The sequence below is a fragment of the Chenopodium quinoa genome, unplaced genomic scaffold, assembly GCF_001683475.1.
Source record: "Chenopodium quinoa cultivar QQ74 unplaced genomic scaffold, ASM168347v1, whole genome shotgun sequence".
NCBI lineage: Eukaryota > Viridiplantae > Streptophyta > Magnoliopsida > Caryophyllales > Amaranthaceae > Chenopodium > Chenopodium quinoa.
In genome coordinates, this window is record NW_018742577.1 from 2505615 (window position 1) to 2649793 (window position 144179).

General features: G+C 35.9%; 12 protein-coding genes and 1 long non-coding RNA gene across 18 annotated transcripts; 4 read left to right on the top strand and 9 right to left on the bottom strand.

The window, feature by feature from the left end:
* Positions 1–353: 353 nt before the first annotated feature.
* LOC110720949 lies at positions 354–10607 on the bottom strand. 2 transcript variants are annotated; one of them, XM_021900049.1, is made up of 9 exons: positions 10314–10607; positions 6974–7030; positions 6585–6637; positions 5133–5184; positions 3291–3356; positions 3154–3210; positions 1946–1979; positions 925–975; positions 354–754 (listed from the first exon to the last, which is right to left on the bottom strand). In XM_021900049.1, the coding sequence occupies exons 1-9, from the start codon at positions 10423–10425 to the stop codon at positions 691–693; spliced, it is 546 nt and encodes a 181-aa protein (XP_021755741.1). In that variant the 5' UTR covers positions 10426–10607; the 3' UTR covers positions 354–690. The 2 variants fall into 2 exon arrangements, with proteins under 2 accessions (XP_021755741.1, XP_021755742.1); XM_021900050.1 differs by having other exon boundaries at positions 10310–10436.
* A 5169-nt stretch (positions 10608–15776) lies between these two features.
* Positions 15777–16085, bottom strand: LOC110720714 (uncharacterized mitochondrial protein AtMg00810-like). Its single transcript, XM_021899762.1, has one exon. It carries the CDS (start codon positions 16083–16085, stop codon positions 15777–15779), a length of 309 nt encoding a protein of 102 aa, XP_021755454.1.
* Positions 16086–21890: 5805 nt separating this feature from the next.
* Positions 21891–25053, bottom strand: LOC110720950. 4 transcript variants are annotated; one of them, XM_021900053.1, is made up of 3 exons: positions 24958–25053; positions 23151–23207; positions 21891–22992 (listed from the first exon to the last, which is right to left on the bottom strand). In XM_021900053.1, exon 3 carries the CDS (start codon positions 22774–22776, stop codon positions 22201–22203), a length of 576 nt encoding a protein of 191 aa, XP_021755745.1. In that variant the 5' UTR covers positions 22777–22992; positions 23151–23207; positions 24958–25053; the 3' UTR covers positions 21891–22200. The 4 variants fall into 4 exon arrangements, with proteins under 4 accessions (XP_021755745.1, XP_021755744.1, XP_021755746.1 ...); XM_021900052.1 differs by lacking the exon at positions 24958–25053 and adding an exon at positions 23392–23487; XM_021900054.1 differs by lacking the exon at positions 24958–25053 and having other exon boundaries at positions 23197–23365.
* A 20349-nt stretch (positions 25054–45402) lies between these two features.
* On the bottom strand, positions 45403–45738 carry LOC110720715. The gene has a single exon (XM_021899763.1). The coding sequence runs from the start codon at positions 45736–45738 to the stop codon at positions 45403–45405; it is 336 nt and encodes a 111-aa protein (XP_021755455.1).
* A 3815-nt stretch (positions 45739–49553) lies between these two features.
* Positions 49554–51275, top strand: LOC110720951 (ATP synthase gamma chain 2, chloroplastic-like). The gene has a single exon (XM_021900055.1). It carries the CDS (start codon positions 49793–49795, stop codon positions 50918–50920), a length of 1128 nt encoding a protein of 375 aa, XP_021755747.1. The 5' UTR covers positions 49554–49792; the 3' UTR covers positions 50921–51275.
* A 1234-nt stretch (positions 51276–52509) lies between these two features.
* LOC110720953 lies at positions 52510–61131 on the bottom strand. 2 transcript variants are annotated; one of them, XM_021900056.1, is made up of 6 exons: positions 60510–61131; positions 59544–59671; positions 55252–55421; positions 54771–54848; positions 54237–54438; positions 52510–53288 (listed from the first exon to the last, which is right to left on the bottom strand). In XM_021900056.1, the coding sequence occupies exons 1-6, from the start codon at positions 60607–60609 to the stop codon at positions 52863–52865; spliced, it is 1104 nt and encodes a 367-aa protein (XP_021755748.1). In that variant the 5' UTR covers positions 60610–61131; the 3' UTR covers positions 52510–52862. The 2 variants fall into 2 exon arrangements, with proteins under 2 accessions (XP_021755748.1, XP_021755749.1); XM_021900057.1 differs by having other exon boundaries at positions 54237–54381; positions 60510–61128.
* Positions 61132–65864: 4733 nt separating this feature from the next.
* Positions 65865–66758, bottom strand: LOC110720716 (protein FAR1-RELATED SEQUENCE 8-like). Its single transcript, XM_021899765.1, has one exon. The coding sequence runs from the start codon at positions 66756–66758 to the stop codon at positions 65865–65867; it is 894 nt and encodes a 297-aa protein (XP_021755457.1).
* Positions 66759–71207: 4449 nt separating this feature from the next.
* Positions 71208–71808, top strand: LOC110720955 (protein translation factor SUI1 homolog 2-like). The gene has a single exon (XM_021900060.1). It carries the CDS (start codon positions 71270–71272, stop codon positions 71603–71605), a length of 336 nt encoding a protein of 111 aa, XP_021755752.1. The 5' UTR covers positions 71208–71269; the 3' UTR covers positions 71606–71808.
* A 667-nt stretch (positions 71809–72475) lies between these two features.
* Positions 72476–76940, bottom strand: LOC110720954 (calcium-dependent protein kinase 33-like). Its single transcript, XM_021900058.1, has 8 exons — positions 75438–76940; positions 74807–74950; positions 74564–74716; positions 73976–74088; positions 73670–73837; positions 73443–73570; positions 73054–73153; positions 72476–72966 (listed from the first exon to the last, which is right to left on the bottom strand). Exons 1-8 carry the CDS (start codon positions 76147–76149, stop codon positions 72889–72891), a joined length of 1596 nt encoding a protein of 531 aa, XP_021755750.1. The 5' UTR covers positions 76150–76940; the 3' UTR covers positions 72476–72888.
* A 15756-nt stretch (positions 76941–92696) lies between these two features.
* On the bottom strand, positions 92697–98974 carry LOC110720956 (DEAD-box ATP-dependent RNA helicase 35-like). The gene is made up of 3 exons (XM_021900061.1): positions 98756–98974; positions 96972–97890; positions 92697–93890 (listed from the first exon to the last, which is right to left on the bottom strand). Exons 2-3 carry the CDS (start codon positions 97874–97876, stop codon positions 93026–93028), a joined length of 1770 nt encoding a protein of 589 aa, XP_021755753.1. The 5' UTR covers positions 97877–97890; positions 98756–98974; the 3' UTR covers positions 92697–93025.
* Positions 98975–99437: 463 nt separating this feature from the next.
* LOC110720957 (reactive Intermediate Deaminase A, chloroplastic-like) lies at positions 99438–102531 on the top strand. The gene is made up of 6 exons (XM_021900062.1): positions 99438–99703; positions 100574–100689; positions 100786–100830; positions 101810–101883; positions 101974–102023; positions 102143–102531. Exons 1-6 carry the CDS (start codon positions 99517–99519, stop codon positions 102235–102237), a joined length of 567 nt encoding a protein of 188 aa, XP_021755754.1. The 5' UTR covers positions 99438–99516; the 3' UTR covers positions 102238–102531.
* Positions 102532–126815: 24284 nt separating this feature from the next.
* LOC110720958 lies at positions 126816–127521 on the top strand. Its single transcript, XM_021900063.1, has one exon. The coding sequence runs from the start codon at positions 126932–126934 to the stop codon at positions 127274–127276; it is 345 nt and encodes a 114-aa protein (XP_021755755.1). The 5' UTR covers positions 126816–126931; the 3' UTR covers positions 127277–127521.
* A 10114-nt stretch (positions 127522–137635) lies between these two features.
* On the bottom strand, positions 137636–140391 carry LOC110720758. The gene is made up of 3 exons (XR_002511354.1): positions 139392–140391; positions 139208–139285; positions 137636–137867 (listed from the first exon to the last, which is right to left on the bottom strand). It is a non-coding gene; the product is annotated as an uncharacterized LOC110720758 (long non-coding RNA).
* Between the last annotated feature and the right edge of the window lie 3788 nt (positions 140392–144179).

The following is a 144179-nucleotide window of genomic DNA, read 5'->3' on the forward strand; positions in this document are numbered from 1 at the left end:
ATTAATTAACCATAGTTAATCATTAAAGGTTAATTATATTACAATTATTAAAATAAAGCTAGATTAGAGAAAGATTATAACTTCAATGCTATTTCAGAGATTTTAGAAAAACTTTGCTATCATCGAAAATGCACAATTTATATGGTTATCAACTTATCATTGAGAATTTAATTTTATCATATAATTATATAATATGTTTGATGTAAAAAATAATAAAATAAAATAAAATAAAAAAACTATATATTGCACAGGCGTCACCTAATTTTGAATAAGTTAAAGATCAATCGAATAAAACATTAAAGTATGGTTAGAAAAACAAAATTATTTCTGTTATCATAAAAAAGTTTCCTCCATGCAAGAAGAGATAAACCTTTTACATTTTAGACATAATTATACAGTTTTACATTGAATTGGACAAAATTTCATGACAATGAAGAGGACTTAAAAAAAACAAACAAAACCTATAATTCATTGTCTTATTCCAAGTCTTCAGCCCTTAACCCCATCTAATACAGCTATACATATCCATCTGCAAACTGCATTTGTAAAAGTATGAGATATCTACTATCAAGGTAGGAAAAGATGAAAAGAAAAAAAAAAGACTGATTTAATGACATGAATGATGCAGCAGATTATAAGATTCCAGCAACCCAGTTGACATGATGCTCAAGAAATACACCAAATTGGCCACTACGATGGTGGCTGCCATGTTCCAGCCTTGAAAGAAGGGCCTGAGCCTGTTGGCTCCGTAGTCCTGAAAATTTCAGTATATCATTATAATGAATAAGTAACTGATTAGCACCCTGCACCCATATAAACTCTCCTTTATACTCTCGTTAGAAGGCAATCCCAGTTTAGACTGTCGTTAGACAAACATAGCCACTAAACAAGTAATCAACAAACAATAAAATGAGTTTAGAATACCGTGGTTCCAATGTTTCCTGAGGTGATTCTGTTTTTTCTTTCTCAGATTCGCTGCAAAACATAAAAAGAGCTCAATAAGGTCATGGTGTTTAACTGTTTGGATGCACCAAAGCAGCGAGTTTAAATTACATGTAGGATCTCATAGACACCAGTAGACCCCACAGCCAGAGTAAAGCTACTCGTTGACAAAATAAAAGCATATCTAACAACTTGAACTTTTAATAATAGTACTATACATTTTAAAAGCATAAACTTTACTGCTGCGAGTTGCATTACCAACACAAAAGTTCAAGTACCAAATCACACAAACACACAGACGCGCACACAACTTACAAAGCTCATTTCCATGATTCCATATAGAAGAGAATTGAAAAGAAAGAAGAAAGATTGCGAGACGAAACAAATAAGAGTCTGAGAATGGGAAAACAACACAACATAAGACCATAAGTATTACTAGTAACTAAATACTAAGAAGCAATTTCAAAAAATACAATGTAAAGAAGAGACTGTGAATGCAAAAGGAACAAGCTTTGCCATAATTGGGTGACTATAACACTTAGAATCATTCTTCGTGAACTTTTGTAATAAATACATATATGCAACAAAACTTTGTTTAGCCATTTATTTTACTAAAAGCAGCAGAAGATCAGAATTTTCATTTCAGCTAAACTTTAAGCATTAACATCAGTCATATCATAAATTCACAATCGCAAAACAATGAGAAGGGAGTAGCTTGGAAAATTACATTTCCACTTTCCCCTTAATTTAAAAACTTCCTCTTTTTTTATGAGTGCAAAATGTAGGGGTTGTACACTTTTTTAGACAGTAGATATAAAGAGCGATAAATTGGTGGTCCTATGTGATAAGGGGAAATAGGGAAAAAAAACATTGCCAAAATTAGTGATGTTGCACTTACTATGCAACTTCCATAAAAAAGGAAATGTTGCAATTATTTTTTTAAAAAAATGGAGAAAGTATGCAAGAACTAATTTCAAAATTGCAAAATAATTTAATAACTCACCTCAAATTGCCAGATGCTTCCTGAGGTTCAGATCCTGTAAGAAGATGTGCAAAGAAAATGATCTATTAAGAAATATCAGATGCAGCACTCAAGGGATGGATGGAGCTAACAAAGGAAGAAGGCTTGGATTTCAAGATAAATTATGTTACTAATGATACATGAAAACTATAAGAAGAATGAGAGTTGACACTATGCATTTCACCACAAACTCCTTATCTTAATTTAATGACCTTTATCTGAACTTGTCTTAACTGTAAATTAAACTTATTAGCCTAGATCATAACTTGTTGGCCCTTATTTGAAATTATGTTTTTATAAACCTGGAAAGAACAATGTCTGAAATGGTATGCTGCATTCAATGCAGTTCAGGTCAAACCTATGTTCCTATCTATATTTTATATGCTCCTAGTATTGAATATTTTCAAAAAGATGCATTCTGAGCAGTCTTGAAGCAGAAACCGGCAGAACTTAGAGGCAACATAAGACACTTATGCGTTGATCATATATGATCAATATGAATTGATGGCCATGCAGATAAAAGACCAGTGACCCAAGAGTAGAAGTACAATAATTACTGCAGACAAGGTAATCCTGGATTTTCATATTTTACAATGATCAACGTAACACTACATCCTTTTTTTTTTTTTTTTTTCTTTTCTGTTCGACTCATGGTAGATACGTAGCTTAAGGAAAAATGAAAAAGTTGAGTGGTGTAAGAAAAAACAAGAGAGAGTGTAAAAAGATGGGTGGATGTAAAATAAAGTAGGAGAGAATGTAGAAAGGTGGGAGGGTATAAGAAAAAATAAGAGTATCAAAAGGTATCAATATTGTTAGGAAAGAGAATGAGATGATAAAGAGGGTGTGCCAAAATAAGAATAGAGTTTGTGAGTAGAACAAAAAAAAATAAAATAAGAACACCATAAACTGAAAGTGAGTAGAGAGAAGGAAAAAAAAGAGGTAGTATTTGTAATAGCATCTTTTGTCATTATATGCACTGAACAAGGTTCCTCGGGAAGAGAAAATCTAGTCTCGGTGAGAGTTTGCTGTATTTTTGTTCAAAAGAAGGGATTCATATTTGTGGTTAGAAGAAATATGCCACTTCTTATCAACTTTTAGAAGATATAAGGCTGCTTTCTTCATAATCAGCCAAAGTAGTGTGGTTCACCAGGGTGACAGAATTTTTATTTATTAAAGAACCCACATAATACCTTCTGAACTCTGTAATTGCCGCAGGTAACTCTGTAAATCTGGACCTCCAACATTGCCTGCATAAAATAAAATATAACAGTTACATCCCACCATTATGAAATTGACAACATGGTGTTTCCATGCTTCTGCTACCTACCAGCTATCTTGGCATGGAGGGTACTGCCCTGAACAGCTCTTCTTTCTTCTTCTTCTTTCTTTAAACCTTTATGAAGAAATAGATATATGAAATCCTTTGCGGAAAAATCAGAACAATACATGTATATTGCAATAGTCTAACAGGACACAATCTCGATCTTAAACAAACAGGAGAAAAAATAATTGTAGGCAAGAATACTATCTACTACGTAGTAGAAGATTTCGAAGAAGGCATGAAATCAGCCTAATCATTAAGATGAACCTATTAACATGTTTTTAGGCATCATAAATAATCTAATAAGCAACCTTTACAGTTTACCATCACAAACCCTATTTTTTAAAGTACATCAGCAACATGTTTGCATAATTGCATGGCTATCAGACTCAAATCCACCATATTACAAAGAATAACATAAGATTTCATCTAAAAATTTCCAAAATTATGCAATTTTACAGGAGATAAGGAAACCATCCATGATGGTTTGCCATCATATAAAAATGTGCAGTTAAAGTAGTTGATATTATATTATTATCAACCACAGAAAATTCTATTGGAGATGACGTAAAAAATTAGGATAGTAGATGAATCTGTTCTAACATGGAAAAGGCTATCAACATTAGCTTCAGGCCAGTAGCCTGGTATTAATTTTGTGGACAGAGATTAATTAAGAAAACAAAAGAGACAACAACCTTCTCATAGAAAATCAAGAATACACTCACTAAAATTCCAAGTGTATGTCAGAAAGAAGAGAGAGCTTCAAACAAAGGGGAAGGAGGGTAAAAAAAATGATCTTTATGATGAAATAGGTGATAAAGAGAAAATCTTTAGGCAACTTAATGGCCAAAACTCTTCCATGATGATCAAGCAACCAAAAATACGAGAAGCAAAACCTGAAGCGAAAGAAAAAGATAAAAGGAAAAAAAGAACACTTTGACTAGAGCTACCTTCTTTAGAGGAGCTACGAATGGAAAAAGAAGCAAGCCAGAGTGCCAGACAAAATATTTAGTAATCAACAAAATAGTTGCCCCACGGCCTTTTAGAAACTCTTGCTGAGGGTAGGGCAGGTCAGATATACAACTTAATTCTTGCAATAACAGAGAAGCCGTAGGATCTTAATCCTAAACAGAACCCTAAGATTATTCTAACAAGAAGTATTAGGTTCAATCTCTACTTTTCTAGGGCAGAATTGAGGATTGGAGGTTCATTTGCACATTAAAAATTAGCTGTCTTACAAATTATGTAAATTCAACCAAATATTCCAAGGAGATTCCAGTGTTCATTTGCCCAGAAAAATGAAAATGATGAATGCTTATTGAAGATGAAACCAATAAAGTGTAGAAAATTAAGAGAGCAAAGCATATTTTTACAAAAGATGGAACATTTTTTTTTTTTTTCGCAAAATTTAGTAAGTTAAGAACGTACTACATGGTGAGAAACATACTACCTGATGACATTTTCAGTTACGAATATCTAACAACAGCAGCAATAGTGCAACTATCACGACAGACCAGGTCAAGATGTATACAGCCATTGCAAACAGACAAGGTTAACCCAATTGTAATTGATCTACATTAGTTTCATGCTTACTTTATAGCTTTCAACACCTTAATAGCTTAGCTTCTACCATAAATCCTTGAACAAAATTTAGCAAGAGGGAAGACATGAGAAAAGTATGACTTTTGCTCTGGTACTATCTGCTATATAATGCTGGAACTTTAATACTTATAAGGGAATTAAAAGCTTGATTTATTTTGTACAAAGAATCAAGTACTCAGCGGAGTAGCGGAGAAAGTAGGAACAATATGCAAAAGCAAAATGTTGGAGTAAGCAAAAATAACTTACGCATCACGTTTTGTCTAACAAATTCACGCTTGGCCTCAAGTTCAGCCATCTCCTGCAGAGTATCCAGCAAGGTATCAAAACAACCATCAAGAAATCACCAAAGGGGACAAAATAAAATAAGCATTTAAGAGATCGGAGAAATAGGGTTGACGCAAAATCAATTGTAAAAAAGGTTGATCGACAATAGTACATTCTTGGTCAAAGTTAAGGTTCTTCAAAAGCAATAAATGAAGCTCCAACTCTAATGTATCCCACTACAACAAGGCAATTAGAATTGCACATGCCCTGTTCCTGGAGTACAGTGCTCCCGCCAGCATGTGCATCAAACCTGTGAGCAGCCATGCACATGCACACATGACAGGGCCACAGGGGTAGTGTGTGTTGCGCATTCACCACATTTGATGCCATACCACCAAAGCACTTAGTTTGGAGCCACATGGTAGTGTTCAACCACTAAGCCATCAGATATAGATATCATGCACTATTTGAAACTCTCTTGCCTAATCAAGATAGAGTCAACAGTCTTAACCCCCTTGCTGTATGTAATGTAGAAATATAATAACATAACACCAAGAGTCTCTTGTGTATCAAGGAGGGTCATAAGCAAAGACATCCATGGGATCAAGTAAAACCAAGTGTCACTCACTCACTCACTCTCATGCTATGCTTGGCACCAATAATAAAAGACATGTAATATATTAAACCCACCACAATCACATTAATCATGGTCCGCGTAGATGAATAAAGATGGTCTAATTCCAAATAGGAAAAATTTCACGCTTCCTAATGTTTTGTTAGCATGGCTAGAGAAATCTCCAATATATTGTATTACAAAATTACAATCAATTAGAAGTCCAAGAGACCAGGACCGTAGAGAGGTGATAGTCATGAAACACATGAACTATGTGATAATATCTCATGCAATATATCCTTCTTTCACAAAACCCTCACTATTGTAAATTAGTAGTACTAATTGCCATCAAAGTAAACTATATACGTCCTGTGTCAAAAGGAAGATCATACAAAGAAATTATAATACATTAAAAATCTGAGATAGCTGTCCTCGAAAAAAAAATGAATAACAAATAGTATTGCTCTAGGGATCATTAGACCTGAAGGATACTTTCTTTAAAATGGAGTAAAATGACGGTACCATTTGATGATATATTGGTATAAATGACATTATTGTGTGGCTTTGGGGGTCTGAAACCAAAATATAAAAATGTTGAAGAGAATTTAAGTGATAAAGGTTACGTGCTTTAAGAACAGACAGCCACAGAGCAATCATTTTTCAATAACATAGAATAATATAAAGAACGCAAACTAAATTCAAATTATACACTGCTGTGTCATCAAAAGATCCCTACCCTGCTTCAAGGATTTTAAGAAGTTTTGTCAGATAATGAAATTAAGACCCATAAGAAAAAGGTGGAGGCAGATGCTCTACTATACCTCTGGAGTTGGAGATTTTTTGCGTTGTCCGTTAAGCCAACATATCCATTCAACTGCAGTAATCATGTTCGATGGCACTCAGTTTGGGTAATCGATGCATGATCCAAGAAAGAAAGAGATTACAGGGTAGACAAACAACAACAACAACAACAACAACAGCAGCAACAACAACAAAGCCTTAGTCTCAAAATGATTTGGGGTCGGCTAACATGAATTATCATAAGGAACCGTCCAAAAAGGAAAAAGAGCATAGCAACAAATTACAAATTCGATAAAATTAGTCCCACGATATGAAATAGTGAGATCTGACCAATACCTGGAAAGCTTCATCTTCATACTAGTACAAATAAAACTTAAGATTGCTTGTTGTTCAGTATACTGGAATTTACCTGGAATTGACGTAGGATCTTCTTCTCCCTTAAATATCACCCATCTCTTTTCTTTCACTATTTATTAACAAAAAGATATTAGTGTACATAATGAGGTAAGGAAAGAATTATAACTTCCAATTACATATAAAATTTGAACTGTAATGCAAGCAACATCATCTAAGCCTATGACAATTAGTCAAATTAGACACTTCAATATATATTCAATTCCTTGTGACATTGAAGTATTGACCAATTAATTAGAGTGAAATTAAAATGAAAGCAGTGACATGAGTTATAGACTTATATTAGTTAATGAGACACAGATATGAGCAACAAATTATGGAGTATTACTTGGCTTCTTAACTTTTTATGTCAGCTATGGTGTCACCTATGCTACTTGAACCATTTGACAAGGCTTAAGTCAAGTTCCTGCTCAATTTTTCCATAGGTCTTATACTCTTATATAAGGATCTCTAAACCATAAGTTACTGTAACGAATCAGAGCAAGCAACCTGTGCTTTATATAAACAACAGCCAACAGAGGAAAGGACAGGGTCTGAGACCTCTGAGCATTATCTCAACCAAGGTGGTGAGACACAACCACACCAAGCAACAGCAACTTAAAGCTGCAGCCACTAGTTGGCACATTGGGATAATGACAAAGGGTAGTAAAGTTAGTAATTAAAGCTGTACTATTTAGCTAAGTAGTATAAAAAGGTAGAGAGGGGTAGAAGGAAGATAGGCAGCAATTTGTATTGAAGGGAAACCTTAGAGAGTCATGGCCTAAAACCATTTTGAGAGTGATAGCCTAAAGCTATTAACCTTCCTTTAACCTTTCGGCCATTTTCAATCAAAATTCAAGCTTTAAGCGTTATTTACTTCCATTACTATATCAGAATTATAAACCCAGAAAATCAGTCCATTACAGTTACAGCATCCAAAACTGATTTTCCATAGGTCAGTCAAGTAAAGTTAAAAGTCTTTTTTCTAGTTTCCAAATCTAATCTTCCAACGATATCTTTACGATACAACTTTTAGTCTTTGCTAGTGCTAGATTGTTGTTTTTGGTTCTACATATGCTACTAAAGATCAAGTTGTCTCTTGAGTGTGAGTTATAGCATTCAAAGCCAATTTGCGGGCAGCATTTTGAGTCTGATATTATTTATGGCCGAAATAACAATAATGGACACCTGATGACCCAGAGTAGCCACATTGGAGAGGAAGATCCTTAGTGTCTATCTTTTTCGACTACCCCTAGCATTCCTAATCCCTAGTAATATTTCATTTACATGGTAATTATTTTGTCAAGCCTTGATACTGTCTTTTAGCAGTAAATTCCATTATAAAAGGAATATAATAGTTGTAAGCTTGCAAAGGAGGGGGACCAGAAAGGCACCAGAAATCAAGTAAATATTAAAGCAACTTTGATTTCGCATGAATACAGGAAAATGAACCAACCAAAAAGGCCCAAAATAAACACCCTATGAGCATGAGCAAAGAGAGACTAAATGCACCACATGATTTAATATGAAAACCAAAGAAGACTACCAATCGCGTAAAATCTAGTAATTCCTCTCCTGCCAAAGCATCCACATACAAGCAAATGAAGCAGCCTGCCACAAAATTTTATCCCCTTTATGCCTCCAATACTATACACTGGAAGTGTAGACTCTAGATGACCCCTTAATAATAAATAGATCATCCCAGTGAAGTTGTGAAAACCCACAGGTCTGAAGAGTCTCTAACATTACTGCCCCAGCCAAAATAGATGGTTTTCAGGCATCCTTGCTAGGCCGCTAGCAATACACAAAGAGCACAATTGAGGATTTGAGAAGATAATGATGTGGACTAATTGAACCTCACATATATCAATATAAGCCAGTATCATAGGTGGTCAAGATTCAAGACAAATGATGTGGACCTTGTGTGGCCCTACTTCCCTAGAAGTCCATTACCAAGTGATTACCTTCTATTTCTCAAGACTTCTCATTGGTATCCCCACAATTGGTTTATCGGACACGAAAAGCAGCTCATGCCGGCATCAATGAATTTCAGTTCTAGTGTCTATTGTTTGTGGCAATTGTGCAATCTCAACAGGCTTCTTTTATTCTAATAGTAACCAGTGTTAGAATTAGATTTTAATAAAAGCACAGGTTCTCAAAGGCTATGGTTAACAGTTTGAATTATCATTTCAAATCACAGGGTACAATTGGAGACAGTTTCAAGTGGTAATTACTAACTTATCACATCATTAAGTTTCTTTTCCCCCAAAAAAATCTATGATCCTTAAATTGATCTCCATAGTCAATACCTGATCCTTTTCTTGAGCCTCAAGTTAATTTTTTGCTGTTGACTGACTGTAGAAGTCTCGAAAGATGTAGAAACCAACTACAAAGTGTTACTACTTTGCTTGCTTTAAATCTTTGGTGTAGCAACTAGGTACACTAATAGGGAAAGTAGTTAAAGCCACAAGGCCCCAGCCCAAAAATAAGCGGTTTTTCTCAATGACCACATGTGGAATCAAAATACTCATCAGTAATCAAAGTTGATGCTTTTTTATTTTTTTGAAAGAAAAGTTGATGCATTTTGGTATGCCATAACTAATAACAACTAATCTCTGCAGGATACTCCAACAATTCGCCTGAGGCTGAAACCTACAATTGTTCAATGGAATGCTAGCCTTACCTACTTCTCCAGATAGTACAAAAGGAAACCATCAATTCAAATTTTAACTGATTGTTCTGCAATTAGGAGGGAAATCTCAAAATTTTAAGCAGCTCTCTAGTAAGCACACTAATCCCAAACATTAGGAGCTCAAAAAAGCTACATGCACATCCTCTTTTAAAAGATCATCCCCCCTCCCGTTCTTTTCTATCGAGTACACCCCATTTCTTCGCCGTGTTATTGTACAATAAAGCATTATAGAGGCTTCCATCTCATCACTATCAATTTCAAGCATCAAAAGCTACATGCTCATTCTCTAAATTCTCCTAAAATGTTCTTACAATGTCCAAAACAATCCAACATCATGCATACTCTATGCTTTCAAACACGATTTCGAATTCTACGTAAACCCAATTTTCATTGATTAATTCCTCCAGAACTCATTAATAATTTTCAATCATAAAACTACCAACAACAAATTCTCTCCCCGATACTAATCATTTCATATAAAACTATCAGATAAAAGACACCCCAGTAGTCATATATACAAAACAAGCAATTTGGTCATCAAAATATCCCAAAAAAATACAACTTTTAGCAGATAAACAATCAACCTACTCTTTAAATTAAGCAAAATAGAGAGAAATTAAAATGGTAAAAAGGGGAATGAAAGAAAGAAAAAAGACCCACTTACTGACTCCATCAACGGATTCATTTCGAGTGAAATAACGATTCCCAGCTTTGTCCATGCCCACCATTGTCCGCTTGCTGAATAACCCTGCTATCTTTCCTAGAAATTTCGACATCTTTCTTTCTGTGGTTTTTCTTTCAGATTCAACAATGGAATTCTTTTGCAAATGTATGATGGGAGTATGATTTAATTGGAAATTCTTACTCAAACTGTTTTGATTTCGGTAGCTCTTTCTCTACATCACCTCTCTGAAATTCTGAAAGAACCCAAAAAATTACTACGTGTTCAAAACCATTGAATCTTCAGTTGATGGTTCGGGTCAGTCAGCTTTGGGTTTGGGTTTCAAATTTGGATTTGATTTTGGGTCAAATTTAGATAGATCAAAATATTAGAGGTGATCATTGGACAGGCCGGAGCTAAAAAATTTTGCCCATTTCTCGGGCCGGAATTTTTGTGCTCAAAATGGTCGGGCCGTGCGGGCTTTTTGGGTCATTTTCGGGTCAGGCCTAAAAATCAACTAAAAACGCATTCCCAAACCCGCCTAAAAAAAACGAGCAGGTTAGGCCCAACCTGATTTCAGGCCGAAAAATTCTGCCCAAAATCGGGCCGGGCCGGGCCATACTTGATCAGGTCTACAAAATATACAAATTAAAGAATTTTTTTTTTGGGATCACTTTAAGAATCACGAACTTCTATAAAATACTTGGAGATGAAAGTAGGGATGTTAGTGGGCGCGTTAAGAATGAGACTTGGGCGGGATGGGTCTCGATTTAGCGGGTGATGGGGGTAAGGATGGGGATAAAAACCATACCAGTCATGGGTGATGGGGTAGGGGTGAATTTTAGGTTGTACCTGCCCCATTGCCACCACGTCCCATCTAGGGCTGGCAAACGGATCAAGTCGGGTTGGGTTCGTGTTCGGGTCACCTAATTTTGGGTCAGGAACCCCCCAAACCGACCTGATCCATTTAACTTTTTCGGGTTGAAAAACCCTAACCTGAACCTGATATTTTCGAGTTCGGTCAACCCGAAATTGACCTAATATGACCTAACCTTTTTTTTTTTAAATCAGGTTTTTTTAACCTGAAATTGAAACGATTTTCTTATTTATGCTTTTATATATTAAAAAAAATTGTTACCAATAAAAACATTATAAAATTTATACAAATTACAAACTACATTTCAACTTGAATATATGAGTAAATTACAAATAAGAAAAAATGTCCAAGTTAATAAATGATATTAGGGAGTGTATTGTCGGTGGTTTTGATTCGACGATGGTGGAAGGTTTGTTAGTAGGAGAAAATGTAAGAGTTTTGTTTGAAGTCTGTGATGCTAATATTCACCCAAAGTCATCCAAAAGGCAAGCTATCATATTACAGCAACAATTAAAGAGGTTGTTTGTACATGTGAATTAAGCTACCATCCAAGACTGATGGAACCTGTAGTTATCTGCTTGAAATCCAAGTCCATGAAAAATATCTAGAAATAATTTTTGAGCTCGTTAGTCAAACTCCTTGCGCACCTTCTTGTTCGAACTTCAACTGGTTTTTCAAAAGATTTAGCAGATGCAACTTCAAGTCAGGCTCTTCCACTATGCTGGTTTGATCATTTGCAAGTAATAAATGATATTAGGGACTGCAAATGAACATTACATTAAACACACTAACACTATTATTTTAAAAGTTTTCACCTACCCTCTTTAAACTTACATATACAGTACAGCACATTAAATACCGCTCTAATGATGAAAAATTACACATTTCATACTTCCCGTTAATTTTCATGAATTTGGGAGGGCAACTAGTGTGTATAAAAATTCACCATTATCCTTAATGGTAAAACATTTCACAGTTTATATCATACTGTATAATCATTTATATTAGCTTCCTCCTTCAAAATTAATTCTTGATATATTATTTAATTCTGATTCGTATTTTGTTAGCTTCTTTTTTAATTTCCCACAAGTGAAAATTGTACTTTACCTTAAAGAAAAAAAAAATAGAATTTCTCTCTATCTATTGTTAATATAAAAAAAATTCACAAAATTTGAGTTAATTTTTGAAAATGGCTTTATTGACTTTTGGTACCCATCTAAAATTTTATTTTATTTTGGTTTCTATCAAAGTTACAAAATAGGGTAAATTTATAAGGGGGGCATGTTTGTAAAGTCGTATTAAAATACGGGTGTGGTTTAGCGATTCACTTAATGAATATCTTTTTTGAGATTTATATTTTCATATTTTTTTGATTTGTTATACTCGTAGTAATGATTTAATAAATTTCTCTTCTTCTATATTTTTTTCCTTTATTTTTTTTACCATTAATTTATAAAATAATTTTATTCATGATTTTTAATCTAGCATTAAAATTTTAGATATATCAAAGCTAATTCGTTACTTTTACCTAGGTGGCGATATAATTTTTTTAATTCAAAAATAAAATATAAATCTCTTTTATCATTGGTCGAAATAATTAGATTACTTATGTGACGCTCCGAATGCTCTTGAAAAACGCCTACTTTATATATATATATATATATATATATATATATATATGTATATATATATATGTATATATATATATGTATACATATATATGTATATATATGTATATATATATGTATATATATATATATGTATATATATGTATGTATATATATGTATGTATATATATGTATGTATGTATGTATGTATATGTATGTATGTATGTATATATATGTATATGTATATGTATATGTATATATATAATATTTATATATATGTATGTATATATATGTATATGTATATGTATATATATATATATATATATAATATTTATATATATATGTATGTATTATTTTCATAACGAAATATATTTTTGTTTCTCACTAAATTATATTTGTTTTGTAAGTCATAAAGAAAATGCATTTAATTTTTTTTTTAATGATTTATGTCAACAAATTTATTTATTTGATTTTAAGTTAATTTAAATATTTTGAACCCACTTATAAAATATGCTAGATTCGCGAAATCCAAATGCTTGAACAATATGTAGGGAAAGTTATTGATCTCCTAGCCAAGTGGCAAGGGACAACGGTTGATAGTGTGGTTTCTTTTCCTTCAAACTCAGTCAAACTCCATGTCCACCTCCCTCTTCGAACTTCAATCTGTTTTTCCAAAGTTGTAACAGACGCAACTTCTTGTCAGTGTCTTTTACAGGTTCAATCACTTGCAAGTGATGAAGGGGGATCCACTAGACCCTTCATCACTAGCAGGAAAAGCTGTTGCTAAAATCCGCAAAGAGAAGGGTTTAAAAGCTTTGGGTTGATACTGCTTTTTCGTACAAATTTTGTTGGAGAAATTTGGTAATGTTTGAACTCTTGTATTTTCAATTTTATGGTATAAATGTTACTGCATAAGAGATAAACTGATGTAATGCTATATTTTGCTACATTTTTAGAGAGACTATTCAATAAAGCTCTTGAGGTATATGTCTTTTTTTTCAGCTGCTTCATTTTTTTTCAGATCTGAACCCTGTTTGACATAACTGCTAGAAAGTACAGCTTGTTTCATGTGTGATTTTGTTCAACCATTCTTGTGGAGGCAATTCATCATAATCCTCGTCATCTTCATCACTCCCTACAACATCACGTACGAGATAATAATCACTGCAATCACGATTACGATCAAGAAATGAAGAACAACTTCCATTATTCTTTTCTATTATTGGACTTTTGCCATAGATTTTAGACCAATAAGGAATGTTGCAGGGGCTGAACTCTGCACCAATTCCAACTTTTTACTATTATCAATGTGTTGATGTTAATGAGATCCTGAAATCATTCTTGCTGCACTTGGAAGGCGTCTTGAGAACGAGTGTGGAGTTCTTGGACAGCCGTTGGATTCACCGATCTTGAATCTGGTTTCGCTCTCCTCCTTGACCACTGCCTACACATCTTTTTCTTTGAACTCTTCACTTCTGTATTGCCTCAAATATCTGTTCTCCATATTTTGGAAATACACTTACACCAAAGGAAAACCGCTTAATACGTTGTTTTGCTTACAAGAACTAATGTCTTCTGCCTTTAAAGCTTCAGGAATTTGACAGAAGAAAAGGCATTGCTTGGTTTGGATCCGTTAATCTTTAACAATGCAACATTGGCGCAAGGGAGTAAATGTCCATCAATGACCTACCATGTCATCTACGCTCTTGTTCAAATCCAATGAGCTTTCCAATTTTGTGGAGGGATTGAAACGTTTAGTTAAATTGGATCCTATAGTCAAATACTCTGTTGAGGAAACGAAGAGCATATTTTACACGCTATTGGGGATCTCCATTTGAGACAAGTATGATGGAGCTTGAAAATTTCTTTGGTTGGTCAATGAAAATCTCTAATCCCATTGTTTCACTATGTGAAACAATCAATTAGCCTATCAGTGAAGGAGTGGTAACCTGGACCAAGAACAATCTGATTAGTTTTCATATATTGCAGATACAATGGAAGGGGATTAATTATGTGCAATTGATGGAGGTTTGATTGGACCGAAAGACAATTCAAAGTCTCGTAGAAAGGTTTTAGTGGAAAATTTTCATTGGAACGCAGATCTTGCCAAAATAATTTGGTGCATTAGGCCAAATTCAAAATGCTAAAATATCCTCCTTGATTCTTGCAAGGGCATACTCCACTTAAATGATATTAAGGAGGGTGTTGTCGGTGGTTTTGATTTTCGGCAATGACGGAAGATGTGTAAGTAGGGGAAAATATAAGAGTTGTGAAGAAAATCAGAGTATAAGTTTGTTGTTTGTTCAACAAGAATATTTCAGAATATTGAATGGAGGCAGAAGAATGTTTTTTGAGGCTCACAACCCTAAAAAGATATGCTTCTCATTGATATACACACACCTTGATTACTACCAAACAAAACTACAGCTCATTGTTCCTGTCAAGGCCAAAAACAAACAAAAAAAACAATCCGAAATCTGCACTAAGTATAGCTATACAAATACTATACATATATACAAATTTCTACACCCCCCTTTCAAGTTGGACTTGGGACAATGTAGCAAGTCCCAACTTGGAAGATATGAACCAATGTTGATGTGTAGGGAGAGATTTGGTGAGTGACTGAAGAGAAGATTTAACATGACAAGTTGTAATTGAACCATTTTCAATGTTATCTTGAATATAATAGCAGTCCAATTTGAGATGCTTTGTTCTTTCATGGAGTGATGGATTATGTGCAATATACTCTGCTTATTTATTATAACAAAATAAGGTGACAGGAAGAGGAAAATCCTGTCCCAAATCTTCAAATAAACCAGCGATCCATGATATTTCACTTGTGGTTTGTGACATGCTTCGAAACTCTGCTTCACAAGATGATTTTGAGACCACCTTTTGCTTCTTTGTTTTCCGGGAAACCAAAGCACCTCCCAAGAATACACAAAAACCTGTCAAAGATCGTCCACTGAAAGCACAACTCCCCTAGTCTTCATCACTATATGCTGACAGTAAATGATCAGTATTACTAAGATAGAACAATCCTAGATCAACTGTTCCTTTGATGCATTTCACAACATGTAGAGCAGCTTGCATATGTGGTTTTCTAGGACAATTCAAGTATTGACTCAGTTGCTGAACTGAGAAAGACAAATCAGGCCTATATAAATTCAAATATAGCAATCTTCCCACCAATCTTCTATAACTTTCTGGATCTTCAAGTAATTCTCCTGTTTCTGTTGGTAACTTCACTCCCTTTGGAAAGGGGAATGTACATGGCGTGCATTCATCCATTCCACTATCTCTCACAATATCTAGAGCATATTTTCTTCAATTGATCATTGTACCCTTGTCACTTCTAGCTATCTCAATTCCCAAGAAATATCTCAAGAATCCCAAATCCTTAATTGTAAAGGCACTATCCAACTTCCTTTTCATAGAAGCAATTGTTTCTTCATCATCTCCAGTGATGATTAAATCATAAACATACACCAATATGATACAAGTCTTATCATTCACAGTCCTTACAAACAGAGAGTAATCTCTTCTACACTGTTTGAAACCATTTTCTACCAAAAATGACTTGAGCTCAATATTCCATTGCCTCGAAGCTTGCTTTAAACCATACAAAATTTTCCTCAACTTGCAAACTTTATCCCTTGTTCCATTCTTGTATCCTTCTGGAATTTTCAAGTATAATTCTTCATCTGAGTTTCCATGCAAAAATGCATTATTTACATCCAACTGATGTAAATTCCAATTTCTTGCAGTTGCCAAAGCAATGATGATTCTTACACTTGCAAATTTAGCCACTGGTGAAAAAGTAGCCTTATAATCCTTTCCTTTCACTTGTCTATCCCCTCTTGCTACCAACCTTGCCTTCAATCTCACGATCTTCCCATTTGGATCCAAATTTACAACATAAACCCACTTGCTGTCAATAGCTTTTTTCTTCTGGTAAATCAACTCATTCCCATGTTCCATTGCTATCTATTGCCTGTAACTATTTCTGCACTGCCTTCACCCATCTTGGATCCTTTGAAGCTTCACTGTATGTAGTTGGTTGATCTATCTTCATCACATTGTTAAAAGATACAATGTAATCTGGTGTATAATACTCCTGATTATTAAGAGTAACTGTGCTAAATTCACATCCCTTTAATCAGTCTCTTGATTAATATCCTTCAACTGCTGCAGCCTCTTGTCACATTCAAAGCCTATATACTTTGACGGTGGTCTTCTGTTCCTCATGGATCTTCTCAATGCCTCTTGCTGCATGTTATGTTCTTGATCATTCTCATCATTCTGCTCTTGATGAGTTATTTCTTCACTTTTGTCTTCACTTAGTGTCTGAACATCTTGTTCTAATACTTCTTGCATAACTTCATTCACATCTTCCACTTGGATTTCTTCCTCTCTTAGTGGAATTTCCTGCAAAATATCATCAGACATCTCATCTGATGTCTCAAAATTCAAAGTAATAATTCTAGGATTTTCAGCATAATCCTTGTCATTTTGCTTATAAGGAAAAATATTGTCGTTAAATATTACATCTCGAGATACAAATATTTGCTTTGATTCCAAATCAAATACTTTGTATCCCTTTTGGTCACTAGGATATCCAATCAGCACACATCTAGTTCCTTTAGAAGCAAACTTATCCCCTTTTCTATATCTGTTACCAGCATAGCATAAACATCCTATAACTTTCAAATGCTCATACTTTGCTTTTATTTTCATCAATCTTTCAAAAGGTACTTCCCAACTCAATACTGCACTAGGCAACAAATTGATGTTGTGAGTTGCTGCAAGCACACATTCACCCCACATATTCTTGGGTAGACCAGCATGTACTCATTGCCCTTGTTGTCTCTATGAGTGCCTATGCTTCCATTCAACCCTTTCATTCTGATGCGGATTCCCTGCCACACTTCTTTGGTGTAAAATACCCTTTTCTTTCATTATTGCAGAACATTCTGACTGAAATGTTTCAGTCCCATTGTCACTTCTGATCACTTTAATAGAGGTATTAAAATGATTTTGTACATCTGCAATGAACATTTGTACCACCTGTTTAACCTGTTCCTTATTTGACATCAAATAGGTCCAGGTCACTCTTGAATGATCATCCAAGATAGTGAGAAAATAACTTGCTCCTGTCAAATTTTTAGTTCGATATGGCCCCATAAATCCATATGAACCAAACAAAAATAGAATCTGCAATTGAAGAACTTGGATTAAAAGTTAATTTGTGATGTTTTGCCAAACATGTATCACAAAAAAATTCCGAAACTCCATTACAGTTACAAATACTCAAATGTCTCATCTTAGATAAGGAAGTATGTCCTAATCTGGCATGTAATAAGTCTAAGTTTTCTCTAGGCTTACTACTCAAAACTTTTTTCTTACAAGCCATTACACTGACTTTATTCTGCTCCTCCCGTGCTCCATTTTTTCCAATTGCCTTACACTTCTTGTCCAGCTTCAGCTTGTTAAGTCCTCCACTCTTCTCTCCATATCCAACTACTTCTCTACTAGAAGGGTCCTGAAATAGACACCCATAGTCAGTGAATATCACTTTCAATTTTGTTTGCTCCATTAATTTACTCACTGACAGTAGATTATGCTTAAACTCAAGTATATGCAGCACATTTTGAAGTATTATTTGTTCACTTAACTTCACAGTTCCCATTTCTTTCACATTTCTAATTGTTCCATCCGGCATTCCAACACTAACATGTTTCCTTAGTGTTCTTATGTCACAAAACAATTTATTATCACTGGCCATGTGGTCAGATGCCCCTGAATCTATCAACCAACTGCTTCTATCTACATTCTCATAAAATGCACAAGCATTTGAGGTAGAAACAATACTTGCAAAATTGCTCGTGCTCACTACATTACCTGAACTGCTTACTTGACCTTGCTGCTTTTGACTCATAGCCTTCATCACCTACTGCACCACAACATTCACCATCTCAGAGTCTGGCTTCTCACCTTTACTTGATTGTCCTTGTTTAGATGATTCTAGCGGATCATCTTCAACAAATTGTGTCGTACCAGACACATTTGCAGCATACTTCACTCCTTTTCCTTTGGGATTATTCTTAAACCAATCTAAATACCCGTAAATCTTGAAGCATCCATCTATTGTATGTCCCTTTATCTTGCAATTTTCACACCACTTCTTTTCTTTTTCTTCCTTAGTTTCTCTTCTCTGAAAATTACCACTCGGATAATTATTCCTCTGATAGTTACTATTCTGTCTATTCATATGCATCGGTCTAGCAGCAAGTAAAGCATTCGCTTCTAGGCCTATCTCATCCATTCCTGATATTTCTTTCTATTTTTCGACCTGTAAGACCATCTGATGTGCCCTATTAACACTCGGCAATGGATCCATACCTATAATGTTCTCCTTCTGGTTGTCATACCCTACATTCAAGTCCATCAGGAAATCCATGACCTTATTCTTCTCTTCTCTCTCCATCAACTTCTTCATAACCCCACATGTGCATTTATTGAAAATTCCACATGTACACTCAGGAATTCCCTCCAGACTACTGAGTTGATCTTATCCAGCCTTCAGCTTCCCAAAGTATTCTAAGACACTCAAATTGTTCTATTTCAATCCATTCAGTTCTTTCCTAAGCATATTGATTTGGGGTGCATTTGACTGCCCAAATCTCTCTGCTAGTTTAGTCCAAAACTCTCTAGCTGAGTTTACTATCAACATTTGTTCAGCTATTTGAGGTGTTACACTAGCAGATAACCAACATCTAATCATACAATCATTTCTTATCCACCTACTATAATCATCAGAAGAAACATTCGGTTTAGTTATCTTACCCTCAATGAATCCCAGCTTGTTCTTTGCCCCCGGAGCCATCCTAACACTTCTGCTCCAGTTGACATATATAGTTCTTTCCATTGAAGATAATCGTTCCCAATGGTGTGTTCAAGTTGTCCGAGCTTCCCAAATAATAAGGATCAACATAAGGAACAACTTGTTTTCCTTCCATTACGAAAGTAAAATTTCTGGTTCAAAGATTAAAACTTTGAAAGATCAAAGATTGAATCTTTGATGTTCAGTTCAGTGTTTGGTTAAAGATTCGAGCTTTCTATTTCAGAAAGATTCATATTTGTTTAATCTCACAACCTGGTGAGCTCTGATACCATGAAGAAAATCAGAGTATAAGTTTGTTGTTTGTTCAACAAGAATATTTCAGAATATTGAATGGAGGCAGAAGAATGTTTTTCGGGGCTCAAAACCCAAAAAAGATCTGCTTCTCATTGATATATACACGCCTTGATCACTACCAAACAAAACTACAGCACATTACTGAGGCCATAAACAGACAAAAAAAACAATCCTAAACCTGCACTAAGTATAGCTATACAAATACTATACATATATACATATTTCTACAGTTGTGTTTGAAGTCTATGATACTCATATTTACCTAAAATCATCCAAAAGGAAAGTTATTCATATTGCAGCAACAACTAACATACTTTTCATACATGTTTGAAATAAGCTCCCAACCAAGACTAATGGAGCCTGTTTACTTGCTTGAAATCCAGATCCATGAAAAATATCTATGAATAATGTTTGAGCTCTTAGCCAATAGGCAAGGGAAAGTGCTTGACAATATGACTTCTTTTGCTTCAAACTCGTTAGTCAAACTCCATACGCACCTCGCTGTTTAAACTTCAATCGGTTTTTCAAAAGATTTAGCAGATGCAACTTCAGGTCAGACTCTTTCACAATGCTGGTTTGATCACTTTCAAGTGATGAAGGGGATTAATAACACTTAATTCATCCCAATTTACTAGAGTATTTCATATGTTATACCAAATTTGAGAAACTGTGAAAGTGTTTCAAACTTTCAATAACTAAACTAGAATAAATGTTAAAAATAACCAAAAAAAAAAAAAAAAAAAAAAAGAAGAAAAAAAAGTGTGAAGTTAAAATTGGGATGGAAGTAGTTTAGTACTATTGTACATTTTTGGATTCTATTTGAATCAAAATTAGAATCTGGATTGGATTCGTAATTGTGAGGCCTAGTCAACTCTTTTATCAATATCTCCGTTTATGACAAGCCTTTTACACTTTGTTGTTTGATTTAAAGACCAAAGTTTGGGGGCTAAGTAGTACTTGGAGGCTGATTATTCGTAGCATGGTAGAAACGTTAAGTAGAACACTTTCAAGTTGAGGCTCTGAAGTCTGAGTTGAGTTGGGCTACAAGTTGTGCTTTGTGTGTTCGAGTCGAGTCAAAGATTTTCAATATCAAGTTGAATTAGGCTAACAAGTCTAGAATTTTTTTTTATCTATTGTCATTCAACTCACCCTTGTAAATTGCAATGAACTCATTCAATTATCAATTATAATGTTAAAGGACCAACTCAACCTAAAAATTTAAGCTGATGGTTGAGGCCTACGAGTATGTTTTATACTCTATCATGCCCCTTCACATGAGAGCCCTTTGAAAAAGTGGATGCGTCTCCCGCATACCCTGCGCGAAATATTTCACTTTAAAAGGAGGGGTCGATGAAATTCGAACCCATGACCTTTGAGTCACGCTGGTTCTGATACCATGTTAAAAATTATGCTAAACTTGCAGTATAAAAGGCAAATTAAAGTGACAACTTGTGTCTTTAATGCAGAGAAAGAAAACGAGAATCAAGATTCTAAAATCTTGAAAAAGTTAATTTAATAATGGAATATTTAGAAAACAAATAAATTTGTGGAAGCTAGATTGAAAAACCTAAAGTTGTGATACCATGTTAAAGGACCAACTCAACCTAAAGCTTAAGCTGATGGTTGAGGCTCAGGAATATGTTTAATACTCTATCATATAAAAACATATATATTCCCAATCTTTCACGTATTGATTGACATAAACAGCTCATTCCATCAAAATATCAAATGGAGGTGTAGCCCCTAAAACATAGTAGACCAAAGCAAAGTTACATAGTGAATCGGAATTCAACACAAGGAAAAAAAAAAATTGCTAGCAGACCCTAGCATCATTAAGTTTTTCTAAAATCCATTTCTGTTACAGTATGTGAAAGTTTTTTGGACAATACTGTATAGTATGCGCAACTAATAAGTAATGTGCATGTTACTTCCACAAAACGTTCTCAATAAATCCTACATACCAATACCATGGTTCATTACACGAAACAAATCCTATTGTAAAATACATTATTATATTAAGTGATGCAACACTAACACTTTTTCATGAGCATAATCAAAATTCTGAATCATACAAAATTTGCAGTTTGATTTATAGATTTGAACTAGAAAGAAATGTATCAAAATCTACCCAACTATACAAAAACATTGCCGAAGATACAAATTACTACTACCTGATGCATACATAAGACGTGCATAAATTGACACAAATCAAAGAAACCCAGTTTTTGACAAAATAGCATTCCTCACCCTGCTGAGATCCCTCCCTTTGAGTGTTCTCCCAACACCTTCACAAACAGAAAATGAAGAAATCTGACTCCTAGCAAGCTTCTTAGCCAACCATTCATGCGGAGGCAATTCGCCATCACCATCATTATCATTCTCATAACCCTCATAGTCCTCGTCATCCCCACCACTCCCTGCAGCATCACGTACGAGATAATAATCATTGGATTCACGATTACGAGCAAGAAATGAAGAACTGCTTCCATTATTCTTCTCTATTGGACTTTTGCCATAGATTTTAGACCAGTCAGGAACGTTGACAGGGGCTGAACTCTGCACCAATTCCAACTTTTTACTATTATCAATGTGTTGATGTTTCTGAGATCCTGGAATCATTCTTGCTGCACTTGGAAGGCGTCTTGAGAACGAGTGTGGAGTTCTTGGACAGCCGTTGGATTCACCAATCTTGAAGCCGGTTTCGCTCTCCTCCTTGATCACTGCCCACACATCTTCTTCCTGGAACTCTTCACTTCTGTATTGCCTCAAATATCTGTTTTCCATTATTTTGGTTATATACTTACACTAAAGGATTACCTCTCAATACTTCGTTTTGCTTACAAGAGTTAATGTATTCTGCCTTTAATACTTCAGGAATTTGACAGAAGAAAAGGCATTAATTATTGCAGCACTTTTGGGATTTGCCAGCTATAACCCAGAAGCCAATAGTGCAAAAGAAGCATTAAACAAATTTTACAACAATGGTAGCAAGGACAGAATCTGCAGGATCAGAAAATATAAAAATAATTAACAAACCAAAGAGATTCCAAAAAGTCAATCAATAATTTACATCAAATTATAAATTCAGTAAATTTGCAATTTTTTTTATAAAAAACGAATTCAGGCATTAAACTTCTGCTATAAGATCTAAGAAAGACCTGTATCTGATCTGATCTTCTGAGTAAACTGCTGTTCAAAATTTACCTCATGGCTAACTGAGAAAATTACAAAGCAGCAGTCAAAAAGTGTTTTCTGAGTGATCCCATACAAGACATTCACAAGACATACAAATATATATAAGAGTATAAAATATAAGAAGACAAACTCTTCTTATTTAATGATAATTTTAAACAATTAGACTTTCTCTATAATATACTTAACTAATTAAGATTAGTGTACCTTTTTCGTTAAAACAGGTCAGAATTAGTAGTGCTATGTTTTTATAGTTGTTGGAGGCCTAATATATAATTTTACTGTCATTACTATTAGGCTGGCAATTGAATAAAATAATGAGAAAATTATCTTTGGTCCCAACCACACATATTTTCCCAGTTGTTTCCTATAAGTCATTTCCTACTATACCAGATTATTTTCTTTTTTAGAAAATAAGTATCCTGTAAACTTTGAATCTGCATCATGGCTTGCTTGTTTAACAGTAATTAGTCTAAATACTCACTCTTATTCATAATTTTCATGTATATACACTATTCGTGTGCTTACTTAGACCACATTTTTCGGAAACATATAAACCACAAATATTATCATATTATGAAAATATTGCTGTATTATTCTTAACATATATTATCAAAATATCAATTCTTTGAAATTTTTGCTAGTAAATAATTATATAAATTCATAAATTCATGAAAAAGTTGTTTGTAGACAAATGTGCCCAAGACAAATAAGGTATTATGGGACAAAGAGAATATGTTTTAGTATGTGAATATGCTTAGGTGATTGGTTGGTTACTTGTGGAGAAAGGTGAGATTAAAAAATATTGCAAAAAGACATGTGATTTTATCCTTTACATGACTAAACTGGGTAAGAAGCCGCCTTTAGTTGTATGTATTCACACAAGAAATAAAGTTCAATGCATGGAGATCAGTACTGTAATAAGATAATTACAACTAGTCAAGTAAAGGAAGAAAACATAGCGGCTGAACCAATCAAATTTCCTCAAGCTTGTATTTACTTTCCATCTAACATATTTACAGTATTTCTTTAATTTTAAAAAACAAAATAACAAGGAAATCAATCAAATAAAATGCTAAGGAATCCACCAGATCTTCCTACAGTATGAATGACTAGTTTCAATTTTAATTTATGAATATCCCATGATTACTATGTCCATAAAAGGGCGGCTCAAAACTCAAAAGTTTCTGGGATTTGTTTGCTGACTAGGACCTTTGCTGGACCCATGATCCAAAGCCAAGACAAAAATAGTGTAACAACACATGAATACAAATTTTATTTTCAAGCAATCATTTAATTAATTTTGTGCCTAGTAATATATAGGGAACTTTAGCTACAACAACAATAATGTCAGAGCCTTAATCCCAAAATTCCAAGATGTTAATATTACACCGTCACCTACATAAACCAATAATTTATATCCTACGATCAGACCCTATAGACATATACTCCATGGAAACACTATAAGGTACTTGAGCGGATGCCTATAATTGAATAATTCTATAATAATATTCCACATTGCATAACTTAGGATACCCAAAATACTTTTTTCCTGTCTATGGGATCATGATATGAAACCATGTTTTTTCATCTCCGTAAGAGAGATAACAAAGTCTTATTATACTATTTACGATTGTAGAATCACATGATTCATATTTCAAACTCGTACTTCCAAAATTGTCAACTTCAGCAAAATGTTTAGACACAAAAAGTCTACCCAACAAGAAACAAGTCTAATTAATATACTAAAACTCCTTAAACAAAGACTTGTACCTTGAAATGATGTTTGATGCAATGCTTCCAAGTCCCAAGCCCTTCCAAGCTGTCAAAATTTCCATATGACTGTCCAATTTCTACCACCTACAACATTTATATAAGAGCCCACCACCATTAGAAGAATATAATTTGAACGGACCAGATTAATTGAACCTATTTCTGTTAGAAAATTTTGGCCTTGTTACAAGAAATGCATGTACACTACTATCCCTCAGTGCAATAAAAGAGAAACAGAACAAAACTCAAGTTGATATATAGAGACAAAGTTGTAATTGAAATAGAAGAGAATGGGAATTTCTCCTCTAGGATTTGACACTTGAAAGAGCACCTTAGAATACTTGCATACCGTACATCAATATAGCTATAACATATAGGCTAAGATGAAGCGATGATGTACATTCACCAAATGCAGTTTAACTTCTAATCATGCCTTGCTTGATACTTCCAACAGTTAAAGTAGTCACAAAGTCTGATTATTAGAAAGAACAGAACTTGCAGATATCTTCGTTAGTGCGACTCTTACAAAGCCGAATTTTTATTTTACTACCATCTTCTGTCAAGAACTTGCATCACATGTAATATGCAGCCTTTAATTTCAGTTTTAAGCAGTCTCAGCAGGACTGCCCTGTTTAGTGTTTATTTAAGTTTGTGAACTCAGATAAAGGAGTTCTAGTGTGCATCTTATATATAATTTAAGAGTCGTTTTAACGAGAAGCCTCCAAAACCCCAATGCTAAACTCTCATTCACTCCTGCCTAATAACTCTAATCCCTCCAAAAATAACTACTACTTTCTAATTTTAAATTTCAAACAAAAAAAGAAAAAAAACACACAAATGCTTGGATAAAAACTAATTAATATATATAATAAAATAAAATAAAAAACAAAATAACAAAGGCCTTATACTTCGTGTTTGGGTCCAATTTAGTCCAATTGGGCCTAGATATTAAATGATCCAATTAAAAGCCCAAGGTCAAGGTTCAACTCTCCAATTGTGCTAAAGTCAAAGGTCAGCCCACAAAGCAAGCCAATTGGGCTAAGGCCCAACCTCTCCATGTATGATGAGGTATAAAAGCCATCAATATTGATACATTCATATGTTCATTCATATGTTCATTCATATATCTGATATATTCCATAAAAGCCTCAAGCAACAAACTCTCTTGCATAGTGTCCTCTTCTTACACATTGTACTGACTTTAGCATCGGAGGGGCCTTCCTCGGCAACACCCCCGAGGCTAGTTTACGTGTGTTTACTGTGCAGGAAACCTTCGGCCCAACATAACTTGGACCGAATCCAGCCTTCTCCGTTTCAGCGGACCTTCGGCAAGGTCCCATTGTTTTCACCCGAAACAATTTGGCGGCGTCTGTGGGGAAGACTTTCAAAAATCTTTAAGCCAAATTCCTAACCAAGATCATCTTGCAATTATCTTAGCAGCAATGGCTAAGAACCGCAAGAGCAAAAGCCTCCGTCAAGGAGCGGGCGAAAAGCCTAAAACCCCTACACCATCACCCTCGCCGGACCGGAACTCTCCCAAGGGTGCCGGCTCGGGGGGAGGATCATACAAGGAGGATTCCCTATCTCCCGTAATTCATGACTCTCATTATAGGCCGAGTCACTCTCGGTCTAGCAGGGGTGAGTCCGATCATAGGACACATTCAGTGTCCCAAAGCCAACCATCGGCTGCGCGCCCTCATTCCCACACTCGGCCGAGGACCCCTTTGACGGGGCCCAGCTCGGAAGAGGTGGCAAGAGCGCTGGCAGTACTCATGGAGGCGATGAGGGCACAAAATATGCCACCACCTCGTGATCGAACTCCTCCGCATACCCGGCATCAGCGGAGGAAGTTAGACCATGATGGTGGGAAGCTTCCTTCCTTCCGGGAACTGGAAGAGTGGGAGGAGGATTCCTGGAAAAATGAAAAACAGAGGAAAAAGAACCCTCAATTTTTAAAAGGATCCTCATCCTCAAGACCAGAAGCGCATAAGAGCAGCAGCTCAACTTCTCGGCCAGAATCTACTCACCGAGAACCTGAGACTGTTCGCAGAAGTATCCTTGACCGACTCGGCGGCAAGGAACCGAGCGTGCACAGTCGCCTCTCGTTCCCTGCAGCCGAGGCCCAGACTTCCCAGCCAGGGACGAAAACCACTCCTACCTCTCTAAGAGGGCGGAGCGCGGTCCCTTCGGCCAGGAACAAGGGCAAGGCCGTTATGCTACCCGCCAGTTCACCATTCGAGCAATGGATACTGGAAGAGCGCGTACCCACGGTTAAAATACCGTCGCACATCACATATGACGGGACCACGGATCCGAAGGATCACGTGGCCTCGTATGAGACTCATATGCATCTTTGCCCCAGATCCGAGGCAACTTGGTGCAAATATTTCCCAACCACTCTCAAGGGGGTCGCGCAAGCGTGGATCTCCAAGGGAGTAAGGCAAGGCTCCATAACAGGGTGGGATGATCTGTCCTCCAAGTTCAGGAGCAAGTTTTCCACGGCAAACCGCCGAGAAAAGACTACCGCAGAGCTCATGAGTCTGCAACAGGGGGAAACCGAAAGCCTCCGAGACTACCTGACCCGTTTCAGTAACGAGTCATCAAGCGTCTCCCAGCTGGACCAGGGGCTAGCCGTTTTCGCAATGCAGAATGGCCTTCAGCCCGGAAAGTTCCTAGACTTCATGGTCATGCATACCCCGCAGACCTTGGAGGAAGCTCTTAATGCTTCGGATAAGTTCATCCGAGCCGAAGAATGGAACAAAGCGAAAACCCAACCTCAATTCGGGGGAGGGAAACAGAGACAAATACCCTTGTCTGAAGGCCAAGGCCATAAGGCAAAGGGAAAGTCAAAGGCCACGGAGCAATCTTTGGTCATCGACCCAAAGAAGGAAAGATCTGCCTCATACACAGGCAGATACGAGTCCTACACTCCGCTCTCTCTTCCACGCGCCAAAATTTACAGCGTGACGAAGGAGGAGCAGAGTTACCGAAAGCCGAGACCACTCCCAGAGTGGTATCAGCGAAAAAATAAAAATCAGTGGTGCGAGTTCCACGAGTCTTCGGGACACAACACTGAGGAGTGTATCCAACTGAAGGACCAGATAGAGGACATGGTCCGGAAGGGATACTTGAAAAAATACATCGCGGATCACCGCGAGAAAAAAGAATCCGAGAGGTCAGCAAAGGACCCTCGGCAGGACCTCGACTTCCCCCGGAAAAACAGTAAAAAATCGGAGGGGAAATTCCCTCCGATCAATGTTATCTCGGGAGGAATATACTCTCGGAGGGAGCACAAGCGCCACCTTAGAGCTTTGACTCACCAGGTGAACAACGCTGACATTCAATCTCCCTAGTCGCCGGTGCCGAACATGACGTTCACAGCCGCCGACTGCCGGGGGATTACGTTCCCTCACGAGGATCCGTTGGTGATCATCGCCATGGTGGCCAACCACGACGTCAGTAAGGTCCTTGTTGACGGTGGCAGTGGAGCAAACATTCTGTTCCGAAAGGCCTACAATAAAATTAAGCTGAAGCCCAAGCACCTTACGCCGGTACCCTACCCGGTATCCGGGTTCAATGGGGCTTCAACTTATCCAGATGGGAAGGTGACACTTCCTGTCACCATCGGTTGCGATGAGGCAGCCCGGAACGTCATGATTGAATTTTTGGTCATCGACGCTCCTTCAGTGTACAACGTGATTTTGGGGAGACCCATAATTCACGAGATCCAAGGGGTCGTCTCAACTTATCATCAGCTGATGATTTACGTCTCAAACGCCGGCTTCCCCGAAAGGATACAGGGCAACCAAAAGGACGCTTGAAGGTGCAACTACCTCAAGCCATCCAGTAGTCGCCCAGATGACGACAAGCATGAGGAGGAGAAAGAAAAAGAAAGAGAGCCAAGCACAAAAAAGCCAAAAGGCCTAAGTGCTTCGGCCCAAGGATCTGTGCCCAGAGAAAAAGGGCCCGAAAGGGAAAAGACTAGCTCTTCAGCTGAGCCGCAAGACTCAGAGAGCCAGCCGAAGAACAAAAAGACTGGGACACCCGCTGACATTGGCAGCAGGCTAGATTCTGAAGAGTCCAGTCCATCGGCAATGGACACGGACCAACAGACTGAAACAGTTGAGTTGGCCGAAGGAGACGGTGAGAAATGTGTAACAATCGGGATGGACCTTGATCCGAACACCCGTTGTGAACTTATTCAGCTCCTTCGGGACAACAGAGATGTGTTTGCTTTCTCGGCAGCTGATATGCCCGGGATAAGTTCAGACCTCATCTCCCATAAGCTTAATGTTGACCCGACGTGTCGACCAGTTAAGCAAAAGAAGCGGAATTACTCCGCCAATAAGAACCGAGACATCGCAGCCGAGGTCAAAAAATTATTGGAGGCAGGATTCATCGAACCTTGCCAATATCCAGAATGGCTGGCAAATGTGGTGATGGTTCAGAAGCCCAATGGTACCTGGAGGATGTGCGTTGACTTCACGGACCTAAATAAGGCTTGTCCAAAGGATTTCTATCCCTTGCCGAGGATCGATCAGCTAGTCGATTCGACAAGTGGCCATGCCTTGCTTAGTTTCATGGACGCATTCTCGGGGTATCATCAGATCTTTATGCACCCCGACGATCGAGCAAAGACAGCATTCGTCACGAACGCTGGGGTGTACAATTACAAAATGATGCCCTTCGGATTGAAAAATGCGGGGGCAACCTATCAAAGGCTGGTGGATCAAGTTTTCGCCGATCAAAAGGGCCGAAACATGGAAGTCTATGTTGACGATTCGATCGTCAAAAGCAAAAAACTAGAGGACCATGTAAAGGACCTGGCTGAAACTTTCGCCACCTTGAGAAAGCATCAAATGAAGCTGAATCCGAAGAAGTGTGTCTTCGGCGTGAAGTCAGGGAAATTCCTTGGGTTCATGGTCAGCAAAAGGGGGATTGATGCCAATCCCTCTAAAGTCAAAGCGGCGCTCGACCTTCCTGAGCCGAAAACGAAGCGGGATGTTCAGCGGCTCACCGGAAGAATGGCAGCCCTCTCGAGGTTCATTTCCAGAGCTTCGGATAAGGGGTTACCTTTCTTCAAAGCCCTGAAACTCCCGAAAACAAAAGAGCTCGTTTGGGAGGAAGAGCAAAAAGACGCCTTTAAACAGCTTCGGGAGCATCTGGCTGAACTCCCAACGCTGGCTAGCCCAGCTGAAGGAGAAACTTTATACCTATATGTGGCCGTTAGCCCTGCCACTATCAGCGCAGTATTGCTGAAGGAAGAGAGTAAAAGTCAGCAACCGATCTACTTCGTCAGTCATACACTGACGGATGCTGAGACTCGCTATCCACTACTCGAGAAAGTTGCTTTCGCAGTAGTAGTAGCTGCTCGGAAGCTGAGGCCCTATTTTGATTGCCATCAGATAGTGGTCTTAACTGATCAGCCGTTGGAAAAAGTTCTCGGCAAGGTTGAAAAATCTGGTAGGCTAGCCAAGTGGGCTTTTAAGCTCACCGAATTCAACATCAGCTACCGTCCGAGGGCTGCCATTAAGGCTCAAGCTCTAGCGGATTTCCTGGCCGAATGCTCATACCAAGAAGCGCTAGACAGTGAAAACAAAGTTTGGACCGTGTTTACGGATGGATCTTCCACCGAAAACGGTTCAGGGGCAGGAGTAGTGATAACTTCTCCCGAAGGCAAATCCTTTGAGTATGCACTAAAGTTTTCTTTTAAGGCCTCGAACAATGAAGCCGAGTATGAGGCAGCAATCGCCGGCCTAGAATTGTGCATCTCCCTGGAAGCCGATCATGTCTGCTTAAAAACAGACTCTCAGCTAGTTGCATATCAGATCAGTGGCAGCTACGAGGCCAAAGAGCCCTCCATGATAGCTTATCTTGCCAAGATCAAATCAGTCATTGCAGAGCTGAAAACTTTTGAGGTTCAGCTGATCCCAAGGGGTCAGAATACTCAAGCCGATGCACTCTCCAAACTTGCTAGTTCATCTTTTACCGAGCTGAACAGATCTGTATATGTAGAAGTGCGTCGAGAGAGAAGTGTCGACGAAGCACCTGAAGTGTGCTGCGCTGACCCAGAGCCTAGTTGGATGGACCCCATCCTAGCTTTCAAGCTTCGGGGAGAAACTCCTGAAGATAAAGCTTTGGCCTCCAAGATGAAGAGAACCAGCTCTAGGTTCATTGTCTTCAGGGGGGAACTTCTGAAAAAGTCCTTCTCAGCCCCATTGCTGAAATGCGTGGGACCAACAGATGCAGATTATATCCTACGGGAGATTCACCTCGGCATCTGTGGGAACCACATTGGGGGAAGAACCTTAGCCCACAAGGCATTGAGGGCTGGATATTACTGGCCCACCATGATCGCAGATGCTAAGGAGCTGGTTCGGAAATGCGAAAAATGTCAAAAATACGCTCCAGTTATCCATCAGCCAGCAAGGGATCTTCAGCCGATCCTTAATCCACTCCCGTTTGCCCAATGGGGACTGGATATACTGGGACCATTTCCAGAGGCTGTGTACCAGAAAAAATGGCTGATAGTTGGTGTCGACTACTTCAGTAAATGGATCGAGGCCGAAGCAGCCTCGAACATTACAGAGCAAACTGTCAGAAAATTTATCTGGCAGAATATCATCACTCGATTTGGCATCCCGAGAGTATTTGTCTTCGATCATGGGAGGCAATTCGATAACTTGCCGCTGAAGCGGTATACAGATCAGTTCGGCATCAAACTGGCATATTCAGCGGTATGCCACCCGCAAAGTAACGGACAAGCCGAAGCTGCAAATAAACAGATCCTAAATGCCCTCAAGAAGAGGGTGGAAGATCAAAAGTCCAAGTGGCTGGAGGAGCTCCCTGGAACCCTTTGGTCCCTTCGGACAACTGAAAAAGAGGCAACGGGCCACTCACCTTTTGAACTGGTGTATGGTGCCGAAGCAGTCCTTCCAGTGGAAATTGGCTCTGAGAGCCTTCGAGTGCACCAGTTCTCGGCTGAGAATGAGCGACTGATGAGGGAATCTCTCGATTTCCTCGACGAAGTAAGAGACTCAGCCCGAGACAGAATGGCCGCCTATAAGCAGAGAATCAGCAAATTTTATAACCGAAGGGTCCATGCAAGGCCTCTCAAAATTGGAGACCTTGTCCTTCGGAATGCTGCTGCAGTTCAGAAAGGCCGAATCCATGGGAAACTCTCAGCTGCATGGGAAGGACCTTATGAAATTTATGATGAGCTTCAGCCAGGGACATACCGACTTCGGCAGTTGGATGGAACTGAGTTGAAAAATCACTGGAACACTGATGTACTGAAAAAATACCATGTGTAAACCCTTCGGGGCAGAACAATCTTTGTAAGTACATTTTGAATTAATGAAAGGCCTTGGAGCCGCCATTTATATAAATGTTTACAACTTTTTATCCTTTCAAAATTTTCTTTGTTCTATCTACTCTTTAAGGGTTTTTTATTCAGCCTCGTCTGAAACCTTCGCCTTCGGGTAACTGGGTTTCAGATTGCTGACAAAACTCGTCTTTTTAAAGAACACTGGTCTTTCAGCTGAAGTCAAACTTCAGTAAGACTTGTTCTCCAAAGACATGAGTCCATGGACAATTCTGGGATATTGCCTTAACTGAGCCTTGTATCCCAGAGAGCCGTTATCCGAAACATTGCCTTAAGTTGGCCCTGTGTTTCGGGTATCCATTTTTCAAAGATAGACAGAAAATCAAGGATAACAGCAACAGTTGAAAATTTTTAAATCAGCCTCGTCTGAAACCTTCGCCTTCGGGTAACTGGGTTTCAGATGGCTGACAAAACTCGTCTTTTTAAAGAACACTGGTCTTTCAGCTGAAGTCAAACTTCAGTAAGACTTGTTCTCCAAAGACATTAGTCCATGGACAATTCTGGGATATTGCCTTAACTGAGCCTTGTATCCCAGAAAGCCATTATTCGAAACATTGCCTTCAGTTGGCCCTGTGTTTCGGATAAGCGTCTTTTTAAAGAACACTGGTCTTTCAGCTGAAGTCAAACTTCAGTAAGACTTGTTCTCCAAAGACATGAGTCCATGGACAATTCTGGGATATTGCCTTAACTGAGCCTTGTATCCCAGAAAGCTAATATCCGAAGCATTTCCTTCAGTTGGCCCTGTGTTTCGGATATCCAACTTTCAGATGAAGTCAATCTTCAGTAAGACTTGTATCCCAGAAGCATTGCCTTCAGTTGGCCCTGTGTTTCGGATACCCATTTTGAAGAAGTGAAGAAATTGCTTATTCAGCTGAAGTCATACTTCAATTTCTGGGGGGGGGGCAAGAAGCACTCTCAGTGCAAGTATGTACGGCAGAATTGAAGTATGTTCGGCAGAATTGAAGAAACAGAAACAGTAAAGCATTCAAAAACAAAGCAACTGAAGAAAAGAGCATCAGATTAATAATTCATGCTCAGAAATTGAGCTACAAGTTCAATTAAACTGTATCGGCAGCCGCCCACAAGCGGAAAATAACAGCTGCCGAAATACGTACATAAGCAAAAAAAAATAAACTGTTGTACGACAAGGCAAGCTGAAGCAAAAAACAAGGCAAAAAATTCAGAAAGCGGCAAGTCTAAAGTTAAGCGCATGATGAACCGCACGATTCTGAAGACGACTGCCCGAGTTCCTATGCTTCAGCCTGAGGATCAGACTGATCAGCGTTGAGCCCCATGGTGGCCTCAGCCCCAGCAGCAGAAGAAGCGGGCTTTGCACTCTGCCGAGCCTCCCTTTCCCTCTGTTCAGCTTCCAACTCCATTCTCTCAGCTTCCTCTTCGGCTTCCTCAGCCTTAATAATTTCAGCTTCGACTGGAGTTGCATACTTCATATGAGGGTCTTCGGGATTCTGGACCCATTCAGCACATTTAGACCAGTCCAGCTTCGGTTCAGCATGAAGGCAGACTCTTCGGCATACTCTGAACCCGTTTTTGAAACCCATTTCATATTCCTCTTGGGTATAGACACAGACTTTGAGTAGAGCCTCAGCATCAGCCAGCTTCTTCTGGGTCTCCTCCAAGTCTTCCTTGGATTTCTTCAGCTCATCAGCGAGCTTGGAGGAGGAACCTTTCAGCTCATTCAGCTCCTACTGAACTTGGGAAGCCTTTGTCTGAGCCTGGGCCACTTCAACTTTTTTGGTCATCAGTTGATCCTCAGCCTCATGGAGTTTAGCTCTCTGAGCTTCGGCAGCAGCAGCAGCCTCTGAGAGTTGGACATCTTTGGCCTGGAGCAGCTCTTCAGCAGCCATTCGGCTGGCTTCAAGAGCTTCTAGACGTTGCTGCACTTCAGCTTGTGCAGCAGCTCCTTCCTGAATACGGCTCTCAACAGCAGCCTTGAATTTGGAGACGTCCACTCCCATATGCTCCTGGAGGAATTTTTCCCCTTCCATCAGTGGGGGAAAAACTTCCTTCTCCATAGCGTCGCAGAAGGTTTTGAGGGCTTCAGCAGCTCTTTTCTCGTACTCCTCACCCTTCTGCTGCTTCTCTTCAGCTGCTGCTTGCTTCAGCTTAGCAAGCTTTAATTCCTCTTCAGCTACCTTCTTGTCGTGCACAGCAGCGTCTACCCTATCTTGTAGGGTATCTATCAGCTCTACAGTGAGAGTCTGATTGTGCACGAACTGAAAACAGGAAGACAAAAAAAAAAAAAATATATATATATATATATATATATATATATTTATAATAATAAAAATAGAGTTGAATTTCAGAGGAAATGAAGACAAGGAAAATTACCTGCATCATTAGCAGTTGGTTAGACCTGGCTGGGTCAGGAACTGATCTGCTGGATTCGCCCATCCCAGCAGTGGCCTTCAGCGACCAGATCCTTGCCCTATCTACCTCGGACATGCCAGCAAAATCGCCGAAGTAGGCTGCAACTCCTTCTCGGTTCTGACCCTATATGAGGTCCCAGATGTTGTCTGGGATTGGAATTCGGGGGGCCGAGAAACCCATTTCTCCAGATTGCAGAGTCTGGAAGGAAGGGAAGGATGACGATGGAGCTTGATTAGCTTTGGATGGCTCAGCATCATCCTTCTCAGAGGAGTCAATTACTATAACCTCCTCTTCTTCAGGGGTGAGGACGAAAGCCTCAACCTCTCTTGCGATGTCTGCCGTGAAGCCCTCAGCACTGGACATCACGGCATCCTTGTTTTCGTGCTCAGCAGCACTCTCCTTAATTTCTTCTTGGACCGCTCCCTTAGCTTCGGGAGTTCTCTGATCAACCTCCATCTCAGGAGGTGGCGGAGGGGTCTTTTGAGGTGATTGGGGTGGTGGCCGGGGAACCCTCGGCGATCCATTTCCTTCCTCGGGTTCCCTTATTGCAACGCCGATGGTCATCGGCCTCCGCTGAAAGTCATGAGGGCCGATGATGGCCATCCTTCGGCGCCTTTTCAGAAGGGGCTGCTCGTCCATATCTGAGTCTGAAGACTCTCCTTGTATTTGGTCTTCGGGACGAACAGCAGCTTTCCCTTCTCTATGTCTGTTACTCTCTTCAGATTGTAACAGACAGGGGGGAGGAAGAATGTAAGTAAAAAAAAAAAAAAAAAAAAAAAAAAGAAAAGAAAAAAGAAAGACAAAGTTAAGTCTGAAAGCTCACCGAGGTCTTCAGCAAAGCCTCGTCTTCTTCAGCTGCTCTAGCTGCAGCTTCTGCTTCAGCAGCTCTGGAGGACCCTTCTCCTCCTTCGCAAGCTTCGAGAACCCGTGCAACCTCTTCGGCTGTACGGGCAGCTTCAGCTTCTTCGTCCAGCAGCTGAAACCAAGGGTCTCTCTTCTTCCACCAAGGCTTCTGCCTCTGATACAGAGCAACAGCCTCAATTTGGAAGTGGGAAGAGTCTAGATGAACTTCCCTATGCCTCGGCTCAGTGATAGACGGGGCCCGTTCAGTTACAACTCGTTCTCGGTTGACACCAAGACGAGCGTAGTTAATGCCAACGTTGGTCTCGTCCCGCTCTGAAAAAGGAAAGGGGAAAGGTTAGTTCAGATAGGTTGGCACAGCATAAAAAAGCGAAGCGAGAGAAGAAAAAGAGATAGTTAAAAAGCCTCGGCCCCAGCCGAAGAAGCTTACCATCCTTAAACTTTCGGCTGAGGCCAACAGCTGCTAGCATGTTCTCTTGGAAAACGTAATGCGTATCGGGGAGCCAAGTCTCCGGGATATGCTGCATTCGGCCACTGCCCCCCCGGTTCGGCAGCTTGCCGAAGATATGTTGCTGATCAAGGTTCGGATCCGCCCCGTTGTCTGCGGGGGGACCTAGACTTCCCATTTCGGGATCAGGCTCAGCGAGGTACCGGGGAGCGCTGAAGACGCAAGGGTGGCCCGGATCTGTGGGTGCCCTAACCCAAATCCATTGACCTCTCCAGTCCTTGTCTGAAGAGTCGTTTGGCCACATGGTTAGGTATTGGGGCCGGGACTCAATCCGGTACCACCCAGAACCATGGCTTCCGTGCCCACTTTGAATATTTGGCACTAGCCGATGGAGCTTTTTGAAGCAGTGCAGGTTCGGCACATACTTGAAGAACTTGCAGACCCATAAGTATGTCATCACCCTTCGGATGCTGGTGGGAGTTAACTGACATAGAGAGATGTTGTAATGGATCAGCAAGTCTCGGACGAATACGTCCAAAGGGAACCTCAGCCCGTACTGAAGCTGTCTTGTGTACACCCCCACATACCCCGGGGGTGGACGATGGATTCTATCGGATGCCGAGGGCATTCGGCACCAATACCCATCAGCTTCAAAAATGTCGTAATGCAACTCAATTTGCTCGGCAAATCGATATTGATCGGCATTCTCCACCCACCATGGGTAGGGGCGGTTCTTTATCATGGCCGAAGCAACTTCGGCATTCTCCCATTCTGAAAACCCGGGGAGGATATCCCAAAGGACAGCGGGAAATTCATCATCCCGTCCAGAAGCGCTCGGCTCCTCCATTCTCTGAGGAGGAGCCGAGGAAAGGGGAGTCGCCCTAATCCCTTCAGCAGGGTCAGACTCTGGCCTTTGTCCATTCCAGGTCCCAATCCTGTTTCTAGGATCGGGCATCGGCCTTGCTCTTCTTGGAGCACGGGCTCTACCTCTAACTCCTCTTGCCATTGATTATTTCGAAGAAAAAAGTCGAAAGAAAAGGGGAAGGAGTTCGAATTCGAAGAAAAATAAACTGAAATCAAAGGAATTTACCTTAATCTGAAGCGAAAGTTGCCGATTTACGAGTTCGTAGTGGCAAGTCTCAGTTTCTAAGCTTAATGCTCGGGGAATTTGCGAAGTTTTGATGCGGGTTCTTGGTTTCTCTCTCGAGAATTCTGGGTTTGTGTTGGTGAATAAGTGAGGAGAGATGACGCGCCTCTGTTTATATCTCCAGGAATGGGATACGAGGAGTCTGCGTTTTAATTTCTCTTAAATACTCCACTAAGTAACCGTTAAACACATGATCTTGTGATTAAACTGCCCATTATCCGTCCAACTTCCACAATCATCCGCCTTAACCGTTGTTATCTCATTAATTACGGTTTAAATTCAAATTTTTGGATTAATTAAATCATTTACTTCCCTCCTTTTCTGAATTAAATCAAACCCGACCCGTCATCCTTCCAAATCGGGTCTGGGGGGCAAGTTGTTTGGGTCCAATTTAGTCCAATTGGGCCTAGATATTAAATGATCCAATTAAAAGCCCAAGGTCAAGGTTCAACTCTCCAATTGTGCTAAAGTCAAAGGTCAGCCCACAAAGCAAGCCAATTGGGCTAAGGCCCAACCTCTCCATGTATGATGAGGTATAAAAGCCATCAATATTGATACATTCATATGTTCATTCATATGTTCATTCATATATTCTGATATATTCCATAAAAGCCTCAAGCAACAAACTCTCTTGCATAGTGTCCTCTTCTTACACATTGTACTGACTTTAGCATCGGAGGGGCCTTCCTCGGCAACACCCCCGAGGCTAGTTTACGTGTGTTTACTGTGCAGGAAACCTTCGGCCCAACATAACTTGGACCGAATCCAGCCTTCTCCGTTTCAGCGGACCTTCGGCAAGGTCCCATTGTTTTCACCCGAAACACTTCGTAATCGTAACAGAGAATGGGTATCATTGTCAAGGTTACTTTTAATTCTCTATTAGATATTTCTTGGATTTTGACATTAACCTTTGCTGAATGGTAAATCGAAGTAATTTGGTTGAATTTGTGCTGTTAAGATTTTTGATTAATTGGTTGTCCCAAATTGGGTTAAAATGTTTTGGGGAATTTCTGTTGATATTTTGTTAGCTTAATTTTTCTAGGATTCTGGGATCTTTTTTTTTTTTTTTTTTTTTGAAGAATAGGATTCTGGGATCTTTACGTAGTATGTTTATGGGATTTGCTTATCCCTCCAAATAGAGGTAAAAATATAATTTTACATATATATCAACTTTATTATACTTTATTATATACATATATCATGCAAGTTTCATGTTTACTGATTGAGTATAGTTGTTTTTTCTGCTCTAAATTTGATGTGTGTATGTTTCATCATTTCATGATTTATTGATTTATATCTCAATTTGTTTGTGTAAGTAATCAATAATTATTTGGTTTTTTTTTTCCACTATTATTTTTCCTAATAACACATACTACCCTAAAAAAACTACCTATTTAATTATCATCCAATAAATTTCTTTTTAGAAACACCAATGTTACAAGGAATCCACATTATAACTGCACATTTTTTCCCTAAATTATGTACACTTCAACTTTTTTTTTAATAATATCGCCACCATAAGTTCCACTACCATTTTTTTTATTATTTTTTTATTTTATTTTTTAATTTCGTACATTCCTATCATTAATTTAAAATGTGACATTTTTTTTTTCTTTTCAGTTGGGTTTTTTTATTTTTATTTTTTTTATGTTAAAATTTTTGGTTCAACTGAAGGCTATGTAGGTATACTTTTTTTAAAAAAAAAATCTCATTATTAGTTATAACTCATGCATTAGCACGGGCGCATATTAGTTTGTATTTAAAATAAACAAGTGATAGAGAAGTAAAAATCTTAGAAAGAAAAGTTAGTAAAATGGCCAGATGATAAGTAATGGAATTATAGTTCTATCAATTATTATGCCCCTTATACATTAAAAGTTGTTGACAAGTCCTCAGTTATACTTTCATATTCCTAGGCTTATATGTGCCGTTATACAACTAAAACTCTCAAACATCGTGATAACAACATATGAAGATGGTGTTCCTGGAAAAGGTGAAGGAATTAAGCTAATTTATACGAAGTACTATATTTGAATCCCCCAAATTGTACATGTTTGCTGCCAGATTATCCATTTTAAAATCTAAGATAACCAGCAAAAGAACAGGTGATTTCAGATTTCCTAAAACTAGTTTTTAACAGAACACATCTTTATATGATGGTATAAAGTTATTATCCAACTCAAGTTTTCTTAATAAGAAGCAGCCAGACATTCATACATTGACATAGATCACAGATGGAGCAACAGCCAGCTGCTCAGGCTGAGTGCTTTAAGTTTACAGTTACAGAACCATATAAAGGATTAAGGCTACGATTCAAGGTCACTTAGCAATGACTGCCCAATAACCACTTATAGATAATACAGGAATGCTTGACCAAACATTTGAAGAAAATAGGCATATACATGCAGTGAGATTATTCCGTTATGAAACATCACCCTCCAAACCCAATTATGATGTAAGATGAAGCATGCGGTTAGTTAGAGACAGTAATAATAAACTATATATGATATCTGTTGAATTTCAAAGATGTAGTAAGAGAGGGGTGAGACATAAATAACAAATGAAAGTTTTATATCTCAATTAGCACATCCAAAAGATTTGGACTGGTAGAAAAGTAAAGAGAAATGGACATACCATCTTTGCAAAAGCCATGACAGAGGATTATCACAAAGCTTCTATGGAATACCTTCTTGACTTGTACTTCCCTAAGTTCAATTGCCTTCTAGACCTGTACTTCCCTAAGTTCAATCCTTCACAAATCTTTAAAGTTGAGCTACCATGTCATGGTTGTGGCTGCAAAAAGACCTGTTCAGTCATTCATTAAAGTTGGAAGTGCTCCATTATTTCTCCATAACTGGTAGATGTGTCCATTGTTTCAAATCAACATATACGCCTCAAACATATCAGCAATTCAGCATTCTCTAAAGATCCTCCTCAAGGGCTTGCCAATTGAGTAAATGCTAGCATTATTTGAATTGCGTAGGTTCTTATACGTCAGATATAGGCCTTTGCTTCTAGTTCACCTTCAAATGTGTCCTCTTGACATAGTATATAATTAACAGCAGAGCAATATTTCTGATAATTCCTGACTTCTGAGGAAACTATAGCTATTGATCACAGAAAGAGACCTAAAGACATAATCCATATACAGAAGAGAGTAATAAAGTTTGGCACTGTAACAGCGTAACACAAACCACATAATCACATATAATGCCCACACCAATCTCAAAGAAACTCTCATCCTTTTTAAGTAGTCGGTGGCTCTATTGGTGATCTGTCATAAAAGACATGGCTATCTTGCAACAACATTCTATATAGTACAAAGTGGTGGGTAAGTAAAAATCTTTGACGTCTTTGTACACCAAGGCCAGTTATAGATTCAAACCTATACACTATCCTCCAATACCTAGAAACACTATCATTTGTTCTATGAAAGCAATGCCATTGTAAAGTGAGTTAAGAACCAGAGTTAAGAGCCAGATGAAAGATTGAAAAGGTGAAGCTGAAATTCAGAAATAGCATAGGCAAAATATCTCAACTGGCAGGTCTGGCACTCTCTACCAAAGCTATAGGATGGTCTCACTACGTATCACAAATTAAATTAGGGAATAGATATGACAATATGAGAGCACATGCCTGTTATAATAGTTCAAGTTTTTAAGCTATCTCACCATAACACTTAGACTTGGTATTCTTGTCCCCTAAAGTGCCCTTGGAAAATAGAAGAAACATGTATATATGGTGTTCTGTTATGCATAACATCTTACTATAGATTTTTATCAAGAAATTTCCACACTCTGCTACAGAAGTAAGGAATTTACCAGATTCTGAAATCTAGATCTAATGAGAAGAACTGCCTGGGTAACAGTCGGTTTTTTTTCTGCACCTTGACTCCATGAGTGTTTTGTCAATATTGAGCAATCACAGCCTCACAGGACAGCATAAGCACGAAACTGAAACAAGCAGTAGCCATTACTGACAAGCACTTAATTTTCTCAATGCCACCGCTGTATATATCTTTGTGCAAGAAACCCTTTTTTTTAAAATAAAAAATAAAAGTGTCAACTGTAGAAGCTCATGAATCAACAAATTGGCTGTCACAGACCAATTCCTAGAAAGTAAGCAAAGATACAAATATCCAACTAATACATTTGTTCTTGTATGTCACATTGTAAGCTTGTAAAAATTCATTGCAACGAATTTTAGAAATAAATGATGATTACAAGCATGACATGAACCAACAAGGGCAAATTCTCAAAAAGTCATCAAAACACTAGACACCAAGCAAAGAAGTTTTCAAGCAAGATTAGTCAGTCAAATGTAAAGGCATGTACATCAAATCATTTATCTGACCACAAGCTGCAAGACCACAGTAATTACACGGGTTCATGTGATGCAGCCTATGCAGCTATTTGTCTAATGGAATCATTTAAGGTTCAACTAGTAACATTTACAAGGTAGAATAGCAGCAAACTTTACAAAATACATGAATGAAAAGATGGAATATAGATGGCAACAGAATCATTGGAAGTTCAGCTATTATTTCATACAGAAAAACACCATAGCGAGGCAACCTCGAGGAAAGAAGGGCATTCTTCATCCCTCGTCATTGAAAAGAATTGAAAGCTTCTCTCTGCATACAGATCTTTATTATTTGATTTCTGTTTCCTAAAAAATCTGTCATTTATCCCGCAAAGCCACACTACTGGCAAACAGAAAGAAAGAAAAAGACAGGCGCAGGGCAAAAAAAAAAAGGTCCTAGTTAGGCTAAAGCCCTTTCATAAATCATAAACTAGTAAAAGTACATCATTGAAGCCTCCTTTTCCACTGCAGGGAGTGCAAGGAATTCTTGAACAATAGAAAGCTCCTTTCATGGCACAAGAGCTACAACATAACATACATTGCCAACCACATTGACTAAGAGATAGCATGCAATTGACGAATTCAAACTCACTCATGCCTATAGATATTAGATCATACATAGCATGTAATTAATGAAATTAAAAATATGATGACAATTGACAATAGAGATTAATAAACAAAAAAAAAATCAGGAAGTCCTATTATTTATTTTCTATTGATAGGTTCTGGCTCCAAAGAACATATATATGATGCTATGTCATCCAGCTCAAACATATTAACACATTAAGAATATCTTAGGGAGATTGTAATAGACTAACTTATTGCAATTATAATTTAAGACAATTTGCAAGAACCAAGGCTTAAACTTGAGTATTTGATTCACTGATGATTGAATTACAAGGGATAGGCATAACTTGAGGTTATGAATCTCACAGTAGCTTGAGGCCACTAGTCTCTCATGTATTTTCACTAATTTCTCGATAGTCTCTACTGTCCCCTAACTACAATACATATACTCAAGACTTAACTAGAACATGTGACATTAATTAACTAAAATAGAAACCCACAAAGGTTATGATTAAAGGAGGCTGCCTTCTTTCCTCAACTTCCCCTTAATTGGCCTTGTCCTGTTGTTCATTGTTCCTTCTCACAATTGACCCTTGCTGCTGCCCCTGTTTTGCGCGCCTGGAGTACACCAAAAGTGGTGGTTGAATTGGTCCGATAGCTTTGTTGACCTTATTGACCCGTTCCATAACAGAGATCCTATCTTAGATGTAATCCCAATCAGCAATAACCCAACGTTGTGACAATTAACACCAAGTTAGTTGCAATCAGTATCAAAGTGTCTTGCTGATATAGAATCAAATCATGGTGATGTAGCCGGCAGCTGTTTGATGTCAGATAATAGCATATATTTAAGTGCAATTTTACAAGTAGTCTTCTGACTCTTCTCCAATTGAAGTCTGCAAAAATTTTACCTTAATAAGTTCAAGGTTACTGGTAAACAACAATACTCATCAGATCATCTCCTCCCAACTCCCAAGTAAATTTAGTCAAAAAGCAGTATTGACAGCAAGAATACCAATTGCAAAGGTCAAATAATTATATAATAGTTTTTACGTAGCAGATCCAAACTCATTCAGCAGAACCATTTGAGCTTCAGCTAATACTTCGTCTAGAAAGCTGTTATAGCATAGCAGGCTTGAAGAAAGAAAGCCCCTTCATTAATTATGCCATGACATGCCTCTTCTTGTACTGCAGGGGATCCTCAAACGATAATAAGACATTCCCATATCATAGGAGTTAAGACAGTAGCAAATATTACCTACCAACCATACTGGCTAAAATTTATAGTATACAATGGCCAAATCCAAGCTCAGTAACACTTATAGGTAAAAGGTCAGACATAACAGTTAATGATGCACATTAGCATGTGCGTGAAAATTAATGACTCGAGCAGCACATTTTGTGATCAAAGTGCCCCCTACTCCCATTCAACTAGATTAGCATGCTACGAAATCCAAAGGTGATCCTGCATTATATGATTCCAATTAACAGAATAACAGCACCAAAACAAATAACAGATTCAAGAAGCAAGTTGTAGATACCAGCTTAACTGTATTGACATGGTAAAAAAAAAAAAAAATCCGAGGGCAATCTTGTATTAGATTAGATGTGATCCCAATTAGCTATGTGACATACAATACCGAGTTATTTGCAATTAGACTCAAAGTGTATTGCTGTTGGAGAATCAAGTCATGGGACACATAGCTAGCAACTGTGTGATGTCTAGTTAATAGCATGTATTACATTTGGTGCAAATTTTCAAGTAATCTTTCCCATTACAAGTTAGACCTTAAAATAACAAGTTTGGCTGTCAACAACAATACTTATCTGACTATTTTCTCCCATGTATAGAGTCAAAAGGCAGTATTCATATCTAACTATAGTACAAAACTACACAAGTCACTTAACCAAGGTATCAACACTTCAGAGTATAACATTAACATTTGAAAACAGATTTCAACATCGAAAGCAAAACATTAATCTCAAAAGTCACATAATGACTAAATGGTTTATTAATAGCAAAATCCAAACTCACTCAAGGGAATCATTTGAAATGTAGCTATTACTTCATCTGGAAAGCTGTCGCGAAGTAGGCTCTAGGTAAGGAAGTCTCCCTTCATGCTCACAAAGTCGAAAAGACTTGAAGAAGCATCTTTAAACAGATGTGTGAAAATCACTGGTATTGTATTCCCAGAACACCCTTAATGTGTCCTCCCAAGTCCCATACCTTGAAAAGACAAAGAAAGAAAGAAAAAAAATGGTCAACAAACACATAAGATAGTCTAATTCTAAAGCCCCTCTTTCATAAACTAAGGCATGCTTGCCTCTTTGTCTGCTGCAAGGGTTTCTCAAACAATGTTAAGCTAATTTCATATCACATGAGTTAGGAGTTTAGGACAGTAGCAAATATTACCTACCAACCATGCCGAATAAAAGAGATAGTATGCAATAGACGAATCCAAGCTCAGTATCACTTATATAGATATAAAATCAAACATAACAATTAATGATGCACATTAGCATAACCGTGGTAATTAATGACTCAAGCAGCACATTGTGAGATCAAAGTGTCCCTTGCTCTCCTGTCACTCCCACTCAACTAGATAAGCATGCTATAATCCGAAGGCGATCCTGCATTGTATTAATACCAATTAACAGCACCATAACAACACCATACTAGCTTATATTTAGAATCAAAAGTAGCATCAACTCTATTGATGTCAATCAATAGCTAAATACTCATTAACTGCAAATTTTGAAGAAACCCTACCATTTCAATTCTTCAAAAATAATAAGTAACAAAGTAAATTTAGCCAAAACCATATAATTAGCAATTAAGAACAAAAATTCAATATCTCAAATTGTAACACCATCGACTTAATTAACCAAATTGCTGCTGCCACGGCACTCTACAAATAACTTAACTTGAATTAAACCACATTAAATGAATCAAAAATTGTTAATTAGGAGCAGATCGGACCTTAATTATCACGGCATATTCACTAATTCATTGATCCGCAATAAAATTAAACGCAACCCACAAAATCATTCCGTCACCAATAATTGCAAAATTAATTCCAGATGCTAATTATGCATTTAACACTTAAATTAAGCATGACAACATGAAATAAATCCAATAAATTGAGAAAATAAATCAGAAGAAAAATATGTATTCATTTAATTCAGCTATTTAATTCACATACAGATAAACCCTAACAGTAACATACATCCTACAACAATATTCACCCCTTCCCACAAAACTATGTAAACATAAACACTGGGTATAATTCAATGAACACTAATGAAAGTATCAGAAGGTTCTGGAACAGGATTAACACTGGTAATGAAAGCATTTTTAGAGGCGACGAGTTTCTTCCTTCCATAGCAGTGGGGCCCACGATTTAGACTCGGAAACTCAGGAATCAACTCGATCTGTGGACTCGGGGAATCCTGCTGGTGGGATGGCAATGTCGATATCGGAGACCGAGTTTTCGGGGTGATGATCTTGTGATTGAGTAGATAGGACTGGATTCTGGAGTCCCGGAGACGGGCTAAAGCACCGGGTTTTACGTACTTGTTGAATCGATGAGTTCGGAGCGAGTTGATTCGGATTCTTCTCTTCATTGTTTAAGGGATGAATGAAGAACAAGAAGAAGAGGAGAATTGGATAGAGAGAGAAAGAGAGTGTTTGGTGGGTTTGAGGGGAATGTAGGAATGAGAGGGGGGGTTTATACGGGATAGGTTTTGGGAATTGGAGGGAAATTGAAAAAAAAAGGGAGGTTTTTTTTGGGGTTTGAGTTTTGAAAGAGGCGGGGTTGTCTTCGAGTGTAATTTTATACTTTGCCATTAGGGGTGTAAATGACCCGAGCCAAGCACTACCCACCTTGTTCATGTTCATGTAAAACGATCATTTAACTTAGGGGGGTCCGAGCACACTCTCGAGCTTATATGCGAGCTCAAAAATATGGTCAAGTTTGGCTCATTTAGTGTTGAAAATAATACAAGAAAAAATGGAAAAATAAAAAAGAAATATAGAGTGAAAAAATAATCTAGAAATTTAGTTGGGTGAGTCGCGGATAACTTTCACCTCTCCTCAAGTCGATTCACGCCCTCCAATACAAATCGCCGGGAGTTTACAGCACGTCGTCCTCGGGATAAAACCCCAATTCTCATAATCTGCGTATTAAAGAGTAGAAGTTTATATATAATGATCAAAATATCCGACTTCTTGTATAATATCCAACTATGTGGGGAATGTTTTTTTGTAAAATTATGTGAGTATCAAATTGATGCTCAAAACAAATTAATAAAACCAAGAAATATGTTTAGGCTAAGGTTGTATGGTGTGTGATGTGTTTAGGCTAAGTCTGAGAAAGAGAGAGAGAAAAGCTTATAGCTTGAGAGGGAGATTAGATGATGATTGTTGGCGAATGAAAGCGAAGGAAAACGACCCTATATATAGGGAAAAGATTAGAAAAAGAGTCAGAATCCTACTCGGAGTAAAACACTTTTTATCGCGTGGCGATGGTTTCATTGCGTCGCGATGCTTGTATCGTTGCATGATATTAGCATCGATGTGCGATATTTCCATCGCTGCGCGATGCTTTTCAGAAGATAAGATTCGTACGGAATCTGACTTCCAATCAAATTGGGTTAGTCGAATATCCGTACTAATCCTTATTTTATCAGAATTAAATTTATTAAAAATAAGTGTTTTATCTGATATAAAATTTTTCAATTTAATCTTTTCAAAAACAAGATAATTAGAACCTTCTAGAGGATTCTAGAAGCTAATAATAAATTCTAAGGGATTTAGGACTCAAAACAAGCTTCTAGATAATTCTAGAAACTTATGATAAATCCTAATGGTTTTAGAAATAGAGTTAAAATAATTGGACCCTCCACGTGATCATTGGGTCCGCAGATAAGGCTCGGTTTAGACCTAGTTTAGTATTTTGGCCATAACTTATTCGTTATAACTCGGATTTGGGCTTATAATTTATCGTTAGAAAGCTTTTTTCAAATCCCATCCAACTACACAACTATTGGACCCAGATTATGGACCAAAATAAACTAGTTTGGACGTTCTTATTAAAAGGACACGAAATGAATGATTTTGGCTAAAACATTTAAATAAAGGTTAGAAATGGTCAAGACTAAAGAAAACTTCACGAGATTCTTCAACTCTTCGCCTAACTCGATAATTAAAGACGTGAGAGGTACTCATCACCGGGTTTGGTTTTGGGGAGACACAATCAGGTGTCTACAGAGTCCATTTATTATTAGTGTGCTATTTACAATTATTTCATTTTCTTAGGATAAATTGATAGGTTCTAGTTGTAATAAAGAAGTTTCTAATATTCAAAATTCAAAATGGTTAAATATAGCAGCTCTACCAAAAAAAAAAAAAAAAAAAAGATGACATCATTGTTGCATTTAGGCGGGAAAAAATTTATTATGAGAGTGACATGTAGACAATGATGATTTCAACTAACATTTTGTGTTAGTAATAGTTAATTGATGGATAAGAAGATGCTATACATTGCGGCCTTTGAGTGATTATTTTGTTGGTGCAGGGATCAAATGGAGAAGAAATTGGATAAATTATGGTTCCCTTCGGCAGAGTGGAAAAAGTAAATCTAAACAAATTCAAACAATATGCACAATTGAGGGTAACAATATATAAGGAGTATCCCTCAATTGCGCGGCAAATCAATTCGTGGCTCTTGCCATGGCTGGCTAATCTTACGCGATGTGTTTCACAAGAAAATATATTATGTATGGAATCCCCTTACTTGTCTCGTATCTCTTCCTCCATTGCCAGCTGACATGATGGATGCACTTGCAATTGATGCCGAGGAAGCTTAGCTTGCACCTTGATTACATCCGATAATGTTCATAATAATAGCATTATTAGTGTGCTTGTATTGGTTTTTGACAACATTATCTGATGATTTACTTTTCTACTCACTCTTGACAGGCAAGTTTCATGGATAATTTTTACACTACCAAGGATTTGATGCAGTGTTGTTGGCTGTAATATATATATTCTTGTAATCTTATTCGACTGTAAGAGATGTAGCTGTTGTTGATCCATTACTTCATTTTAGCTTTATACTTTGAAGTGAAATGACAAATGCATTGATGTGATTTTAATTTCTTCTAGCTACTGGTGTTTTTGGATTATTATCACTTTCATATGTTTGATTTTCTATGTTCACTGATTTGATTGTGGATAGTTTTCCATTGGTGGTAGCAGAAATAACCTATTGTACTGACGTATGGATTCAACTCACTTCAAAGAAATCCTCTCCAAGGACGCTCACTCATATCTTCTGTAATTGGCTGTTTTAGGATACTAGAGAATGGGTAGATGTTGTGACCAATGTTTCTTTTTGAACAAGACCGCTTCCTAAGGGAAGGATCTACTTGAGCAACATTGAATAACTACCATTAGGATAATAAAAGTGAGTTTTATTATTCATATTGATCCGTGTATTAAACTTTTATTTTAAACTATATTAATCTTTTGTGACTTTCATTGTAATCTATAATGCATGTGTACTTCTAATGACCGTATTCCCTTGGGTCCGGGTATTTTGATATAGAAGTTTATTATTTTTTAAAATATTTTTTTTAACAAACTCCGCTTTAAATTTATTCATTTTGATGATTTTTTGAATGATTTTTTCGTGTTATTAGAATTTTTAAAGTAAAATTTATTAAATACTATTGAAAATTTCACAAAATACAGTAATTTTTTATAAGAGTAATTATACTTTATACCGTACTTAATTAGCCATACAACTACTCGTATCTTTCTATTTTTTAAACAACCGTATTGCGTACCCGTTCTAATGCAACAGAGATTATAACACAATAACTTGTAGTTGTCATTTTAATTATATTACGACCTTTATTTCAAAGACATAGTGACTCTAATATTAGTAGCGCGTTTTGTATGGGGTTTGTCGCACTATGTGGCTGCTTATAAGAAAAATAAAATAGCCTATGCAACATTAACGAAGTAACCCATGACCTGTAAAGAATTACAATAGTGTTTATGTTGTCAACCAAACATGGCCTTACCATGTTCTCTCTCCCTTGTCCAAATAAGTTTAGTTTAGTTTTAAAAAATTAATTTCAATTCAATATTTTTTATTTTTTTGATTTTTTTTTATAAAAAAACATACTCCCTCTATTTTTTTAAATGCGTCAGTTTGACCGGCACATTTGGCGAGACGTAATTTTGACCATTAATATCTTTAATTGTGTATTTGTAAAAATTGTAACAAAATTATATTATAAAACTAGACATTATGACAATGATATATGATATAATAACATTTATTTATTTTATAGAGATAAAAAAATTAAGTCAACCACATGTAAATAGTGCAAAAATCAAAGTAATGCATTTAAATAAAGTGAGTATAAGTTTTACATTATAGAGTTCAATTCATACTTCATGGTATGGACTACGGAGTATCCAATTTTCCAACCTGATTATTCCACCAAAAATCACCATAATTTTGTCGGAGAATTCCAAGGTACTGTTGCAAGCAACCACGAACAAGATCAACTATATCTTCTCTGCCGGTGAGCATTAAGTCTCTAATTTGAGTTTATCATGAAGTGTAACATTGATTGAATTGACTAATCAAATTTTACATACACCATGTTTTGTTCTTCGAATTCTGTATTTCGGGTACCAATAAACCCTTCAATTAACCCCAAATCTCCAATCTTTTCTGAAACAAAATTCAACCCATTTCATGAATTCCCCAGTTCACCAAAACTCAGTTCCCGATTTCAAATCAGGTGTACCATTAGAAAGCTTAGAGATAGAATCGATACTGTGAAGAATACCCAGAAAATTGCAGAAGCCATGAAACTTGTGGCTGCTGCTAAAGTTAGGAGAGCTCAGGAAGCTGTTATTAATGGCAGACCTTTTGCTGAGGGTTTAGCTGATATGTTATACAATATTAATCTAAGTGTTCAATTAGAAGATGTAGATGTTCCTTTAGCTAGTGTTAGGACTGTTAAGAGAGTTGCCCTTGTAGTAATTACCGGCGAAAGAGGGCTTTGTGGTGGGTTTAATAGTGCAGTTATTAGGAAGGCTGAGAGTAGGATTCAGGAATTGCAGAAACTTGGTTTAGGTTGTACAATTATAAGTGTTGGGAAGAAGGGGAATGCTTATTTTTCGAGGCGGGTGTCTGATGTATCAGTGGATCGATTCGTAGAGGGGGAGGGATTTCCGACTGCTAGAGAGGCGCAGACGATTGCTGATGATGTTTTCTCTCTTTTTGTGAGTGAAGAGGTTGATAAGGTTGAGCTGTTGTACACTAAGTTTGTGTCATTGGTTAGGTCTGATCCTGTGATTCGGACCTTGCTTCCTCTTTCGCCAAAGGGGAAGGCTGTTGATGCTTATGGGAATAGTGTTGATGCATTGGAGGATGAATTCTTTAGGTTGACGAGTAAGGAAGGGAAGTTAGCAGTTGAAAGATTGAGAGTTGAGAAAAGGAAGCAGGAAGTGCAACCACTTTTGGAGTTCGAGCAGGACCCGGTTCAGATTATTGATGCAATGATGCCTTTATATTTAAACAGCCAGATACTGAGAGCCTTGCAGGAGTCACTGGCGAGTGAGCTAGCAGCGAGGATGAATGCCATGAACAATGCAAATGAGAATGCTATGGAGTTAAAGAAGACACTTTCTATTGCGTACAATAGAGAAAGGCAGACGAAGATTACTGAAGAGCTGTTGGAGATTGTTGCTGGAGCTGAAGCTCTTGTACCGTTTGATTAGATTGGCATCGGTTTAAAACATGGCTAGTTTGTTGCTCCAAGTTTCTTCCTTATGTTGATTGTTTAGTGCAACTCAGTTTTTAGACACAATGGACCTACTTTTCTTGAAGAGTCGACTCCAACTTTAATAATGAAGAGTGTCGCGACGAGTTTTTGAAACTTTTAAGTTGAAAGTACGAGTGTTACTTATTTGTCTTCCATCCTCTGAACTGTATGTGCTCATAAACTGTCAACTGATCAGATTGGACCGAGAATTCCATCTATTGGCACTTGTGAGAATATTGAATAAAGAGGAGAATTTGGAAGATGTAAAAAAAGCTGTTCAATTCATTTGTTCAAGGAACAACGTTTGTACATGTATGAACTAGAAATCAGTAGCTAATAGCACATAACCATCTATTTTCTCCCAAACTTGCCAAAAATAGAATTATGATGCACAGATTGCGCACCAGAATTTTGTTGGAGAATTTGACCCTTGCTCATTAATGCATGTCTGCATGTTTGGATAGGCCTAACTTGAGCCTATTTGATTTTACAAATACATTTAACAGTCACACCTCATGAGAAATTGAAAGATCAGAACGACAGCTTAAAGTATGTTCATCACTTTAGTACTTTTTGTGCTAACTTGACATCTTGAACAGTTGGATCATAGAGCTTAACGGGAAATAGTTTATTTATGAGTGAGGCAAAACAATAAAATCTTACTCGTATTCAACATCGTACTTGTGATCCATTTAGATCACGTACGTGTTTACAAGATCTTAATTTGACAGAGTTCATGAATCAGGAGTACTTTTCTTCATCCTTGTTAATTGATCAGTCTTTCCTAATTTCTTGTACTCTGATAGCTCAATAATAATTGTATAAATATAAGTAAATTATGTTCTACAAAGCATAATAGCTCAATAATAACTGTATAAATACAAGTAAATTATGTTCTACAAAGCATAAAATATTTTTCTTTTCCAGAAAAGAGTTTAGCAAACTCAGAGTAGCTTATGATATTATTAGCTCGTTATCAGTACTGTTCTATATTTCAAATTAAGTTCAACAAACAGTACTTACAAAACAATTTTTCACATCCTCAAAGAGTAGCAATTTCATAAACTCTTTGTCCCTCTAATATTTACCCTAATTTCTTTTCTAATCTGTTCCATTTATTGCCCCATAGTTCCATACACAAATGGCCATGCGAGACCATAACTCTCATATAGTGATCCCAATAATGTTCTCTTGTTAGCTTACCTTTAAAAAGTAATCATATTTCAACGGAGCAATCTTAGAGGGACAAAGAAAGTAATCCAATTAACATCTAATTGTATTGTATATTTACCCAGATTTGTGTTTTTTTCTTTTTTTCTTCCCTTTCAGGCATATGTTGAAAGTGACTCAAAATTCATTCATTGAACTTTGGCCCTATTGTGTGGGGGCTTGATATTACGAGATGCACCCCATTAAACATTTAATGACCATTCTTCTCTTTTTAGAAAGTGGCTTGTACCAATTCTAACTTTCACAATCAAGTGTAGCCTTCTTGATAGGGGGAAAATATGCATATTTTTGCGTACTTACCCCATATTCAGGAAATTACTCGTCCAATCTCATTTTATTTGCCCCGATTGGAACAAACAATAGAGACATGGATTATCACGGAGTACTTTTTAAAGTATCCAAACATACGCGTAAAACTGTACATTTGTACAATATACAAACTTAAGAGCTACGTATTATGTTCTCATTGTCATATATACGTAGTACATTGCCTCCCCTGGCTGTAACTTCCTCAAGTATACCCACTAAAGGTAATCCAATTGACCAACATAGTAAGATACCAAGTGTTCTTTTCTCCCCCACATTTTTACAATTAATATCAGAAAGATTATAACAGTAAACTGAGTGGCTAAAAGAAAGAAAAGAGGCCATCAAACATTATTGCAATGCTAGCTTCTACCACGTGATTTGTTTGCCCGTGAAGCATGAGATATAGCTTTGGCTTCTGAGGTCATCATCCACTCTCTCTCTGCACGACGCTGATGTTGCCTTGCATTCTTGGCTCGTTTAGGAGCCAACCTTGTATCTCTCTCAACAAATGCTAGCCTAAACTTCTCAGCCATGGACAACTCGCTGGGATTAGAAATGATGGGTATGGGATTAGAAATGATGGGTAGAATTCTTCTTGTTGGTCTACATGATACCCATATAGTGGGGTCTATATCCTCAACAGCATGTTCATCCAAAACTGTGTTTGGCAGAGCTTCCCTGGGGACAGCAACTTCCTTGAAGTCAAAAGGTGAAGGCTTTGGGTTGACCATAACACGAGGGCATTCGGAGGAGAAATTCTTCAAAGAATCAGGATCAATGTTTGGCTGAAAAAAGCACAAGAAATATTAGAGGTGAAAAATAGGTCTTAAAGAAGTAGACAAGGATGCAGACCTCATATCTGCTAAATACATAATCAAGCATTTTCCAATTCCCGGTATTTTACAAAAGATTAACAGCACTAATGGTGTACGCATCAGTATTTAAGACTAATTGAGATCTAGGCATGTGAGCAGTAAGGTGTAGCTGGAATTTCTAATCTTTTTGCAATTTCCATAGTCCCTGAATAACAGGTCACATGTCTACTTTAAGACGTGCCAAAATAATAGGTCACTTTCTATACATAGCAAGTCAAATATTAAGCTTTCTCATATTGACCTAATTAACACCCTCAGCACAAAATTGAAAGAAAGGCAGCAATGGTATGTTGGCAAAGCAGGACTTTTAATAGTGATAGAACATTTGATGTACAGCATTTACCCACCATAAATCAATTATGTACTGGTTAAACAAAAGCAGGCAACTTGATGTACAAGAAAGCTTTGCTCAAGGAGGAAGAATACTTGTTGATATGACATCAAGGATTAATGCAAATTCCATACAAACTTGTTTTCTATCTGTGGTAATATGGTGTGGTCCTTAAATTTTGCATGCTTACACATGAGGAAGTATGAGTTAATAACAGTTATTATCAGTCACTAACACAAGAACGGTAAAACAACCACCTCATTATAGGTACACTAGGAAGTTTGCGAGGACAACTGTAAGTGATTGATCAATAATTGTTATTAAAAGTGGACTTGCTTTATTTAACACCTTGTCACATTTAAATCCCCGCGTGCTTATGAGAAGAGCACATGGGGAGGAGAGAGGATGTGAATAGCACACAGAGAGGTATATATGAGTGATTGATCAATAACTGTTGCCATGACCCATAAGAAGAAATATGAGGTATGTTGCAATGATGAAATTAAAAAGCAAGATAATAATCATACCCACACAAGCCATCTCAGGGATTGTCCACCATGAGTAAACTCTGCGGTATCAAGTTCCTCCCACGAATCTCCTTCCAAATTGTTCAGATCTGGTTTAAATAAGTGTAAACTTCTTCTTGCTGTGTAATCACTCCGAGGACACCCTCTGCAAGATAAAGTTTGGTTCATAGCCTCTTCCAAGTTGCAATTAATAACCCACATCCTGGACAACCCCGTCATTTGGGATGTCAATTAATATAATAGACAACAATAAAGCCTAACCAATCTATAAACTAAAAAATAAGTATGATTTTGCCACAATCTATTTGCCAAAACCCCCTACACCCCCCCCCCCCACCCCCCCACCAGATTTCAGAACAAGAGTGGACGATATGACAAATAAATGAGATGTTTTATAATTTAAAAGTGAAGCCTGAAATTAAAATAAAATGCAGCTTCAAATATAACTATCATTTACACAAGGTTCAGTACTTCCATTATCAGTACAGCTACAAATTTAAAGCCCAGATATTAGTCAAAGAAACAAGTGCATACCCACATCTTAATATCTCCAAAGATTGACAATGCTCCACCAGTTGAGAGACACCATTAGGAGTGATTCTGCTGCATTGGCTGTAGGAAGGGAATTAACTTAGCTATTTCATACAACAGGTACAACAATAATAGAAAGGAGCAGTCAAGTTCTATCAACGTAACCTATAATGAACATGTTATAGAATGCATCAATAGACAGGATCACCTTTGACTAAAGTATTCATAACTTTGATTAAACTACAAAACTTTGTAAAACGGGGGGGGGGGGTATACAGCAAGTTGTTGAAATTCTTAGAGCATTAAAACAAGCAACAAATTACAAATGGTTTTTTAACTTTTTTGTCAGTTCAAACAGTTATTTGACAAAACAATCTCAAACAAAAGCCCCAAAAAAATTACGTAGAATTCCTAAATTTATGATGGCCTGTGATTTGTTATTCATTTTACTCAAATTATCAGCCATCCCAATCAAAACTCAAACCTTATATTCACTGCTCGCAAATTTGGACACATCTCTGCCACCTTTGCAAGACCAAAATCTGAGACATCTGAACAAGAAACGTCAAGGATTTCCCAGGTGCCATCAGCAAGAGAGATGATTACTTCATCATTTAGAAGCTTTTTTCTCCTAGCAACTGCAGCAATTGACAGCTGTAGTTTATAACAATGATAAAATAAAAAAATTGTAAGTACACAAGCCTGAGAAAGAATTCAAATAAGCACAATTTTGTAGACATCAATGATTTGATAACAGTAACAACAGAAAATGTCAGCTAAGTATGTCTCTTCACCCTCCATCACACACACACACACACATACACAGAGAAGAGTTTGGTTTAGACGAACTATCAACATCTTGGTTACCCTTCTCAGAAAAGTTTCTACTTTTAGGCTTCTTAGAGTTACTTTGGTTACCAGAATTCCCAAAGTCCTTCCTCTTTTCTTCAACATAGCTACTTTCAGATGCGTCTTTAACATTCAAACTATATAAATGCGCAACTATTTCATACACCTTGTCTAATGTCTTTAAAACCTTCTCCGCCAAATCTTTCTGCAGTTGCTTAACTCTGAGCTTTCAATTCTACAGTATGACTTTTGGGGAAAATCTGGATAGGGTAATATAATTGTTGTAGTAATCTAAAATCGACATACGACCATCTCCTGATGAACTCTTAAGCCTTATGCTTCTTCTGGAAAGGAGAGTAATATTTATTTCTCGACGCGGTATTAGAGGTCTCCCACCCAAAGTTTGGTTGGGCTCTAATACTCTCAACATTATCTTTCCACCACATATCGGCCTCATCTTTCAAATACATAGCAGTCTGATCAACCTTCATGCCCTTTTCAGGCTGCAAACAACTTATCAAACTCGCGTACCCAGTTCTCCAAAAAGGTGGGGTCAGCACTCACTTTTGGTCTCACTTGGCCAGTTTCTTAAATATTTCATCACGTGGATCAGGTAATTCCACACGTTCTGGTTCAAATTCTGGGCTAGCATCCTTATAGCATCGCTAAATACCCTCTTAAACCAATTTATGTGCTATAAATGCAATTTTGTGACTAAGTGCCTATGCCTGATTAGCATTTTCCCATTTCAACTTAAGCCGGAGTGAATGCTTACTGCATTCAGGTGTAGGGACAATATGGCACGTAACGATGCTCCTTTAGCCGATGCTATAAGAATGCTAGCTCAAACTTTGAACCAGAATCGTGTGGAACAACCTGATCCACCACTGAAATGTTTAAGAAACTGGCCAACTGCCCAAGTAAGACCACCTGTGTTTATAAAGGGGGTGCTGACCTCACCTTCTTGGAGAATTGGGTACGCGAGTTTAATAAGTTGTTTGTAGCGCTGAAGAGGGGATGAAGGTTAATCAAGCTGCTATGTATTTGAAAGATAAGGCTGAGAGGACTAGAACCCAACCAAACTTTGGGTGGGAAACCTTTAAGACTGTGTAGATAGATAAACTTTACCCTCCTTTCCTGAAAAAGCAGAAGGCTCTGGAGTTCATCAACTTGTTCCTTGATTTTAGATTACTACAATAGATTCATGACCCTGCCCGGAAGTTGTCCCTATTGAAGAATTGAAAGTTCAGATATTTGAGCAATGGTTGACTAAGCAAGTGCAGAAAGATTTGGCGGGGAAGGTTTTTAAGACCTTAGGTAAGTTGCATAAAAGAGCTGCACATTTATATGGTCTACATGTTAAAGACGCATTTGAAAGTAGCAATCCTGGAGGTTTGGGAATTCTAGTGACCAAAGCAACTCTAAGAAGCCTAGAAGTAAAAACTTTTCTGAGAAGGGTAAACAGGATGTTGATAGTCTAAACCAAACAATAGGGAAAGACGATTCTTCTGTAAAAGGTGTAACAGGAATCATCTTGGAAGAGAATGTGAGGGAAATCTGGCGACATCAGATAGTACAATAAAAAGGGGCATAGGGAGTTCAAATGATAATCCAAGCGGAAATGCTCAGCATAGGCCTAAGCCTAATATTTTCTATAACCAGGGAGTTGTAACTCTTAGCTTGGAACAAAAGTGAGCCTCTTGAATGCTCATCGATGTGTAACTCTCTGTTTATAGTATATCTATCCTTCTATTTATTTTTCTAAAATTACTTAAGTTTTTTTGAATGATCTGAAACTATCAAAATTGTGTAGTTCACAAAGCTAAAGACTTACAAGAGAGTGATCAAATGAGTATTTCACAAATGGTTAAACCAAATACTTCTTACAAAAAGAAAAATATAGTTTTAGATGTAAATTTACTTTAACAAATATTTTTGCCAAAAATCAACTGTCTTAACAGCAAAGGGATCCCCATCCCCTGTATCACTTATTCCCCATGCTCAAAGATTACTATCAATAGCTCTCAGCTATAAGGAAGCTGAATTCTTCTACTTAGGCTGATAAAACTGGCAATGGGTGGCCTGAAATTAGATCTTTTTTTCCTCAGATGAGACACATGATTCTCTTTTTCTCCTAGAGGCAACAAAAATATTATGTGAAAAGTTGTCAAACACAACCACCTGGTTATGTAACAAATTGAGTGAATTGATTAATTTCGAAAATTCTTTGGTATATAAAGCCACACTTATTAACCAGCCCTTAGAAAAGGGGCTGGAGCATATCCATAGAGTATAAACACAATGGACTCTTAGTTGGAGGTTCCAATCTCAGTTATGGGCAATGGTACAGCAAATTTTAACTTTATGGTCCACTGGGTCTTGAAGAAGATTTCTTTACGAGAAACCAGTATTTTCACAATCAGGCAAAATAGGGCTCTTAGAGAGTACCTTCACAAGCTTGAATGATTGAATCTCTATGCTCTAACGGCAAGGAAGAACGGAAACAAATGTATTGCTGCTTAAGGTATGAAAGATGCATCAGTAGAGTAAAAAAGTATAATTACTAACGAGATTTGGCGGGCTGAGGCTAAGAAATAAATGTGCCTTTGACGAGGCCCTGATTAGCTATATTAGGTATGAAGCTGCACAACTCCTCTTCTATTTACCCAACCACAGTGTTTAAGGTTTCCATATAAGAATTCTCTGCCGGTATCTTTATTAGAAGAAGCAAAGGAGAGATAACTCAACACTTAAACCAGTTGGTGAGACTACATTCATTGAAACTTGTTGAAGCAGTACAAAGATATCTGGATATGTAGCTACTTATTGTAAAGAAAGACGGTTATGGTGAATGAAAAATGATGCTGACAACTGCAATACTTTGGTCCATAATATTTATTTGCTACTTATTCATAGGGAGAAGGATAAGGCCCCGGATACTAATGGAAGAGAGTAAAAATATACTTTAGACCACAGCAGAAGCATCCATAACAAGGAGATGAGGGATCTTATTGAGAAGTTATGGACGCATGCAAAGCAATAGTTCAGCTCCCTTTAAATTCAGCCTTCTACACCATCATGAACTTGGAAGGGAGGGCAATTTCCAGGTGCAGCTCAATATCTAGATTGACGCTTACAATAAAATGAAAAGAAAATGCGATATTGTGAGCAGGGATTGGGAGCCCAGAGGGTAGTATAGCACAAGCGGGGAAACTGATTACACTTTCAGTTTGGATGTAAGTCTAACAATGTTATGTAGCTAAAAATTTTATCCAAGCAGAGGCAATGGCTCAACTTGAGGCAATACAATGGACTACAATCACAGGAATCTTTGCTGTAGAGTTCTACAAAGATTTTGACCTACTGGTCCAGGGAATGAAGCCTGATGCTAAGTGCACAAGAAACCTACTTATCATTAGAAGAGATACGGAGGATACTACAAGAAGCTGGTAATTTTTCTTCATGTATAAATTCCAACCTTCCTACAGCTTCTGTTCACAAGGACCACAATATGGTATCTAAGCCAATTTCATTTTGCAGTTAATCTTTACTAACAGCATATGCAGAAATCTTAAAACAAAAGGTACAAGTAAACTAATGAGACTATGGTCCATGGGAGTGCATATTGGATTAATACATATATTGAGCATGCAAATGCCTAATTATAAATTCATGACCTACAACTTTGGTTTAATAAAAAACTGAGCCTGTAACTCATTGGATTTGAGATCAAACATGACTTATCCAATCCAAACAACAAACGGTACAAAATAAATCAAACCCTCAAGGCTCAAATGGACATAACCAGCTAATTCTAAATTTCTAATTTCCCTTTATGAGTCTACACATGAGGTACAAGTGTACAGCACATAGTACTCAATATCATCTTCTAAACCAAAAATGTATGAAGAATAATTAAAACACAACCTTAATATGCGCCGGAAAACCGATAGCAATCTCGCCCAACTCGGGAATGAGATCCTCCAAATGCTTCCCAATGACAGCAATGCATAAGCTGACCAAACTCGGAGGCTTGGTTCTTTTAAGTGGAGGGACTGCAATAAAATCACACTAAACTTATAAGCTCATATCATACTTAATTGCCATATACTTTAGCAACTTAGTGAGGGGAAAATGTACACAATCATATCCCTATAAATTTAAATAGACTTGAAGAACATTAGGGTTTTGCTTTCTCGTCAAGGATTGCAACTATCTAACTTAATTAACAATGAAAGACACTGAAAATTTGGTAACGTATTAACCCTTGCAAAGTATCAACTAGATTAGTTGGTAAATCCATGGGGTTGGGTGTAATCATGTCTACACGCATGCCCTTAATCGCACTTCAGTGCAAAAAGACCAATGAGAGAACAAACAATCAGCTAAAAATGTTGATGCACCAAGGACATTTAACATCAATTTGCTCTACTAAGCTCAAACCCACTCATCATGGCTTTCAACTACCTAACTGAACAACAGTGCAAGATACCCAAAATTCAGTCACCAATTAAGCCTTTTACTTCCAATGTCAATTAGGGTCATACGGCCTGAGATCGAATCTTGTCTACACTAGTACCCTTTAACGCAATTTATTCATCAAACAATTTATAAGCCTTATTACTCAATAAGAAGTCCAAAGTTACAACTTTGCACACCCAGTATTGTCTGTTGCGGCAACTAAACCATACCAATGTCAATTAGGGGCATACGCCCGAAATCTGGGATCAAATCTTGTCTACACTAGTACCCTTTTAAGCAATTTCTTCATCAACAATTTATAAGCCTTATTACACAACAAGAAGTCCAAAGTTACAATTTTGCACACCCGATATTGTCTATTGCAATCAAATATTAACAATTCAAGATAAGAGAGATTGAGAGAGAGTGAACCTGGGAACAGGAAAGGGGCGGCGGCGGTGGCGGAAGAATCAAGAGCAAGATTTTGGAGAGAAGCTGCAATGGCGGTTGCCGGTGCTTGGTGTTCCTCCATTGAAGTGAAGCTCGAGTTGTTGAAGATGAATCAGAGGAGAGAGAAAATTTGGTCGACTTTGGTTAAATTTTCCAATTTATATACGGGGTGTTCATCGCCGACGTTGGACGTTTGTGCTTTCGTTTTCCTCATTACTCAGTATTTTTTGATCTTTTTTACCATGCCAGCCACAAAAGTTGTGAAAGTTGGTGTGTTGCATTGTATTGGGCTTAATTTTGATGGGTGCCTAGCAAAAACTATTGAGGTCACATGCTCACATAGATGAGGCAGTCCTGGCCGACGTGGCCCGGTTCGGTGTGCCTAAATGTAAAGAGGGCTTGTTGGAATTTGAAAATTCCTATTTTCTTGGTTAATGTAGAATAGATTAATTTCTCGAGTTTAAGATAAGAAGAAGGAGACTCACCTAAGGTGGCGGAATATTAAATGTTTGCCTGTTTTCCACTTCAACCTCGTATCAAAATTCAAACATGATGTTTAGGCATATCTACACTTTATTCACAAACAATACTTAAGTTGTATCATATTGCTTGTAAAAAATGAATTTTTTTTTTTTTTTTTTTTTTTTTTTTTTGCAAGACCATGTTCAAGTTAGAAACAAATTATGAGTTTTATGGAATTTCTTATTCTCTAAATTTGTCATAGCATAAATAGAGAACCTTGATATATTCTATACATAACTAAAGAACTTTGATACATGCAAACTAATAAGATGAGCTAATGATAATGGATACACCCTGCTATAAGTGAACTTGGATACAACCCATATTTTGTACTCCATACTTTAAACCTTCATTTACGATATAAATTTAGGTATTACTCATATGTAGTAGGACTATAATTTACAACAAAGTGTCTATAAGAGTTAGCTCATAAAATATATAACTAGTATAAAAAATTTAAAAGGCTTGAGTCAAGATTAAGTAATTGTCACTATTCTAAAAAAAAGGGATACAAAACGGAGTACACAAATGGCCGTATTTACAATTTTAACCATATAATTCATTCTTCCAAACGGTCACTGGGATAGACTAAAATTAACATCTCTTATTCTTGATGAAATAGTGGCACAAGTAGTAGGGATCCCCAAGTAAGTCTCAGCCCTGCATCGTGCTATGCATACCATGGGGGCATTTTGGGAATTTCACAGTTAAGTGAGTGTATGCTAAAAGTTTATACGTATCTAAGTACACATATAAAAGCGTCTGATACCCATTTGAATTGGAGTTCTCCGTTTCATCTTCTCCCAACTTTTCATTTTTCTGCTTGTGTAGAGGTAATCATTCGTCCATTGCAGTGGTATCTTCTTCACCATTTTCGTCCACAACAAAAGGCGTATTATAGGGAGAAAGCCTTCGTAGTTCCAATGAAGGGAAGAGGTTAGTTTAAATTGGAAGTTGTAGTAATTTAGGGTTTTAACGAGGGAATTTGCGAAAATGAAGGGTTAAATATTGATTGAATTATTAGCGAATTATGGAATTAGGGTTTTAGTTGTTATTGAATCATTAATTTAATTGGTAATGAAATTTTGAATTATGAAATAATCTTGAAATTAGGGTTTTGCGAAATGGGTAATTGGGGAAATAATTTGTTCGTTATTGAATTGGAAATTGGTGTTATATAAGATTAAGCACTTAGAGTTGAATGATGTTCTTTATTTTGAATTGTGGATATTGTTTAGTAGAAATAGTTGAATGCATGTATGAGGATCGTTAATATTCTCAGTTTATGCATGTAGAGAGATCTCGAATTGTTTATGTGTCTGAGTTTTTGAAGTTGGTAAATGATATTGATGCATGTACAACTGTATCTTAGTATTTCATTTTGTGATGTTGAGTTTATGCATGTAGAGAGAACCCGAATTATTTATGTATTTGAGTTTTTGAAGTTACTCAATGATATTCATGCATGTAGAGCTGTATCTGAGTATTTGATTTTGTGATGTTGAGTTTGTGAAGTTGTATTGTGTTAATGCAAATAGCTTGTTTGACTTTTTGAAGTGTGAAGTTGCATTTATGAGGCATTATTTGAAGTAAGGTGTGTTGAAGAATTTAATAATAGTGTGTATTGAAGTGAGGCATTCTTTGATATTCAGGTAATGGGAAGGCCATAAAGGGTAGTGGTAAATGTTATTTGTGGTAAAGGGAAAGGTAGGAGTGGTGGTAAAGGGAAAGAAGGTATGAGAGTAGAGGGTCGCAAAAGGAAAAAAGTGGTTGAGAGAATATATGGGTATGAGGAATCATCATTTGAATCAACCTCTGAATCATCATCTGGATCGATGTCAGATCTGATTTTGAGTATGAACCTGAATCAGAAGGGGAAGCAGTAATGCAATATAGTGTTGTTGTAGTGATGATGTTAGTCATTGCTACAGCAGTGGTGATGAGGTATGGCTTGAATTTGTAATATGATTGTGATGAGGTAAGACATGACTAAATGTATGTGGAATGATTATATAATGTTGGGGTGTGTGTGTAATGATTTGCAGGTGAAGAAGGCTGAACGCAAAGCGAGGAGGAAACAAAAAATTGATCCGAAGGTGTTTGTGGTGAGTTGGTTGTTTATATGAATGGATGAAATTACCTGTAGTTGTGGTGGTATTTATTTTATACTCTGGTGCAGGATAATTTCCAAAACTCTAGGAGGCAAGGTGAAGGAGTCCGGGACTGTCATTGCTTCTTTCAAGAGCAAGAAAAAGGTATTAAAATCAAAACCATAGCTTTTTGAAAAAACATATTGTATAGAAATTGGAAAGTTGTAGGATATTGATGTTTTGTAGTTAATGTAGTTCTGTCTCCGTTTTTCAGGCAATGAATGTCAACTGCCCCGTGGAGACATTGGGTAGGATTTTAGGTAACTTTGATGACAACAAGAAGCGTGTTGTCAGGGAAATGGGTTTTGGGGGCTTGTTTTATCTTAAGTGGCTGCCACGACAGTTGGCCTTCTGGCTGTGTACTAGGGTTGATGTAAGTAAAAGATGCTTGTTGACTCTTGATGGACAATTGTTTCCATTAGACCCAATTCAGGTCCATTGCGTGTTGGGCCTTCCCTATGGTCCAAGAGTTGTACCGAAGAAGGTAGTGGACCAGGAGTTGGAGGATACACTATGGAATACATATAGCACAACAACAAGATGCGAGACAAGAGGCATAACTAGGAAGACACTTGTTGAATATTTGGAGGGTCCTTGTGTAGATGAAGATGAGTTTAAGAAGGTGTTTCTAATGTATGTGTTGAATGTACTGTGTTCATCAACATGTCATCGTATAAAGAAGCAATTTCTTCATGGTGTATCAGTGGCAGACAATGCCCCTCTGTATAATTGGTGTGAGTTTGTACTAGATGAGCTTATGAAAGCACTAGTACAGTTTAGTAAAAGGATTTATGGCGATGATCTTAATTTTAATGCAAGTAGTGGTGGATGTACTTTGTTCTTGTCGGTAAGTTTGATTTTAATTGCAATGATTAGTATGACCAGATATCAATGTTTTGGACTATTTTGGACTAACAACCTATGTATATTGGCAGGTGTTTTATTTGGACCGCCTTAATCGCTCACCCCTTAAATGGGGTGAGTTTCCTAGGATCAAAGTGTGGTCGAGGCAGGAGATGAACAATGCAATATCCGTTGATTAGTTTGAAACTGGTGATTATGAAGCCCGTGGTGTAAGTGTTTACATAGGTTAGGTACATTTGTAATTACAAATATGGTTGACTAATATAAACAATCCATTTATTTCAAATGTGTTGTAGTGTGTGAATGTGAAGTATAGGTGGGATCACCCCTTAAAAGCAGGAGACATCTTGCCTTCTAGGAGGAAAAGATCAAAGGATTGTGCTGATGTAAGTGTTGTGTATATTTTCTCATAAGTATCTGACAAGGTGTTTATGACTGAGGTGGTGTGTGATGATTTTTTATTTATATATCTTAGGTGCTAAATGCTTTGAAGACTGTACTGAACAAGGAAGGTGTACTAGAAGAAGAACCAGAGGAAGTGGAATTGGAGACTAATCCACAAAATGTGATGAGGAGAAGAAAGGCAACAACCGATCGTCCGATCGATCGTGATACAAATTTAGGAGAAGGTGATTACTTAATTCAAATAAAAATTACAAATGTTACAAATTTCAAACAGAAAGTGTGATAATTGTGATGATATATGCAGGCAATGCAAATGATGCAGACAAGTCGGTTGTTAATGTGGATGTGCACGAGGCGGTAATGGCTAATGATGCAGACAAGTCGGCTGATGTGCACGAGGTGGTAATGGGTGATGATGAGCTTGTTGATGTGTAAGTTAATCAGGATAATGTTAATTAGGATAATGTTGTGAAGGAGAATGTGGTGAAGGAGTCGAATTGTAACTTAGTTGAAAAAAATTTTATCAAATGGAGAGTGAAGAGGTTAACTCAAATTCCGATGTAGATGTGAATGACTTAGTGTAGGCCACGAAGATACATAGCAGAATTCCCATCAGCCAACCTTTCAGCATCAATGCAGTGTTCCATAGCTCTAACATATTTCTCAACAAAATCACACAGACTAGTATGCTTATCAAACAAATCATCAAAAAAATTATGAATGCTTTCCGACCTTTGAGTTGTCTTCATTCCAGCCCAAAACATGTGCTTCATTGCTGCCAGAATCCACATTTCCCGCTCCGAATACAAAACAGCTAACCAAAAATTACTCTCTAGCTTATGCGTAGCTATAAACTCTTTCCACCTCTATTCGAACTCTTGCATACTTAAACGATCATAAATAATATTTTTCAGCTCCTCTTTAAATTCAGCATACCCTTTACACTTCCCTAACTTGCTGACAAATTTTTCAGTGATATGCTAGAGACACCATCTATGCCTTGTTTGTGGCATGACATCCTTTAATGCTTTGCGCATGGCTGCATCTTGATCAGTCAAAATAGCCATCGGAGGGATCCCTCTACAACATCAATCCAAGTAGAAAACACCCACCTAATGAAAATAACATAAAAAACAGAAAACAATCTTAGCAATTTCATTCAAATGTAATACAATTAACGGAGCAAAAATGCAACAAAGTAATAGCTCACCCACTTGAAGGTTTCAGCATTTTCCCAAGAAATAAGGGCACAACCAAGCAAAATTGTCTGCCCGTGATGGTTAACACCAACAAAATTTGCAAAGGGCAAATCATATTTATTCAACAGGAATGTCGTATCAAAACAGATAACATCTCCAAAGTCTTCGTACGCAGCTCGACTACGAGCATCGACCCACTACACATCATGTAGTACACCGTTCTTATCCAACTGCTGCATGTGATAGAAATTCTTGTTGTTCTTCTGCATCATCTGAAAATCATTCATCATTGCATTCGCATCTCCATCTTTGAATTTCAGCTTCTTCTCCCTCGCCCTTAAGTTATGCAAGTCCTTCTTAGTGAAACGCATATTCTCTAGGCCATTCCTCTCTCTAGCTATCAGGTTATGCATAGTTGAAGTGCTGATCCCAACATCATTAGCAAATTTAAACTTTTTCCTAACATAGGGCATCCTCTCTAACTCTACCAACCTATACTTTAGAACTAGCAATGCTTTGGAAGGGGTTGGATTATGGTTCCTATGCTTCAACTCCACCTTCTTCAACTCCCATTTCCCATTATCCAACAACCCAACATATACCTTTGCAAGACACCCACATTTTTTAGACTTCTTCATTGCTACGGGTTCCCCTTCTAACTCCCTTGCCACTCTTTTCCCACCAACTTTATTCCTTGTATTTGGTTTACCATAACAGCCGCATTTCCATGTTGTAGCACGTTTAACCTTAACTCCTCCCACAACCTTATAAGCACTTTGAGCAAGCACCACCCCAAACCCTTGCTGCTTGCCATACGCATTGTAATACATATCCGCTTCTTGCCACGTATCAAAAATCATACCCACTTCAGGAGGGTCCACGCTAACACAGTCCATGTTCACCATAGACTTGCACTCCTTCTCATCTAGAGTGCGATATCCTCCACTTTCCCCACTCCCCTCTACATAATCCACAACCATATTACCTTCATTGTCACCCATTTTATCATCACCAATCAACATGACTTCATCTTCCTCAAAAATTTCATCTTCTCCTTTTCCCCCCAACAAACAACCAATTCCTTCTGACATTTACACCTATATTCAAGGCAAATTTACACAAACACAGACATATTCTAACACAAACACATACATATATACTAAACTCCCTAAATCAATCATTTATTGTAAATCAATGCAATCAAATCACTAACTACGTACACAAATACAATACAATAACAAACATTTTACACAGAAATCATTACACATTACTCCAATAACAAGATGATATACCAAACTAGTTTACTTTATCAACTTTTTAAAGCAATATTCAATAATGGATAATCCAATTTTGTCATGTAAGCTTCAAAACTTTACCAAAACACCAACAATTTATCTAGAAATCAATAACTTATTTACAATAATTAAACAACTTTCCATAATTTAACTACAAACCAATGATTTACCTAATGTCATACAAATCTAATATTCAATAACTTAGCTATTGATTGATAATTTCACTTAAAAATCTAATGACCCAAGCAGGTTTAGCTCAAGCAATCACTCACCGCCACTTCCGCTTCAAACGCCCAAAATTAATATTTGCAATTCACAAACCCTAATCGAACAAAACACCAACACCATTATTATTCCCCCAAAACAAATACCAACTAATTTAATTAAATCACCATTTGAGAAAACATACCTGCTTCGGACTGCGAGGAGAAGTGCGATAAGAATTGTTCTTGACACTTGAACTACTAACCGAAGAGAAGTGCGAGGAGAAGACAGTACAAGTGTTGAACTCAACGAAATTCAAAATCTAGAGAGCATTCAATTCAATTAGAGTCTTCAACGGGACACTGTTTAACAACGGTATCAACGAGAACTCAAAATACCGCGTATTTTGTATATTATACACCTTTACATTTACTTCGTATAAACCTACACCTTTTAACACAATCGGGCCCCACAATCGTCATATTATAATAGTTTTCCCTTGTGTTGTGTACACCACGGTGCAGGAAGAAGAATTACCCAGGGATCCCCCTCCCTTCAACCAACATTGAAGATAAACCCATTTGGGGTCCAACCTAGAGGTGATCATTGAGCGGGCCGGGCCGTAACTAAAAAAATGGCCGTTTTTCGGACCGGATTTTTTGTGCCTAAACCCGCCCAAAATGGTCGGGTCGTGCGGGCTTTTCGGGCCATTTTCGGGACGGGCCTAAAAATTAACTAAAAATGCATAAAATCGCATTCCCAAACCCGTCCCAAAAAAAAAAAATCGGCCCGGGCCATACTTGATCAGCTCTAGTCCAACCCCCTAAAAAAAAAAAATTTCAGTAAAATCCACTAATTGGCTAGCTCATAATTTAGATCCAGATGACAATCCTTGACATATCGTTGGTTATGGAAAGTGGATATCCCTTCAAAACAATCACTTTTCTTATGGCAGAGTTTCAATAGCTTTTGTTTAGAGTAAAAATACCTTAGACGCGTGGACCAATAAACTAGTGACACGTGTCCCCTAGGGCAACGCTCAAAAAGTCAACCAAGGCATGACACGTGGCACCAGACAACATCAGGGTAAAACGGCCTTCAAGCCCAATTCCCAAGGAATCATAAAAACAGCATAGCCCATTTACCTATGTTAAATAACTTAGGAGGCATGCACTCCCATACACTATAATTAATGTTCATAAATAAATAGTAGGACACATTCATTACAACATTTAATACAATAATTACATTCAATCCGAAACTGAGAGAATTACTCTGATCTTTTAGCTTTCAGTTATTACTACCCACTTTCCAGTACTAACTTGACCATTAAACTGGGGCTTTCGTTATTTTGTCGGTACATCGCATCAAGTGGGCTGTATTCAGTATTGTAACTCTCTTGCAGGAGCCATTCTGAAAACCTCGAAACAACTTTAGTGTTCAAGACACTCTGCTTAAATGATAATTTATTCTAAAAATACATGGCCTTTGTGTAACCATCAAGTAGAATTCATTGACCATTTGTTTTTAAAGTGTGACAAATCTTCCTTCTTTTGGCTTCACCCTGTAACTGCCGCTTGGTTCAGTTGATCCCTTCCCACACAAGGCCTAATCGATACCTATTATCTCAAAAAAATCGTAACCTAATGGAAATCCATATTCTTACTTTGAAGCATTTGGAAATAGTGTAATGTATGTTATCATTTATTTTCCAAAGTAATAGTTTTGATCCAGTTATGATATACCATGGAGGAGTTTTTGCGTTCAATGAGTGGGAACAAAGAAGCCTGATTGATATATACCTTCTACTCTTCAAGATCTTATATCACGAGATCTCCCCCCCCCCCCCCCTATTCTTTCCTTCACAAGCAGCAGCAACATCACCATCATCCTTCCTCTATTCTGGTTGTTTGGACACCCTCTCATCCAAATTTCTTCAAACTAAATTTTGATGGGTCGGTTCGAAACAATTCACAAGTAGCAGATGTCATCATCAAGGACTGCAAAAGTGCCCTATTTTCGGCACCAACTTACAACCTTGAAAATACAAAGGTGTTTGTTGCAAAAACAACTTCTCTTGATAAAGTCATAATGCTAGAGCTTTGACAGGATGTCCTTAACATCGAAATCGAAGGTGACAACTTACTCATTGGCAATGCAATTACATCCAAGTGGTCCATCCCATAGCAAGTCCAAAACATCATTGAAGACTCATATTCTATTGACAAATTTTGACAATTGGAGCATCAAACTAACGCGTCTATGGAGAAGCAAATCGAGTAGCAAATTGAATAGCATATGTAGGCCATCTAGCGGTAGATTCTATGTTAATTAATGATTGTACATTTGTACTAGCTCAAATCTAGCTTTCATACTCCAAATTTACACAATAGGGATTCCCTTCGTGGGAAGGATTTTATATTATTATTTCCTTTCACCTTTAAAAAAAACTGATATATCGCAATTGTTTTCCCATATATTCAAATAATCAAGAATATTTTGAAAATAGACTTATCAAATTGGATTATTAGTTCATTTTATTTGTGTCGTTATTTTCGAATTAGAAGATTCGTTTTGAATCTAGTCACTTTCGAAATTATCCCATTTTCGAAAACATAATCAATTTTACCCGAATTTATTTATTTTAAGACTAATTAACCCGATTCGGACCAATCCAAGACATTCAATGGTGTTACTTGTGTGATTATGTCAAGTCTACTTTCTCAAGTGGCAAACACAACATCTAAAAACTCTTCATGATTGTTCTCATGCTTATTTATTGGACCCACAAAGCCCCAACTTTCATGACTTTCTTCTCTAAAATACAAATTAAATTAAACAAAAAAATCAATCAATCAATTAACAAAAAAAAGCCAAAATAAAAAATAAATAAAATAAAATTATTCTTTGGATTGCGTTGAGTCTACGCCTTTTCTGAACCCTTTCCTGTCTCTGCCTTGGCCCTACTCATATTCTCCCAGAAACTTCCTACTTTAGATATTCCTGCCCCCTTATTATGACGTAATTATTCCCTTTTATTCCGTAATTAATATTCACTTAAATACGTCAACTTCAACATTCAATCTCAGCCGTTGATTTTGTACACGTCACACCGTCGATTTAGCTGACCGACAGACCGACTCTTAAAGTATATTCACCCCTTTTAACCATGATTACTTATAACGCAACTATAGTTATTATAATTATTCTTTTTATTTTTAATTACTACGTATTTTTGTGGCTAATAACCGACATAAAAAATAAAATAAAAAATCTCTATATATAGAGCTCCATTACACTTAGATTTAATTTATTAGAAAATCTTTGGTTTAATTTTTCTGCAGAAGCGAATCAATCTCTTCAGGTATTTTCTCTCTCCTAAATTTTTGGTTTCTTTTGATTTTTGCTTTGTTTATTTATAATCCATAATTTCTGGGTTGATTTTTTCTTGTTTTCTGGAATTGAATTTTCTTTACAAATTTGATTTTTGGAATTATGATCATGATCATGTTTTGATGTGTATTTTCGGATTGATCTGGAGTTGTTTTTCGTTTGTTTGATTGATCTTGTGTAATTTTAGTATGATATTTTGATCGTTGATTATGATTTTAATTGATCCAAAATTTGTGAATTGTTTCAAGAAAGTTGTTAGGTTTTGATCGCTGATTACAAATTAAATCATGTTAATAATATAATTCGTATGGGATTGTTCTACTGATTGTTTTTTGGTATGTTTGTTTGATTGCGCTTATTTGGGTATGTTAGGGTTTTCTTTAACAAATTTAATTGGTAATTGATCGCTGATTTTGATAATTTAATTGCTGATTATGGTTTTGCTTATGTTTTAAGAACTGAAATTGATGATCAAGTTGCTGTTAATATGAGATTGATGATTTAAAGATGATCACAAGAGATTGTTTAAATTGCCTTCGAATTTGATACTTGATTGTATCGATTGAATTAGATACCATATATTTGCATGATTAGTTGTATACGGAGCATTTCTTTTTACTGATTGTTGTATATTGGGATTGATTGCAGTTTACGCGCTCACAAAACAAACCCTCTTAGGACCGTTTTCGAGTTTTCGACAATCAAGGTACATGGTTGATCTAGACATTCAGATCCCCGCAGCTCTTGACCCGTTTGCAGACGCCGAGTCGGAAGCTCCTGGAGCGAAGGAGTATGTGCACATTCGAATTCAGCAAAGGAATGGAAAGAAAAGCTTGACGACTGTTCAAGGGCTGAAGAAGGATTTCAGCTACGAAAAGATCCTCAAGGACCTCAAGAAGGAATTTTGCTGTAATGGGAATGTTGTGCAGGATAAGGAGCTAGGAAAGGTTATCCAATTGCAAGGTGATCAGCGTAAGAAGGTCGCCAATTTCCTCGTTCAGGCTGGCCTTGTTAAGAAGGATCGGATCAAGATTCATGGTTTTTAAGCCTTGAATTCTATTCAACTGATGAACTATTAGTTCGATTTCTGTTTTCGGAGTTTTTATTGCTTTTGATGTTTGTGGTTTGAACTTGATTTCCTTGAGTTTGTTCTAGTTTAATGCATCCATGGATGATAGTAGTGTGGAATGTAAAACAGCTTTCGAAGTTGGCACTGATAAATAAAATTGGATGTTTTGTTGGTTTAAAACTGCGTGTTCTTTATCTGTTCTTTGAATCCTTGTTTCTTATTTCGTATAATTTACTCTCTATCGGGAAGTAATGGTCATTACATATCCTAATTAATTAGGATGTACTCGATTGATTCAGACTCGTCGCTTTTACTCAACCAGAAATAGCAATTTAATCCCCTTTTCACAAAGACTAATAATATTTGTGTCATATTTATACAATGGGACTGATTTTCTTGGAGTCGGCTAAAACCGAGTTTTCTAAAGTAAGAAGAGTGGATTTCTTCGCTGATATGTATACATGAGCATCAATGGACTCTGTGAGACAAACCTCGCTCTCCTTTTAAAACTCTTCTAAAGCTAACTGAGCAAGGACGGTAAGTTGATGCATCAGCTTGACCCACTGTCATAACAGAGGGTAGGACAGTAGGTTGAGCAAGCTTGACCTAATGGCCTGTTTCCTGTGAACTGTCACGACTTCACGAGTGTGTAACCAGAGGGGGCAGGAAGCCAGGAAGTGAGGCAAGCATAATGCGTAGCAACAGCAACGGCATTTTCACAACTGGATTTTATAAACTGTAACGAGTACAAAATACTGCTCCCGGCATCCATGCTTTCTTGTCCGGACAGCTAAAAAGTAAAAACCTAATAAAAGATGCTACTATTATTGGAGTGGCAACTGGACAATGAACTCTGGGTAAAAAAGGTTTCTTGAAAAGATAGCTTACAAATGGGTCCTCTGAGAGGCTATGTAGAAAACACATACGGAGTATATAACTCTCTTTAAGGTTGTTTTGTCGCCCAACAGCTAGAAAATTAACACAAATGAGAGCCATTAGTTTCTCCGAGCGCAATACAGAAATCTTCAAACATGTCCAAAAATCTTCCAACTCAAATTTAAAATAACATCACTCCCAAGTCCAAGGGATATTGTGTATGCACAAACTTTTTACAAAAAACTCAACCATGTTACAATGATGGGCCTCATCCGACTTGGTCATTTGATCTAGGGGAACCAGCCTGTCTTTCTAACCAACAGTGTCCCTCGAACATCACCTTGCAGTAGATAGGTGGAACGATCACACAGAATAAGAAGTATATCAAAAGAGTTTAGCAGCTGGATTCTGGGTACCACTTCTCATCATTGCAACAAACTCATCAAAGTTTATTCTTCCATCCTGCAAACAGAATTAACACAATGCATGATTAAAGGCATTTTATTGATTAGGAAATCCAGGTAACTCAAGGGATGGAGCAAATCTTACATTGTCAGTGTCGACTTCCGTCAATATATCTTTGATGCAGTTCTCATCAGCAATCCCATACTCCCTCATTGCTGCTTCTAGCTCATCTGTGGTGATGAACCTGAGACATTTGATCAAAATGACAAGTATAAGCAATTGAGATGATAAACAATCTTCACCAACAAAGTGAACAATTAAAATTACAGATTTTAAGGACCGGAACATATTCTTGTCTAATTTTAGACGGTGACTATTGGCTGGAAAATGATTCATCTAGGAGGTAAACACGCTGAGTATTTTTGTATACATGTGGAAGTTGATATGATAGCGCAAGTCTACATAATGTTCATGATCTTCACATCCAGAGGTATAAAACCCACGAAGTACTTTGTTAAAAAGGAGCCACTCACCCACTATTATCTTTGTCAAAAAACTGGAATGCTTTGTAAAGTTGGTCATCTCTCTCAAGCCTATACCGATGCATTGTGGCTGTGATAAACTCGATGTAATCAATTGATCCACTTCCATCTTGATCAGCCTAAAAAGAAAAAATGGAAGTCAGCCAGAGAAGAAGTGCATGCGGCATGCCATAGTAAAGTCTCATTGTTTCTCATATTAAATATAATTCATGTCTTACAGCTTCCATGAGTGCCTTCACTTCAGTTTCAGTAAGCTTTGATCCAAGACGGGCCAATCCCTCTTTCAATTCTTCGTAGGTGATTGTCCCACTTCCATCAGTGTCCATGTTTGCAAACATCTGTTTCAGCCCTTGGATTTCTTCTGCAGGAAGATTCTCAGCGATGACCTATGCCCAACAAACCAATACATTTATATCCTTTGAAATTATTTCTGACATTCATACAGCACATATGATGTTCCAAGTTTAGACACCTTATTGTGTCAGAAGAAAGGAAAAACAAAAATAGAGAAGAGGTTTACAAACCTTCAGTGCTAGTTGCTTGAGCTTGTTCATGACTCTAAATTGCTTCATCCTGGAGAGAACAGCACTATCAATAGGCTTGTCTGAGGCCTCACCATCCTTGAGCCATGGATGATCTGCATTGTTGACATGAAACTTTGAGTTTCAGGACATAGATGCAAATCAAATAATACCACAGTTAACAAAGGCACAGCAGTCCATAGATGATCAAAATTCAAAAAAGAACTTTGGGAAGACATCAAAATTCAAGGGATGCTTGCCACCTCTAGAAATACATCAATGGATGCCCACCCAACAGCTGGAGATTTTATGGGGGCAAGCACATGAAATTTTTCCCTAACGCTGCCCTAAGCAATTCCTACTTGCTACTTCACTTCGATGTTCCTTTCCCCACTAATATTAATACCAATTCAAAGATTTCTGAGCCCCATCAATACAAAGGAAGATTTGGATTTTAGTATCAGGTTGTGCGAAATTGGAAAAATATTGCACAGAAGATAGAACCCAATTTACTCATCAGCAAAGTTTGTTGTAAACAACAGAGCATTAATCATTACATATTTAAAGCAACTGTAAGCCAATATTGCATACCAAGAACTTGAGCAGCAGTGATTCGTTTTTTGGGATCTGATGTCAACATCTTCTTTACTAGGTCCTTGGCGCCATTAGAGATTGTTGGCCATGGCTTACATTCAAAATCAATATGTCCTTGCAGGATAGCATCAAATATCCCTTTTTCTGTTTCTATATCACAAAATTATGATCAAGTAATTAACAAAGGCATCAATGATACAATATTTGTAATAAACTAAAAATACAGGAAAGAAATTTTACCAGCCCAAAAGGGTGGAACACCACTGAGTAAAATGTACAACATAACTCCAGCACTCCAAATGTCAATCTCCTTGCCATACCTACGACGCAATACCTCAGGAGCAACGTAGTAAGCACTACCTACTATATCTCGATAGACTTTACCTGAGAGGAGAAATATAAAAAAAGGGATTTACAGCTCTGAGTAAAACAATCAGATCAAGTTTCACATCCCCAACAGTCAACAGTAAAGGATGTATGGGCAATCTTACATTACAATGCAATCAAGATCAGCCTCCTAAGTACATTGAATATGGGCAATCCCTAATCAACAAATTGTTAAGACAACCCCCACATCTCTAATCAACAAATAAAAAAGTCAACCCCACATCTCTAATCAACAAGTTCCTAAACAAGATCATAACAAGTATCATAGAAATTCACTACAACAATCCACCATCAATTCACAGGTCAATGGATCCGCGAAACAGGACAGATTAACAATTCTGTTGTCCTGCAACAACCTAGCACAAAACCATGATCTATATGCTCAGATTAAAACCATCCAATCACTATTTCCCAAACCAAAACAATCAAGAAAACAAGCAAAATTAAGCAGATAAACAGCTGACAAACTCTTAAATCAGTATACCTTCTTCAATAAACACAGAAAGCCCAAAATCAGTAGCTTTCAAAGCAGCATTTTCATCCTTACTAGAAAGCAAGAAATTCTCAGGCTTCAAATCTCTATGCATCACACCCATAAAATGACAAACATGAACAACATTAACAATCTGCCTCAAAATAGTAGCAGCAGCTTTCTCACTGTAATGCCCTTTAGCAATGATCCTGTCAAACAACTCTCCACCAGCACACAATTCCATGACAAGATTAACAGATGTCTTATCCTCATAAGCTCCCTTAAATTCAACAATATTAGGTTGACCACTCAAATGTTGCATGATCTGAATCTCTCTTTTCATATCCTCTTTATCAGCTCTTGTCACAAGTTTTTTCTTTGAGATTGACTTACAAGCTAATTGTTGACCTGTTTGTTTATCAACACAAAGATAGGTTACACCAAATTGACCTCTACCCAATTCTTTCCCCATTGTATAGTGCATCTTCACATCTTCAAAGGGTTTTCCAACAATTGTATTTGAATCAGTTCTTGCAGCTGATTTAGCAGGGCTTGGGACTCGAACAGGCGGTTGCGCAACCGGTCTCTCCGGTGGCGGCTGCTGAGGATACTGCTGATTTTGCCCAGCTGATGATGTTTTTGATTGATTTTGCTCATTTACTCCTCTACTATACCCATTTTGCTCTTGTTTTGGATCTTTGTTTTTGCTTGCACAAATACCCATTTCTTAAAATCCCCTTCAATCTTGCAATAAAAGTAAAAAATTAAAAAAAATCAGAAGATTTGGATCAAATTTCAGCACTGAATTCAACTATCTGGGAAAAATGAACAATACCCAGAACCCCAATTGGTGATTTGAACAGGGTTTATTATGAAATTCAGCACTAAATTCAGCAATTAGGGTGGAAATGAACAATACCCAGATTGTGATTTGAACAGGGTTTTAAGAATTTCAACTCTAAATTACGAAAAAGTGTTTGTGTTTTTTTTTTTATTTTATTTTATTTTAATTTTTTAATTAAGGAATAATAGATCAAGGGTTATTGTGTTAATAGAAATACACTGAAGAAAAAGGTGGAGAGATGATTGAAGGAGAAATAGTCAGCTGAATCATGTGTTGAAATAATGGAGAGTTGAAAGTTTCAAGCAAGTTAAAAGGCCTGTCAAAATGGTAGATGAGGAGAGGGAAAAGGGAAGGAAGAAAGTACCTGCTGCTGTATCTGTAATCTGTATGAAAATGGCAAAAATTCGGGCCGGCAAAAATCGGGCTAATTGTATAACAGTAATTGATTTGATTTTATAAAACTTCGGATTTTTGGCGTATAATTATAGGAAAATTTGTTTTTAATAATCTCAACTTTGACCGGCTTGTTGTTAAATATTCCTCTTTTGATTATTATCAAATAGTCCCACCTTTAGACGACATTCTCTTCTACTGGTCCCTTGTGATCGGTAACTTATACGTTGATTTTTTTTTTATTTACTAAATGACATGTGTCACTACACGAGTGGATACAAAAAATATAAAAATAATAAAAAATAAAAAAAAAAATATTCAAGGCCACAACACTTCACCTCCTTGTTCGCCACCTCCCTCCTCACGCACAACCACAACAACCACCGCACTTTCTGAGTAGCAACCCACAAAACTTCACCTTCCCACCACTCTCCCCCTCACAGCTCGTACTCCCTCAACATCAACAGCGCAAAAGCGGATAGCAGCAACCCAACCACCCCAATCACAATCGCAACCACCGTCGCGCCACCCATGCAACTCTTACGCACATCAATGCCAACCCAAATTCGATCACCCAACAAATTGTGATTATTGAAGCATCGCAACCCCAATGTTCGCTCCACCGTCGCACCATCAAATTCGCTCATACTTCCTGGATTAACAAGAGCAGACGGTTTTCGTTGGGTGAGGGTGGGGAAGGGGTTCCCGTAGTGGGAGGTAGGGAGGGAGGTTTTCGGAGGGTGGAGGGCGTGGGGAGGGGATGGATGGCGGAGGGTTTGGGATAGGGACTTGTTAAACATCGCCCGCGTTTTTCTACATAAAGCCCACATTTTTTAAAATTTTTGACATTATTGCCCTTGTTTTAATTTTTACCGAAAATAAAAATTTTCACTCACCAAAAATGTGGAGCAGGACTGGATCGCCGAGTGAAACCGAAGAGCCCTCAACGTCGGCTAGATGCACCGGAGAGACGCCGTTGACGCCGGAAAAGGAGGTACGAAGCCATCTAAAACCACGAATTGGCGGCTGGCGTCCTGCCGGGACGCCGTGAACGTAGTGGTGGCGCCTAGCCAGGACGCCGCCACCGTGGCGATGGCGCCTGGCCAGGACGCCGCCACCGTGGCATTGGCGTCTGGCCAAGACGCCGCCACCATGAAAGCGGCGTCCTGGCCAGGCGCCATCGCCACGGTGGCGGCGTCCTGGCTAGACGCCATCGCCACGGTGGCGGCGTCCTGGCTAGGCGCCACTGCATTTATTTATTTATTTATTTTTTTAATTTAATTTAAAATTTGTTTTTTTTTTTTTTTTTTTTTGTGTTAAAATTTTTTTTCGTTTTTTTTTTTGTTTTATTTTGTTTTGTTTTTAATTGTTTTAAAATGTAATGTAAAATTTTGTGTTTGATTTTTGTGTTTTTGATCGCTATGTTTTTTATGTGTATGTTTTTTTTTTGTTTTTATTTTTTATTTAATCTAAAGTTTTGTTTATGTTTTTTATTTTTAAAATTTGTTTTTTTTTTTTTGAATACTTTTTGTTTATGTTTTTTATATATTTGTTTGTTGTTTATATTTTATTATTGTTTTTGCTTTTGTGCTAATGTTGTGTCAAATGTATTAATTTAATCTAATCTTATGTGATTATATTTATATGTTATTGTTGCAGGATTATGGTGGAGACGGAAATGATTATAGTGGGATTTTTGTACACGATGGTCTGTTCGAAGATGCTCAACAAGCGGTTGATTGGGCGAAACATGTTGCAATTAGATCAGGTTTTTGTTTAGTAGTAGCAACTCATAAATCTCAACGGGATGGTAGAATGGATCGCATTTTGAGATGCGACCGTTATCGCAAAAGGGAGGAACGAGATTTCAGTCAAGCGATTCGGTTTGATACAAAGCGGAAAGGTTGTGGGTGTCAGTTCAGAGTAAAGGTTCGACAACAGCAAAGGGGTGACGGTTGGGAAGTGAAGAGTTACGGTAAATGGGGGTATCACAACCATGAGATGATCGCATATGAAGTGGGTCATCGACAGTTAAGTGGCCTAAGTCCTGGTGCGAAACTAATTGTAAAAGAAATGAGTGATGCTCAAGTGAAGCCTGCTAAAATATTAGCATCTGTGTTGGAGAAATTTCCTGAAGACCAGCCAAACCGAAGACACATCTACAACGTCAGACATAAATTGAGGTTTGAACGGTCAGAGGGAAGGAACCCTATCCAGCAGCTTCTACACCAGGCACAAGCACGTGGTTACCTGTACTGGTTTGAATCTGATGAAGACACATCGGAGGTGACTCATTTGTTCCTTGTGCATCCTGATTGTGCTGATATGATTTCGTCTTGGCCATCTGTGATTCTGATCGATTCAACGTACAAGACAAACAAGTATAAGTTTCCACTGGTTGAGATGGTTGGGATGACTCCAACGAACCAAAACTTTTTGATTGGTTATGCAGTTATGAAGGATGAGACGGTTGCGAGTTACCGTTGGGTGTTGGAGAAGTTGAGAAATTACATCGGCCCAAGTGTTCAGCCATCGGCCATCGTCAGCGATTGTGAGGGAGGTCTCTTTGCCCCTATAGCGGAGCTGTTTCCGGAGTCGAGCCATTTACTGTGCACATGGCACATCAACAACTGCGTGAAAGTCAAAGCCTACAACCTTTTCAACAAGAACTTAGATTCAGCAGAGAGATTGGTAAATGGTAAGTGGCGGAAGATCCTGCAAGCTACTACGGAGGCAGAGTACGACCGAGCCTTGGATAACTTCAAGGATGCTTACCAATGGTGCCCGGCAATCGTAGACTATGTGATGCAGCAGTGGGTGCCTCAGAGGGAAAAGTTTGTCAAATATTGGACAAACCAAGTTCTTCATTTTGGAAACACTACTACATGTAGAGTTGAGAGCGCTCATAGAGCTCTGAAGGACTGGATTGATTCTTCCACCTCTGCTTTGGATACACTGTTCGGGAGAATAAACAAGGCTATTGATACTCAGAGGAACGGCATCAAGAACTCTCTCGAGGACTCCAGACGGCGACATGGCACGATGTATAGCCATTTCATATTTAAGATTCTCCATGGTCGTGTGTCACACTACTGCTTGGGGTTGATTCTGAGCGAGCACACCAGGATGAGGGAGTTGGGTGATGAAGTGGCTATTCGGTGCGGATGTGCTTTATCGGTGACTCATGGACTACCTTCTGCATGCACCATTCACCGCGTAATTACGCAAGATAGGGCGTCGTTACATGTTGATCAGGTTCATCCATTCTGGCGGACGCTCGTTATCGGAGAGCATGCTGTTCCACAGACAGTCAACCGTGAACAGGAGGAGTTGGAGCAGTTTCGTTCGATGTTTGACCAAGTGTCCTCCAGCCACCCTTCAATCATTCGTAGTGCTACCCACGTACTTCATGACATGTTCAACTCGTCGTGCTTGGATCATGAGGAACCTGAGGGGGTCGAGCGACCACGAGGCCGACAACCACGGCGGGAAAGGAGTGCGTTTGAGTATATTCGTGGTCGTGGTCGTGGTCGTGGCCGTGGTCGTACATCGTCATCAAGTTGTAGTCAAACTTCTTCGTCGGTGAATATGCCCGGCACCGGTACGGTACTTTAGTTTAATTTACTTTTTAGAGTGTTTGTTTAGTTTTCTGCTGACTTGTTAATTGTGTTTTTTGATGTGTGCAACAGGTAGAATGGACATTGAACATTTTCCATATAAAGACAGGATCCCTAACATCATGATGCCGTTCCTGGACGGGTGGAATGATGTGGTTGCAGATGGTAACTGCGGATTTCGGGTTGTGGCTGATGTGTTTCAGATGGGTGAAGACAACTACGGTTTAGTGCGTCAGTTGATGTACAGTGAAATCGCCTCAAACCGAGTTGTTTATCGCCACGTGTACGGACAGGACTTGGATAGGTCTCTGCAATAACCGTATCGATCGCAGGCGGTCAATGGACTTCTTCTCGACACGCGGACTCCACGCACAGGCACGTGGCTGGCCATCCCCAATAGGAACCGGGTCGCGGTGTGGTCGAAACGCCGGGAAATACTCGTATATCCACGTCTGTAACAACGTCATACATCCAGTGATACCTGCCGCATCAGCCCGGCTCGAGAATCCTAACTGGCGATACATGTACGCTAATGTAGCCGACCCCCAAGAAAACTGGCCTACTCTGTCGGGCTCACACGCGTCAACTATGTCGCGTGGCCTGAGCTTGTTTCCGCTCTTATCCGGAAACAAGGTACACCCGAGAAGAAGAAAAACATATGCAGCCAGCTGTGTGTCGTGCGTCCTACGTGAAGTGGGGTGCAAACATCGCTGCAAAACTGCTGCGATCTTAACACCGCCGTGATCCCACACACCAAGTGCCGCTGTGTACAGCGCAGCCCTATCCACCGCCAACAGCTCCGCCAATAAATCTGCCTGATCCGCATCTGTGACAAGAGATGATCGGTTTCCCTCTACGGGAATCCCAAGGATGGCCTCGACGTCATGCAACATGATCGTCATCTCACCGAACGGAAGGTGGAAAGAGTTCGTGTCCGGCTGCCATCGCTCAACGAAAGCCGTGATCAGCGTCGAGTCAATCCTCTCATGCATGGTGGCAGGAAGGTGGCTCACTCTAGTGCCCCTCAATCGGCCGACCATCTCGCTCTCCTCCGGCCAAGCCTCAGCCCAACTACACAAGAAGTTACAAGTCCTCTCCCGGGTTTGGCATTTCAAAATGCCGCTATCCAAAGCCCGCTCTTGGTCCTCCCAAATACGGGTAGCGATGTGTCCTAGAAAGCTAGGAATCACACTCCCGTCTATAGGTCCCCCAGCCACCTCGCCCCTCACCACCCAAGAATCATTAACGGCCCTCGACCGTTTTCTGCTAACCGCAGACACAGTGGACGCAGATGATGTGCCAGATCTACTAACAAATCTACCATCTCTACCCTTACGCACGTCTACCCTACGCGTCTCATACACATCATCAAGCCTCTGACTGAATGGACCGTAATCATCATATGGTCCACTCTGATCGTCCACATCCTCATCTGCATCCTCCTCCTCCTCCTCCTCATCACCGTCATCATCTTCATCATCCTCAGAATAGTGCACCCGTTCTCTACGAGCCGAGGCCGAAATACCACGGGATCTAACGTGTCTGGGCCCCGAGCTCTCCATTGAGTTGATCGTACTTCTCATAATGTCCATACTCTTCCCAGCCCCAGAACGAAAATACGATGCCTAACACAAAATAACAAAACATGTAATATGCAATATAAACATGTAATATACACATAAAAAAAGTAATTAAAATAAATAAATAAATAAAACAATATACATATGATGGAAAATAAATTAAAAACATTACAAAATATTAACAACCTAAAAATAAAAAAATTAATAACCTAATAAATAAATAAATAAAAAATTGGAAAAAACAAAGCAAAAAAAAAAATTACCCAAAAAAAACAAATTGGAAAAAACAAAGTAAAAAAAAAAATTTAAAAATAAAACGGAAAAACAAAAACAAAAAAAAAGCAAAAAAAAAATTTGAAAAAATAATTCAAAAAAAAAATAAAAGAAAATGAAAAAAAAAAAAAAATTAGGGTTCCGGCGCCTGTCCCAGACGCCAGAGCCACAGTGGTACCGGCGCCCTGCCCAGGCGCCATCACCGTGGCAATGGCGTCTGGGACAGGCGCCGGAGCCGTGGTGTCGGCGTCTGGGCCAAACGCCGCCGCCCAAACACCGCCGTCCAGCCACCAGTCGCCGCCGGGCCACCACCTTTTCCGGTTTTTTTTTTTTTTTTTTTTAAATAAAAAAATTTACAAAAAAAAAAAACATACCTTTCCTCCTCCAAACCCCCTTGCTCCGGCCACCGGTGCCGCCACTTCCTTGCCTTGCCGCCTCGACATTTTGAAAAAATATTTTCGAGAGAGAAAGTGAGACTACAAAGTTAAGAGAAGATGAGAGTGTGTTTTTTACTAGAGTAGAGAAAATATAATTTTAGTTCGAGGGCAAAAGAGTCATTTCACTTTTAATTTGTGGGCTTTATGTGGAGATTTGCGGGCGATGTTTAGCAGTTCACTTGGGATAGGGTGGTGTGCTGGTTTGGGGTTCGCTGGTGGGTTACTTTTGTTATTTTTTTTTTATTCTTTAAACTTTAGTTTTTAAAAAAAAAAAAAAATTATTTTATAAATCTATCAACTAATGGTAAAGTAACACGTAGCATTTTAACCTGTTAAAACCGTTTACCAACAGGTAAGGGACCAATAAAAGAGAATGCACTATAAAGGTGGGATTATTAGATAATAATCAAAAGGTGGGATTATTAACAACGAACCGATCAAAGATGAGATTATTAAAAGCAATTTTTCCATAATTATATAAAGAGTTATATTTTCGATTTTGTCTGCGAAATTATACTCGTTGTCTCATTTATTTACCTTGACACCTTTGTTCACCCCTTTCGGCAACCTAAATTTATTATCACCAATTAGACAAGTCGAAAGATAAGAGTTATGTCTAAATAGAGTCAAAAAACCAATAAATTATTAAATTGGTAGGGTTGTGATCGGTTGGTCTCGTTATTGTTTGAGGCGGTTATACTGGTAATTCTTTTGACACTTGTGTTTATTAGCAAGACTAAATCATGTAATTTGGTGTGAATGTGTGATGTATGTCTACTAGATTAGGTACTCCCCCGTCTTATATTATAATTCTTGCTTTTTTATTTTGGAGACCTAAATAGTTCATATTTTTATTTTTGGATAGTATGTAAAGACCATTATACCCTCATTTTTTTAACTTTATTCATTGAAATTCCTAATTTACCCTTAAATTATCCACTTGGTTTGTACTTTTTTCCACTTTTTCTCTCTAACTTTTTGTCTATGATTGTACTTTTCACTTTTTTCCGCCTTAAATTATCCACTTGCCTTGTACTTTTGTTTAACTTTTTTCTACATTTAATGTACTTCATCCACTTTCTCCTCCCATTTCTTAAATACCATAAAAAAACACAAACAAAAACTATATATTGAGACGGGGGGAGTAATATTTTAATACGTATTGTTAAATCGGACTTACTTTAATAGGTCAACATATTGAAGAGCAAGTCTTTATCAAACACTTGTTAGACATCAGTCATTTTGCTTGTCATTCTATTGATGAGGTTCACATAGGGTGGTAAGACTGATAACCTAACAATTCAAAAATGTTACTCGTAATACAAAGTATGTTCACAATTTGCACATTGTCAATTGTTAGAGTAGTCCATAATAGTTTGGGCGCAAAATGCCTTTTAAGCTTTGAGTATTCCATGAGAGTCTAGATGCAATTGATAGTGATTTTACTAAGTTTTGCCAATAAAACTTTCACCCTTAACAAAATAATATTCCCTTTGTTTGTAATTGGTAGTTTTAATACTTCAAAAAAATGAAATATAATGCTCTATTGAAAAATCAATAAGAATAAACATACTCATGTAAGATTTTTTAGGATTTCTCTTGATATGTAGATATTTTACATTATTTACTTTTCAGGATTTATTAAAAGGCTAATTACTTAGTCCGTTAAACAGTTTTTTTTTTTTTTTTTTTTTTTTTCCAAAAAAAACATGAATAGCTTTGTCCATGTAGTTAAGGAGGGTTAGCTAGTAGGTCAAAATCGTCATCAAAATCATAGGGAGCGATATTTTTAAACAATGAAATAGGGAGTGATCAAGTTATTGAAATGCACAAGTAAATCATTGTATTGGTTTTCATGAAACAAATAATGCAATTTTTTTATATTGTTAGGTGGAAAACTAAAACTTCAAATAAATGTTTTTTTTTTCTCTCTTACTACTACTTTTTACCTTCTATGGAAAAGAAAATTATCTTATACAAGTATATGGAATAAAATGTTTTCCTTGAGAGAATTATTCATCATTGAAAAAACTATTTACTACTCCATCACAAACTTAAAAATATATATACATATAAAAAGGGCGAAAATCGATTTCGTGTAAAATGTTTTCCTCCCAATCAAAGTATCAAACAGTCTCTTAAAAACAATTGAAGTGATGTCAAAACAATTGGAGAAGTAAAGTAGAGAAACAAACTTTATAAGCAACATTATAATTTAAATATATCTTCTACATCTAATCATCATGTTTTTTCATGTCCATTACACAAACAATAACTAGTTCTCGTACTGTTTATCAACCACTGTCCAAATCGTCACCAAATTGCATGATACAAATTTACAATGGCTTAATTATGTCCCTTCTATATGTTTTCCTTTAATTAATGCCCGTTATTATTATTCTTTCATATAAGAGTATGCAATTATTTATTAGATAAGATTGTTTAGTCGTTTTGTCATTGGACTTTTATTTTTGCAAGATACCAATTCCACGACATTTTGTTGTGGTACTGACACTATATAATCTTTGGTATCCATTTGCCCTATTCTATATACAAAATAGACAGAATTCAATCTCAAGTCACAAATTATGAATAGTGTATATATATATAGACAAATATTTTTAAGACAGATCGAGGTTTTTGGAATACCACTTTCAAGACACTAATCAACTACGAGCAGTTATGTTCGTGTCGCAGCAAACATCCAGCAAAAGAGACAAATGTACGCGTAGCCACGTGGGACGTGAGTAGAAGTTCCGGCTGAAAACGTGAGAAATGGATTATTTTATTGACTTCTCAGTTATCAGCTCAGTCATGGACTTATGGTCGTGTTTATACGCGGTTATCTTATCACAATCATTGCTTTATTTGCATTATTTTGCATTATTTCTCCAATATTATTTGACTTTATTAATGCAACAGATTAGGAGCACTAACGGTATTGAATATATTTATATGGCTTTGGTAAATAATGCATGTCGATTGTAAATTGTGAGGTTTAGTGACTTAAGTCACTGGTCATTAGTCAATAAGTCATTGTCAAAGAAATTTACAAACATAGTTTTGTTTGAAATTTTTCATTCAAAAACCTAGCATGATTTGAAAGATAGCTAAGTACGTAGGTAATCACCTAATATAACACGTAATTGGTAAAATGGCAGGTAATCACTGCATTTAATAGGTAATCAATAATTTACACGATTTGAATAGAACCAAGTGAACCATCCACTAACAAAAATCTCGATTGGTTACTTGTATTGCATCCGGTTGGCTTCCTCTCTCCTTATATCCAGCGATGGTTCGTAATCTTATATGTTGATGATGGGTTTAAAATAATTTTACCATCTTAAATAATAGATGTGAAGGAATAATATACATACGTTTGTATGTCAAGATCAAGACGTTACTCTCATAATGTGAGGTAGATTGAACAAAATTTATCAGTGTTCTTTCAATTGTAATTTGATTTTGAAAAGCCCTAATTTTTATCCTAACTTAAATTATTTGAACTTACTTTCCTGAGTACTTTTATCTAACTTGCACTTATTTAAATTATATATTTTTTTAAATCAAATTTATCTATTTATGTTTAAAATAAGTAAAATTAAGGTGAACAAACCGTACTTGAGAATTTAACAATTTACCCGCCACAAAACAAATTGCAATTTAGATGCAACTCTATATGCAACTTTGTATACCAACTAATTTAAGATCATAAAATGATCTCATGGCTTTATACGTACGTATACTTATGAGTTATGACCCCTGCCATTCAGCAAACTTTGATAAATGACTGCATTGAAAATTAGAGTTTAATTAGTTGATTAATGCCCAACTTATTTATAATTTCGATTTCAATTAAAATAACCGAACATGATTTGCTAAGCAAATGTCTTAATGAAATACTCAGCCAAAACAAAAGAAAAAAGAAAAAGAGCAACTAAGAACTCCTCTCACTGTTTATTGCGGGTAAGGCACAAATAAACCCTTGAGCGATTTTTGCGGGAAATCAAATTGTCAAGCAAGAAAAAATAGAGATGGAATCAGCTGAGGATGGGAGTCGAGGTGACTTGACGATATTCTGCAATTCTTCATTTGTAACGAAAGTTTCTGGGCTGAAGAAATAATGGTGAAGACGAAGTAGCAGCAACGAATTGATATACTTGGAGTGTTGTTCGTGGCTTTCTTCCAATCTTCATTTTAGTATTGGTAAACTGAATTCAATGTTTAACTTAAAGTTCTTTGCACGTAGAATTTCAATTAATGGCATTTTGGTTCAATAAGGTTATAGAATTTATTACTTATTTTTGTTTTCATTATTTCATTCTTTTACTAGATTAGGTGGTTTAGACTTTAGAGTAATTTTATTTAGATTTAGTTGAATAATTTTACCGGTGGTTTCAGTTTAATTGTTTATCTTAGAACTATGATTTATATTATTGTCATTGTTAGTATTTCAGTTCTTGATATGTCAAGCTAGATTATTAGTGGGTACGGAGATATATTATACCAAGTACATTGGATTATTGCGTTGTGAGAATAAGAATGTAGTAATTTGACAGTAATATGTTTATTTCTTGATTGGATTGGTATTCTGTTTTATTGGTATGAACTGCCAGATTATATTACAGACCGGCCAACTTTAGTATAATTTGTTAGTTTAATTGCTAGAGTATTACCGTGTGATACGTAATTGTCCAGGTTAGTACTTCTTAGTAGCACTTAGGTGTTTGATAGGTGACTAAAACTTGTCTGATGCCTATGATTATCAACCCTTTAAGTTACACGAATCCGACCTTGTGAGATTTGTGGCTTAAGTTAGTACTTCCTAATTATTAATGCTGCTAATTAATCGAGTCTTGAGAGCTTGTTCTAGATTGTTAGTTAGTTAACAATATTCCAAGAGCTTGTTTGGTTTATTTGCAATTAAGGGAAGTTTTGAATACTAGTTGATGTTCATTAGTTAACATCAAGATATATGCATGATTTATGTAATTCGATGAACAATTGATATTCCAATGCTATAATATATCTTCCGATCCCTATTTTGTCATTCTTGATCTTTAATATTTATTCTTACTGTTAGTTTTACATCTTCATACTTAGCTTATTTTCAAGTCCGTAGTTTTATATATTAGATCGTAATAGTCATTCTTCAAATCAGGGGTTTTTAACGTTCACAAGTAATAATTTGATAATCTAATTCTCTGTGCAGTGGGATCGATCCTAGCTTACCCTACTACATTTTATGAGGTTTTAGTTAGGTTTATTTTTGGTCGACACGCGACAATCTTATCAAGCCCGCTTATATATTTAAGACAACTTTGATTGTTGATCATTAACATAGTGCAAATAGATAGTGCATACAATCTTTTATGTACTATAGAAGTTATATATTGCAATCATAAGTGTCCTTATCTCCAACCTATAATTATTCTAATAATTAGCATTTTTTTTAACAAAATCAATCCATTAATAAAAGTCATCTGACATTTACAAATGAAATCTAAATTGACAAATACATAAAATAGAATCAATAAAGGTTTCCATATCAAATTTACGGTCGTTGAGAATATCTTGCACTGTGGTACATCTCTGGCATACATTGTTGAATATGTAGTCTTTTCGGAGAGACGGTTTGACGATTTGTTGTAGCCGTAAAGATGATTATTATCTGATTCGGTTGAACGTATTTGAGAATTCGATAACCGCCGCGATCCGTGAAAAACGGATCTGGATCCACGGATCTGGGTCGGATCCAGATCCACTGCTATCCCTAGGCGCGACCCAACATTATTGCAAAAAATATATACAAGTATTTTGATTTATATTATACTTTCAATGCAAAACTTGTATCATAAGATCTAATAAACATAATTGCAAAAAATATATACATGTATTTAAAAATAAAAATTACTGCAACACATAAACCGAAAATATGGTGAGAGTGAGGGATAGCTTAAGTGGTTAGAGCTTTCCTTCCGCTTCGAGAAAATCTTGGGATCGATTCTCAACTCCGCCCTTGTGACTCTCAAAACACCAAAAAAAAAAAATACCAAAAATATGGTGTATTTTACATTGTTACTACTCTCCAAACTTATTCTTGTTCAAGCTAATAAATGAATGAAATCAATTAAATTATAGTCACTGTCACAGTAGCTGGAAACATACTCGCTATAAAGTCAAAATAACAAAAATGTGGAAACCATTATTATTTGTACGTACGCCATAGATGAATGGTCCTTAGATATAGCATTATACCCCAGGCCCACGACCAACAAATAAAACGAATATGTGAAAGCGATTATATAAAAAGCAAAAGCAATGCTTTGATCTACTAAGTACTTATTATTTGAATGTTACGTCGGTTGCCCATTAAAACATCTACAATAAGTACGAAGTATTAATTTCATCATGTCAATTTTACTTTATTTGGATCCATTACTTGGCCGGTGAGCAACTATAGACTTGTACAATGTACTATCCATCTCTTTGTTTAGCCATTTTTAGTATCGTTTAAGGGTGTGTTGTATTTACCTGATTTTCATTTATTAAAACTTATTTTAGTTGTAATTTATATTTGGGTAACCCTTATCATCCAAAACTTAGTTTTCATGAACTAAACTTATCTGAACTTATTACACCTGAAATAAGTGAAAATAAGGTAAACAGAACGCGTTTCTTTCAATCGGTTTTTAATTTTATTAACTTACGTGACTCTATATTGTATTGTACTCCCTTTGTTCTTAATAATTTGTTTTTATTTTCTAGGAGTCAATGCTCATCAGATTTGACCATGAATTCTCATTAATATAACGACTATAATTTGACTACACAAGTAATAAATATGTGAATATATCCGTAGATCAAATGAATCAAGTAATCAACTACGAAGCACTATATAAACTATGGAGTACAAATTTACAACCAACATATAAATAACAAACGAGTCAATTTGGAATAAGAAGTTTACGAGCTAAACTTGTAGAAGACAAATGGAGTTGGGGTATGAGGAATAATGACATTAGTTTTCTTTAATGATTTGGAGAAGGTATATACGTAGTATAATTTATGTAATTTAATGAAAGAGAGCGTCACCTGAACAAATTCATTTCGAGTGATCACAAAATTAAAGTGATATTCTTCCCAATTGTCAATTGGGCATATTAAAGCCTTCCAATAATCTTGAAGAACATTTAGAAAAATGATAGATTACTCCTTGATATTCCCTTTTTAAGTTTAGGTGATCAGTATGCATCATATTTTGTAGTGGTAGATCATGACGAACAAAACAAAGTGGTGGCACTACCATAATTTTAAGAGTAACGAGGGAAAAGTAGTCAAAAAGTAGTGAATAAACTAGTGAAGGCTAGAGCTACAAGACTAACACCTAACACGTTGCAAAAACGAATTTTTAATTTGCGTACTCGTATAATTATATTTCGTAACAAACAAAATCATGCAGATAAACTTTTTTTAAGAGTAATAATTAAGGCTTGAGAAAGCTCCAATTACAATGAACTTCATTAATACTATGTCTTAAAGGAATTAACTAGAGATGATATGTGTTAGATTTTATGATTGATGTCCTTCAACTCGCGTATGTGGTTTGATAATTATTGTTAATTCCCGCTTGCTAATTTAAATGTGAAGAACTGCTTTTATTATCTTTTTATAACTTCTATATTCTTTCCTTAGGTAAATTACTTTGAAACTTTGAATGCAGTGAGCCAGTAATTATAAAATAACCTGGCCTCTTCTATCTACTCCAAATGCTTCACTCTATTGCCATTAATAACACCGATCTATTAATATAATTGTTTTTTTACAAAGCTACAAAAAAATTCATTTTCGAAACTGTCTTTATAATCGACACAAAGCTATAGGCAAAACGATAGAATTGAATAATATTGATTTTGATGTTGTGCATTGCCCCCTAGTCACTATACATATGCATATGCTTATTACGCCCATAATTAACCTTGGAAAAAGACAGACGTACCTCCCGGCGCTGCTTAATAAGGTTGGTGCCCTAGCTAACTACTTAAGACGGTCTAGCACTTTCGGTGCATGGCATATTATAAGCTAAGGTGTAGACTTTAACAATTACGTAACGAGTTTGTTTATAAATATTTAATGCATAATTATTGCCAAATTATGAGGAAATTTCACATGAATTGCTACGATGTGGACATGCTTAGGCCCTGTTCTATTTACCTTATTTCCACTTATTTCACGGTTAATAAGTTCAAATAAGTTCAAATAAGGGTTAATAAGTTCAGATAAGATAAGTTCAGGAAAAATAAGTTCAGATAGGTTGTGATAAGGGTTAACCAAGGCTATCCAAGTTTAATTTATAACTAAAATAAGTTCTAATAAGTTTAGATAAGATCAAATAAATTCAGATACGTAATAATCAGGTGAATAAAACGCACCCAGGGAATCTTATCTGTCAATTACTTGGGAAATCTTTGCCTTCATTTTTTTTTTTGCCGTGAGAGGTGGTTGTCGTGACCTTAATATAAATACATTATTATTCAGTAGAGTGGTCCATGAATATTTTTTTTTTTGGTTTACTCTTAGTTTGTATGATAGTAGTGCTTATCACATTTTTGTTTACATGAGTAGTTGATTTTGTATTCGGTGATAGGTTGTTAGCCACCCGACAACATTAATAATCCATATACATAATATTGAAAAAAATTAGATGAGACTTGAAATAACATCAAATTCTTCTATAAAAGTATTGTAATTGTCAAGAAAAATAAGATTTTTTATGATTAATAATAATATCAAATTCTTGTATAAAATGTATTGTAATTGTCAGGAAAAATAAGATTTATTATTAATAATAATATCAAATTCTTGTATAAAATGTATTGTACGTAATTGTTAGGAAAAATACAATTTATTATTAATAATAATATCAAATTTTTACATAAAATGTATTGTAATTGTCAAAAAATAAGATTTCTAACTACATATTGTAAGCTACATACTTTTCATAATACGATTAATATCATATGACATACAAATTAAAAACTTTTCTCATCTAATAATAAATTAATAATTATTGAGATTGGAGAGACGTAATGATATAGATAAGATTCAATTTTGTTTCTTAGGAATTAATTAGTGTTCAGACTTTCTCAACTAATTAATTACTCTAGTTGACACCTCATTCGATTTTTCTAGTCTTTTAAGTACTTTCTTGTTTTCCTCAAAAAAAAAATAATAAATAAATAAATAAATAAAATAAAAAGTACTTTCTTGTTTATAGATATTAAGCATTTTGTAATTGGGATTTAGATAATCATGTCGTTGAAGACTAGAAAAATCATTGTGTTTAGATATCTGTTGGGCGTCTATTAAATAGAATTTATTTTACATACATACGAAGTATACAGTTGGGAGCTTATAATTGAACTTATAACTTGATGGAAGTCTTATACTACGTAGTTGATAAAATGTTTATAAGAAGTCTTAGTCAATGATTAGATGAGCTGTTTTTGGCAGGATAAAAATTTTTGTAGATAACTTAAACTATACTATGTGCTTTTTTCGTTCTTTTTTACTTGACTCACTTTGACTTTTACATTATTCACCATATCTTTTTTGACCGTCTTTGTGAATAATATATAAGGAAAAACATAATCATGTGAGATCTTTTTAAATTCGTCTAAATAAATATTATCATAATATTTAACTTTTATAATTTTTACTTATGGAAAATTAAAGTTATTAATCGTTAAAGTTTTGTATTGATGTTTTGCATTGACAAGTGTGATAAAAAAAACAGGTCAATTAAAAAAAAAAGGAAGTATATATAGTAATAATAATATGGTGCATTATTATTGTATTAATTAATTCCATATGAATCGTTCATAGTTAGACTATACATAGGTCGGCGCTTTAGAGCAGAGAGAAGGTAAGGAAATCCTCTACTCCTAGCATAGTTAGTTAAGGAAGATAGTGAGGCTCAAACATCTCCATACATATACTAAGTATTTGTTTGTTGACATCACTAAAGCGTAGAAAGTTTCGATTTGCTCACCCTTAAAATGACACTTGTATTGTCAAAATGGAAAACTAGAGAAATAAAAAAGTTTAATTAGTTGAGATATATCTCACTAAAACTAATTAAGTAGTGAATAATATAATATATCTAACAGGAAGACATAAGCATGCATGCTTATTGTACGTGTATCATACAATAACACGGAGCATTAACCGGCCAAAATCTAGTAAATATCTAAAATCAACTAATTTGGATCATCTATCTCTCTTCATCTCTCAAAAGTAATATTGATATTGTTATACAACCTAAACTATCGTGAAACATTGAGCTTCATACATGTAATATAAAGAACATAAGATCTCAAGCACACCAACGGGGAGTAAACAGCAAGATGTTAAAAATACAAGAAAAACTAAGAAAATTGAGCAGAGAAAAGCATCAGATTTCTCCTCTATAGCCCCCACCACCAAAATAATCCTTTCTCGAATTAACAAGCTGTTGTGTCTTCTGATGCTCCAATTTTGGGCAATTTTGGATCCTGTGACCAAGCCCCCCACAATACGAACACCCTTGGACTCCACTTGCATCCACGAGGTCCTCTAAATCATCCATTGGGTCATCAAGTTCAGCCAATACAGGTGGTATTCTCTGCTTGGCTTCTTGCAGAAGATGCTTCAAATCAAGCAGTGTAGTCTCACTCTGGTTTCTATTTATGAATGTTGTCGCGATTCCTGTTTTCCCACATCTTCCTGTCCGACCTATACGATGGACATAATTCTCAATCTCAGCAGGCATGTCATAGTTGATAACATGCTGAATGTCGGGGAAATCCAGCCCTTTAGAGGCAACATCAGTGGCAACTAAGACATCTTTATTTCCGGCTTTGAAAGATTTTATGGCGTATTCTCTATCCTCTTGATCTTTGCCTCCATGGATGGCAACTGCTTCAACCCCTTTCAGAAGGAGATACTCATGGATATCATCCACATCAGCTTTGTTTTCGCAAAATATAAGAACTGGGGGCGGTGTCTTTTGCAAACACTCTAGGAGGTAAACAATTTTGGCCTCCTGCTTCACATACTCAACTTCTTGAATGACATCAAGATTAGCAGCCCCAGCTCTACCGACATTAACAACAATAGGCTTAACCAATGCACTTCTAGCAAAATTCTGGATCTTTGTTGGCATAGTGGCAGAGAAAAGAACTGTCTGCCTCTGAGCTTTAAAATGGTCAAAGACTTCTCTGATGTCATCCTCAAATCCTAAATCGACCAGTCGATCAGCCTCATCCAGGCATAAATATCTGAGGAAAAAGAAAAAAAACTGTTAGGGCCTTAATAGAGGATAGTTCTGTCATAAAAGCAAAAGGACAATCAACTCATGCTGCACATTCAGAAATTAAGGTAGTTAAAGACAGGTTGGAAAGCCATGTTCCATATAATCTGCACCTCCAGCAGTCAACCACACCAAAAGCAAGAATTATGTCTTTCTTCCACCACCCATGTCAGCAGCATCAATCAAATACTAAAGTCCAAAATTCTTGGGCTAGGGGTAACCCAGAGGAAGATTCATGTTCATGGCTCACTTACCCAACATCATTAAGTCGGTAAGTAACTAGCAACCAGCAATAATAACCAATAAAACATGAGACAAGCTATGACCCACCAACTATCGATTCTAAATTGACATAACAGACCAGTAACATACAAGCAACCATCTTACAATCCCTACCCCCCACCCCCTAAGAAAGATTTGTAATTGGCATTTTCATTCAGTGATATAACGATTTGTATTTTGCGACAGTTACTCATGATCTCCAGCAAAGATAATGCTTTGAATCACCTCATATATGTTTTTTTTTTTAAATTTTATTGAAAAAAGGTTAAAAAAAAAAATAAAAAAAAATATATGTATATATACAACCTAAACAGTCCAATGAAGACTGCAACACTACCCAACATAATCAGCACAAACTAACAGCACAAGAACACCCCAAAAACCAAAAATTACATCAAGAACAACTCTCTAAACTAGTTCTGATACATCATATATAGTTAATGACTGAATTTTGGTTTAGCTTCTTCGCTCACCGACTATTATATGCTCTACGATATTCATTTTGACTCAAACGCTTATTGCTCAGTAAGCAGCAGTTATATTACTATTCAACAGCCAAGGTGCTATGTGTTTTATAGCAGAAACACAAAGGATGATACCAAAAAGATGAAAGGTAAAAAAAAATGGAAAAAAAAAAAAAAAAAATACACCCAATAGTAAGACAAAAATTACGTACTTGCATCTTGAGTCAAAGTATCAAATCAAAAAAAAGGGAAGGTTCACACTGATGGCTTGGCTGGATTGAGATGTATAAGGAAAAGTAGAGCAAAAATTCTGGTAAATTTGAGAGAGTGGGATGAAAGGAATAATTACATGAGGGTAACCTATTACCCTCAAAATAAGGGTAACCCAAGAAACATTTGTATAACCCTATCCTAGTTTCTCTCTCCTCTCGGCCCAACCGACCTACAAGGTGGTCTTATCATGGTAAGACGGTCTTATTTAAAAAGTTGTACCATTTACCTACCCCCTCCCCTGGGGTAACTTTTCCACCACTCTATCCTTAACCAAACGATCTGCATATCCTCTATGATGTGGCAACAAATCGCCAGAAATATCAGCTTCCCCATTCTCCCTTGAAAGTTGCTTTCTTGCTCAGGCTTGCACAAAAAAAAAAAAAAAAAAAAAAAAGTACTTACCATGCTAAAATCTTTTCATCTAAAAGGATTATTAGATCTCTAGTTGGTCTCAGCAGAGGACTTGGTCACTATCATAAAAACAAAACCACCATATTGTCACCTCTAGGTTCATCCGGGACCAGCCAAAGGGTTGAGGAAACAGTATATGGTTTGAGGAACTATTTAGAGTATAATTCAGCTTCTATTTTGTGCCTATATATTTGAATAAATTGAATCATCACATGGTAAAAAATAAGGATGCATACCTCTCAACTATCCAGATTTGAGACATCCGAGAAACTAAAACACGGCTGAAGATATGGAAAAGATTCTAAATGTCTTTGGTTTTGTGAAAACTACTACTGAGAGAGATTTTTGCTAAAAAGAAAAGAGAAAACTAAGATAATGATCAGAGCACTGTCTGATGCTGTAAGGATCCAATGAAAGCTACAGTTCAACAAATTAAATAAGATTATAAGATTTCAGGAAAACTAAGGGAAATTCAGGAGGGATGACTTGATTATTTCATTTCATGGTGTTGAGTTCTAACTATTGCAAATATTTTTATGCAGAAACACAAGCTAGTACTAAAAATGAAAACATCTTCAGTTCACAGTCATGGTTGAATAATCATGAACTGGGAAGTAACTCATACATCCAATGGCCTATCACTCAATTTCATGAGTCTTAACAGGATGTTTCTCACAAATTTCCAGCCATCTACTCAAAATTTCATTTATGGCCCTTTTGATTCAATTCTACTCCAAAATAAATGAGTGAAGATGTAGCCAATTATAAATGATAAGATTGAATCTCACAAGGTACATGGACGACCTTGTTCCATAATTATAAGAGCCTAATTACCAAAACCATTAAATCGTTGAAAAACAGAACCCATCAATCAGAAACCTCCAGCACAAACCAGAAAATATGAACAAGAGATACATGCCTATGGCCTCTCTAAGCATCTCCATAAACTTTATTTGAACAGAAACCACCTACAAGTTGATCAACCATCAACTTGTTATGTAATTCTACACATAAATTTAAATGATTTCCTCAAGAGAGAACTAGACGCAAGAAGGGTGTTGGGGGCATGTACATGACAAACAATAGGAGGGAGTGGATAACACGAAACCTGCAATTAACAAGTTTTAAACAGCCTTCATAAATATTAAAATTTTAAAGTATCCAAACATAAAAACCAGACCATGATCGTTGATTTAGACAGCAATTTAGAAAACACTAAAATATCAAGCAACAGAGCAACTAGCGATATCTCAGCATGCCCTTACTACACATGCAAGACCCTGAAAAATCATGCTCCAATTTGTAAGCGTAAATTTCAATTTCAGCCAACATTTGAACCCTAACACTTACCCCAGAGACCCCAGAGACCCCAGAGGGCCCAAAGGGAATGACCAGATGCAAGACAAATTCACTTACATAGCTCCGCACCTAAATCCAAACAACAAAATTACGATCAACTGTCATACCCATGACATTATTTTAGACATCTCTTCACAGATGGTAATATAAACACTTCAAGGGAGAATAGAGGAAAGTGGGTATTCAGCAGCAAGTATAAAACACACAACACAGGAGGATATTGATACAGGAATTAAAAAAAAAAAAAAACAAAATCTTACCTGCAGTTATCCAGATTCATTTTCTTCTTGGCAAGCATATCCTTGAGCCTCCCTGGAGTGGCAACAACTATATGAACACCCTGCTTGACAACGTCCAATTGTGATTTCATATCCACCCCTCCAATGCACAGCAATGGCCTCAGTTCTGGCCATCCAGCCTTCTTAAGCGGAATCAGAAACTGCTCCACAACCTCATAAGTCTGCCTCGCGAGCTCCCTAGAAGGGCAAACTACAAGCCCAAACGGGCCTTCTCCATGTTCAAGAGGCATCATTTCCTCTTCCTGCAGGGCCAACATTATGAGGGGCAAGACAAAAACCAATGTCTTCCCCGAACCAGTAAATGCAATACCAATCATGTCTCTACCAGACAAAATGACAGGAAGCCCTTGCACTTGGATTGGTGTGGGTTGAAAAATGCCCTTCGATTTTAACTCCTCCAATACAGGTTCAGGAAACCTCATCTCCTTAAAAGTCTTGATAGGCGGCGGAGGGTCATCACCATCAACAATAATATGCCATTGCTTCCGAATGGTGTCACACTGCTTCTTCGACATCCTCCTTATGGCCAGGGGAGGTTTCCACCCAGTCCAAAGAGGCTCTGTGTATGTTATACCTTTTGCCAGCTCTCGAACCGACATCAGGGATTTCTTGTCTGAAAGATTCTCAATCATTTCCTTTTCTTGTAGGACAATTTGCTCAGTGGCACTGATCTCCGGAACATCTTTCTTTAATTGTGTAGCTTTAACGAGAAGACTGGGCTTAGCCTCCTCAGTCTTCTCTTTCTCAGATTCAACTTCATTTGTGTTTGATTCTTTCCCCTTCTGAAGTATTTTTTCTTTTAACATAGCCCTTCGCTTATGAACGGGGATGTATTCCTCATAGTTATCATCCTCTTCAATTTCCATATTTTCTGAAACACCTAATAATATAGAATTTTTCACCAAATCGAAAGGGTCAATACAACAAAATAGCATTTGCACAAGAGAGAAAAAAAAGCTTTAGAATTGACAGACTTTAATCACAATCTAAAAAGTACTTCAAACTATTATAATTGTTCTTCAAAATCCCATATTCAGGAACCAGTTTACAATAATGAGTAACCTATAAGGGAATAAATACCGCAAAAGATAAATAGAGTTCACAGCATAACAATGAAAATGAAGACTCTACAACAAGCTCTCCCTTACTTCTCCACTGACTCTACATAATACTCAAAATTATATAGGCTTTCAATTCAATCTTCTAATACACAGCTAAAATGCGAGGGAGCCACGGTTTATAAGGCTGATATACAAACTAGCCTTCAAAAACAGGGGAAAACCACTAATCCAACTAGCGTTTTTACCCTAAACCTAAAACCACTATTTTTTTTTTGAAACAACCTAAAGCCACTACTTGAAACAACGGTTTTCATCTATTTTAGAAGGCACCTTATTAACTTGAATTTTACCCTAAAATGCAAAGTTTTTTCTTGGACTAGTTGGTCGATGCAAACCCGGTGACAAGCCCGTCCCTGAGGCAGGGCAGGAGGGGCGGCCGCCCTAGGCCCAGGGAAAAGAGATTTGATTTCATATTGAATTATCTCCAAAAATACATAATTTTAGGGATATTTGATTCAATAATCAAATTACGCTCATAATTTTCTTTTCTTTTGGATATGATGTTTCATAATCTAAGAATTTACGAACCCTAAACTTAAAGCACTGATAATTAAATTAGATTAGATCAAATATAAACCCTAGATTGTGAAATTGATATGATGATAACAACAACAAACAACTTACCTTAGAAGCTGCTTCAATGGGGGATCCAAGAATTAGATTCAACGGAGAACGCTTCAATGGAGAACGTTGAGTGCACTTCAATGAAATAACTCAGAGAGGTAGGAAATAGGAATGGAGGCCTTTAAAAGCCATGACCCGCCATAGTTATAATACTATTATTATGTTAATAATCTTTTAAAACACATTTGTAAAAGACAAATGAGACTTTATTTATCTAGTTCTTTCTGTAAATATCAATACTCATTAGAAATTGATACTTCGAAAATAAAATACAATCTAACACCACTCTTTATGACAATATTTTTGCTTAGGTATAAGCCATACATGTACTATGTAAATCAGTTTGTACAAATTTTCATTAAAAAATGGATACATCTCATAAGTCATAAATACTGCGTGATTGGGGCTGCAATTGGTTAGAAGGACGGCGTGTTCAATTTCCCATAGCAATAATTGGAAGAAAACTGAAACCTAAGCATCCAGAACTGATCCCTAAATCGAGATTAGCTCAAAGGAAGAATCGGGTGGAACACCGAAAAAAAAGAAGTCATAAGTATGTATTTGGGCTAAGACCAAATTTTACACCATACCAAGTATGCATAACTCCATACACATAACATAAACAATGGACCAACATCATAAAACCAACCAGCCCAAAAAATAACCAACCAAATAAAACAATGTAAGAAAAGAAATCTAGTACAGTCACTTGACAACTTCACCTAGAAATTCAGAGGAGAGAGAAACACTTTTGCATAACAATGGCGTGGTGCGCAGCAAGAACCTTCCAATTGCCGGCGATTGACACCGGAGCAATTCGCGCTAAATGCCAAATAGCCGCCGGAGTAGGCTGCGTTTCATTCGCCGGCTCCAATTTATGGCGCTCTTCTTCTTCTTCTACCTCTCGCTCTAAACCCTTCGCTTGTCGTGCTCTTTCTACTGATGCCAGTATTCTCTCTCCTCCTCTTTTTTATTTCCATTTTAGTTATTTGTTTGTTTTTTTTGAAGTGGTCTCTGAGTTTTTGTGTTATTTAATGCTTGTATTTATTATTTGGTTTTTGTAATGTAATTGGAGTATGTTACTATTTTGAATGATGTTTTGTTGAATTTGGATGCTTTTAGGGATGAATTGGTGATATTTTTTTTGTTAATTTGTATTTGGAAAAGGGTGTGAGTAATACTTAATTCAAGAGGAAGACATTGTTTTGATTTTGGGAAAGTGTTTTCTGTTTGAAATTGGTTGTAGTTTTGAGCAATGAGCATGTGGAAAGTTGGGTCGTAAATGTCGAATTACTTGATAAATTCATTTTTGAGGCAGTTTGCAACTTGCATAATGCATCAAAAATTTTTGAACCTTGAACATTTCTCCACTTAGGCCATTAATTTCTGTCATGCTATTAGCTAGAAATTTATAATTTTTTTGAAAAAAATTCTATTTGATAAGTATGATATTTAGGTATTAGCTCAATATGTATTTTGACTGACTTTGGTTATCAAGTTTTGACCATGGCGTAATATAATAGAAAAGACTTAATCTTAAAAATTGAATTTCTTTCAATATGATTGATACTGAACGCCTTTGCCATTAATCCAAATTTGTAACTAGTTGAGGTTCATATTACATCGGGTGGTTAAAGACTAAGGGAAAATGGAACTGACCTTTATAATCTAATCAACATGAAATAGAAATAGAAATTGAGTGGATGAGGACTTACTCTTATCAAATAGGCTCGAGGAGGAATTGGCTTAGACTTTTTGTGATCACATTTTCTTAACTGGTGATGATTTATGTGTGTGTTTTCATTTCCGCATATGTAGGTTTAAAGGAAGTTGTTCAAACAGACAAGGCTCCTGCGGCATTGGGACCATATTCTCAAGCCATTAAAGCAAACAACATGCTCTTTGTATCTGGTGTTCTGGGTCTTGTGCCAGAGGTTTGAGTTTCAAATCTGATAATTTCCTGCTAATTTTGTCTGTGTTCTTGTAATTGTTTTTGCTTGCTTATGTAAACACTACCTGTTTGAATGCAGACGGGAAAGTTTGTATCAGAAAATGTGGAGGAACAAACTGAGCAGGTAATTAAGAATTTTGCAAACTGACATGGTAACTTAAAGCTTTGTTATAGCTCTATTATATTTCTCTGCCTATGATTCTACTATCAGGAAATCATTTTTTTTGTACAAGTATGCTGGCGGTCTATAAGTCTAGTAATTGTGAAGGACCCGTAATGACTCAATCACTGGATAGTGGATGGATGGAATGCCGGATTTATGAGTGTAATTATATATTTATATACATTTAATAAAGGAAGTTTTGCCTTGACAAGCTTGTTAATGCATCTCCTTTTTCGCTGCCAACTACTCCACTTGTGCAGCATTCTTTTGGCTAGGGTGGGAGACTGGGAGGTGGGGTACTGTTTGCCAAAGAGAAGTTCTTTAAACTATCTTGTGCTGATAATATATGCTTAGTAAAGGCATATCTCAATGCTCTACAACGGGTCATTTGCTTATTCCTATAAATCAGTATTAGCTAAGACAAATATGATCCTCAATGAGTCAAACTGTCAAAGTGCCCATAATAAATTGGCTTCAGTGGCTGAGTAGTATCAAATGCTTGTCACTTGTCTGCATTGTAAACCCAAATTTTATTTTTCTGTGGTCAATGAAATGCCTAAAACTGTAGCAAACTGGTTCAAAAGTACTGCCTTTGATGTGAATAAGTTGGTCGGCTTTCATTTGCCATGAAGATAAACATGTTCCTTTTACAAACTGTAGTTTGATGTATGCAAGTGAGCTATTTGCAAATTGCCAATTATTGCCAAACATGCATTTAGTTTTTCATTTTGAATGAACTTTTAGGCATTCTACAATTATTGTAGATCTCTAGTGTTCTTGTTTCCAGCACAGCATCGAGGTAGGGGCAGTATATAGTTTGTGAATTTGGCATATCTAGACTTTCAACCTTTATTACTCTTAGTTCTTTTTAATAAATTCCCATATTTTGGACCCTAAAGTTAGAGAGGTGTTAATTTGTCAAGTCATCTTACATTTTCAGGTTCTAAAAAACATGGGTGAAATTTTGAAAGCTAGTGGGGCAAGCTACTCTTCTGTAGTCAAAACAACTATCATGTAAGAGCATTAGCTTCTCAAATTTCCTTCTTGGAATTCAAAGAAGCCATGTAATATGAGCTTTACTGATTTGTTTGATCTAAATCTTAGGTTGTCAGACCTGAAAGACTTCAAGAAAGTGAATGAGATATATGCTAAGTGTGAGTGAATTTGTATCCCTTGACCTATTGTTCATTGCAGAATTTTATTTTTTGTGGTATGCAATTCAAAAAGGAGTTTTTAAAATTTTATGGATTGTAATTTTATTTTACTCTTGCAGATTTTTCATCTGTACCTCCAGCTCGATCAACTTACCAGGTTGCAGCATTGCCTTTGGATGCCAGGATTGAGATTGAGTGCATTGCTGCACTATAGGTTATGTCTAACTTTAATTTCTGTATGACGATCAATAAAGTTATCATGGTTGTGCAGCAATTTGGTGCTTTGAGCATCCTATTCCTACTACGGAGTATGTTTGCTTTAGTTTTCTTTGACTTGCTGTTGGATGTACATGGTTTATGCTCTCCACTCAATGTATGATTCTGTAGACATTATTAAGACTTTATGTCAAAATTTGACCCTTGAGCTTATTGAATATTACAGTGAGGGTGCTATTGGATTCATGTTTCCATCCCATTAATCAAGCACCTCTTATTTTAGGGAGTTCAATCAAGAATCTGTTGATATGTTAGCTATTTGTATGATCAATAATTTGTTGGAACCTATCTTCTCCTTGGACCTTGGGGTTTCGGGTTTCCCCACCAGCTTTTGAAACAAGTTAAAGCGATTTGGCCTTCTTTAGAAGATTTACACCTTGGCTTCTATGTATATTCTTGGTAACTGGCAGATTATTATGTGCACCTGGGTTCATGTTCACTAAGCTGGTATGTATGTTTCACACCGGCACTTGAGGTAACATGTTAGCCGTGTGCATTTAATGGATCAATGCATGTAGAATATATCTGTACCCATCAGCATATGATGGTCGGTATCTGCAACCAGAATTAGCGATCTGCTTATGCATCCGCTGATTATAAACCATCTAGAAGCATTGGGACGACACAACAAAGGATTTATTGTAAATTGATTTTCATCTTCAATGACTGTCTAATTGTCTAGAAAACTGATTCCTATTCCCAAATTAGTCTACAACAAAGCGATGAATCTATCATCGAATGAGTCTTAGGCCCTAACTTATAGTATAAGCGCAATTGTGAAAGCAACACCAGCCATGATCAGAATATTACGAGCAACTTCAGCTCAAGCAGCACATTTATCCATCATTCAAGGGGTTAGAGGAGCTGAACAAGATATCTAAATAATCTTATGGGCTTTGTAATCTTTCATTCCGTTTGCAACGAATTAAAACCAGTTTGATATAAATATTATGTCACCTATTTGCGGCTCAATTGAAGGATCAATTATGCTTCAATAATTCTAGATTTATACAGATTTTCTAAGTTAAAAAAGAAACTATGGATGTGATAAGTTAATAAGATTTGATCTAAAGTAAAATTTGCCATGATTCATATGTTGAGAGTGTCCAAATTATGAAAAAAGTGGGTGAATGTTTTTGATAATGTAGTACTCGTAGTGGCTTAGCGCATAAAGTAGGTTTATTCATGCACATAATCATACATTTAAGTGGTTTAGCGGTGGTTTACCTAGAATATTCATATAGGGTATGCATTATTATGTTGACATAAGGACATGTGACGAGAATTAATCTTAGGATCTCGTGGAAATAGGAAGGAAGTTTTAACTAACTGAGCTATTTTCTTTAATGAGTACTAATAACCACGAAGTATCATTTTTATTGATGTGAATTTTTTTTTTGTTTTTTTTGTTATAAAAAACTGAAAGGTTTTAAAAATATATTAAGTTGAATTTAAAAGTTATTATTGAGAATTTAAGATACATGTTTGATCAAATAAAGAGGTAATGAGGCATGTATTATAAGTGGATGTAAATACCTTGCAAGTTGCAAATAAAGTGAAGGGGCAAGGATTTCATAGGTATAATAGATGATGGGCGGGTAATCGAGTATTAGCTGGGTGTAGATACCTTGGTGAATGAAGACAAAAATTATTGTACTGGATTTTGTATTTGCCTGTATGGGAAATAAAATGAAATTATTTGTACTTTTCTATTGTAAATTAATTATTCTTCTAATATGTGTAATAAAATATCAAATGTTCATAAAAATTGACATCATGCAAACAATTAAGTTAGGGATGAGTCTAACAATCCTTTAAAGCTACGTTTAAAATTTCTACTTGAAAAATAAAAATTATCTGCAATTATAAATTTAGGTGTATAGGATAGGTTATCGGATGGGTAATTATAAGGTACGGTGGGTCATGAAACGGGTATTAAACTGTTAGGTGATATTAATGAAAGTGGTAAGGGAAGGGTTTAGATCTTAAATCCTTAATGTGTAATAGACAAACATGACAAGTATGCATCATATATTTATAAAATATAAAATATTAACATTGAATAAGTTTGATGACTTATTCACTCTATTTGGAAAATATGACGAAGAACCCTTATAGTATAAATTAAAGATTTTTTATTTTTTTATTTTTTTTTATGATGTATAAAATAAAGCTGATAAGTGTAGGTTGTTATTGTATTTAATTTGGATCCTTTAAAATAAGAGTAAAAAATTATTTTAAGAAGTACTTTGGCCATACATTGAAAAGAACTTATGATTAGTGTACAATTTTACAGAAATTGTTGTTATATATTCTTATATTCAATTAATTTAAGGTTTTACGCAAAATAAAAATAAAAATTATGAGTAAATCATGTATCACACTAGTATTATACTAGTTAATACAAAGTTATAAAGCAAAAGTTACTTTAAATAGTAAATACCTCAACCAATTATATAATTTACTAATCTTGCTCATACAAGATTCAATTTAAGAATAAAAAACCCGCAAATAGTTAAAATTGTTCGCCGTATGTTTTAGACAACATATACGTTTAAATAGACCCGATTCACATAAATGTATTGTGATTCACTAGTATAAAGAACACTAAGATTGTTTTATTAATAAAAAAAATGTCGCTACATTAAAATGAGCTATTATAAAGGTCATAAGAGGTTTATTTTTTAATGAAAGTTTTAATATAATAGATAATATAAACTCGGGTTTAGGGGTATAAAAACTAAGAAACCAAAAAAACAATAATTGCAATGGGAAAGGGAAAGAAGCAAATTGTTTCTAATGGATCCAAGATCATGAAGATTTTGGACTCGTCGGAATTCAATAAGCATATAAGTAAGTGCATATTTATCTCACATGTCGACAATGGAAAGGTATAAAATCTATCTTTAATTTGATTTTCTTAGTAAACAATTTTAATCAAACAATTTCAATTATATGGATATATTATATGTATACAAAAACATACAATAGTGTTATATATATCCTCTAAATTAAATATAATTTATTTTTTCAATATATATACATTACACTTGGGTAAAGGTAGAGGGTCATTAACTCATTTTAATATATTTTATATTTGACAGAGATACATGAAATATGTAAGCAATAATAATTTATATAAAATAATATAAGAATTAACAAATTATGTGAAACGGATTATATTTACGTGCATTACAAAATCAAATAAATTATTAAAATTGATGATATCTCCAAAATATTAAAAGTCAGATTAATAAGTAAATTAGGGTTTATGGGAAAGGGGAAGAGATTCAAGAATTTGGAAAAGTGGAAGAAGGAGGCATAATCAATGGAGAAAAATTGCCCAACATGCTCGATAGAATTCTTTGAATGGAATGCATTATATTTAATGAGGGCTCAATTGCAGATTCACTCCAAATTAAATATGAATCTGTTGTGCGACAGCGGAAGCAAAGGTCGAAATCAAACAAGAAAACAATAAAGAAATTCAATGCAAACAATAAGAACAACACCAAGAATTTACGTGGTTCACTATCGATGTGATAGCTACGTCCACGGGCACCGAGATCGAATGATTTCACTATAAACTGCAAAGATTACAAAGATGATTCTTGTATTTCTCAAGAACGGCTTTCACTCTATCTCTTTTCACCCTAATACTGATATTAGGGAGGTTTTATATTAATCCCTAATTAAAAGATACTTGGGCAAAAAGATAATAAAATAAGATAACCTAAAACCGCAAAATCCGCGTTCCGTATTTTTCCTTCTCCGCCCGGTCAGACCGGGCAAGGTCTGCCCGATCGGGCGCGAGAAGAAAACTCCATACGAATGCTTCAACGTATCCAACCCCCACCGCCCGGTCAGACCGGGCAAGGTCTGCCCGATCGGGCGAAGGCTCGCCCGGTCGGGCGAAGGCTCGCCCGGTCGGGCGCGAGAGCAGCTTCTTCAACGAATTTGCCAGGCACCTCTTCTTCTTCCGCCCGGTCAGACCGGGCAATGTCCGCCCGATCGGGCGGACAAAGCTACGAAGTACGAGTCACCTAATATACTTATCAACAATCTCCACCTTGACGAGAACTCGTAGTCAGCAAACGACCCCATCAAGACATAGTGAAAAAAACATCTCAAGCCAAACCCGATGCAAGACTCATGCATAAGCCATACATCCCGATAAGTCTTCAACCAAGACCCATCACATACTCGTCTCCAAGTATAACAACTCATAATGCTCCACCTGCATCACAAGCCCCGGGCAAGCTCCACCTTAATGCCAACACACCTACACCAGGAGCTCCCCAACTTCGCCCCTCAGGGCCTACTACATCACGTAGTAATCAATATTTAGCAAGTCTAAGCAATGTTTAAACTTGCTAAACGGAACAGGCTTAGTGAAGAAATCAGCCGGGTTGTCAGCAGTCCCAATCTTCTTCACCTTAATCCTCTTGTCAGTACGTAAGAAATGATACCTGACATCAATGTGCTTCGTCCGATCATGGTGTACTTGATCTTTAGCTAAGCAAATCGCACTTAGACTATCACAATACACTGTAGCAAAATCCTGTGCAATACCCAGTTCACCTACTAGGCCTTTGAGCCGAATAGACTCCTTAGCTGCAGAAGTTAGAGCCATATACTCAGCTTCAGTAGTTGACAACGTAACTGATGACTGCAATGTAGACTTCCAACTAACCACAGAACCACCCAAAGTGAACACATAACCAGTCACAGACCTCCTGGTATCCACATCAGCTGCATAATCAGAATCACTGTACCCAGTGACCAAGCATTCCCTACCATTCCCGTACACAAGACCAATATCAGTTGTCCCTCTCAGGTAGCGAAAAATCCTTTTCACCCCTTGCCAGTGTTCCCTCCCAGGTCGAGCCATAAACCTGCTTACAACACTAACAGCATGCGCAATATCCGACCTAGTACAGACCATAGCATACATCAAACAACCAACCGCGTTTGCATATGGAACTCTAGACATATAAGACAACTCCTCCTCTGATTGAGGTGACATAGACAAAGACAACTTACAACTAACAGTAGTTGGCGTACTTATAGGCTTCGATTTTTCCATCCCAAAACGAGACAGAATCTTTTCAATGTAGCTTTTCTGAGTCAAGAAAAGCTTACCTCTAGCCCGATCCCTGTAGATCTCCATACCCAAAATCTTCCTAGCTGCACCCAAGTCTTTCATGTCAAACTCCGAGTTAAGCATCTCCTTTAATCTAGCAATATCAGATTTATTCTTTGTGGCAACCAACATGTCATCAACATATAACAAAAGATAAATCATGGAACCATTATCCAGCTTACTATGATACACACAGCAATCATATGAATTCCTGTCAAAACCTTGTGAAACCATAAAAGAATCAAACCTTTTGTACCACTGTCGGGGGGATTGCTTAAGTCCATACAATGACTTTAGCAATCTGCAGGCATAGTGTTCCCTTCCAGGAACTTCGAATCCTTCGGGCTGCTTCATCAGAATCTCCTCCTCCAAATCGCCATGAAGGAAAGCCGTTTTAACATCCAACTGCTCCAGCTCAAGATCAAAATGTGCTACAATTGACAATAACACACGGATAGAAGTATGTCGAACCACAGGTGAGAATATCTCAACAAAGTCAACCCCTTCTACCTGACTGAACCCCTTAGCAACTAGCCTAGCCTTAAAACGTATTTGCTCAGTTTCCGACAACCCTTCTTTCTTCTTGTAAATCCATTTACAACCCACAAGCTTCCTCCCTTCCGGTACCTTTACCAGTTCCCACACTCTGTTCTTGTAAAGAGACTGCATCTCTTCACCCATTGCGGCAAGCCATTGCGCAGACTCACTACAACTAATTGCTTGTTTATATGTGGCAGGTTCAAATGACTCTACATCATCAGCTACACTCAATGCATAACCTGTCATCGCATCAACACAGCAATTTCTTCCCTCCATCTCTTCAATCAATCTAACAGGCTTCTTGATAACTCGTTTAGGCATCTCAAGAATGGTGTCAGGTTGACTAGATGACCCCTGATTAGATTGCTCCACCTCATCCCCAGAGTTAGAATGAGTAGGAGTAATCTCAGGTTCAGGAGTACCCGGCACTGAAACATCAGCATCATCATCAATATATTGTACCCGAGGTAAATCAGCAATGGTAGACTGATGTACCTCAAGTACCCCATCTGTCTGTAATAAATTGTCTCCTTCCCTTCTCAAATCTGAAATCTCTGCATTTTTAATTGAATACATGGTGTTTTCATCGAAAGTAACATCCCTACTAAGAATGACCCGACCCTCCGAAGGTGAAAAAATTCTAAACCCCTTCACACCATCCCCGTACCCAACAAAACACCCCTTCTTGGCTCGTGGATCCAGCTTACCCTCAATAACATGATAATAAGCAACACAACCAAAAATCTTCAAATTCGAAAAATTAGGCAACTTACCACTCCAGATCTCAAACGGAATTTTGGAATCAATTCCAGAATGAGGACCCCTATTAATGACATAACAAGCTGTTAACACAGCTTCACTCCAGTACCTCCTCCCAAGCCCTGCATTAGAGAGCATGCATCGAACTCTCTCTAGCAGTGTCTGATTAACCCGTTCTGCTACACCGTTCTGCTGTGGTGTCTTCCTGACAGTATGATGCCGACCTATGCCCTCATCTGCACAGAACTGATTAAACTCGTCTTTGCAAAACTCTAGCCCATTGTCCGTTCGTAGCTTCTTGATCTTCCTTCCTTGTCGATTTTCCACCAAAGCTTTCCATTGCTTGAAAACTTTGAAGGCCTCATCCTTTGACTTAAGCAACCTAAGCCATGTGTATCGGGACTTGTCATCAACAAATGACACAAAATAGTGGTAACCTCCCATACCTTCAACTCTAGATGGACCCCAGCAATCTGAATGGATGTAATCGAGCACTGCATCAGTAATGTGAGCACCCTTGCTGAACTTTGACCTGTGTTTCTTACCAAACACACAATGCTCACAAAATTCAAGGTTGGCAACCTTGACCCCGGATAGAAGACCCCTCTTGGACAATAGCTGCATCCCCTTCTCCCCCATATGACCAAGCCTCATGTGCCAAATCTTAGTCATCTCCTGGTGAGATACAGATGCGCAAACCGCAGAACTAGGCAGTGTAACACCCTCAAAAACATAGAGGGTGTTCCTTTTGATACCCTTAAGTACCAACTCAGAACCTCTGAAAATACACAACTCCCCATCTGAAAACACACCATTGTACCCCAAGTCATCCAGGGTACCCAATGAAATCAGATTCTTTCCTAAAGCAGGAACATGCCGTACATTAGTCAAAGTTAACCTCCGCCCATCAACAGTCCTCAACCTCATGGAACCAATACCTGTGACCTTACATGGAGCATTGTTACCGACTATAACCATACCCCCATTGCGAGGTTCATATGTATCAAACCAATCTCGACGTGGACACATATGGAACGAACACCCCGAATCTAGAACCCAGTTATCAGATAAATCATCAGACCTAGCAGAACTGACTAATGCTAAATCTTCCTCTGAATTATAGCTCTCATTCGGTTTCTCTTCAACTACAGCAGCCTGGGACTTGTTTTTCCTCACCGGACAATTATTCCTAAAGTGACCCGGTTCTTTACAGTAATAACATGTTTTAGTAGTAGTTTTACTAGATCCATCCTTGCCGTTTCCAGCACCCGACCCAGCATTGTTCCCCTTGTTAAACCCCTTATTCTTTTTAGACTTTCCGGACTTAACAAACAACCCACTACCATTATCCCCATTATCACTCGTAGCTTTCATTCTGAGTTCCCTAGTATGAAGTGCTGCCTTCACTTCTTCTAAGGTTATAGAATCCTTACCAACAACAAAAGACTCTACAAAATTCTCAAAGCTAGACGGTAGAGATACAAGTAAAATCAACGCAGCATCCTCATCATCAATTTTAACATCTAAATTACGTAAATCAAGCAAAATAGAGTTAAGTTTTTCTAGATGTTCCCGTAAGGAAGTACCTGACTGCATCCGGAGGCTAAACAACCGCTGTTTCAGTAATAATTTGTTGGTCAACGACTTAGTCATATACAATGACTCCAGCTTCAGCCACAATCCAGCCGCCGTTTCCTGATCAGCCACCTCCGTGATGATTTGATCATCAAGACTAAGTAATATGGTAGAGTGTGCCTTCTCTTCCATAACTTCTAACTGCGAGTCAGTCGGTCCGTCTCCTGACTCCGAAGTAGTACTCTTTGGAGCCAACGGACGCCATATCTGCTGTTGTTTTAACAGAGCCTTCATCTTAATTTGCCATAGCCCGAAACTATTTTTCCCGGTAAACTTCTCAATTCTTATTGTTGAATCTCCTGCCATTGTTATCTTCAAGAAACTATCCAAGGATTGAACCTGAGCTCTTGATACCAATTGTTGTGCGACAGCGGAAGCAAAGGTCGAAATCAAACAAGAAAACAATAAAGAAATTCAATGCAAACAATAAGAACAACACCAAGAATTTACGTGGTTCACTATCGATGTGATAGCTACGTCCACGGGCACCGAGATCGAATGATTTCACTATAAACTGCAAAGATTACAAAGATGATTCTTGTATTTCTCAAGAACGGCTTTCACTCTATCTCTTTTCACCCTAATACTGATATTAGGGAGGTTTTATATTAATCCCTAATTAAAAGATACTTGGGCAAAAAGATAATAAAATAAGATAACCTAAAACCGCAAAATCCGCGTTCCGTATTTTTCCTTCTCCGCCCGGTCAGACCGGGCAAGGTCTGCCCGATCGGGCGCGAGAAGAAAACTCCATACGAATGCTTCAACGTATCCAACCCCCACCGCCCGGTCAGACCGGGCAAGGTCTGCCCGATCGGGCGAAGGCTCGCCCGGTCGGGCGAAGGCTCGCCCGGTCGGGCGCGAGAGCAGCTTCTTCAACGAATTTGCCAGGCACCTCTTCTTCTTCCGCCCGGTCAGACCGGGCAATGTCCGCCCGATCGGGCGGACAAAGCTACGAAGTACGAGTCACCTAATATACTTATCAACAGAATCCTCACAAGATATGATTCTGTTACTCAAACAATTAAATAAATGATAGGTCGTCTTAGTGTCATCTGAATATGCAAAAGTTGACCTGCTTTTTGGATTGTTTTGATCTTCCAAATCCACTTTAATTAAATCCCTATTGTTTTTTTTTTTTTTTTTTTTTTTTTTTTTTTTTTTTTTTTTAAACCAAAGTTCTTATTTACAATTATGATAAAAAATTTTAATATTTAAAATACAGAGTAATACTTCAACTGTGAATAAAATATGTAATTGAAAATTTTAGAAGTGCAATTTAGAGAAGGCAAAATTTATCAACTAAATAGTCTCTTCGGTTTTTATATAAAACTATAGCTTTTTTATAATATTTATTTTCTTATGAATAATTTTTAAAATTTGCGCTCACTTATATGTAATTTTTTTTTAATCAAACTAAAGAGGAGAATAAAACTTTATAAATTTTCTTATATTCTACGAACACACTCATTGCGTTTATTATCGTTGAAGTAAGCCTAGTGGCTCTCATCCTTTATCAGCTGAAGTTGCTGTATGTGGTCGCATGCATGTGATTCCAAAGTGTTTACCAAATACTCTAATAGAAATTTATCAACTAAATAGCCTTCTTCTGATGTAGTAGGCATGGTGGCTTGACCTGACCAAGAACAAGTAATGTAATTTAGTTTACTCAATACTGGCAATGACTCAATGTTATCTGTTGATTATTTAAACCTTGTTTTATCAAGTAACAGTGTAACACCAATCATTGTAATGTCCAAACACCATTTGGCTCCATTTTTTAAACCTTATAATAGGGGCTATAGAACTTTCAATATTAGCTGATTACTATGGACGCGAAATAGCAGCTTATGACATTCAGTATGCTTTTTATTTCTGTATTCACTAAACAACATCCAATTCTTGATACTAAAGCCTTCTGTTTGTTTATTCTTGTTTGTTTGGGTATTAAACCAGGATCGTAACTTCAGAGAAAGGGCTATGCTTCTTTATGACGGGCTTCACTATGACGCTTTGGCTGTAAGCTCCTTAACCTTTTAAACGCTTTTGTTCATTGCTTCAGGCTTTTATTTTGTTGTTGTGTTGAGGCTTTTATTTTGCCGTCCTAATATGATAGGAGGTGTACTGTATAGATATGTTACAACGAATTATTTGCCGCTTGATTTATACCAGTAAAAGATAATAGGGTTTTTCTAAGCTATACTCCTAAGGTAGTCGAGTTTCTAAGGTGTACCCATACTTTTTCAAGTTTCTAAGCCATGCCCTTCAAGTACTTATCAATACTAAAATGTACCCTTATTAGTTGTTTAAAAGTTAATTGAGAGTGTGATTTCGTGGCTTCAGTTTTCGTTATTAGGGTTGCGGTGCCTAAGATTTCTTTCTCCTATCATTTCCTTACCTTTTATCATCTTTTTATTAAACTTATAGTTAACTTTAGGTGACGTGGAAGTCCCAAGGAGGGTACCATTCATTAATGGTAGTGAGTTGAGGGGCATAACTTAGAAATTTGAAAAAGTATGGTACACCCTAGAAACTCGACTACCTTAGGGGCGTAGCTTAGAAAAACCCAAGATAATAATATCAAGTTTTTTTTTTTTTTTTTTTTTTTTTTTTTTTTTGGAAACGATCAAGATTTTTTTTTGACAGATCTTTTGATAAAATCAAGATAATAATATCAAGATTTTTTTTTGACAGATCTTTAAAAAAAAAAAATCTTTTGCTAATAAACTCAAGAAGGATTCCCTCAAAAAAAAAAAAACTCAAGAAGGATTTTGTTTCCTAATTTAAGGATATGTTTGTGTTAGTTGGTGGTTTTGGTTTAGGAAGCTAATTAATTAATATCCTAAAATATTGTTGCCATCTTACGTTTGATTAAATTTGTTTCCTAGTTTAAGTTGATATGAACTACTAAAAAGTTGTATAAATTTGCACTTTGTTTTATGAAAGAGCCACAACAGAATCACAAATTACAGATACTAATCGTAAAATCCTAAGGTGGTGTGCTCTATTAAGTTGTTAATCATCAATGAACCAAAAAGAGGTTGACGAATCACGGCCTCTCTCTCTTGAGGAAACACAAACACCTTGGCTTCTGTATACACATGACCATGATGATAGTGACTCCGGTGAGTGTGAACAACTCCAGGTTTTCTACTCGCCCGGTGACTCGAAATCCTACATGAAACGTATCCCTGAATTGTGCCACAAGGACGCAATTGCTTTTTTTCATGGCTGGTTAATTCTACGCAATCAGGAGGACTGGTGCGTCTATTCTTTATTCAACATTACAACTTTATGGACCATAACTCTTCCGCGGTTACCAGCTGATGATGTGCCTGGAAGGTTGTCTGAGTGCTTTCTAACATCATCTCCTCACCCTGCTACTGTTGCTGCTGATGATGATAATTGTATGTTTTTATTGGTCTTTAATAGTGCTGGCCTGTTATTTTTCTGCCGGCCTTGGGCTGATACGTGTAGTTGGGTCGTCCAAAGTGTTGAGCTTGAAGACGGGACGAAAGTACGTATATCAAACCTGGTTACTCTCAATGGGGTTATACATGGTTCTTCCCATGTAAAAGATCCCGTGAGCCGTGATATATTCTATATAGTCGACGAACTGAACACGCTGACCATACGGCCCTTGCAGATTGGTATGCCGAATACACAGTGGCGGACCCAGGATTTTCCGACTGGTGAGTCACAATCGATAATCAAATATGTAAAATTTTTTTTTACCAAACAACCAAATAATAGTACTAAAAAATACATCCAAATATTCAAACAGTACAAAATACAACCAAATATTGAACTAAATCAAGCAATATTCCCCAGAAAAATTATTTGAATAAATATTCAACTAAATGGTCTAAATCAAGCAATTTCACATAATGACATAATGACATAAACATATTACACAAAACACAATTACACAAAACAGATTTCACATAAGTAATAACTAATAAGTTCAAGAGATTTCAATTACACAAAACACAATTACACAAAACACAATTACACAAAAAGATTTCACATAAGTAATAACTAATAAGTTCAAGAGATTTCAATTACACAAAAAAAATTACACAAAACAGATTTCACAAAGAAAATCAATTGATGATTAGTTGATTACCTACCTTGCTAGGCGGAGGCGAGCAGCGGAGCAGGCGGAGCAGCACTGCAATAGGGCAACGGGCAGTCGGCCAGCACCGCAACACGGCAGTCGGCAGCACTCAAGTCTCAGGCACCGAGGCACGCACTCAGCAAGACAGCAATTCGCCAATTCAGCAGCACAACCAACTACAAATTAACAAATCAACCAAAGTTTAAACCAAAGTTTAATAAAATTAACTAATTAGACTGAATTAATTTGAAGATTAGAAATTAAAAATAAAAATTAGAAATCAACTTACTAGCACCGACGTTTCGAGTAGCGATTTCAAAATGCGATTATGCGACTATGCGAGAAGCCACGAAGAGGGCAGAGTCCACGACCACCGACGTCCGACCACCAGGCGATTAGGCGAAGAGAACGGTGGCTGCCTGGCTGGGACGAAGCGAAGAGGCGAACGCCGCGAACTGAAGAATGGAGATGAGGCGATTAGGCGAAGTCACGAAGAGAAGAAGGCTAGGGCTTGAAGTCTCCTCTAACTGATTTTATTTTATTTTATTTTTTTTTTTTTAAATAACTTAAAATTTTTTTTTGGGCCTGGTGAGTCACTTGACCCACCAGGTCTAAGCCCAAGTCCGCCACTGCGAATACAGATTCAGAGACGTTATTTGATTTTTTTATTGAATGTTTGCTTGAATCTTGTGGCCGTATATACTGTGCAAAGATACTTGAGCGTTCTATCAATAACTATCGAGAATTAAACAACATTGTCGCTATAAAGGCATGGGAGCTGAATTTAATGGAAAAGAATTGGATGGAGTTGAAGAGTTTGAATGGCAGAGCCTTTATATTGAATCGTGATGGTAGTACTTGGTGTTGGGGTAATAATACCAAAGTTGGTGGTATTCAAGAGAATTGCCTCTGCTTTACTTTTTCAAGTGAAAGAAACAACGAGCGAAATTTTATAGTTTCAACCAACCTAGTTGATCAAACTTGGACCGTTGTTTCTCCCTCCCCAAACTTGGTAAGCCCTGACGAGTACGATGACAGTCCTGTTTGGGTCGTCATGCCAAGGTTACAAGCCAAGAACATTCCAAACCAACAACGAACTCAAATTGATGAACACGAAGATGACAATAATATTAATGAAGCAGCAGAGGAGGAGGACAGTAGTTGTTGCTGGTTTGATAAGCTGCCATTAGATATAATAAGATCGCTTCCAAAATACATGCATTTGTTTGAGTACTGGAAGTTCCGCGCTAGCTGTAAGATGTTTCATACAGCACTCCCTGAACCTCGATGGCGAACCAACAACGAGTTTCCCTTATTCTTGTTCTTTAAGAATGAAGTTGGATTGTGCAAGTTGATGGACCCGTGTCGAAGCGATATTATATGCTCCAATACCCTAGTTCCATTCTCTCAAGATCGTTTTACCTTGATATTCTCTAAAAATGGGTGGTTAATTTGCTTAGTTGCTCAGTACCATTTGAAATTCTACAACCTCTTCACGGGGGTCACAGGAGTTTTTCCACCACTCTTCGATGAATGTGTGGTATGTGCCATCAGAAGCATTGCATTCTCATCGGATCCAACAAGCTCCGATTGTTTGACGGTTGCATTGTTGAAGTATCCTGAGTTTTTGAGACTATGTTACCTTCAATCAGGGGATGAGACATGGGAAGAATTTGATTTTGACATGGACGATCAAGATGTAGAATTTCGGCCTACTGAATGTGCTCCTACCTATCTTGGGGGAGCATTCTACTTCCCAGATTGCTCGGGAAATCTCGGTGTGTTTGAAATAGTAAACGACGACGAACCATGTTGGCAAGTTTATGGTATGCCGGACAATGTGGATGATGATTTCGAGTCGTGTCATCTAGTCGATTGTGAAGGAGAGCTCTACATAGTATTCGTCTACAGGATTGAAAAATGCCGGGTTCAAGTGTTTAGATTCAACGGCACTAACAAGAGTTGGGTTGTAATTGATGATATAGGAAATCATATTTTCTTTATTAGCAAGACATCGTGTTATTCAATAGTACCAAGTGATCCTACGATGAGAAACAGAATCTACCTTCCGAAGATAGTAGGGAATAATATCGTCTTCTACTCTCTAAACACCAAGATGTATCACATTCTAGGGAGTGGGGATTCAAAGGAGAATTTGTATGGTACCAACCAACCGTTGATGTGTTGCTGGATTTAGCTAGTTGCGCTACATATGCTTGTTAATTTGCTGCACTTTTATTGATTTTTTATAATTTTTATATTATGTATTGATTGGATAGCATTGAATCATTAGTTGCATTTTAAAAATATTGCTCAATAATAATGCTCATATTGTACTTAAGATAGATACGAAGTATATCATATGTGGTGGGTTACAATACAGATTTGCAATTATGAGAGAAGACATACCTGATTCCTCTTTGTAACCTGATTCCTCTTTGTAACTTACCTTTACCCAAAAGAAAAAAAAAAAAAAAAAAAATTTACTAAGTTGCAACTTTGAGGCCTAACATGGATTCCAAGCCAAAATTTCATAATGGTGATTATTGCAGGAAAGGGTATGTGATTAATGATGAGAGTGAGAAAATAATTATATATGATTATTTAACCACCCACAAGACCACCACCAACAAATGCCCCTAAACCCAGACCACCCACCAGCCACCACCATCCATCACTGACATCCCTTAAATCCAAACCGAAACCACCACAATACCAAACCCACCAATGCCGACATCCCCTAAATCCAAGCTCACTACTACCACTACGGGAAAATAATAAATAGAAACAATTTATTTCATTCTAATAATTTTTTCAATCTGTGCATCGCACGGGTCTAATCTAGTTAAAAAATAAAGTCAGAAGTATATACTCGCATTAAATAAACAATAAATTGATAATTAAAAAAGAAAAGTTATTAGTCTTTCCGTCAAAATTAAAATAATTAAAAAGAAAAGTTAGATGCTGTAAATGATAATCATCAAATATATGATAATTCTATGATCATAATTATAAGTAAGATTTTTATTTATACAGTTCATAGCCACGATTACGATCAATAATAATACACAATATGTAAAAGCAAATGTGTGCAGTGTGACAAATACATTGTTATACACTCATACATTAGAGAGGGTGAAAGAGTGTGTGTGTCATTTGAGTAATTAATTAATTAATGTGGTGGGAGTTGAGTTTATATAGTAGATAATTAATTGAAGATGTAATTACAACTTGATTGTAAATAACAATTATAAATTTGTGTAGATGATTGAAATCATATGATTTGATTCTAAATGTGTAATTATAAGTTCATTTAATATGGGATAATCTCCATTAATTTATTTTCTCTTAAATTATATTAACACAAACTATAGTGTTTGTGCGCCTGTGCGGTAACCTCAATCCTCTCTTTCCTTCTCTTTCTCTCTCCTCTGCTCTCCTCCTTTTAACTGTACTCCATTATCAGTACCTCCATTTTCTCTCTTCTCTCTATTACTACAATGGAGGTCGGATCGAAGTCGACATCGATGACGACAAAGACTACCGTTGCTGCATTTAATTCACCCACAAAATCAATCAATCATCAACCCTAATTGAATGATTTTCAAAGCATCAACTTTCTGCTTCAACAGGGAGTATTGTTTCCCGGAGAAGCGGCAGCGATTCGATGGTTGTGACTGATTGGTGGACACTTTGAATCGCAATTGGGACGACTACGAGTTCGGTGGTGGCTCAATTGCGGGCTGTGAGGGAGTGTATGAGGTGGCCTGGTGGGAGTTGTGGTTGCTATTTGTGATGCGGGTTGGTGGTTGTTTTCGGGGAGTAGGCTGGTTGTTTTCGCTGCTGGTGGCTGGGTGAGGGTGGTTAGGGCTGCTTTGGTGGGTTCGGTGCGTGGTTGGTAATTTGCGGTGTGTTCAGCTTAAGGTAGAGGTGGAGGTGGGTGGGTTCGGTGGTTGGTGGGTGCGGTGGGTTCACGTGAGGATTATTTGTGGCTGATTTGAGAAAGAAAAAGAGGAAGAGAGGGAAAGAGGAGAGAGAGAAGGAAATAAAAGTATATTGTATGTTGTTAATCATATTAGCCAACAAATGACGCATATCAGCAATTAAAATGAACATATCAGGCAATTGATGTCTGATACGATATCAGTCAACATTAGGGACATATCAGGCATTAGTAAAAACGTATTAGCAAACAAAAGGAATATATCAGCCAACAATAGATACATATTAGCCAATAAGAGGAATATATCAGCCAACAAAAGGTACTTATCAGCCAACAGAAGGAACATATCAGCCAACAAATGAAGCGTATCAGTCAACAAAATGATAAAATCAGCAAACAAAAGCAACAGGTAAGCCCACAAAAACAAAACATATCAGCCAACAAAATGAAACATATAAGTCAACAATTAAAATATACATATCAGCCAACAAAATAAATATATCAGCCAACTAATGTCTGATAGCAGCCAACAAAAGGAACATATCAGCCAACAAAAGGAATATATTAGCCAACACAAAAATCATATCAGCCAACAAATGAAACATATCAGCCAAGCCTACTGCACCAAATTTGTGTGCGGCAGTCCACACCCAATACCTTCTCTTATATTAATATCAATCAAAAGATGGAAAGGAAATATTGATTAAATTTTTAATCTCCATATACCATGCATAAGTGATTGGGTAATCTGGTGGAAAAAATTAATGCATTCGCAAATAATAAGTAGGTGGTAATTCAAAAAATAATACGAGTAATTATTGGTGATTATATTACTAAAATGAGAAGATTGAATAGTTGGTGGCCATTTAAAAAAAAAAAAAATCATATATATAGATGAAACTTATGAAAGTGATCTACGTATAGTTTGCAATTTAGCCATTTTCTTAGACAAACACTTTGATCGTTCCAAAAGTGGACGAAAGTACCTAGAAAGATGGTTCAAATCTTGTAAAGTTGTAATGATAGCTAAATGAGTAATTAATTACAGATTAGGTAGACCGTACAGCACTAATTAAAAGAATTTTTTTTTAAAAAAATTATTTAAAGGCCATGTAAGCACACACGTAATGTTAGGTGTAGATTCCTTGTAATATTTGTGTTCACACCCACTCCAGTATCCCAAATTCTAAAGATCCTTTTCCCTTAATTTGCATTCACACCTTACAAATTGTTGAAGTTTTACCTGTTCCATATGGGCATATGGCTGAACTCTAGCTCCATGCCTCTTCGGCTAAATGCTCAAGTTAGAGAATTCACGACAAATTATATACTCCGTACATTTTTTGATGTTACCATACACCTTATAAAAATGAATGAAACTTGTAATGTTTCTTTTAAAGAATTAAACGGTCATTTCTATTATACTACGGAGCATTTCCTATGGAATTTCAAACTGACTATTTAATATGAATTTCAACTCTTTTTTCTAATGGCATCATTTTTGCTCATGGTTTATCATATCATTAACAGCTAGAGATGTATCATTAAAAATAAATGCGATCAATTCTTCTTTCAAAGACAAAATATTCACAATAAAAGATAATAACAATGATTTCCATTGTAAAGAAAAGCACATGCACAATAGAGTTCATTAGAAACATTTCAAATTTAGGCATCACAAGTAGGGTTTTCAATTTTGACTAGCTAATTTCATTTTAGACCCTCTGTAGTTATTACGAAATACATTGAAAGTTCATCCCTTCCTAGTTCCAATTATCAAAATAGTCAAGTGAAGACCTTCAAAGTGTGATGGGAGACCAAATTATTCACAAGTTACTCTAATAGTGATTAAAAAATATTTGAACAATAAAAAATATGCAAAATATATACATATTAATCTTTGATCTGAGTAGACTTTATCAAATCCATCATTTTACTTTCAAATTTATGGTGATGTTGCTCTCAAAGACTCATTCTACATTTAATAATGCATGTATATTCACTACTGAAAAATATTTAACTTTGAATCGATCATAAGAAAAGTATCATTGGTTTCTTTAACTCCAATTCATCTAAATTTATATCCTTACGGTATTTTTGGGCCAGTATTTGCGGGTCAAGTATTTGGGAATCCCTAATTCTAGACGACCTCTAAATAACTTTCACTTAATAAGATTCGAACCTCAAATCTCTAGAATGTGAAGTGAGAGACTCACCAAGTTAACTAACAATTTATTGGTATGTTGATAATTAATAATTATCACTAGCAAATCACTAATATTGGACAAATAGCGTATACACTAAAGTATAATTCTTTTTTTATTAAAAAAAGGCCTAGAATTTACGAATATATTTTAATCTTAATCTCCAACTAAAAAAAATATTCTAATACTTATCAAATTAAAAAAAATCTAATTAATATGATTAGTCTTCCATCTCATTTATATGCATGTCACCTTCAACTTACATTATCTAATCGTGTTAACAAAACATATCTTCAAAACTCAGTCATCCCAGATTTATTATTTAACACTCTTGCGTACAGTAGCATCTAACAAATAAATTTAGGCAAATTACCTATTACAATGCATGTAATTCACCAAAGTATGTCTTGCTAATTGTATTTGGTGCACTGTATGGCACAACAAAATTAATCTTACAAGAATAAAGAATAAGGGTGGTGAGAGAGTTTCACCGTTGATATTGATAGTTCGCACTTAGCTAACAACTCCAAGCCAGAATATATAACAAGCTTAGTTAAAGCCTATAACAAAGGCACACAGCTCAACAAACAACAAGAAAAGTAGATGGTACCATCGTACCAATAAATGAGCCAGCACATGCAAACTTAGCTACGTTGTTGCCTAAATGCTAAGTAAAGGGGGCCCTGTCACATGAAAATAACCCATGACAATTACTCCATCCGTCCATTACAGTCCGCTCATTTTCTTTCAATGCCGAACCTAAAATATTGACCCATTAACCACATTCACAATCGTTTTAAAGGACCAACTCACAAAATCACTTTCGATCCTATTAATTTTCTCTTTCACTAATACCACTCAATTAATACTTAACAGATAAAAAACTGACTCGAGGTTAAACAATTGGAACCGGGAGTAATATAGTGATTGAATATAGTCATGTAATGAGGTCAACTCACACTAATCAATTTTTCAAAGACTAATAATAACATTAATACCTGCAGCCAGGTGGGACTCTTTCCTCCCAATCCTACATGTATGTCCACAAATTTTATTTGGTTAATTTGACCCACTTTTTCTCTCCACAATATAAAAGGGGCTCACTCACCCTTTTTTTTAACACATGATAAACCCTTAGCATACATAAGAGTTTATGTATCATCAAACTTTATCTCCTCCCAAAAAAAATCTTACCTTACTTCTCCTTTAAAATCTAAGGAAATGGGGAATTGCCTAAGGCATGACTCTGGGGTTCAATGGGGAGGGGAAGATTGGACACCGGCAATGATGAACGACACCGAAAAATCAGGCGAAACAATAATGGAAGATACCAAGAAGGATTGTTCAAAGATAAAAGAGGTAAAGGTAAAGATAACAAAGAAGCAATTGGAGGAATTGCTAGGGAAGATGAGCATGGATTTGGACGTACAAAATCATGAAGGGATATCTGCTGGACAAATATTGGGACAATTGGTGAGAGTTAGTGTTCATTGTGAGACCACCCACCTTAAGTCTTGGAAGCCTAGGTTGCAGAGTATTCCCGAAGTTTAGTTCCTATATCCGTCCTATTTTATTTGCCTCATTTGACCTAGCTATTTGATCGAACATGAGAGCTTTTTGATCAAACGAGGCAAGTACGTTGTACGGAGAGAGTAATTTACTCTATCATTTTTCTTTTTTCCTTTTTCTTTTTTTGGTAGTTAGGTGAATCCAACAGTGGTTGATTATTGTATAGTTGATCAAGTTGGTATTTTGGTAGGTTGTAAAGTTGTACATATAGTTCATTATGAACTTTTTACGTTTGTATACATCAAATCATATACATGGTTGGAAGACACTTCAATTTTTTATTTATTTTTTTTTTTTTTTTTTGGACTTTATTATCGGTATGGATCTATTTTATATTCAATCTATAAACTTTTAGGGGCCGTTTGGTTCGCAGGGGGGTAATTGGAATGGAATGAACAAAGGGAATGAAAGAGAAAGGAATGAAAATCCCTCAAATTTAGTGTGTTGTTTGGTTTAAAAATCAAAGGAATCACATCACCACCACCACCACTATACAAACCCCTCTTTCTTCACTATCCCACTTCTCCAGCCACCACGCCCCTCGCCGCACTTCCTCTCCTCCCAAACAGGTTTCCCCTCCCCCGAAAACCTTCCCCCACCCTGAAACTCCTTCATAATTTCAAATCGATCTCATTCTCACTTTTGTTTTTCTCTTTCCTCCATTTTCATGGATTCTGAGAGTGATTTAGATCAATTGCTACTTCCACAGTCTAAAACTCCCACCCCAACAGATCAGAACCCGAAGATGAAGCGGTTAAAAAGGAACGATTCGACTGCAAATGATGTCACTGCCGGTTCCGCCCCGACTAATGAGATTGATGGGTTAGATACAGGGAATGATGAATTCGATGAGTTTGATCCTTTATTTGGTGATTCCAGACAGTTTTCCGCGAAACGAGTTTTGGATTGATGACGTTTTTGATGGGTTGGTGGTTTTGGGTAGTTTCGGTGGTGATTGGGTCGTTTTGGGTATTTTCGGTGGTGGCTGGGTGGTGGCGTCAGTGTGTCGGCGATTTGTTGGTGGCTAGGCGATGGTTCTAGTAGTGGTTGGGCGGTGGTGTCGGTGGGCAGTTGGTGTTTCGAGGATGGTCAAGGTAATCGAGTGAAGAGGAGTTTGGGGGTTAGGGTGATTCCCTTGGGGGGGGTGGGGAAGGAAAATAGAGGAAAATGGGGTAATGGGAGGGGTAAAGGGAATGATTGAATTTGCCTGACAGTTGATTTTCTTTTCCTTTGTTGAATACCCCCAACCAAACGGCCCCTTAATGGAATTTAACAAGGTATGGGAATAATCATAAAAAGTAATACTCCGTAATAGAATACGTGAATAGATTTGAATCTCCTAAGTGGCTTTTTTTTTTTTTTTTTTTTTTTTGACAGTGAAGTGGCTATTTGGTTAGATATAAGAAAAAACATACTCCGTAATTGTTTGTCTTGCAAAGTTGTAAAATTAATTAATTACAAATCTCAACAAGCTAACCTCTTTAAAAGTGTTAAATGCCAATCCTTGTTTAACCATAACTAAGCTCTACAACCTTAGGATCGGACCAATCGGTTACACTTACCTTGAGGGATAGTAAATTTCCATATTTCAAGTAAACATAATTATTGTCAATTAAACAATTACAATTTATAGAAAAAAATTATATACCAACCAATAAATAGTTTCAATCACACCCTACTCATTTAAGTTACGTATAAAATTGTCAAACAATTAATTGGATTTTGTATAATATTAAAATGAGGTCACTAGCTTTTAAATTCCTCTTATAATAGAGAAATACAAAATATATTGAATAATATTTACATTTTAATGCCAAGAGATGTATGACAAAGATGTAGACAAGATTTATTCCAACCTACGTGATATATCGCTCATTAATTAAGTTGATTTCTACTAATTTTAAATTATAATGTAGTCCATTATAATAAAAACAAATAAATAGTCGACAATGACAAAATTTGCCCATAGACTTAGAAAAGAGGAGGTTAGCAAAAGGTTAGTGAATTTTGATTAGTATACATCGTATACACGTGGGGTGAATAGGCTCTTTGACCAAATTGATAAAATTATGTAAGAATCAAAAGTAAATGACTGCTTTTGGTCATCTTAATTGAATTAATTCTGATTAAGAAGTTAAAATTTGACAACTTTGACTAGATTTGGCCTTGAGCCAAGCCACTTGCAAGTAAGCTTCAAGTTGGTTGAAAGTTAATTTCAAGTCTACCACAAATAATAAATAAGCACATAACCTCAAGCTCCAAACTCTACCTTATCAAATAATGCTAACATATTTTGGCTAAAACGTAATTGAGTGTGTTTTTTTTTTTTTTTTTTTTTTTTGAATTTTTGTTTTTTTTGGGTATCATAGAAGGTTTTATACTATCATCAAATCATAACCGATATTTATTTATATTTTGGTTCTCTAATAAAACGAGATCAAAGGGAGTGATATGAGATATTGAAAGAAGGAGATTGAGTCGAAGCGAAACATAAAAGCTACCGATTTCTACAATTTTGTTGTGTCATGATGAACTTGTTAATGCATATTTGATAAGAATTATAATGTTTCCTCAATGAGATAAAGGGGTCTATTCATAAACATTTAAATAAACTTGTATATATATTTTTTCAAGGACAAATTTTAAGTATCAATTTAAACAATCAAAATTATTTCCGAACAACAAAAAAACCTAAAGAAAACTAAGATGGCATCAAAGTTCATGTGGAAATATTCTCCAATCTTAGTAAAATGAAACTTCAATAATCAATTTAAATTCACGTCACTAACAACTTCTAGAGAAAACTGATTATCTATATAAGAGATTCAATCTACTATGAAATTTATAAATTTTCCCTAAAATTAAAGTTATAATACAGGAAAAAAATTATATTTAGATACTTTATCGATCTAAATAGAAGGTACAAAAATCGATATATAATTTGTGTATTAATACGGGTACAAACTACTCGTATATTACTGTCACCATCATTGTCTCACTTTTGTATGACTAACCATAGTGAGGTGGCCATAATGCTTTGAAACTTGGAAAAAGGAAGATTATTGAATAAATGATGAGATCAGATGCAGTTGGTGAGAGATCCCTCGAGTTTAGGAGAATCTAAATAATTCACTAAAAAAATTAAATAAAGCAAGTGTACTCACTTTAGTTATATACATAAGATAAAACTATTTAAATATTGAACAATTTATTTGGGAAAAAAAAAAATGTGCTTGAATAGTTTCAGATGCAATTGGTATGTTGGAGAGAAAACATTCAAAGTTGATATGCTGTTCAACTCTTTATCTCTTTTTCTTTCTTTCCTCAGCTAGTTCCTCGATTCAACGTGTTACTTCATGCATGCATTATAATTTTCAATTGTCACGTTTCAGATCAGGTGAGAGAGTGAGAAATAAATTAAATAAAGTTGGGCGTCACAAAGCGGATAGTAAATGATTAAAAAAAAAATAATAAATAAATAAAAAATAAAAAAAAAAGTTTAATAAAAAATTGTCATAAAAAGACCAAAGCAAGTAGACTTAGAAAAATGATGAAAACGGAAAGTGAGTAATACTTAGAAAAACAGAAGTATTGTGCATCAGTCTATCGGATTAATTATCCATTTCTCTAATTTTTCTAATATAGATACAAATTAGTGGCACATTGGTACTTTATGTTTTAGTGTTTCACACATGTTAATTATAATCTTTAGATTCAATTTTCTCTCATTCCAGTATGGTCATGCATGGTTCTATTTAGTTTAAGACGAGTTGTTTAAATATAATTAAGGTTATCAAAGTAAATAATATTTTTTTTTCCACAATATTCAAAATTATTTATTAAAATTGTCTCAAGAATCAAGATGAAATGGCTATATTGTATATCAAAATTAAGAATTTAATTAATCTACCAAGCCAAATATGTAGTTCGAATGTTCGATCCATCCCCTATTTGTTTTCTATGACGGGGTGTACTGTTTCAATTCATATACCTTGTCTTGTTTTCCTTATGGTATAGTTTATCTCTGCTGTTCTTTTATTTAATTTTGAATTGGATTTCACACTCAGCCACCTATTTTCTTCAATCTACTTTATTTTTCGCGGTCCCCTTAAATCTTATACAAACAAGCAAGTAAGAACGAGGAGTAATATATATATATATATATATATATATATATATATATATATATATATATATATATATATATATATATATATATATATATATATATATATAAAAGTATATAAAATATACAAGTAATAATGAGTCAGCATGCACATGCAAACTACTTAGTTGCTTTTGGCCAAAAATTCTAAAGTTTACAATTCATAATTATCCATAATTCCATATATATAATGCTTAACTTGTACAGACAGTAGATATGCAAGTCAGTCAACACTAAAATTTTTACGCACACAAAGTTTATCATTACCTGCCAGGCAAGACTATTTCGTCCTAATCCTATATTAATATTCTTAATTACATGGCAATTTACACTAATTAACTTGTTTTGGTTTGACGACTTTTTTGACCTTCTCTTCTCAAAAACAGTGCATTATCCATGTATAAAAGGCTCCCAAATAACTGGATGATGGTATCCAAATTATAGCCTTGTTTATCAAACATATTTTGAGAAAGGAAAAAACATAACTTTTAATATTAGAAATACAACAACACTAGCACGTAAAAATAACACCAAAATTATTCGAATTTAAAGAAACAATGGGGAATTGTATAAAGCCACAATCCCAAGCTATTTGGGGAGGGGAAGATTGGACGCCGGCAATGATGACCGAAGACGAAAAATTGGCCATGAAAAAGGAAGAGGAAGAATTAGCAACTACATATGATAGCAAAGAAACAAAGAGTTCAACGACGTCGAAAATAAAAGAGGTGAAGGTGAAGGTAACAAAGAAGCAATTGGAGAAATGGTTAGGGAAAATGAATGTAGAACAAAAGGGGTTGTGCGTTGAACAAGCTTTAGCGCAATTGATCAAAGTTAGTGTTCATTGTAAGACATATCATAGGTCTTGGAGGCCTATGTTGCAGACCATATATGAAGTTTAGTGCTATATATATTTTTGTTAACTTGTACAAATTTTTGAGTTTTACAACAAGCTAAGGTTGGTGTAAAATGGTTTAACTTTTTTTTTTTTTTTTTTTTTTTAATGACTTGTACAAATTTTATGACTTACTTAAATTCTTTTTTATGTACATGTTGGAAAAAGTGTTTATGTTATGGGATAATTGTATTGTACTTTGTAAGTTTAGGGGATTGATTGATTTCAATGTGAATTGTAAAGGGTTTTGTATAGGTATGTATTGTGAGTTTAACATGTCTTATACGCAATATAAATGAAGAAAAAAATGTTTGGATAACTACATTAGTTGCTATCTTTAAAAAATAATTTAAAAAATAATTAAAAAATCTAACGATTGCACCAAAAAAAAAAAATTATTAAACAAGGTTCGAGTGGTATTGCTCGATCTCACCTCAAAATCTAAAATTCCTATGATTTAGGGATCAAATTTCAAAGGACTCAAATGAGAAATTTTCTCCCTTCCCATCTTTGATTTCTCTATATACCATCGTGGCTAACAATGTTAAGCTCGGGTTTGAAGATATAAAACAAAATACACAAATTCCCGGCCTCCCTTTGCTTCTACCACAATTGGTATTTACCTCTTCAACACCAATGTGAATAACCAACGAAAAGGTTGATGACTCCATCAACTGTCGTACCACCATCAAATGCAAGAGTCTCAACACTACCACTAGTCCACCACCACATGGATGCAACCATAACTAATTGTTAAATTAGGAGCAACAATAATAAAAGATTATGTGAAAATTAATAAATAAAGAAATACTTTGTAATAAATATAATAAACAACGTGGGAGCACTTGATCATCCTCTAAGAAGTGAAGGAAGGCAACAACGAACATGAGTACATGACAGTATGTGCAACTATGGCTGAGGTTACTATAATCTCTTATCATGGAATAGCATAATGAAAGTACAAATTAAAATATAAATCCGTGTCCTTCTAGGATCCATCCTATGTGCAACTAAGCGTAATTTTACATCCTCTCTGTACGTGATCATGTAGAGAGCATAATATACAAGGCCTAAAAAAATTACATTTAAATGTAGACTATGCATGTAATTTTGTGAGATAGTACGTAAACAATTGTACTCCTCCTTAAAAAATAATACTAATAATACCATTAATACTAATTCATTCACACTTAACAATGAACAATAATTTTTTAAAAATAAGTTTTCAATATCCCAAATTTAAACATGGCTTCATCAATATATACAAATTATCAAAAATGGCAATTTAATCCATTATACACCCACATCAAGCAACTAAAACCCTTGCTTGTTAAAAAACCTAACTATATATTATTATATTTAAGAAGAGATAATGACCAAATTAAACTAATTTAGCTTAGCTTCAGGAATGACTTTCAATCTAGGCTTCCAAGAAATTTTATGCACCTTACATTGAACACCGACTTTCATCAACTCGCCCAATGTTTGTTCAACACACAATCCTTCTTGTTCCACATCTATCTTCTTTAGCCATTCTTCAAATTGCTTCTTTGTCATCTTCACCTTTACCTCTTTTGATACCGAGTATTTTGCTCTTATCTTCCTTAGTAGCTCTTCTTCCTCCATCTTCACTGCTCTTTTTTCGCCGTTGCTCATCAACAACGACGTCCAATCTTCCCCTCCCCATATAACTTGAGATGATTCATGCTCTATGCAATTCCCCATTTCTTAAGATTTTTATTTGTTGTGTTATTTAGATAAAAAAGAGTTAAGTTTATCTTTTGTTTTTTTTGGAGGGTGTTTGATATATAATTAAGGCCTAATATATATAGTATATACCATATTATATAATCTAATAGATTACATAAATAAGTACATTATTAAGGAGAGACTAAACAAAGAAATTGGGCTGGACATGAAAGAGTACCACATGGCAAGTTTATATTTGCCACTATCTATACAGCCAATACAGCCAATTATTGGATGTCGTATTAGAAATCTTTTGTATTAAGCAACTAGTTGTCAATTAATTTGCTTACTCATTTTTAGCTAATAACATTAAGAGTTATTTGTATATGGAATAATACTAGTATAACAATACATTATTATTTGGCTATTAGTATATAATTTAGCTTGCTAATAATTATGAAGCTCCATACTTCACTAGGATGTCAGCAGTGCGTATTCCAGTTATGTTGGTTATACTTTAAGTTAAGGATTATCCAATATATGGAGTAAAGAATGTATGTTGCATGTCTAACAAAGAATTGGCCGTATATTGTCCTATAATACCATCGATTTTACAGTTAGTAATGATCTATATATTTTTTATTATCTTTTAGTAAAAGTCATTAAAAGTCTTACATATATAATCAATATATATACGAATATGATAAAATTTCACTTGACAATTTAGATATAATACGAAGTATATAAACTTTTTCATTTTAATAGATATGATTATATGTTATTTTGGCTTCATTTTGTAAGTTAATTATACTCCCTCCGTCTTATTTATTTGCCTCGTTGAATCTTTTGTGGTCTAAATTTAAAAAATTTGACTAATCTATAAGACAATATACTCAATTGGGATCTTGCTATTATTCAAAAATAAAGTGGGATACGGTGAGATTTGTTTCAATACCTACTTTATATATGTATCAAAAGTTTATAATTTGTCTGAAAGAATGCGATAAATCAAATGAGGAAAACAAATAGGTGCAAAAGAATGACTTAAGGAACAATATAATCAGGGCATGCCCCAATTTCTCAATAGGAATATTAACATTTCTCAAGCATGGCAATTTTGTAATTAAAACAAACTTTATTAATATTTTATATATTTTATTTACTTTTTTCCCTCATCTCCTTCTTCCTCAGATCTTTGTCTACAAATTAACTCCATCATCTACCTTAGATCCCAACCTGCAACCCACCTCTATCTCCATTAAAGCTGTCGATTTTTTTTCTTGTGAACTACTATTTCCACCACCGTGTTTCGACGGCTTCGCCGCCAAATTAAACGAAAACCCTAAGAAACAATGGAGAAATAAGGGTCATGGTTAACCCTAAAGGGTAGATGCATCATCCTCCTCCGTTAAAGCTCCGATTTAATTTCTTCACCGAACATCTGTCCATGAAAGTCGTTCTTAAGTTCTTCATTGAAGCAGCCCTGTTATTGCTCAGAATTCATTTATTTATCAGACAAAATTACAATATTATCCAACTTATTGACTGAAAATGACGAACATACCCCTTTGAGATACAATACATGTTTCTCATGTTGAGAAACTTGTATTTTCTCATATAATCACGTGCGTGGTTTTGGTCTAATTGTGTTTTTTTTTTTTTTTTTTTTTTTTTTTTTGAGAAACGAGGTCTTAATTGTTAGAGCAACTCCAACCGCTACAGTTAAAGATTTGCTTGCAATTTTTAAAAGTCTGTAGCAACTAGCTTGACGAATAGAGCTAAACTATACAATTAACTTGGCCACCCAACTAATTTGCTTGTGAAAAAAATTCCAAAAAAGTGAAAATTTATACTATCTATTTCCTTGAATTTCTCTTCCCACTTGCATTTTACAGTTTTCTTCTTTCCGTGAGATGGTTAGCTTCAAGCCTTCAAGCCTATTATTATAAGCTACAATGCTAGCTTTTTACAAGCCACCACCAAGCAATTGAGAAATTCTTGTACTTTCTCTGTTACTATTATTTTTGTCCTATTTGACTTTTTACGGTCTCCAAAACGCATCTTAGAACACATATATCTTCATTTTTCATACACGTAAAAATTATAAAAACGTGATATTAATAAAATATGCAATGAGCCGAATCTAATAAGATCACTCATGAATATATTATCTTTTACAGATTAACGGTAATTTACGATCAAAGTTTACAAAATTTGACCCAAAAATGACAATGGGGCAAAAATAAAGAGACAGATGGAGTATGTAATATAATTATGCAATTAAACTGAAAAGGATGCTCCCATTTGATTGTCAAATTTTTATTTATTTATTTATTTTCTTATATAATCTATATACAAGTGAGGAGGGAGGAGTGATATACTAGTGTCTAAATTATATATACCCAAAATACCCATTCACTTTATTTATATATAAAAAAAAACTAAAAAAAAACTTGATATGAAATAGTAATTAAAAAAACTCAATAATCGGTAGGTCTAGATAAATTTTATTAAAGAAAAAAAAATTTTGGAAGAAAATTAAAAAAACAAATAACAATTGATAAATTAATTAATATACTTCCCGTCAACAACAACAAAAAAAAATAAAAAAATAAAAAAATATTATATACTTAGATTGACAATTTAGACGATTAAAAAAATACATAATTATATACAGTATGGTGATTATAGTCAGTCCCTCCATGTAGGGTTTAGTATTGTTTATTTGTTTGTTTTTAGTGTGTGTAGGGATACAACTTTGGAAGATTCGTCTTGCAAATTTGTGGAATTGGGGGTCTGTTGGTATAGGGGTGCAGATTTAGAAGATTCGTCTTGCAAATTTTCAGATCTTGATGACTAATCAAGTTTTATCACTTTTGCGACTATACATCATGCGTCAAGAACGTTACAAAGAAATCTAAAATTATCCAGAGCATTTCAGAAGCGATGTCATTAGTTTAGGGGTTATTAATTCTTGTATTGAGAATTTAGATCTTTTAAGGGATGATATAAGTGTCAATTGACTATTATTATTTAATGAAATCACCCCTCCCTATTCCATTCAAAAAAAAAAAAAAAAAAAAATGTTAAAGAAAAAAAATATTTTTTGGAAGAATATTAAAAAACAAATAACAATTGATAACCAATTAATATATTTCCCGTCACAAAATAAAATAAAATAAAATAAAATAATAATCCAATACATATAAATAAAATAGGTATTTTTTAAGAGCATTCGGCGCGCCACATAAATAAAGGTATATTTTCGACCAATTAAAAATTAGATTTCTATTTTATTTTGGAATTAAAAAATTCGTTTTCCACCTAAACAAAAGTGACGAATGGGATATAAGAATTTTGCCACGTAAGTAAAAACAACGAATTTTGATTTATTAGGATTTAATATATTTAAAAAACTAAAAATTATCTTTTAAAATAATCATCTTTAGATATAGGATTTATATATCTAATATTATAAGATAAATTTTGATAGTGTTTATGATAAGAAATAAAAATTATTCCTTAATTATAATGAAATTAAAATTTGTGATATTTACCATTATTAATTGATGTATCATATGACACCAACAAAATTTTGCATCAATACAAAACCAAACCAAGCAAATTTTGTGTCATTAATTTTGTGTCAGTTTTATTAGGTCATCAATGGCTCGGTAATTCTTAGCCTAATTTTTAAAACCCATGTTTAAATGTATATTTGTGATTATTGCTTAAATTGTGTTTATTTGGGATACTTAATAATAATATGTTTATGTTTTGTTTACTGAATTTTGTTTTTACATGCAAATCTAATTTAATCAGAGAATTATATTCGAGCATTTGGAAAATCAAAGTACGAATTCCTCGCCTGATGATCCTATTGGATGAGGAGGTATTATATCTTTATAAATCGTTTACATTTATTAAATCTTTTAATGAACCATTTAGTTTTTATCAATTAATTTTATAATTAAAACAAATTTTTTGTGATTTAGGTAGCTTAATTAAGTCATAAAATTAACTTAATTTTTTATTTTTAATTACAGGGTGATTACGTTCATACCTCAATTAAATTCAACTTTGTTCTACAATTTTGTTTAAAATTGATTGAAGGAAAAGTTTACTCCATTAGATACTTTTCAATCGTTACAAATAAGAAACAATCGCACGCATTATCAACGACAACAAAATAATGATTCAATTTTCAAAAATACTATTGTTTGGGCGATTGGGGACGATGAAAAATTCCAATGCAAAGATTTAATTTGTATAATTACAATTTTTAGATTAATTTCACAACAATTATTCACTTTCTAGTAAATATTTTAATTTATTTTATAAGACTATAAAAATTAATTTTATATCAATTTTATTTTTGCTAACATGTTCTATTTTCCACTTTTATTAGATGGAAGAGGTATGGGTGTGAACAAAGTTGGTGATCCCATCGAATTTTTTTTTAATACAAATTTTTTTACATCGAAATATTACATCTAATAACTATTATTTTTAATGTTTTTATCAAAATGTTTATTAGGGGAATAAATTACATAAATTATCCTTAGCAAACAATAGCAAAGTAATCAAAAACTTTACCTTCTTTAAACATTTTATGTCTAAAAATTTGAAAAGACAGATAATTTGTTAGAGATCACAAGAAATATATAAAATAATATATAGATTTGAGAGTTTAATTTCAAGTGTAAAAAGCAACGAATAATGATTTAGGATTTAAATTATTTTAAAAATAAAAAATAATTATCTTTTCACATTAAAGATTTTATCCTAATATGTAATCAATGAAATATCATATTTACAATTTTGTTTTTTTTTTTTGAAAGATATCATATTATTGTCGTATAACTAACTATAATGAATAAAATACAAAACAACAATAAATTAAGTCGCATTATAAATTACATTAAAAAAATTATACTTTTGTAATTGGCAATATCATTTTAATTAAATTTTTTTTTTTTGTTTGAAATTATTAAATTGTAAAATAACTCAAATTATTATAAAAAAAAACTTAGAGTATGTAAGAAAATATCTTTTCTTGAGATATATGTATGAAAATTCGTGCATCGCACGGTATTATTTCGACCAATTAAAAGTTAGATATGTATTTTATTTTAGAATTAAAATTCACTCGCCACATAAGCAAAATTGACGAATGAAATTTAAAAATTTTGCCACGTAGGTAAAAACGACGAATAATGATTTATTAAGATTTAAATTATTTTAAAATTAAAAATTATCTTTTTTAAAAGATGATCTTTTGATATTTGGATTTAAATTTTAAAAAAAAAACTATAAATTATTCAATTATTATATACAAACTCTTTAAAATTAAATATTTGAAAAAGGAAAATATATGTTCATTTTGTTCTTAAGAAAACGTTCAATCAATTTTTTAAAAAAAAAACATTTTAAAAGAAATATAAATTATTAATAATTAACTAATATTCTTCAATTTTTTTTTTAAAAAAAATCAATATTCTTCAAAAAAAATAAATAACAATAACGTTCACTCTTTATCAATATTCTTCAAAAAAAAAAACAATAATCTTCAATTTTTATCTTATCTAGCAACCCATTTCATGATTAGATAAAAAATTTTATAAGAGATTTATTTGCTATTCCACAAATATATAAGATAGGATGTATTAAAGATTTGTATACATCCTCTCAAAAATATAATTTTGATTCATATACTATACAAAAAACACAAACATGTGAATATTATTTATCTACACTTTTCCATGGTGTGAATTTCTTCAGGTCTAATTCGTTGATTAACATAAAATATTGGAAATAATGTAAGTATATCAAGGCTTTCTGATGGTAAACAAAATAAATTGATTGTTATTCATTATTTTATAAGATGTATGTTTTGTTTTATTTTACCTAATCTAATTATGTTACTTATCGTATTAAATTTTGTTAAACAATTTAATTGTAACTTAATATTAATTATTCTGTATTTGAAGGGATAGATTATATATGTCCATGCGCCAATTGAAAGAAATTATTGGAAAAGTAAAGGCATGTTCACTTCAGCTTATTTTCAGTTCAGTTCAGTTCAGTTCCTAATTTCCTTCTCTCATAAAATATTCAGTTCAGTTCAGTTCCTAATTTCCTTCACTCATAAAATATTCAGTTCAGTTCAGCTTCAATTAGTTCAGTTCAGTTCACTTCAACTCAGTTCAGTAAATCAGAACAAGCCCTAAGTGAACTATAATATTACAATAGTAGGGAAAAAAAAATTAAAGATTGTAAGAGATGTCTCCGATAATTTTGATTTTTTTTGTGTATTATAGTTTCTGGTAGAATATCTATATTATTATTGTAAAAATCATTGTAGTAGTGTATACATATATAACTCTATTTTTAAGACATATTATAATGAAATTTCATTATAAAGAATTAATTTTATTCAATTAGATTAATTTTAGTAATGCAACACTCTTGGTAGTATATATATATTTCATTTAACTATTTAAAAATTTATAAAGTCATGTCTTTTACTATTACTTCCACGGTTCCACCGTCTTTATTTTAACCCTATAGTTTTGGTTTTACTTTATTAATTTTTCATTATATAAAGTTGATACGGAGTAAAAGAATAATAGTGGTCTAAGTTATTGTTTGTGAAAAAAAATAGTGATTCTATAACTATATATGTATAGTGGAACAACGTGTTTTCATCATACAAACGAATCATAGGTTAAAAAAATACGAATAGGATTATGATTTTATTCTAATATCTATTATACTTATAATTTTCATATAACTAATATTAGTAAATTAAGGTCGCATTATAAGTTGCATAAAAATAAAACAAATTATCCGTTTTCTAACAAGCAAAACAATAAAAAATTTATAGGGTTAAATTAAGAAAATAATCTTTTCATGAGATTTATGTATAAAAAACCGTGCATCGCACGGGCTTTCATCTAGTAATAATAATAATAATCCGTAATTGATATACTTAGAGCAACAGTTTTGATGATTAGAAAAATACATAATTATCAGATCTTAAAAACTAGATAGACATAAAAGTAAAAGTATCCCATATGGTAAAGGTTACCTAATTATGTGCACCAGAAAAAAAAAATTATCTAACATGTTTATCACAATAAATCTAATTTATTTGGTGAAAAAAAAAAATTAAAATTACCCATACCTACCCGTGAGCTTTGATCAAGGAAACAATACCATTATTGCAAACCATGAGCTGCCAAAATGAGCAAAGAATAATACCATTATTGCAAACCATGAGCTGCCACTGCCTAAAAGAATTAAGGAAAGCATGTTATTGATCGACAAGCTTCCCTTGGGTGTCCTAGTTTTAATTTTGATGAAACTGCACTTGTTTGATTACTTGAACTTGCGAGCCAGCTGCAAGTTATTTCAATACATAATGCCTTAATAAAACTGTGTATCAACGGACCTATCATAAATATCTACCCTTATTTCTCTCTTGTAAGGATGAAAGCGGATCATGTCAAGTAAGTGACCCATTTCGAGATGATTCATGCTCCATCATGTTCCAACCATTTCGAGATTCTTGCATCATTGAGTTTTACAAGGATGGATGGCTACTTATCACAGTTCAAAAACCTCAATTTTCATTACAATACTATAATCCTTATACAAGGGAGTGGGGTGTATACCCACTTAATCGCGAGCTTAAGGATCTTACAAGTATCGGATTCTCAACCTATCCAACTTCTACCGATTGTGTGACTGTTGCATTTATCGATATCGATATTCATTACAATCTACAGATTTTTTATCATCTAAATGGAGATGAAGAATGGAAGAGATGCAATTATACTTTTACAGTTCATCGCACTAATCCTAGTATAAGCAGTCCGGTTTATTACGAGGGAGTCTTTTACATCATTGACAGAGATGGAAAACTTGGAGCATTCGAATTATTGGCAAACGGAAACAAAAGGTGGCAAGTTTATGATAAGACTAGTGAGATGAATCATATGAAGGATTGTGACTTCGTGAGTTACATAAATGTCATCTAGTCGAGTGCAATGGAGCATTGTATTCAGTGTTAATTGGAAACTGGGGAAAATAGGTTAATGTGTTTAGATTTGACATATTGAACCAGAACAGGGTTCCAGTTAAAAGGCTAGAAAATCACTGTTTCTTTATCAGCCATTTTTCTTCGTTTTCGGCTTTGACTAGCAGGGAGACTGGGATAAGCAACAGGATCTACCTTCCAAGGTTTAAAGGAAAGGGTATGGTATTCTACTCTTTAGAAACCTGCAAGTATGGTGTCACCAGTAGTGAAGATTCCATGGATGATTTGATATAAACTACAGTTCCATCAACTATTGTTGGATTTAGCTAAATTACTTAGTTTGTGTTTAAACAAGTCGTGTGACCAATAATATATGGAGTAACTAGCTTTTGATGATGAATTCATGAGAATAATTTTAACATAGTCAACGGTGCATATATGTGCTGTATATGGCTTTTAATGTTAAACTAGTATTAGTATAGTTTTTAACCTTCAATTATATTGCTTATTATAGATATGCTTCGGTGAAAAGGATTAAGGAAGGGAAGTAAAATTAAATGATCAATAATAGCATTGGCAGAATTGGAAGTTCAATGAACGAATATAGGAGGAAAGAAAAGGATAACAAATAAAACATTTTACAAACTCAATTTTTGCAATTAAACTACAGAATTTATTACATAAATAAGTATAACAACTCATTGCCATCACTTACAGCCCCAGAACTATGTACGTCATCCACTATAATATTTGCAACACAACTTTAGCACTATCCATACACTTTTACAATAATATATAAAGAACAGATACGAGCATGGAAATCCAACGTGCCAAATTGCAATAACCACATATGAACAGGGTATGTGCTCTACACCGAGTATTTGAGAGAAGGTTATTATAAAAAGAATAGGAGAGATTAAGAGACCCAACTCAATCTAGTAAGGGAAAAATCTAAACATTGTAACATATGAGTGATTTCCAAGGAATATGGAGTGGGTTAAACATAAAGCGTCACAAATCAAAGAAAGCATTCCTCCTTCACAGTGCAAATAGCATGAGCATGGACTATCAAATAACAATCAGCAAGTTCAGCATCTTCGGAGGAGTAAATAATACATGTGTGGTGCATTTGGATGCTTTCCTTCATTATATTCACCATAAGACATAGACTATCAAATGCAAACATGTAACTATAAAGGACCTAATTTGAATTATTTTGAATGAGCATCTGTGCTTATGTGAAATCATTTGCATACATAATTTCCACTATACCGCATCTTTAAATCAGGCACAACTATAGCACACATCTGCTCCCCTTTTCACAAGCTAAACACTCTAGGGCCTCTACCCAATTCTACATATTCCTCCCTCTCTTCTCATCCACAATAACCCGAAGCAGGGCAATCTCCTCTATGTATCCATTTTTCCAATCTCCACCTTTGCTCTCTGCTCTCTAGTCTTGCTTCCTATGAGTCATGAGGGGAGAATCTCTAGTTTCATTTTATTTCTGTCACATTTATCTTCTTTCAAGAAAGCCTCCAACCACTACGCACCCTCATCTCTTCTTCTTCTTTCACTTTTCTATGTTTTATAAGTTTTCCAAAACACAAAACGGTAGCAAAAACTAAGGTTATTTCTCAATCATATTTCCTTTGATCCTAGAATGCAACCTATTCTCCAAGTTCTAGTATCATAAATTCATAATTGAACAGCTAATAGAGTATATAAACCAATCTCGGGCTTCAACCAATAACTTAAGCTTAAGTTATTGGTTGAGTTGATTTTCTAACAAATTTGCATACAAGTTCAAACTAAATGACACTATAGACAGAGCCACAATAAACGGAACCGTGCTACTATAGCATATGTCTACCTCCAGTCCTACCCTCCCCAACCCTAACCATAATTAAAAAAGAGGAATGTGAATAAGTGTTTGCATAATTATGCCTTCCTAAACACACACTAGTTTTGCTTCAATTCTAAATCCAATTTTCTCAGCTTTGACATCAGAGCTCAAAATCCAGTTTCATTCATTCTTCCATTTTTTAGCAATTATAAACATCGATAAAATTCAGAGCAGAACAAATAACAAATTTAAACTAGTATAATTAGAACTTCATGTAAATAACGTAAAGATAATTCTCAAATAAAATCCCTAAAAAGGAAAAATTGGGGGAAAATGTAACGAGATTATAGAAATGTAGTTACCTAATAAGGTTTAATGGAGGTAATCAAGGAGCTTTAATGGCGGCACCAATCAAACTAATCTCAGCATTGTAAATTGCCCTAAATCCAATCAATCAATCAATCAAATTGAAAATCAAAGCAAGAAAGCAGTAATTTGAGCAAAAATTGAATAAAAAAAAAAGAAAATAAATGAAATTACAGTTACCAGATGGCGCCAAGAACGGATACATCATTGGAGATGGCGCCCATGAATTTATTATCGGTGTCAACATTTCTCTCTTCTCACTTTCTCTCTCCTCAATTTCTCTCTCTAAAATTTGAGAAATGTATTTGAAGATGGTTTGATCAGAGTGATAGAAGCTGAATTGCAGGATTCTGGTGTTGGGAGAGGAAGAAGAAGATGATGAAGAATTGGGCTTGTCTTTAGGGGCTATTGAATTGGGCTTGGATCTTACCGCTTTTAGTTTTGGGCCATTCATGATTTTACATGATTCAATTCTACTGAGGCAACTAGTGATGCCATGAACCTAATGATAAATTGATAATCTGTTAACTTGTAATTCCTTCCTCCATTCTTTTTTTCCACTATAAACACATAATGCTTTTGGTTAACTAGTGATGGCAACTTTTTTTCCACTATAAACACATAATGCTTTGGTCATTTTTTTTAGAGTTTAGAGTGAAAACGGAAAAATTTCTTGTTATATTCGTCTCAATATATCATTCGAAATACTTACTAAATAATAAATAAAGATATTAAGGAAATTAATCTGCGCAAAAAAAAATAAAAAAAAAATAAAAAATGACAGGAGCTTAACACAAAATTAAAGGAAACAATTAAAAGACGATAAACTAGCATTGGCTTGTAGTTACATGCGCCCTATTAGCTGACGATCCAACTTTAGTCGCTTCTGATTGATGTATGAAAGGAAGTTGTATTTATTCAGGTTAACACGTATAAAACAATCGGTTTTCTCTCAGTGCACCCTCTTCAATCCCACTATATCACATCCCCTTTATGCCCTTGCAAATTATCAATTTACAGAAAGGGTACATTATTATTCTTCTAAAAGTGTTTCTATACGTGAGGAAATATAGACATATTTTAACTCAACATTAGGGATGGCAATCCTGTACAAATCCGCCCCTAGTCCAATCCGATCCGAAGAAAAAAATCCGACCGAATCCGAGAAAAAATAACCCGAATCGGACTTCGTTTTAAAAATCCAACTCCGACTTGGAGGAGGGTCGGGTCGGAGTCTACTTAGCATCTGACTTATCCAATCCGACTCTGACTTTTCTATGTATGTACTATACATTTATTATTATTCAATTCACGAATTTATAGGTCTTTGAAGTTGATTATATATGGGTTGCTATTGATAATTGGGTCAAAATTAACTTTAAGTCGGAGCCGGAGTTGGATCGGGTCGGAGTCGGAGGTTGAATATTTAAGTCGGATCGGAGTCGGATTCTTGGAATCAGATGTCTAAGTCAGAGGCGGAGGCAGATTAAAAATGCGACATCTTGTAGGGTCGGAGTCGGATTTTGCATAATCCGATACGAATCCGACCCATTGCCATCAACATATGTCATAACTCATAAGCAGGGGTGTTAAATCTGTTAACAAATCAAGCATGCTCATGAACTATTCAGATATTGGGCTTAGTCAATATTTGGTTCGAGCGGGCTTACCTCGAGATCTTAGCAAACCAAGTCTGAGCCAAGCTCGGTTAGAAAGCTCATGGAAAAAGCTCAAAATTAATCTTCACATTAATATTTTGTATTAAATAATTTGCAACAAAATTCCAAGTGATTTATCAACTATATGCATTAGCGCTCAGTCTCTATTTTCTTTTTCATGTACAAGATTCTTATAGTTTTATTTAGAGCTAATTATGTCTCTAGAGTTTGGTTCATGCTACGGCTTGATTTTTGTTGTTTTTATAATATCCAACTATTTTATTACCAACATTATAGAATCTAAATACTAAACAACAATTCTAATTCAGTATTATATAGGACATCATTTAGGCTAAAAAGTAAATCTTATACTAAAAGTCAAAACAGAGAAATTAACATGGAGTTTGATGATGTTGGACGTACGGTTAGATTAACATATGGCCTTAATTTGCTAATAATTGACGAAACATTTTTTAAAATATATTTTAAGTATCAATCAATAAATAAAACAAGTTGATAGAAGATTGTTAAGATCATGTGCAATTGAGCATACTTTTGGGGGATCACATAGAAAGCAAACCTTCCTTTTCGAGGAGATATGCACGGGATATAAGACACCAATAAGGGGATTCCTCAAGTTCATGTTCATGTTCATGTCATGTGACCTTGACAAGCTAGTCATATGAGCTAACCTCCCCATGCTAAATAATTAATGCTTTCACTTGCAATTGCTAATAATCTTTCTCATTTTCAATTTTTCAAATAAAAAATGCTGTGTACATGTTTATCATATCTTAGTATAAGATGATTTACCTTTCAAAAAAAAAAAAAAAAAAAAGTATAAGATGATTTATATTGCACTCGTATTATTATGAGATCAAATTGATGTATACGTTTAGCAACTCTTTAGGTTTTAACTTCTAAAAACACCTACAAGTTGCAATTCACTACTTCTTTACGATAAGATTTAAAGTGCATTTTTTTGAATTTGCTAATTCATGTTGAGACTCAAAATTAGGATTCGCTCAAGTTTGGGGGCGACCTTCAAAATTTAACTAATTTCTTAATACACGTAAAAACATTCTAACATAATGGAAAATAATTATAAAAAAACAAATTTAATTTGAGTTTCATTATACAAGCAATTGTATAAGTCTAAATACTAGGAAGTTTTGAGACTATATATTTGATAGCCTTTATCGGCACTACATATATACTTCCTCTACCCCTTTGCATTTTATCGGTCATACTTCAAACATTTTGACCATGAATCTCACGAATTTTATAAGAAATAATATTCATGTGAGAACTTGTTAGATTTATTAATGTCAACTTTATTATAATACCAATATATTATAACTTATACGCATACAAATATTTTTGTACGAAGTATACAAAGTATTATGCCGTAACTTAAAAACTTTGAAAAGTCAAATGAGATAATTTTTAAAGAACAACGAAAGAAGTACTTCCTTCTTTTCTTTTTTAGTTGACACAATTTGACTTTAACGCTTTTTACATAAGTTACTAGTTACTTATGACTTTTTCTGGTGATTTATCATACACATTCCATCAGTAATTCAGTATTGACCTTTAACATCCAGACGTGTAGTTGGTATACACATAAACAACCGGCTAGAGTGCTAGATATCCGCGTCTAATAATGGGCCGGCATTCTATCACCAAAACTATAGTTTTTACATAATCTCTACTTGCATTATTAGGGATCAATGTGGGTTGTAATAATTTGAGCATGAATTTCTATAGAGAGAGACAAAGAAACTTTGATGTCCAAACTCTTGAGATCACAATTTAGACAAACAACTTTCTGCCTTTCTTTATTTCAATAAAATTCCAAGTTTCCAACCACCTATTTTTATATTAATGAGGGGAAATTGGTACAATGTATCATAAAAACACTAATATAGGAGTGGTAGCTGGCTTTTAACTAGTCATTTCTTTTATTTCTTCTATCAGTGGGAAAGGGGATGGAGGTGGTAGCTGGCTTTTAACTATTTTTTTTTTCCCCATAAGATTTTTAGTCTAATGATTGTGGAAATTAGAAAAGATTTTAGTCTAATGATTGGAGGATAAATAATTAAAAATTTAAAATCTTCAATTCTTTTCCTATGACATTTTTAATAATAAGTTTTTTTATTATGTTTTTATTCTACTATTTATTTCATAATCTCTCTATGTCGACTCGTATTTAAGATTATAGCATAGTAATAATTTTTAAAAAGATTATAATAATTGGGTCATGCTTAATTTCGGAGTAAAAGTTTACTCCGTATTATAGAGTATCAATTTAATAATTTATCAAGATTTGTAAAATTAAATTAGTAAGTATTTTGAAATAATGGAAAGAATACGTTGTTCATATATGATTTATAGAATATATGTACGAGTAATACGGTCAGAGTGTAAAATTATATATGGGCTATTTTTTGTATCAAAAATAAATGAAAAATTTGTCAATTGCACCTATTTAAAGTTTGTATTTTGCAAATTGTAGCCATTTAAAAAAAATTACAAATTGCAGTCCAAAAGTACTAATAACTTGTAAATTGTCACCCAATTCAATTTTTTCATTGATTTGCGTACCAAAAAATGTTTCGTCAAGGTTTTTACATTATTTTGTTTGCCAATTTCGAGCTCAATTAGGAGGCATAAGGGCTAAAATGACCCCTAAAAATTTTACGGAACATTTTTTAGCACGCAAATCGAGTAGAAAATTGATTTGGGTGGCAACTAACATGTTATAAGTACTTTTGGGTTGCAATTTACAATTTTTTTATTTTTTAAATAGCTGGAATTTACAAATACAAACTTTTAAATAGATGCAATTAGCAAATTTTCCAAAATAAATAAATGCGGCTATTAGAGATTTACCCCAAAGTAGTATCACTTTTTTAGTCAGCTCCAACTCAAGTCTCCAACGGTTGGAAAAGGTGGGGTCCGCAGGAGGAAGCTCCTCATCCAGTCACCCTACGTACATAACTACGGACTAGTAGTGGAGTACTACATAGTACTGCCCTACATATCCATAAATCTTAATTTAAAAAGTGTTTTAATGAAGAAATCATTGCTAATTAATGTAAACAATTAGTGGGCTACTACTATACATTGATTAGAAATTGCTTCCAAATCCAAATAAAGCCTTTAGCTCCCTAAGAAAATTGACCTTTTTGAGTCCTTGACAAAATAATTGTTTTTAGAGATACTTGTATATTCTTAATTTGTGTGTGTGTGTTTTTTTTTTTTTTCTTAGAAAGTTGATTAATTATTTTCAAATTATCCATAATTTATA

What these genes read in the sequence shown, in the direction of transcription:
- LOC110720956 (XM_021900061.1), bottom strand. Translation starts at nt 97,876, where the DNA reads ATGGAAATTGAAGAGGATGATAACTATGAGGAATACATCCCCGTTCAT. An exon ending in ATGAATCTGGATAACTGCAG is followed by an intron (nt 93,891 to 96,971) that starts GTAAGATTTTGT and finishes CTTTTTCCTCAG; the next exon opens with ATATTTATGCCTGGATGAGG.
- LOC110720715 (XM_021899763.1), bottom strand. Translation starts at nt 45,738, where the DNA reads ATGAAGAGAAGAATCCGAATCAACTCGCTCCGAACTCATCGATTCAAC.
- LOC110720716 (XM_021899765.1), bottom strand. Translation starts at nt 66,758, where the DNA reads ATGTCAGAAGGAATTGGTTGTTTGTTGGGGGGAAAAGGAGAAGATGAA.
- LOC110720954 (XM_021900058.1), bottom strand. Translation starts at nt 76,149, where the DNA reads ATGGGTATTTGTGCAAGCAAAAACAAAGATCCAAAACAAGAGCAAAAT. An exon ending in TGTTCCACCCTTTTGGGCTG is followed by an intron (nt 74,717 to 74,806) that starts GTAAAATTTCTT and finishes TTTGTGATATAG; the next exon opens with AAACAGAAAAAGGGATATTT. An exon ending in TTTGACAAAGATAATAGTGG is followed by an intron (nt 73,154 to 73,442) that starts GTGAGTGGCTCC and finishes CAAATGTCTCAG; the next exon opens with GTTCATCACCACAGATGAGC.
- LOC110720958 (XM_021900063.1), top strand. Translation starts at nt 126,932, where the DNA reads ATGGGGAATTGTATAAAGCCACAATCCCAAGCTATTTGGGGAGGGGAA.
- LOC110720714 (XM_021899762.1), bottom strand. Translation starts at nt 16,085, where the DNA reads ATGGATGAATGCACGCCATGTACATTCCCCTTTCCAAAGGGAGTGAAG.
- LOC110720953 (XM_021900056.1), bottom strand. Translation starts at nt 60,609, where the DNA reads ATGGAGGAACACCAAGCACCGGCAACCGCCATTGCAGCTTCTCTCCAA. An exon ending in TTGCGAGCAGTGAATATAAG is followed by an intron (nt 54,849 to 55,251) that starts GTTTGAGTTTTG and finishes CCCTTCCTACAG; the next exon opens with CCAATGCAGCAGAATCACTC. An exon ending in CCCTGAGATGGCTTGTGTGG is followed by an intron (nt 53,289 to 54,236) that starts GTATGATTATTA and finishes TGCTTTTTTCAG; the next exon opens with CCAAACATTGATCCTGATTC.
- LOC110720950 (XM_021900053.1), bottom strand. Translation starts at nt 22,776, where the DNA reads ATGGAAAACAGATATTTGAGGCAATACAGAAGTGAAGAGTTCCAGGAA.
- LOC110720957 (XM_021900062.1), top strand. Translation starts at nt 99,517, where the DNA reads ATGGCGTGGTGCGCAGCAAGAACCTTCCAATTGCCGGCGATTGACACC. An exon ending in TGCTCTTTCTACTGATGCCA is followed by an intron (nt 99,704 to 100,573) that starts GTATTCTCTCTC and finishes CCGCATATGTAG; the next exon opens with GTTTAAAGGAAGTTGTTCAA. An exon ending in TGGAGGAACAAACTGAGCAG is followed by an intron (nt 100,831 to 101,809) that starts GTAATTAAGAAT and finishes TTACATTTTCAG; the next exon opens with GTTCTAAAAAACATGGGTGA.
- LOC110720955 (XM_021900060.1), top strand. Translation starts at nt 71,270, where the DNA reads ATGGTTGATCTAGACATTCAGATCCCCGCAGCTCTTGACCCGTTTGCA.
- LOC110720949 (XM_021900049.1), bottom strand. Translation starts at nt 10,425, where the DNA reads ATGTCGAAATTTCTAGGAAAGATAGCAGGGTTATTCAGCAAGCGGACA. An exon ending in TGAATCCGTTGATGGAGTCA is followed by an intron (nt 7,031 to 10,313) that starts GTAAGTGGGTCT and finishes GTTAATAAATAG; the next exon opens with TGAAAGAAAAGAGATGGGTG. An exon ending in GAAGCATCTGGCAATTTGAG is followed by an intron (nt 976 to 1,945) that starts GTGAGTTATTAA and finishes TATGTTTTGCAG; the next exon opens with CGAATCTGAGAAAGAAAAAA.
- LOC110720951 (XM_021900055.1), top strand. Translation starts at nt 49,793, where the DNA reads ATGTTTTGTTCTTCGAATTCTGTATTTCGGGTACCAATAAACCCTTCA.